Source organism: Symsagittifera roscoffensis, chromosome 1 (assembly GCF_963678635.1).
Source record: "Symsagittifera roscoffensis chromosome 1, txSymRosc1.1, whole genome shotgun sequence".
Taxonomy (NCBI): Eukaryota; Metazoa; Xenacoelomorpha; order Acoela; family Convolutidae; genus Symsagittifera; species Symsagittifera roscoffensis.
The window spans coordinates 77,763,355-77,907,533 of NC_087062.1; the positions used below are offsets into that span (position 1 = coordinate 77,763,355).

General features: G+C 38.5%; 3 protein-coding genes across 10 annotated transcripts in view; 1 reads left to right on the forward strand and 2 right to left on the reverse strand.

Annotated features, from left to right (window-relative positions):
• The first annotated feature begins 30,218 nt into the window (after positions 1–30,218).
• Positions 30,219–31,904, forward strand: LOC134857060 (sialidase-3-like). The gene is made up of 2 exons (XM_063873408.1): positions 30,219–31,233; positions 31,376–31,904. Exons 1-2 carry the CDS (start codon positions 30,280–30,282, stop codon positions 31,682–31,684), a joined length of 1,263 nt encoding a protein of 420 aa, XP_063729478.1. The 5' UTR covers positions 30,219–30,279; the 3' UTR covers positions 31,685–31,904.
• An 8,627-nt stretch (positions 31,905–40,531) lies between these two features.
• LOC134849814 (patched domain-containing protein 3-like) lies at positions 40,532–109,552 on the reverse strand. 8 transcript variants are annotated; one of them, XM_063866546.1, is made up of 9 exons: positions 63,567–63,731; positions 62,417–62,669; positions 51,690–51,804; positions 50,817–50,950; positions 48,930–50,301; positions 48,517–48,855; positions 44,390–44,811; positions 42,031–42,204; positions 40,532–41,814 (listed from the first exon to the last, which is right to left on the reverse strand). In XM_063866546.1, exons 5-9 carry the CDS (start codon positions 49,954–49,956, stop codon positions 40,747–40,749), a joined length of 3,030 nt encoding a protein of 1,009 aa, XP_063722616.1. In that variant the 5' UTR covers positions 49,957–50,301; positions 50,817–50,950; positions 51,690–51,804; positions 62,417–62,669; positions 63,567–63,731; the 3' UTR covers positions 40,532–40,746. The 8 variants fall into 8 exon arrangements, with proteins under 8 accessions (XP_063722616.1, XP_063722612.1, XP_063722614.1 ...); XM_063866542.1 differs by lacking the exon at positions 50,817–50,950; XM_063866544.1 differs by having other exon boundaries at positions 50,833–51,804.
• Positions 109,553–134,712: 25,160 nt separating this feature from the next.
• Positions 134,713–144,179, reverse strand: part of LOC134849682 (tight junction protein ZO-1-like) — a gene marked incomplete in the record, with an annotated part of 70,737 nt that continues 61,270 nt past the window's right edge. Inside the window, 6 exon segments of the mRNA XM_063866533.1 lie at positions 134,713–135,108; positions 136,529–136,896; positions 140,225–140,322; positions 140,451–140,528; positions 140,645–140,839; positions 144,051–144,179. The exon segment at positions 144,051–144,179 is cut by the window's right edge and continues 40 nt beyond it. Coding sequence (XP_063722603.1) covers positions 134,961–135,108; positions 136,529–136,896; positions 140,225–140,322; positions 140,451–140,528; positions 140,645–140,839; positions 144,051–144,179 — 1,016 coding nt within the window.

The following is a 144,179-nucleotide window of genomic DNA, read 5'->3' on the forward strand; positions in this document are numbered from 1 at the left end:
TAACTCTATCTTATATCCAATAGGTGCGTTACAAGATAACTCCATAGATATCTCCATATGTTGCTAATTGTCATGCGGTTTGTTTGCTTTCAAGATATTTATTTTGGATCAAGATTTTTTGACAAAAAATTCATTTTAGTCTCATTTTATCTGTTTGTAACATTCGCCCGTAAGTACATATCGACGGAAAATAAAGCTGGGTTCTCAAACGCCTGGCCAACGTCTAAACAGAGCTCTACATGCTTTTCACCGTCTCTACCAAGCCAGTTCTTTTGGTGATCTTTTCAGCATCGGATCGACAAAAACGTTACTGTTCTCCGGCTTCGACCAGAACGCTCAAATTAACTTAATTACATGCAAAATAGTGAGCTTATGGCTGGGTCTCAGTATCCCCAGACCACGAGGTCACTCCTAAAATCAGAGATACCACTACTTATTATATTACTAATGTTTTTGTTCAGTAGATAAAAATCATCATCTCCATCGAAGATGGATCAACCCTTTCCCCCAAATCTTAGCTTCTCATCCTCGTAAAATGGATTCAGATGTTAATTAAATTCAATTCAGGGCATAATAGGGAAGTTAAAAGTTTGTATAAAAAGATATGAGTTCCAGTCCCGAGACCCCTTCGGATTCTTGAATCCGAGGAAAAAAGACCCTTATCTTCCTTCCGGAAGGCTGGTTTTCCACCCTTCGCCGTTGTTTGCAACGGCTTTGCAACTATTGTAGCGACACAATAGTTGCAACTCGGAGCGGTCTCTGCTACTTCTGTTTTTCTCCGATTCTGATTCTAAATTTTCTCGTTGTTGTCGTCGTCGCAACTATCGTTGTTATGTTCCTTTTTTGGTTTTTCTCTAAAATGGCCGTTTTTGACGTTTCTCAGAATTATTACGTCATCGTTTCGATTTTTCAAAATTCAGGAATTTCCGAATTCTTCAGCCTTCACGATTTGTCCAATCATCTGAATAACACTCCTAATCCTTCAAAACCGCCAATTCGGAAGGTTCGCTGCTAAACACTCGAAACTGCATTTTCGTCCATTCTGGTCGAATGTCACATACTCCCCGAACAGCCCGGTCAATGTCCCCATTGAATCTCGCAATATTCGTAAAATTGATACAGTGTCATCGAACAGAATTTACGAAATGCGCGAAATTACTTTTACCCGCGTCATATCGACTCACTGCAGAATATAAATGGCAACATACTACATTGCTATAAACTTCTAAATTTATTCACTAATCTGAACTTTGAGGATACGACTTAAGATAAAACCTTTTTTCTGACTTCCAACGACATTGCCCTGATTTAATATTTTTTTCTCCTAGGTTTCAAAAGGTGTTAGTTTGCAGGACAGTCCTGCCAACCAACAAGCTAAAATTATCCTTTTATGCTTCTTCCCTTCGGAAATTTTAGTTGTTATTGTCTTGAATATTAAAATTAAGGAACTCTGTGGTTAGAAAGAACAATGAAACAATCTCCCTCTTCAAGAGATTACCCAAGCTTTTCATGTCACCACAAAGTGATCAGTTCTCCTAGTTGATTAAAAACAGTCATGCAGGCTGGAATATTTAAATATACTCTTTACTCAAACCTTTCTAAATAAAAATTAAATGTCTCTAAAGCCACTATACAAAATCAAAATGCAAAATTATAAATGCAACAAATTCTTTTATGTTCAAAACTCAACTAAATGTTTCAGTTTTCAATTATAGTTTGGTTGCTTAGTTTTTCACTTGACTTTTCTCACACACAAAAAACAATTCTGAGTTTTAACTCCTTCTCTTTTGTCACCTCTTTGTTTCTTCTTTTTTCGTCGTTTAGAAGTTCTAAAACTTCTAAATTCTTTTATTTTAGTTTCTTTTTGCATCTTGTATCTACTACCATTCGTCAATGTTCCGTCTCCTCCTCCTGTGACATTGACTCTGCACTTTCAGTTTCGGTGTCTTGCAACACATCGTTAGCTATTCTGACGCTGTTGGAAGCAGTCCTCCAACACTTCTGCTCTTCTACCCTCTGTTTACAACGAGGTAGGGGATCCACGTTAGATTCTCTGTTCCTGCAGAAGCTGTTGTGGAGACTCAACGTCACGTTTCTCTCCAAATCTTCCTTCAACATCTCTTCTTTTTCCTTTCCACTACGTTCACTTGTCCTGGAAATTCTCTTCACAGCAGGGGGTCACAGCATTTCGTCAATGTTCCGTCTCCTCCTCCTGTGACATTGACTCTGCACTTTCGGTTTCGGTGTCTTGCAACACATCGTTAGCTATTCTGACGCTGTTGGAAGCAGTCCTCCAACACTTCTGCTCTTCTACCCTCTGTTTACAACGAGGTAGGGGATCCACGTTAGATTCTCTGTTCCTGCAGAAGCTGTTGTGGAGACTCAACGTCACGTTTCTCTCCAAATCTTCCTTCAACATCTCTTCTTTTTCCTTTCCACTACGTTCACTTGTCCTGGAAATTCTCTTCACAGCAGGGGGTCACAGCATTTCGATGAGTCAAAAAAGCTCGCCTGAAAGCTCCTGCCCCAATGTCCAGCTGATACCCACTGTACACTCTGCCGTGCTTCGACATATGCTTTTTTGCATACTCGTACAACCATGCAGTCATGTTGGCTCTAAACCATGGAATCAGCCGTCTTCTTGCCCATATCTTTTTTACTTCCATAGGAATGTTCAGAATCTTGCACGTTGTCTCAAAAAGATCTAAATCCGCGCCTCCTGTCTATTGTTCTCTCTCACATGAGCCTCCAGCCACCTTATCGCCATCATAACTCCCACTATCACTATAGTTATGGGCCGTGATGAGTCTGGTAAACCCATGGAGAGCAGCTCTCCAGAGTCCCAGATAAACACCAGATTACTACGCCCGGGATACCACCATGTTTGCAGCAAGCAGTGGCAGGGAAACTCATCATGTGTCAACATGATGCTCCTCCAAGTACGCTTTCCCGAAGCTTCCAGTAATGGTTCCACTTCCATCATCACTCGGTGGACTTCATCATTCTCGTCTACTGTATTGTAATCTGTAACGGTTAATCCTCTCTGTTTCTGTCTCTCAAATTCACTGAAGTTCCCACTCACGTATCCCATGAACTTCCTTCCCAGTATTGATTCCAACTCCTCCTTTGTTCTCTCTGGAACTGCTGAGAACATTTTACACAGTAACTCGTAAGATTTCTCCGACATTCTCGTTAGTCTCACACACTTTGGCACTGAGAAGGCTTGATCCACGATCGTTCTCGTACTCTTTACATCCACAGCTACAAAATGCACCGGGTATCTGCTCTTGCACATTGGAGCTAATGTCGATCCCACCGAATATCGTGCTCCTGATGGTCTACGATAAGTTTCACTGTGTCGGATGTTCATTTCCGCCTCGATCGCTTCCCTCCATTTTCCTATGGGCTTTTGCTCAGTTTGCAAAACTCCTGGGAACACTTCTACACTGATGGCTGTGACCATCTCATGTTTCTGGTCTAGATTCAATATTGACTCTAAAGAACCAAAATGCTGTAGAATCCTAGTACAGTCACTAGATTTACGTCGGTTCCTTCATGGCAATCTGCGATCAGTTCCGTTTCCGTCCTTGCTTTCATCATAACGTTCCCAAACAATATCGTCTACTGCTTGTGTTGTTTCTCCACAAACGTGACCTTCCAGTCCACAGACTTCTGCCAGACAGCTACCAGGTTTGACCCAGTCTTCTGGTCCCCAGCCAGGCAACTCCACTTTCTCTTCCCCGTTGCTCCTAGAGGCTGTTTCATCACATTATTTATGATGTTCAGGTCACGCAGGTTACAGTCTGCGTTTAGTTCCCTCTGCACGTCTTGTGTCGCTCGTAGTATCGAGTCAGAATTGGGACTAGGACACCATGATGGTCTCATCAGTTCCCACACTACCATCAAGCTCGTTCTCAGTAATTCATCTGAGAATCCCAACCCAAACTCCACCCAAACACTGCTTGCTCGTAATCAAAGAAGCAATCACTCAGGAAAGGGTTGTACGCTATCCCTATGACTCCGGACACGTAGCTGTATGACTTATGGAGAGCATAGGTGAGTATATTTACCTATTTAAACACAACTGCTGTTTTTAACCTGTGTAAGACACGTGTTCACTGTGTGGCGACCTGGGAAGTTTGGGTAAGCTCGCTCGAAGAGGGTGAGTACCTCAATAACTTTCCTACCAACAGAGTTTCTTAGATTTAAAATTGAGGACGAGAGCATAAATAACTGATTATACTTGACGAGTGACGTGAATTAATTTTATCGGGTGCGTGGCCGTGCCACGTCCCAACTTTTTAATCAGCAAAAGCGAGAAGAAATTTTATGGCAAGATGACGAAAGTAGTCAGAACAGAAATTTTATCTAGGACACTCCTGATGGTGCAAATTTTCGACGCAACGCTTCCTGCGCAACCTTCCGACGCAACACAGAAATAGAAGTAGAGTCCTTACTGGTTGAAAATTACTGCAAATGAGGGTCAGAATATTCGGGAATTTTGATTTTTCAAAATTTCGATTGTCGAACGAATATTTCTGAGAAATACAAGAAACGGTCATTTTGAGCCAAAAAGTGACAAAAATCAAAACAACAACCGAATTAGCGAGAGACAGTCGGACGATAACGATATAAAAAGGAAGCCTCTTATCGTGACGATCACGCACGATAAGACACTTAGCGGAAGGAATTAGCGAGAAGGGAGGCTTCAGTGGGGAAGAAGTAGAGAGCAGTACCCTCCCGTGCCACGAATTGGGAGTAATAACGACGTTATTACAGGAAAACCACGGAAGCGGAGGCTCGACCCCCCAGAGACAGTATATGGTGAAGGACTATAATAAACTGACTTTTTAGCTACTCTGATGCTATAGACATTTGAATTAACACCGGTATTGTTTGATATCTTAGAATATGAGTAGCTAGAAAGAGGAAAGGGTCAATCCATCTCCAATGGATTTAATATAGAACTGTCACCAAAAACATAGTAAAATAGGTTATTCGAGCCGTGTTTTTAACGGCACTCACGTAGTATGAGGATCCGAGACCCAATCTATGTGGTTGTGTTCGCATGTAAATGAAAGCTGATCAAAAGTCGTTTGACTGATGGCCTAAAAATAGTAACTTTTTACTAAGCCCTAAACAGACCAGAAAATCAACTGGCTAGGTCGAGACGGTGAAAAACGAGTAGAATTTAGGTAACTGACACCTGCCAGTCGTTAATAGGTACTTTTTCTACGCTCCGTCACTGTGTAGTATTTGGGCGAATGTTACAAATTCCGAACCTTGTAATTGGATGCTGTCAGAGAACACTCAAAGAATGCAGATCTTATTTCCAATAGATGCGGTTAACTCTATCTTATATCCAATAGGTGCGTTACAAGATAACTCCATAGATATCTCCATATGTTGCTAATTGTCATGCGGTTTGTTTGCTTTCAAGATATTTATTTTGGATCAAGATTTTTTGACCAAAAATTCATTTTAGTCTCATTTAATCTGTTTAGAACATTCGCCCGTAAGTACATATCGACGGAAAATAAAGCTGGGTTCTCAAACGCCTGGCCAACGTCTAAACAGAGCTCTACATGCTTTTCACCGTCTCTACCAAGCCAGTTCTTTTGGTGATCTTTTCAGCATCGGATCGACAAAAACGTTACTGTTCTCCGGCTTCGACCAGAACGCTCAAATTAACTTAATTACATGCAAAATAGTGAGCTTATGGCTGGGTCTCAGTATCCCCAGACCACGAGGTCATTCCTAAAATCAGGGATACCACTACTTATTATATTACTAATGTTTTTGTTCAGTAGATAAAAATCATCATCTCCATCGAAGATGGATCAACCCTTTCCCCCAACTCCTAGCTTCTCATCCTCGTAAAATGAATTCAGATGTTAATTAAATTCAATTCAGGACATAATAGGGAAGTTAAAAGTTTGTATAAAAAGATATGAGTTCCAGTCCCGAGACCCCTTCGGATTCCTGAATCCGAGGAAAAAAGACCCTTATCTTCCTTCCGGAAGGCTGGTTTTCCACCCTTCACCGTTGTTTGCAACGGCTTTGCAACTATTGTAGCGACACAATAGTTGCAACTCGGAGCGGTCTCTGCTACTTCTGTTTTTCTCCGATTCTGATTCTAAATTTTCTCGTTGTTGTCGTCGTCGCAACTATCGTTGTTGTGTTCCTTTTTTGGTTTTTCTCTAAAATGGCCGTTTTTGACGTTTCTCAGAATTATTACGTCATCATTTCGATTTTTTAAAATTCAGGAATTTCCGAATCCTTCAGTCTTCACAATTTGTCCAATCATCTGAATAACATTCTTAATCCTTCAAAACCGCCAATTCGGAAGGTTCGCTGCTAAACACTCGAAACTGCATTTTCGTCCATTCTGGTCGAATGTCACATACTCCCCGGACAGCCCGGTCAATGTCCCCATTGAATCTCGCAATATTCGTAAAATTGATACAGTGTCATCGAACAGAATTTACGAAATGCGCGAAATTACTTTTACCCGCGTCATATCGACTCACTGCAGAATATAAATGGCAACATACTACATTGCTATAAACTTCTAAATTTATTCACTAATCTGAACTTTGAGGATATGACTTAAGATAAAACATTTTTTCTGACTTCCAACGTCATTGCCCTGATTTAAAATTTTTTCTCCTAGGTTTTAAAAGGTGTTAGTTTGCAGGACAGTCCTGCCAACCAACAAGCTAAAATTATCCTTTTATGCTTCTTCCCTTCGGAAATTTTAGTTGTTATTGTCTTGAATATTAAAATTAAGGAACTCTGTGGTTAGAAAGAACAATGAAACAATCTCCCTCGTCAAGAGATTACCCAAGCTTTTCATGTCACCACAAAGTGATCAGTTCTCCTAGTTGATTAAAAACAGTCATGCAGGCTGGAATATTTAAATATACTCTTTCTAAATAAAAATTAAGTGTCTCTAAAGCCACTAAATAAAATCAAAATGCAAAATTATAAATGCAACAAATTCTTTTATGTTCAAAACTCAACTAAATGTTTCAGTTTTCAATTATAACTTGGTTGCTTAGTTTTTCACTTGACTTTTCTCACACACAAAAAACAATTCTGAGTTTTAACTCCTTCTCTTTTGTCACCTCTTTGTTTCTTTTTTTTTCGTCGTTTAGAAGTTCTAAAACTTCTAAATTCTTTTATTTTAGTTTCTTTTTGCATCTTGTATCTACTACCATTCGTCAATGTTCCGTCTCCTCCTCCTGTGACATTGACTCTACACTTTCAGTTTCGGTGTCTTGCAACACATCGTTAGCTATTCTGACGCTGTTGGAAGCAGTCCTCCAACACTTCTGCTCTTCTACCCTCTGTTTACAACAAGGTAGGGGATCCACGTTAGATTCTCTGTTCCTGCAGAAGCTGTTGTGGAGACTCAACGTCACGTTTCTCTCCAAATCTTCCTTCAACATCTCTTCTTTTTCCTTTCCACTACGTTCACTTGTCCTGGAAGTTCTCTTCACAGCAGGGGGTCACAGCATTTCGATGAGTCAAAAAAGCTCGCCTGAAAGCTCCTGCCCCAATGTCCAGCTGATACCAATGTACACTCTGCCGTGCTTCGACATATGCTTTTTTGCATACTCGTACAACCATGCAGTCATGTTGGCTCTAAACCATGGCATCAGCCGTCTTCTTGCCCATATCTTTTTTTACTTCCATAGGAATGTTCAGAATCTTGCACGTTGTCTCAAAAAGATCTAAATCCGCGCCTCCTGTCTATTGTTCTCTCTCACATGAGCCTCCAGTCACCTTATCGCCATCATAACTCCCACTATCACTATAGTTATGGGCCGTGATGTGTCTGGTAAACCCATGGAGAGCAGCTCTCCAGAGTCCCAGATCAACACCAGATTACTACGCCCGGGATACCACCATGTTTGCAGCAAGCAGTGACAGGGAAACTCATCATGTGTCAACATGATGCTCCTCCAAGTACGCTTTCCCGAAGCTTCCAGTAATGGTTCCACTTCCATCATCACTCGGTGGACTTCATCATTCTCGTCTACTGTATTGTAATCTGTAACGGTTAATCCTCTCTGTTTCTGTCTCTCAAATTCACTGAAGTTCCCACTCACGTATCCCATGAACTTCCTTCCCAGTATTGATTCCAACTCCTCCTTTGTTCTCTCTGGAACTGCTGAGAACATTTTACACAGTAACTCGTAAGATTTCTCCGACATTCTCGTTAGTCTCACACACTTTGGCACTGAGAAGGCTTGATCCACGATCGTTCTCGTACTCTTTACATCCACAGCTACAAAATGCACCGGGTATCTGCTCTTGCACATTGGAGCTAATGTCGATCCCACCGAATATCGTGCTCCTGATGGTCTACGATAAGTTTCACTGTGTCGGATGTTCATTTCCGCCTCGATCGCTTTCCTCCATTTTCCTATGGGCTTTTGCTCAGTTTGCAAAACTCCTGGGAACACTTCTACACTGATGGATGTGACCATCTCATGTTTCTGGTCTAGATTCAATATTGACTCTAAAGAACCAAAATGCTGTAGAATCCTAGTACAGTCACTAGATTTACGTCGGTTCCTTCATGGCAATCTGCGATCAGTTCCGTTTCCGTCCTTGCTTTCATCATAACGTTCCCAAACAATATCGTCTACTGCTTGTGTTGTTTCTCCACAAACGTGACCTTCCAGTCCACAGACTTCTGCCAGACAGCTACCAGGTTTGACCCAGTCTTCTGGTCCCCAGCCAGGCAACTCCACTTTCTCTTCCCCGTTGCTCCTAGAGGCTGTTTTCATCACATTATTTATGATGTTCAGGTCACGCAGGTTACAGTCTGCGTTTAGTTCCCTCTGCACGTATTGTGTCGCTCGTAGTATCGAGTCAGAATTGGGACTAGGACACCATGATGGTCTCATCAGTTCCCACACTACCATCAAGCTCGTTCTCAGTAATTCATCTGAGAATCCCAAACCAAACTCCACTCGTTTGTCGGATTTTGGCACGGAATGTGCAGTCACCTTTTCTTCCAAGACTAGTCCCAACTTGGTCTGCGGATTAGTAGCGCTCTTAATCGTTACAATTCTCGACGTCCAGAACCTCAGCAACACTGCTTGCTCGTAATCAAAGAAGCAATCACTCAGGAAAGGGTTGTACGCTTTCCCTATGACTCCGGACACGTAGCTGTATGACTTCTTCCTGATCGGTCCACAGTACTCACTGGATTTCGGTAGTGCGCCCATAGATTCTTTAGTGAGTCTCAGCTCCTTGTTTGAGAATCTCCTGATTTCGTCTATTTTTCTCATGGGTTCTAGCTCTTCAGGTTCTTTCATATTCACCCTCATCGGCTTGCTCTGATGCATTTCCAGCAGTGCTAGCAAGAGTAAGGCTTTTACTCGTTTATCGCCCTCCCTCAGCATCTTGACACAGGTGTTCAATGATGGCACTGAAATCTGCTCTATCAGGAATCGAATGAAACAGAGAGCGTCTCTCCGCTTCGCGCACGCTACTGCCATTCCCTCCTGGATTATCAAATCCCTCAGGTTCGTCATCAGGAATACCTTTTCTTCTTTTGACCTTTTCCTTTCTTTTGAATCATATTCCCCGCGAGTTAATCCCATCATGCACCAGGCGAACCTCAGCTGTAATTCGGTTCTCACGTAAGGTACTGCCATGAGAGCGTGTATACTCGGCGTAGTCCTCATTTCCTCTTCAAAGTACCTCAACACCACTGCTTTCCATGGAAGGCTCACTAATTGCCCAATCGTTTCCGCCTGCATCTCAGACGACGCTAGAGTCCCGTACGCCTTCTGCTTGAAGGTGGTGCCTTGCAACATCGTCTCCAGATAACCTTCCATGGCACTCTTGTTTTCCAGAGCCATCACATATCCTCTAGCCGAGTTTCGGTATTCCAACATCTCCATGTATCCACCGGCGGGTTCATCTATTGACACAGTCTCCGACACTGTCAGTCGGTTATACTCCACTGGTACTAGTTGTCCTGTGACACTTCCCTTTCCGTGGTTCATGGGAGACGGTTTAAAGTCTTTCATGATATTTTGTCCACAGTATCTCCATTTCCAAGGTTGCTCCAGTCAGAGTGCGGTCACTCCTTTTGGATTTGTAACCTACTGACTTTATCCCTGCCATGAGAATGGGTGGCACCTTTGCTACATCAGTTAACATTCTGTCCGTGCCAGGCAATTGATAATCACCTTGTTCCAAATCCATGACCTCTTCGACTCGTTTTCTTTTCGCTAAATTGACAGCTCTTATCGATATCTCCGAATCCACCTTCGTCTTTCCTGCTCTCCTCGGTATCACTTTGCTGACTAATTTCATATTCATCTCGTTGATCTTATCAATCACCAGTTTCGATCGCATCGTTCCTTTCCTGGTCCTTGACAGATACACCACCTCTCCTTTATCCTCCTGCGAAGTCATCTTGATGGGAGAGTTCACCTCACTTTCGTCAGTGGCTGAGTCAATCAACAACTCACTCAATCTCCCTTCACACTCATCAAGCTTGTCGAGGACTTCCCGCATCAATGGTCGGTTGAGACTCACTTTCAGAACGGACTGGGTCCCATAGCTCTGAACTACTGTCCAGACTTCTTCCATGAGCGCCACTCTGTCCAATTTACATCCCGTCCTATTCTCATGGTCTCGGTGATGCACTTCCCACTCTTCTTCGGGCAACGTTCCCAAGAAAGGTACTCTGGCAGCGCCTTCTATTCCTCTTCTCCTCGGTGATTCCATGAGGAGTCTTTGCTCGTTACCTTTTGAATTGCCCGGAGAGCTGCTCTCCGGCAAATTCCGTTTCATTTCCATAAAGGCCGACGGAGGTTCCAGTGTCGAAGTGCCTTCGTCTGCTGGCTCAGCCGCTTCCAACGTATCCGCATTATTCTCAAAATCACTGAGGAAATTGAAATCCAGGCTGGATATTCCTCCTGTTGATGCCCTGTCGTCTTCCCTATCTGCTTGATCGTTACCTTGTTGCATGGGTTCCTCCGTTCGACGGCTTCCTCCCTGCCCATCATCTCCTTCTGATGTATCTTTTTTCGAGCTTGAGGGTCCTTGCTTTTCTGTCTCGGCCCATTCCGGAAATTTTGGTATGATCAGTATGCCGGCCGATTTATCTTCCTCCTCTCCATGGACTACTTTGATTTCCTCACAGCCAAAGGGTGCCAGGAAAGTTCTCGTTGCAACGTTCCTCCCACTGTTAACCCTTGCTTCACACTGTTCAAAATCAGGGAGGCCTCAGGTAATTCGGCTCTTTCTCTCATTCTCATGGGCGTTTGGTTTAATTCCGCCCACTCCGCGTCAAACGCTCCAGGCTTCGGAGTCGCGGCGTTGCTTATTCGCATTCTCGTCGTTGATCCGTGTAGGCAAATCGCGTGTACTGTAGCACGGCGGCATTTCTCCCCACAAAGTATGGATCCATCGTTTCCACGAATTTCCCTATCCTCCTTTCATTGGTTTCAAACGCTCATAGTCTAGGAGTTTGTACTACGGAGACTGCTCCGAGCAACATCCTTCTTATCAGAGGGAATTCAGGGATTTCCTCTGGCAGCTTTTTTGTAATTACCCCAATCTTTTGTCTCTTCTCTCACCTTGTGATATGCTGCAGTGAAACGAGGAACTCTGGCCATTTCACCATTCGTCTTATCATAGGGTCTTAGATTCCAGAGCTTCGGAAACACCTCGAGGCGCCTTCTCTCTACTTCTCCCATGCGATCACGGAAGTGATCGTCAAAATTGATGACTGTCATTTCTGGCTCTGATATTTTCGCAAATAACATATCTTCGCTCATGAGCTCCCGCAACAGGTGCTGCTCACACCAATTCAGCGCACTACCATCCACTGCTGATATGAGGTTCAGGTGCAGCATCGACCACCTGTATGCTTCCACATTGACATCAGGGAACGCAAACATGACTGCTGGTCCGTAAATCACTGTCACAAACTCTGTGGCTCCCCTGATCAACGCTAAGGGATCGGTCCTCATGGCCATGTTTAGATCAGTTAGTAGGGGTATGCCCCCAAAATGTCGTCTCACGTCTTCCTCCCTCTCGATCGTCTCACCTTCTCTTGTTCCAAAGCGATTCTGATGCAGGAGGTACTGGATAAGAGTATGTCTCAGATCTCTTATCTTGTTCCACGAATCTGTGGCTTTCTTCTCATCAAATTTGTTCACATTCTCTATCATCTGTTCTGGGTAACATGTCAGTTTCATTATCCTCCCAAGTTTCCATGGGTAATCGCAATCAGTGTTAGAAGCCCATCTAAACGCAAGTTCTGGATTCCTTCGGTGAGCAGTATCACCGGTCCCTTTACGAAGCTCTTTGCTCCAAACGTCACGAACAAGGCTAGTAGTTCCACAATCGACACTTCCACTACTGCTTGGAGGAATTCCTTTATCAAGTAACGAGAGAGTTTCGGGTAGAATTTTGCCAAGAAGGACGCGGTCCATCCGGCTCCCAGACCTTCCAGCATGCTATCAGTCCGTTCGAAGCCTTCTTCTCCCTTCACCTTCTCAGTCCAGAAAGTTTCCAGGGTAACTTGGCACACTCTGTTTACGAATTCGGCTGTCTTTTCTTCAGCATTCTCCGCCAGGTTCACCTCCTTTAACAAGTAAGCATGGATCTTCTCGATCATTACCGGGCCTTGCTCAAAAGCATCCGCACCCAATGCCGCTACTCGAGGAGTTAGATGTAGCCACTGATTAGCCTCTGGTTTGGTTCTCAAAACCATTGCCTCCAAGTGAGCTCTAGTCTCCTGGGAATTTTTCCTTCTCTCTCTTTCTCCTGCTGCTTCTATCCCTCGGAACCATAAGTCGTTCGACATCGCTACGATCACTCGATGGTCGTCGCCTATTCCCGGTTTCAGTTTGAGCTGTCGACTGAAGTTGGACAGTTCCAACCCCAGCATCTCGTCCAGCACCAGCATGTGTAGCGCATGGTCCTTGAATTCTCTCAATGCGTTTGAGATATCCGACCACACCGCAGGTAGCTCAGCCCTGAGTGGTCTCAGGTTCTCCATCTCTATCATGCGATTTGGGGCCGATATGATTACATCATATTTCCCTTCCAAAAGCAAGGCCACGATCGCATACACGAATTTCAGTCCATCCGGGAGATGTGCATACCCCGGAGATAGCGCGAACACTACTCTCGGTGTCGTCTTGGGGAAGGACCCCTCCTTCATTGCACCCACCACTTCACCCATTGACTCAAGGATGTCTTTTATTTCTGGCCATACGGCATTTTCGGCCGTTGTAGATTCTCTGAGTTTGCTCAGGAAACCTCTACTGTGTAGATGGTCATTGATGCCAGCAAACACTGTCCTGATTGGGTTCATGTCCGTCTGTCTTTGCACTCCGATAGCCATTGACACGGATTGCAGTAGGTCCAGATCGACCGCTGCCAACATAATGACGTCCGGCCAAAACAGCGACTTGGAAGTTTGTACGAATTCTGAATTCGCTACTATCATAATCTTGGCCTTCCTCATTTCTGCTTTGTCGTACGCGGCGAAGATGGTCTCATCTTTCTTTATCGCTGTCAATTCGCCGTAGATTTGGGCATCACCTTCTTCCTGATTCACTTGCTTCGGGTATGTTCTTTCTTTCACATGACCTGGAGGTGTCTTCAGCTGCCTGAACATCTTCACATGTTGCCCAATCGGCGCCCTCGTTATCAGAAATCTTCCAGGTCTCTCTTCTCAATTCCCCTCATCGTGATTCAGTTTTACGTCTTGTAACAGTCGGGCGTTCACTGGTCCCATTGTGTTATTAGAGGGCAGTCCCTCTAGGTCAGCAAACCTCAAGGCAGTTGTAGAGCTGAAGTTTATGCCAGCCGCTATCAACCATCCACTCCTGTTATCGAGTACAATCCGCTGACCGATAATCTTGCTCCGTACAGCATCCTCATAGCATCCGCTGCGAAGCTCACCGTCTGAAGGTTCAGCTTCATCAGATCATCCTTGTATATGTGCCATGGAGAAGGTTTTGGCCTCGACCACATTAGAGAGCTCCTGTTAGGGCGTCTTTCCTCTCAACTGGTCCTTGTCGTCTCCCACCTCGTGTCCGATCTAGAGGTGCTGGCTGTCTCCTCCATTGGGTTAACAGGCCCTAGTCTTCTCCTAGGATTAATGGTCCTCCTCATTGGCGCTTCTCCCAACCGATCTTGAACGTCTGTTCTTTGACCTGGTTCGCTAGAGCTCTGCTGTCTGTAGCTCGTCACGGCCGGGACTATCCCCAAGCGTGTTTCTAGGCTAGGAGGCACAAAGGTGGTAATCACAGGTTCGTTCAATGCTCCCTCCTCCTTTAGCACTCCTGTGTCGAAGAGTTCTACTTCCAACTCATCCAATCGCTCCTGGAAGACTCTGTTCAACCAAGCCTGTCCTTCTATATTATCGAAGTGGATGCCGTCCGTAGTCAGCCTGGCCTGATCCATAGCTCTCAACTCATGTTCGATGTCCATGAGGATCATCCTTCCGGCATTCCGACTTGCGAGATTCTTTAGGATGTTATTCCACCTGACTACTCCTTCGTTATGCCTTCTCCCTGTCGCAGTCAAACTCCTCGCATTCAGTGGCACAGTGCAAACGGTCAGTACCGCGCAATTGAACTTCTGCCAGAGAGTAGTAAGCAAGCACACCATCATTGATTCCCATAGTGCTTTCTCCTTATCCGAGCTTCTCGAGATGTTATTTGTCCCCACTAGGATCATAACATTAGGGATTCTCCTGGGTTCATCAACTCCACCATCCGAAATAACTGGGCTATGGTCGCGCCTCCAAAGACCATCACCGTGGTGACCCAAGAGGTTCTCAAGTTCGAGAGTACTCTGACTAAGCTATCTCCCAGTATCAGATGTGATGTCCCCAGCGGTGGTTGCTGCAGGTTCACTGCCGGGTTCCAGGTCGCTCGATTGAAGCAAGCTCTCGAATCCGCCTCTGGAACTCCTGTGAAGTTATACTTCAACTGATTGTTCTTCTGTACATCTATTACACGTGACACTTTCTTTGCCGGCATCTTTCGTATCCTCCTCTCTGGGACCTTAGAGCTCCCCATTGGTGGCGTTGTGTGGCTAACTCCCTGTCTGGTCATCACGCTTTGGGAGAGTCGTATTCTGCCCGTATCGTCGATCGTTCCATAGGGTGCAGTCACCCCGGAACCTTGCGCATTCTTGTTGGCGACTAGTCCTCCAGCTGTCTCTATCAGCTTCCTCACCGTTTGTTCCACGACTGGGTCACCCAAGGTGTCACTCGGGTCCGGGATCGTCACTCGACCTGTAGTTGTCGGGGGTCTCGTTTCCGTTGTCTGACTCATCTCTCGAGGCGCCAAGAGCTCCATCGGGGACTGCACACGAGGAATACTCCTTGCAGGTATCACTTTTTCCACGGCTGTAGTCAATGCCACCCGTTCCGATCGCTCCTTGTAGTCCCGCCTCAAGCGCTCAATTTCTTGACCATGCTTCTTGTTGCAGTCTTCAAACAATTTCTTCCACATGTCTTTGTCGTCCTCCGTAATGAGCATGGTCTTAGTCACTTCATTCAGCTCCTTCCTGATCCTTTCCAGCTCATCCTTCATCCCATCTAGATCTTGCACGATTTGGTTCGTTTGAACCCCTTGTTCTACTCTCGCCCTCTTTGGTGGCACAGCTATTCTCAGTGGTGAACTAGACGAGGCAGCCTCGCTGTTCATCTTGTGATGCATTCTCCTCAGCCCAGGCTTGGGCTTAGAGGGCAAAGGCATTTCACCTGGTTGATAAGTCCTAGAACTTCCCAATCCAGGCTCATTCGCCAAGTCACTCCCTGAGAGAGCCCCGTTTCTCCACCTCATCGCTCTCATGTTCGGGCGGTCTAGTACTCCCCTTTCTCCGTATGCTGCCATCAATAGAACTTCCGTGGGGCGGTCCCCACGGTTGTCATGCCCCAAGATGTTTATCAGGGCGGTCAGCAACAAGACTACCTCTGGGTCCTCCAGAGCGAAGTCTCGATCCATTAGCCGACGATAGATCGCATCTACCATCGGTCCTACATATGCCTCTGCCAGGTCCATTAATTCATCCAAGTTGAAGTTATCCATTCTCTTTTCAGGTTCGATTCGATTTGATTCAATGATTTGACTCAAGTGAGTAATTAAATGATCAATCAGGATCTAGAAAAGAGGTCACGGATATCACACTTGTCCGTTCCACCTTAGCTTCTCGTTAAAATTTATTTAAAACAGTCAGATAAAAAGATTTTGATCCTAAAGTTTATTAAAATCAGTCGGTCTCTAAAATTTTGGAATTCGACCTAAGATTGGACAGTCCAAACTTTGGATCGGTTCCTAAGATCGTTATTCAGTTGTTGGTGGTCACTAACTCCTTCTTACCCAGGACCTTAATAACATAACACATAACATAACATAACACACATTACCTAATTTAGTCTGACACCCTCTTACATGTCACCTTAACTCAGCCTATACTCAAGTATTATTTCTTATGTAAGTATACTTGTATATTAGTATCAGAGAAGATTACGTGTATGAGCGCGTACAGCTCTCGAAGATGCAGTCGTCCTCTGTTCGGGTCGTACACTGGAAGCGAAAGCTCCTTCACATCCCTTTCCACGAGGAAGTCTCTCAATCTTGTCAAGGGCAAGACTAGATTTTCCGGGTCTACGTGCCGCTTCTCCGTCGCCCGTGACACTAAGAAACATAGGTGTTTTCCCGGTATCTGTGACGCCGCCGGAGGCAAGGCTGCTACGCCCCCTATTCCTGGTCTTTGCTTCCAAAGGAATTCTATGTTTTTATTTTCTCTCTTAAAATCTGCTGCTAACGCTGTCTTAAAACTCATGTCTGCTGTGATTGCTATTGCACATGTTCTATCCGTGAGTATGAAATCGCTGTCTGTTAGTATTATGCTACTTGAATATTCATTTGGTAAGTTAAAATATGACTCAACTACCCTCCCTATGTCAGGTTTCTTAGATTCTTCGCCTGTTTCTGCTTCTAAGTCTCCTGTCATTCTTGCTATTCTTAATTTTTTTATTAATAAGTTTTCAGTGCGGGTAAGTCCTACCCCCACTCCCCGGACAAAAATATCCATCGACGTCCCCGTCGATCGCATACCGGGTATCAAATCGAGATTGGAAGCCGGAATGAGTAGTAGCCCCTCCTGGGCAGCCCAGGAAGGATCTTCTCGTTCGGTTTTCATGTATTTTATGCTTTCACGATCTACATCTTGAATCGTGACACTGGTCTCCTTTGGGTCCGACGTCATTTCGTTCAGCCATTCCAAGACACGCAGATTCGTCAAGTCTTGTTCATATGACTGCTGTTGCTCGTCGTCGAATTCTACCTCGGGTTTCGACCGGTCATCGACCCACTCATCGTCGTGATCATCGACTATGTCAATGTCCTGTGACACATTTATTTCTTCTAGACCCACTACTTTTTCCCCTATCTTATTTAGATCTATCCCTCCACTACAAAATCGTCGCCGTAAGGGTTATATTTCTTCTTGGATCGTGTCCGGTCATTCTGACGAGTCTGTATCGTGAACGGAAGATCCGGTTCCAAGTTCTTAGGAACCTCCCTTTGTTCAGGGTCCTGCCAGTTCTCCTCTGCGTAGGGTAAAGTTTCATTGTCCGCTTCAATCACGTCATTTGGGTCCAGGTCCAGTGGTGTACTTGTTCCTTCCTCTATGACCTCATTTCCATTGTTCTTTTCCCTGGTGCCCTTCTCATTGACCTCACAAGCAGGGTCCATCATTAGATAATCCCCTTCTTCCATGTCTGCTGGTATACACCAGTCTTCTGTCGATGGATTGTGTGGCTTAATGTTTTCGTAATGAGCGGATCGGCCAGTACTCAGTCTATAAAAGCGTCCCTCCTGGTGCACCTTCGTAATCATGAAGGGCCATCTCCACTTTTTTAAAAGCTTTTTCGTTCCTTTCGGTGGTATGACGTTCTGAAATACCCATACGTAATCTCCTACCGAGTAAGCTTTTGCACCAGCTGCTTTCCTATCAATCCTTTTCCTCTGCCTTGCCTGTGCTTGCTGAGTAGTTTGTCTACACAAGTCGTTCAACTCTTGCTGACGTCTAATTACATCCCTCACATAGACCTGTGGTGACGTCTTCTTCCCCTCATACTCTGGGTAGAAGAAATTCAAGGGGAAAGACTTCTCGTGCCGGGTCAGCATCATATATGGGCTAACTCCGGTGGTGGAATGTTGTGTGCTATTGTAAGCTCCCATCACCTGTGGAAGATATCTGTCCCAATCGGTCATGTACCTGGAACAATATACCCTCAGCATCGACACTAACGTTCGATTCTGCCTTTCCACTAAGCCATTTGTCTGTGGATGGTATGCCGTGTAGTGAGCTTGAGCAACTTGTGAGCGTCTCATTAGCTCTTTCGTGAGTTCTCCTACGAAAGGTGTTCCGTTATCCGATTGAAACGTCATCGGACAACCGTGTCTCGCTATCCACGTATTGATCAGGTGGTCGCACGTCTCTTCCGCCGAGGCAGTTATGCAGGGCACGGCCTCTGCATACTTCGTGAAGTGATCTATCATGACCAATACCTGATTATAACCACTGTCTGTCATGCATATCTTATGGTGATCTATATGCACCACCTCGTTGAATTCAGACGACTCGATCGATTGCAAGGGAAATCGCAATTTCCTTGGATCCTTGACCTGTTGGCATGGCACACATGCTGTTACCCAATTCCAGGCCACTCAAAGCGCTTCAGGATCCTCTGATACACTTTTTCAATCCCCTGATGGCCCATCTGATCATGCGACCTCTACAAGAGTTCTGTCTGATAGAGTTGCGGCAACACTATCGCGTTATACTTGTATAGGACTTTGTCTTCATCCCTTCTCTTGCAAGCCACAATCCCGTTCTTTTTCAAGTATAATCTTCCCTCTTTCTGCATGAAATACTGTCTCAGAATGCGGTAACTGTCTTCCTCGAGGTCTCCTTTGGCCGGAGTACCATTTTCTATCCACCTTTTCAGGTTGCTTGTCATGCGGTCATTTCTCTGCGCCCTTAGAAGTTCCGAGAGTCTGTATCTCGCTTTCAAGTACTTCTTCATGACCCTCATCTGACTATTCAGCTCATTGGGCCGATGCGTATCCTTTTCCATCTTAACGCACCAAATCTTTTCCAATGGCTGTGTTTCCTGTTCGAATGACTGAAGATCAGTTCTGACTACCTCTTTTTGCGTTTTGCGGCAACAGACTCAACGAACGTTTCGATACCGCTATTGTCTCCAGATGATCCGCTGCGTTATCAAAGACTCTTTCACATGGTATGAGGTAGCGATCACTATCAGGGTCCTGGTATACCTCTCTATCCAGATCCATTGCTCGAGTTTCCACTAATAGTGTGTGGATAGCTAATTCTGACAGTTCCGATCCTGAGCTCGAGTTCCTGTCTGAGTTTCGGGAGTTGTCATCTGTTGAATAGTCTGCGACGGAGTCTGCACCATCTCCTGGGTCAGTTCTGTGCTTCCTTCTCATCCATCTGAACTCCCCGGACAAAACTTTGTTCTCCAGGTCCTGCTTCCCATCAGGAACTTCCTCATCTACATCAGACTCCCCGGACAAACTTCCTTGTCCCGGGTGTTGATCTTGAACTCGCTGGCTCTTCTCATTGTTCGTCTCCCCGGACAAAAAATCTTGCACCAGGTTTCGTTCAACCTTTTCACCTTCTTTATCCTGGTCCACAAAGGTAACGGTTTTCTTTCGCGTATTGCTCCCCTGTTCTTTCCGTCCGTAAGAAGTACTGGTTAAAACCTCGTGTAGTATTGAGGATACTAGTTGCTGAACTATTGTCCTACAATCCCTCTCGTTCTCTTCGTGTTGTCGTTTGGACGGCATGATCTTCACCTTCTCCCTGACTGTCAGTGATGCCACTGCTGCTGTCCAATCGGGGTCATCTCTGGTCACTTCTCTTTCTAACAATCCACCCAGCATCCGCATCACTTGCGGTGTGACCTGCACCGTTTTATCCAAAAATGAGAGGCTGTTAATGTTCATGAGAGAGAGTTCCTGTTGGACCAGGTTTGAGCGCAGCAACAGATCCAGGGGCACAGGGTTCTCCTTGGATAGGATCTTTATCTCGGCTGCTTTCTCTACAGTTAACTCAGGATGTCCTGGAATTGGATGTCCAGACTTGTCCAACCATCTCGTCAAGGGAAGTGATTCATAGGTTTCTTTGTCCAGAAACGAGAATCCTTCCTATATTTCCGCCTGATTGCCTTGCTTCTGTTCCAATCTTTCATTGAACCTCGTTTTCTTGCTGAGGCTGTCACGCATCCTGTGCTCATTGAACCTCGTTTTCTTCTGGTGTTTGTCACGCATCCTGTGCTCGATTATCATGTGGTAGCCATCTAATCTTACTATCCACCTTCCTATATAACTCTGATCCATCGAGTATGTCTTTAAACAGGATAACGCCCTTTTGTTTACGCGTAACTTAAAGGGAGCGCTCCCCAAGTATGCGCGGTACTTTTCCACAAATGTTGCTACTGCAAACGTTTCTGCTTTTGGTGCACCATATTTCATCTCAGTGTCACTCAAGACCTTGCTGCCATTTGCAATGGGACGGAGAACGGTTCTCCCAATCCATTCCTGCTCCTGATGCAATATTCCTGAGATGGCTACTACCAATGCGTCTGTGTCAAGAACATACATACCCTTTTCTGTAGGCATGCCTAGCACTGGCGCTTCGCACAGTTCCCACTTTATGTTCTCGAAGGCAACTTGTGCTTCATCGTTCCATTCGAACTTTTCCCCTTTGTTGCGCATCAGCTTCTGCATAGGATACACCTTGTCTGCATATCCTTTTATGAACTCACGGTAGTAGTTGGCAACCCTAGGAAGCTCAGGAGCTGTGTGTCCGTTCTGGGAGCCTTCCATGTCAACACTGCTTCTACTGCTTCTGGGTCCGGCCTCACACCATGCCTGTCCACCATTCTTCCCAGGTACTTGATTGAATCCCTAAGGATTTCACATTTCGATGGTTTGCACTTCAAGCCTGCTCTTTTCATGCATCCAAAGACCTCATCGAGCCGATCAATGTGGTCTTCCAGGGTCGGTGTTGCTATGACTACGTCATCCACGTAACACATCACAAGATTCCCGTACTTCTTTGTCACTCTGGTCAAAGCCTGAGCCATCAGTCTTTGAAAAGTGGCCGCTGCGTTGAAGTGGCCGCTGCGTTGAAAAGTGGCCGCTGCGCCGAAGGGCATCCTCTTCCACTGGTACAACCCCAACTCACACGCGAATCCGGTCTTTTCTCTATCCTTCTTCCGCAGCGGGACCTGCCAGAAGGCAGAACCCAAGTCCAATGTAGTGAAGAACTTGGCATCACCAAGTTTAGAGAGGCTCTCGTCTATTCGAGATATCAGGTACGCATCTTTTATCGTTACCTCGTTCAAGTAGCGAAAGTCGCAACAAAACCTAAGCTGCCCCCTTTCTTTTTCGCCATTACTACCCCGCAAGCCCATGGCGATTTTGAGGGTTCTATCATGTCGTATTCGAGCAACATTTCTATTTCCGCTCGGCACGCTTCCGATTTATAGGGCGTCATTCATCTTGCGCCTTCCCTATAGGGAACGGCGCCTTCCTCAAGTTCGATTTCCTGTTCGACGAAATTACAGCAACCGATATCCGCCTTATGTCTTGAAAATACATCCGCGTTCCGATTTAAAACCTCCCGTAGTAGCTCGAAATCTCCCTAGCCTATTTTCCCTTTTAAGTGTTCTATCTCTGCCAAAACCGGTTTGCCAGACTCTAGTTCATATGACGAGGGGCGTTCTGGAAAATTCGAGCAGCTCGATAAGCCGTCATCCGTTTCGGATTTCATTGAAAACAATTTATGAATAGATTTTAATTCATTAATCCTTGTTAAAATTTTCTCTTTATTGGCATGATAAAGACAGTCTTTCACACTAAATTTCTTCATGTTCTGTGTCTCTTCATGGTCGGTCCTCATCGGCAAAGCGTAACCAAGCTTCTTTCCACGCTGGATTGAAACCGTGGTGTCCAGTGTGTTCAATAACACACTGACACACAGTCCGTTTCGCGTTACCGAGAAGCTCCGGCCTAAAATCACTGAGCTTTGACTATTTGGATTTGGTACCAAACAAACCTGTTTACTATCACTTAACAAATTTAAATTTCTCATCCTAGAAATTGCTACCACAATCTGCCCTGGCTGTAGTTTTACTTTTCTATCCAAAAAAATTGGTACCTCGTTTTCGTCTGTTATTATCCTATTAATTGGTTTCTTAACATACTTGCGATCCGGGTTCCTAATCCTTATTAGACCGTTGTTCAAGTCGATCATCACGTCAAAATTCCTGACGAAATCTCTGCCCAAGATGAACTGGTCGGCAACGTCCAAATTCTCTACCACCAGGAAGCTCATCCAAAGATCCCGTCTCCCCATGTAGAGAACCGTTATGGGTGTTCTTCCGGCTACGTATACGTAAATTGCTCCTCGATTGGCGGCCGGCGGCCAGTCGGAGATTCGTTGGAATTAGATCTTCCCTCGTGAAGCCCGTTCTTTCCCAAGTTTTGATCGGCATCACACTCACATACGCTCCTGTGTCCAGAAGCCCTGTGACTCCGATTTTCTTTCCGTTGGTGTCGAGCAGATGTGCGGTCACATCTGCTTCGTACCCAATGTGTACTGCGTCTTGTTCCATCATGGCGTCATGGCCTATCCTGCGGACTTTGAGTTCCTCCTCACCCAAATAGATCTGCCCTATTTGGTCACCATCTGTTGTCACATAAGTCCTAGTGTAGATACTGATTCCATCCACGTTCAGCATCACTTGATACGGCCCATAGACTTCCACGTAGCGTCCATGAAGCTTCTTTATGCGAGGGCCACCCGTTGTTAGTAGTGCTCGCACAGCTCTTGACTCAGTGCGTGGCTCCACCTGCCTCAGATAATCTGCGTATGTGTCCAAATGCATCAAAGTGAACTCCGATGGTTCACTCAGATTTCTGATTACCTGGTGTCCTGCTAACGAGATTATTGACTGTATTTTGCTTCCTTGCGGCACCATGCCGAACCTCTGACCGGAGATCACATTAAGTTTCATGCTCAAACTGCTTGGTGCCTTTGTCTCTTCGACTTCTGTCGCCTCGAAGTTATTCAGTTTCTCCTGTAGTTTCTCATTTTCCAGTTCGAGTTTCACTTTTTGTTCGATCTCTTTTGTCACCAGTTCCTGCTGCACTCTTTTTAGAGCATCCCTTGCGGCTGCCCTGTAATCAATCTTGAAGTCATCGGCCGCAGTCACTGGTTCCGGTTCGCATGTCTCTTCAGTTACCGCTTGCATTTTCTTCGTCGCCAGCTCTTGCGGTTTGTCTTTTCTGCGCGCCTCCGCTTCACTCAATAGGCGAGCCTTGCTGGCTTTCACTCCTGATAAAGCTTCCTCATGCCTTGGATGCTTGATGTCTGCTACAGCATCCCAGAATTGCGGACAATCCGATTTAAAATGACCTTCCAAGTTGCAAAAGAAACACCTCGGGCCGAAATTTGCAATTACTCCCCTCATGAAATCTTCATGATTGACCTCTGACGCATCGTCGTCCTCGAGGCTAAAGCCTATTGCTTTCATGCCCTGTTTGTAAGTTGGGCATTCTGACACATGATGGTCCGTTGAACTGCAATTAGCACAAGAGTGTCTCTTCTCCATGTCATCCCTCGGTTTGTACCAGTTGTTTATTTGGTCTGCCGGTCCGTTGTTAAAATTGCCATAATTGTTCTTATAATATCCAGATCTCGAAGGAGGTTTCAACAAAAGATATTCTTTTGACTTGAGCCTCAACTCCTCCGGTGTTGGCGCATTGGTTGATAGTGGTGTGTAATGCGTTGCTAGCATTGTTCGAAGTTCATCATTCTTCACACCATCGATGAATTTCGAGGCTACTGCCAGGTTCATCCTTCTGTTTGACTCATCCGGTTGGCTGCGTCTTCTCAGCATTTCCAAGTTGTCTAGGAACTTGTCTATCGTTTCATCTTCTCGTTGCCTCCGTTTCTCGAAGCGCATCATTGCCTGGTGCCCCTGCACCCCTGATCCAAAGCGATTTAACAAGATTTCGAAGATTTTCTCAGCTGTGTCTCGCTGATATTGATTCTCGGCCATGACACAGTTCAGGGCTGTCCCTTCCAAGTTACTGGTGAGCGCACTGCATTCTTGTCTTTCCGACAAGTCCTCTTCCTCGAAATGCAGTTTCATTACCTCTATCCAGGTATCAATACAGCCATCAGATTCGTCTTTATAGCATCTTGGTTTCTTAAAGACTCTTCTGGACTTCTCACTGCGTTCATTGGTTCTCGATAACCTCGTCAGGAATGTCTCCAAAGACCTGTTCAGGGGTTCAAATGCTGTGGCCATTGCCGTAGCATCTCCCGAGTGCCCCGCCTGAGTATCATCGCACCTTGTTAAGGGCTCTGTATTCGGTGCATCCCTGCAATTTGAATCGCCGTGACTGTTTCCCCCTTGGCCCACATGACTCCTCCCTGGGTTCGCATGTCTACTGTTACCGGAATCACTTCTCCCAGTCGCATGTGTGCCTTGCTTCGGTCGTTCATTTGAGGTCTGTCTGTTCCCAGTTGAACTTGCTCTACTGTTTGGGATTCATGTTCTATTATCCCTTGTGGCATAGCCTGATGAACTGCCCCTACCTCTAGTGGATCAATATGTCCTCCTCCTTTGATGGTCATTGAAGTTCACCTTCGGCTCCCTGCTGGGACCTTCCGAGTTAGGTTCCCCTCCTTTTGGTCCACTCTTGCTGCCTAGTAGCCCGTCCAACCTATCAATGATAACCTGAGTTCGCCTCTCCATCATCGCATCTATCTTTGTGTCAAGAGTCCCAAGAGACTGCTCTTGCTGAATTCTTTACTTCTCCATGTCGTCTCTTAAGCGTAACTCTCTCTGTTCCGCTTCTCTTGTCATTTGCGACAAGTTCTTCGCTATGTGCTCGTCCGTTCTTTCCTTCAAGCGTTTCTCGCTCCTACCTACTTCTTGTCTATTGCGGTTTATTTCTTCCCGCAGACTTTCTCCTTCAATGAGGACTGCTCTTTCTAGCTCACTCATTCTTATGGACATCTGTTCATTTTGTTCTCCTATACTGCCCACTATGTTGCTCAAGGCTTCTTCTAATGATGCCCCGTTTTCTACTAGTGGCGTCACTAGTGGCGGTGTCACCCTGTCGATCCCAGGTAGCTTCGTGCTGGTCGAGATTCGGGCTTTGATTCTCTGCCTCGACGTCTTTTCATTATCCACCTCAGGATCCGCCGATGCGTTGCCTAGCCCCATGTTTCTATTCTCCCCGGTTCGCCTCTCTGAATTTGTCATACTCACAAGATCTCTTGACTGGCCTGATGTAATTCCATTTTCGCTTATCGTTCTCACCACACCAAATTTGTCCATGGTTCCAGTCCCTCTGTCGGTGTACGCCTCATTCTCCTGGGTCGAACTATTGAGGCTGACTTGAGGTCCAAAGTCCACTTGCCCCTCATCGTACTCTTCTTCCTCCTGGGATTCGCCTTCATTTCCTGCGCCCACTCCCATGGTGAATGGAAAGATGTTTCCGAAAGTGTTCTTCATTCTTTCTGAAAACGATGAGGACGTTTTCTGTTTCTCCGTCACGCCTGCCATCATGGTGTTGTCTGTGGGAGATATTCTAGTTGCCACAATTCAGTAGAGATGTCGGACAGTTCCGACATTTCCTCTCGGTCCAGTGTCCCGGTGGAAGTGGCAAAATCTTGGCCTTGTTCTACCGGAGTAGATTCACTCGCCAGCCTTCTGTCTCTCCCCTCCGGTCCATGTATTTCCTGGTTCTCATTCATGGCCTGGTCCGGATAGACCTCCACTTCTAGCATAGCTTTTCGCTCTTCTGAGGACTTCTGACTCCTGGTTTCAACCATTCTGCCTGAAACCGTCTCCCCTTTGTCCTTCCGGGTTTGTGTGATGCGTTCCACAAAAGGGTCGGTCATTGCTTTTATTTGCTTTTTAGGTATGAATTTCCTAGAGCTATTACCTCGTTTAGGTATTCTTGACTTATCTAGACTTATTTTCACTTTATCACTTCTTACTATCTTTACACTCAATTCGATTGTTAGTGTCCTTTTGATCTGACTACTGATAATAATAACACAACACAATAAATTCCAAGAGTTTCTATTAAATAGTGCCCACGAATCCTTGTATGTTATTACGGCACAGCGTACTTACAACTTATTCACAAAAATCGATTATTAGTTGTAAGATTTGAGAACTAGCACAGTATGATGATATCAGTCAATTTAAAAGATAGTGTATTCACTACCCAATCAAGCACAAACTGTTGATTTAAAACCAGATATAACAAAATAAGAATAACTCTATGAAAAACGTATGTGTTTTGTACTTTTAGTCGGTCGCAGTGCAATATTCGAACTTGTTTTATAAAGAAAGAGCTTTCCCTGCTTGTTGCTGCACCAAACAGACAAAACTTGAAGGCAGTAATTTTCTCAAGTGGGCGTCTATTCCACCCACCGAGTCCTGTGTTACCTATCTGCCTTCGGACTGCCCGAGCTAGACCTACTTAAATCCTCAGGGCAATCACTTTTCTCAAAAACGTTTTAGGATTTCAATCCACACCAATGAGTTACAAACTCTAGACTTAGTGTCGCGAATATCCGAGTTTGGACCTGTTATGTTTTGGTCTGGCCTTTTTTTTTAAAGGCAAGTTACCAGTGCAGTCACTGGTTCCTAGCCTGTCTCCTAATAACCTAACACCCCTCACTATTATCTTTTCTTCTATTTGCCTAAGTCCTTCAATAAAATAATGCCCCTCCGGGTTGACAAAAACAGTACCCCTCCGGATTGGCAAAATTAGGACCCCTCCGGATCGGCAAAATTGAGTGCCCTCCGGTTTGGGACCCCTCTGGGTTAGCAAATGTAAGACCCCTTTGGATTGGGACCCCTCCAAATTAGGAAAGAAAAAAATATATATTTTGACCCCTCCGGATTGGGAGCCCTCCGGTTTTGTAAAAATAGCTTTTCTGAGACTTCCTTGATTTTCAACCTATACCCTTCCGGGTACGTTCTTCGATGCTATTATGCTGTTTGTATCAACTAGGAAGGGTATGTGGTCCTTCCCTAGACCCTTCCGGATTGAAGTTAAGCCTCATATTTGACAACTCACGCTAACGGTGAAGGGTCTTATCGCTAGCCTAATTTCGGCTCTATCAAGGTTTTCCGGTGCCTTTAGCCTTCCCTATTCTTCTAGAACAGCGTAAAGTTGCCTTATTCAACCGTTTCTACCCTTTGGTAGGGGTGTTTGGGCTTTCCAAAATTTTTTTTTATAAAACGTGAGGGGTCTACCTTCGCGAATTGGTGAATTTGCTAAAAACAATCTCAAAAAATTTTCACGCTTACTTTTTCGAATATTTTGCTCCTATTAGTAAGCTCAACTATTTTCTGATCTATTGGTATTAAGATCAACTGGATCTGTCCAGTAGTTCCAAAATTATTAACCAAAACGTTTTTTTCTAAAGTCAAGAAATTTCTCTCTTATAGGTTCCGCCTAACTTTTCCCGCAATTCTGTTTTTTTTTCGACCTAAAAATTATTGATCCGAGCTCAAAAGGCCTATACTCTTCTAGTTCAATACAAAAGACCCGATCTAAAACGCTATAGTTGAAAAAAATTACAAAAAACTATGCTATTTGGACCCCTCCGGACTGATGAATCCACTGAATCAAACACGTTAAGTTCGATCTCTCTGTACTCCGGAAGGCTTTCGGTAAACGGGTCTTAAAACCTATAGATTCACTAGTGGACGTTGTCCGAACAACTATTTTTACTGTCCTAACTCAAAGTTTTCAAAAAATTTTCTGATTTTATAATCCGTTTTCTCAAAAATCACGAAAATTCGGTTTTTGATACCAAAATAGTTCCAACCACTTCCAAACTAAATTTAACCGGTTCTACCTATTATAGTAGTGCACTTACGATGTAACACACTAATTTAGCGCTTTTTCCCGTTTCAAAAATTGCGATTTGTGGGGGGATCAAAATATCGCTATTTTGACCCTAAAAACCGGTCTGTTTTCTTTGTTTTTTTACTGAAAAACGATATAGGGGTATTAATATGGGCTATTTAAGTAATAATATTAGTAATACTATAACCCTCCGGGTTTGTTCAATAACTGAATTAAGGTGCTTAACTCGGATATTCGCAGTTCGGTGAAGGGTCACTATCTTAAATTTTTGTACCAAAAGGGATACAAAACTTGTTAAGGTTACCCAACAGTCGATTGTTGTTGTCGTTGAGCCCCTTCTTGTCGCTCTTTGTACTGCTTGCCGGATCAGTCTTCTCCCAAGACCCCTCCGGATTGAGCGCAAATCAGCAGACCCTTCCGGATTGAGCGCAAATTAGCGTTAACGTGCTTAAATACTCAAACAACCCTAGAGTACAAGCCTCATAAATGGGCTACAAAAATGATCGTTACGATATTGATTGATATAAATGCCTGTAACAACAATATATCTATCAACAACAAACGGGAGGGTCGGATCACATCTTGTCTGGGGGGTTGATTTCTACTAATTTTTTACTTTTTTACTGTTTTTGGTTTTTTCGGTTATTTTTTATGTTTTTTGTTTTTCTTGGGTACTTTACTACTTTTTAATTGGTTTTATATAGATCTTTAAGTGTTTTAGGTCACAAACCTTTCAAGGAACGAGGGGATGGCCGATCCCCCCACCCTTCCTGGTTCGTGAATTTTCGGTCTTAACTAGGTTAAAAAGCTATTCGTCGTAATCCGGAAGGCTTCCGCGTTCCGAACTACCCTTCCGCCCCGGCGGTTTTGGCTTATTAAGGGCGTTAATGTGAGCATCCGCTCGGCGCGGAGTGCTCGTTAACGGTTCTGCCGGTCATGATGTTAAAAAAGAATAACACCCAGGAGCGCCATAAAAACATCTATGTAACATTCGCACGGAAGTACATATCGACGGAAAATAAAGCTGGGTTCTCAGACGACTGGCCAACGTCTAAACAGAGCTCTACATATTTTTCACCGTCTCTACCAAGCCAATTCTTTTGGTGATCTTTTCAACATCGGGTCGACAAAAACGTTACTGTTCTCCGGCTTCGACCAGAATGCTCAAATTAATTAATTACATGCAAAATAGTGAGCTCATGGCTGGTTCTCAGTATCCCCAGACCACGAGGAGACTTATTATATTACTATTGTTTTTGTTCAGTAGATAAAAATCATCATCTCCATCGAAGATGGATCAACCCTTTCCCCCAACTCCTAGTTTCTCATCCTCGTAAAATGAATTCAGATGTTAATTAAATTCAATTCAGGACATAATAGGGAAGCTAAAAGTTAGTATGAAAAGATATGAGTTCCAGTCCCGAGACCCCTTCGGATTCTTGAATCCGAGGAAAAAAGACCCTTATCTTCCTTCCGGAAGGCTGGTTTTCCACCCTTCACCGTTGTTTGCAACGGCTTTGCAACTATTGTAGCGACACAATAGTTGCAACTCGGAGCGGTCTCTGCTACTTCTGTTTTTCTCCGATTCTGATTCTAAATTGTCTCGTTGTTGTCGTCGTCGCAACTATCGTTGTTATGTTCCTTTTTTGGTTTTTCTCTAAAATGGCCGTTTTTGACGTTTCTGAGAATTATTACGTCATCATTTCGAATTTTTAAAAATTAGGAATTTCCGAATCCTTCAGCCTTCACGATTTGTCCAATCGTCTGAATAACGCTCTTAATCCTTCAAAACCGCCAATTCGGAAGGTTCGCTGCTAAAAACTCGAAACTGCATTTTCGTCCATTCTGGTCGAATGTCACAGTTAGTTATGAGAAAAAATGAATGTACTCTTTGGAGCATGAATCCTTCTTGAACCTAAAATAAGAGTTTTATTTTCAGATAAATTTGAAATTAAAAAAAATTGCAGATAAAAGTTTTCATTCGACGATTTCTTACAACAGAATTGGTTTATTTCTTTTCGCGTGAGGTAGATTTTTTCGAACTATTTAATTTTGTATCGCGAGCGGTGCGAAGCTCTGCTTCGCCTCTGCGTTTTGTTTATGTTTATCTCTTTATTTTTTATCAGCAGGACTTACACTTGAATAAATTTTTAATTGGCATATATGTGATTTTTTTTTTATCTACTAAATTTCAGATATTATAGTTTAACCAAAGCAGTAACGCTGTTCGTTATCTGAAGGCATCTGGAGATAACGTGAAATGAACTGGAACTGGTTGAAACCGTCATACTGGATTACAACTCAGCACAATCAAACAGTTCCAGAAAACGCTATATTTTATACATCCGTTGATTTTGAGGTATCAGCATCTCATTATCGAAAACCGGCAATATACGCCTTCGGGTCGTACCTTTTCGCTTTTTGCGAGCAGAGGCTTGACACTATCAAGGATTACGGCATAATGCACATAGGAATGAGGCGCATCAAAGCTTCAAAAATCAAAAAGGGTTCACCTGAAGGTCATAAATGGGATGTTTATCAGCAGTTACCTGTGCTAGACGGATTTAGAACGATGAATCCTTGCCCTGTTGGTTGCTCCGACACAAACAATCTCTATCTTTTAGTATCTGCCATTAGTGTCCATGTTCTGGAATCTGAAATTTTGAAAGGAACCAGTAATGAAGATTTTAAAATTTATGTGTCATGCTCTTCTGACTTTGGAGACACATGGAGCGATTGGAAAGATATAACTTACAATTTCAGCGAAAATCTTCCAGTTGGCGCAAAGTTTGTTGTAACTGGCCCAGGACACGGATTTGAAATGCAATCAGGGTGTTTAGTTGTGCCTGGTTTTTTCTATCGCAATCCCGATCTGTTTAAATTAAATAAAAGTGTTCATCTTTCTAGTAATCACCTGAAGTATCCATTTCGAAACGTCGGCTGCTCATTCTGTTTGCTCAGTACTGATAAAGGTAGATCGTGGTTCATATCAAGTTCAACTGATAATTTTGCTTTTTGTGTCTCTGGAGGGTTGTTTCGAAATATGGGAGAGTGCAGTATCGTAGAATGTAAACGGGACTGCTTGCTTTTGAATTCGGGGGAATGTGGAAATGGCCAATATAGAATATTGGCAAAAAGTTTGGACGGCGGCTTGAATTGGAGTCGAGGAAGTTTGTGTACAGAGCTAAGTGAAAGTAGCAGCAGAGGATGCAAGGTAAAGTGAACAAAGACTGTTTTTTGAGAAAACTATTTAGCTAAAACAAATGCTAGCCTATCTTACACGATTTTCTCAGCTCTGTATTGGTTCAACCTAACTTTGAACTTAATTATTTTTGAAATTTATTAATTGTTTTCAGGGCGGCTTGGCTAAAGTAGTCCACGAAAATGTTACGTTTGTGGTTGCGATCAATTGCGGTCATCCTTCAGCTAGAAAAAATCTGACTCTCTGGCTTAGCAGTGATTGTGGAAAAACGTGGTCGAAGCCCTGGACTGTCATTGATGATCAGTTCTGTGGTTACTCGGACATTGATACAGTTATTTGCCCTGGATCCAAGGAGCAGTATGTGCTACTGATCTTCGAAACTGGAGAAAAGTCAGAGCATGAAAGAATTGACTTCTTGTGTGTTGATTTTGCCGAAATTCTACAAATGTGCCAATTGGAGTAAAACTTATTTAAACTGGACATATCAGTAAGCTATCAAAATATAATTTATATTTTTTTATTTCATAGAGTTAAAATACATTTTGCTTAGATTTTAATTTATTGTTGCAAATCTGACTACTGAAAAGTCAGAGCATGAAAGAATTGACTTCTTGTGCGTTGATTTTGCCGAAATTCTACAAATGTGCCAATTAGAGTAAAACTATTTAAACTGGAAATATCATTATGCTATCAATAAATAATTTATATTTTTTTATTTTAGAGTTAGAATACATTTTGCTTAGATTTTAATTTATTGTTGCAAATCTGACTACTATTGGAAGTAGGTTGTTTGTTTTCGCTCTTTTAGACTATGAAGTAAGAATGAAATAGTGTAGGGTGTATTTTTACGCTGGCGTTCAGCGTAGTGTATTAGTACGAACCTTTTTTTCTAAACTAATTCGCAAATGAAAGTGTTTATTAAAAGTGTTCACTTATTTGGTGGCACATAAGCTGTAATCACAATCTGTAGCAGTGGAATTTTGATAGCATCTGTTCTCTGCTTTTTTGTGGCTAGTGTTGGTGAGTTATTAAGCGTCCGTGGCTGGATGGTTAGTGCGTGAGACTCATTATCTCTAGGTCGCAGATGAAATCCGAGAAGTAGCCGAATTTTTACTATTTCGAGGCTCTTAATTTTATTGCACTTGATAGCGCTGCTTTTTGTCGTGTTCTCCTCGCCAGTGTTTGCGAAGCGAAGCTTCGACTGTGTGCAGGCTGGTTTTAGAAAGCTCGGAGGGGGTTAAATGTGGTATCATAATCAAGCCATATCATTCGTAACTGGGATTTGAAAAATCAAGAATATTCCGAGAAACAAGGGACTTTTTTTTTTCATTTTTCAGGGTAATCTTTAGTTAATCTTTAGTATCATTCGTAACTGGGATTTGAAAAATAAAAAAAGTTTCTTTCCGAGAAACGAAGGACTGATTTTTTTTTCATTTTTCAAAGTAATTTTCAAACTGAATCTCCAATCTGATTTTTTTTTTCAAATTTTGCTTTGTTTTAGCTATTGTTATCTTTTCGCATAGCTTATTTACCAATTCAGTCCCCTTCACTAGCTAAAGAAATCAATTTTCTAATATTTCAGTTTTAGTAATAAGCGTGGTTGATCATTTTGCGCTACTTGCACATCAACCGGGTATGCTTGCTTAAATATTTTTTTTTTGCATTCAGTTTTTTGTTTTAGACTTTTCTGAGGCTTTTTTGTTTTAACTATATTCGAATGAACGATTGTATTTCAGAAAATTGGGGTTTTATTTCTTTGCTTTACGTTTACTTTTCGTTCTGACTGCTTTTTTGATGTGATTTGTCTTAAAAATTAAAAAGTTTTTAATTTTTGACGACTAACTTTCGAATTTCAAAAATCATTATATTTTTAAAATGTCTCGGCTTAATGGGAATCTAACCAAGTTTTGCATAGTTACCAATCGTTGAATTTTGTCTTATTGCTTGATTAAGGATAGCAATTCTAGTATCAGCTAAAGTCTCATACTACGCAACTTTTTTCCAGTTTATGTCTTAAATTAAATTGTTCAGTTTTGCAGCAATAGCATTATATCTGGTTTAATTTTGCCGCGTTAGCCTTTTATCTGGTTTACTTTTGTTGCATTTGCATTTTATCTTTGTATCTGGTTTTTGGTAGCTAGTGTTGTACCTCTTCTTTATTTTTTCACTTTTGCCCCTTGTAGGGTTACTTTATGCGTTTTGGCTGGTTTTGCGATGTGCAGCTTCGCATCTTGAAAAAATATAGAGCCTAAAGCTACAGGGGCAAACGTTTTTTTAGATTCATTAATCTTTGTAATACTTTTATCGATTATCTTCTGTCAAGGTATGTTTTTTTTAATCAAAAGTGGTACAGAGCTTGAATTAGCCTCGTTATTTAACGCCGGTTGTATTTGGACGTGTTCTCCTCAAGGTAAACATCATTTTAGACAAAAATTTCAAAATTTTTCCTAAATTTCATTTTTTCCTGTTTTTGTGGCTTTCTTTTGATTTTCTGTTCTGTCTGCTAATTTTTTAGTGCTACGTTTGTGTTTTACCGCAAGTGTTGCGACAGTCTTCGTCGCCTTGGTGTCCTGATTAAATTTTTTCTCGTTTCGTCCAATCAGTGGGGCTATGATTTAGGGTGCCCCCCGAGTGTAGGACGCTCAGAGAAAGCTCGTAGGTGTTTGCATGTGGTATCATTATAGAAACCAGTTGGCCTTGATTCGAATTCAAAAATTATCTAAAAACTTTCCCCCTAGAAAAGAGGCCATTTTTTGCTCTCAGACTAATGTTCAATTTGGACATTTCAGACTGAGTTTCAACTAATTTCAAATACATTTTTAATCAATTCACGCCCTCTCACTTGCTAAACAAATGGATTTTGTTTTTTTCCCATGTTTTTGCAGAAATAGGCGTGGTCAAAATGTCTGCGCTAGTTGCACATCATCCGACTATGCTTGTTTTAATATTTAAAGATTTTTTTGTTGGTTTATTTGCATTTTTTTTCCTTCAGGTTGTTTTGAATTTTTAGTTGCATTATTACACAAGCAAAGCTTCGGTTATAATATAAGCTCTTTTTTTTCCAACCGAAGTCGCAAATAGTGTTGCAAGCAAATGTTGCGATAAAATGTGTTCATTTTGAAAGTCATTTTGATCAATAACCAGCTATTAAGTACAGCCAATGCTAAGGATGTTAACACAGACGGATCAACCGTATAATTTCCTCCCTCGCCCCCCCCCCAAATTGATTTAGGGGGGAGAAAATATAGATTTTTCAGGAAACAACTTTGAGCATACCTTAGATTTATAGAAAATTAAGTTTATTTCGAGTAAATTTATTAACAATACGTTAGCTTCAATCAAATGCAATCTCACATAAAAATTGTGACAACTAATTTTATGTGCGCGTTTGTTCAAAATCCATAAATTATACAGAATTAATTTTCAAATTTAATACGCGGCTTGGGGGAAAATTTTACGGTTGGTCACTTAGGGGAGAGATTTTAATGAACTTTTTCGTATACTAGTTAAAATGCAGCCGCTCTATAAATTCAGGCATGTTAGTTTGTATTTTTTTTTTAAATTGACTGGTACTGCTAATGCCTCATAATTGGCTTGCGTCACTTAACAATTATGTAGATTCATAGTTGGCGTGTGTCACTTAAGAAATTTTGTAGACTCAAAGTTTTAGTCATTCAGTTTTTCCCAGTAGCGTTATCGGCCATATTTTTGCTTGAGTATGCGAAATGCAATTTCGCCTCTGTGCTACGCTTGTGATTAGGAAACGTCATCAAATTGACTGATCGACTTTTATCGACGATTGTGGCTGAGCAACTTGGTTAACAAAATCGCTGAGTCATCTGTGCTGCTGAATGATATCTCATTTTCTTGCAAGTTTCTTGCATTTTTACCACTTGCTACTAAAACTAGTTACTACGGTTTAATGCCAATCATTTTGGGTAAAAACAGAGTTTCGGTCTTAATTTCTTATTACGACAACAGTTTGGCTTCATGTTTGTAGACTTGACCACTGTCGGCCTAATTTCCAAATTTTTAACTGATTTTTGTTTGTGCGTGTTATGTAATAACGTATATCAGAACAGTATAAGGCTTTAAATATTTTTAGGCTTTACTTTGGGTATTCAGCTATAAAACTATCGGTTTAATTCCCGTATAATTTCAAATTCTGCATATTCTGGGGCACACTTGGCGTGAAGGTAAAGTGTATGCCTGTGACGGCAAACGTACAGTTCGAGTCCATCTGCATACTGACAAATTTCGTCTAAGCTGGAAAAATTTTCCTATGGTTAATTTTTTTTTCGGTTTTTTGCCACAGCGTGTTTTTGTTTCATGATTTTAGCAAGTTACCTATAGTTGAAAGTCATTTTGATTTTTTTAAAATAATTTGTTAACTTATCGTCCTTGATTCTAGATAGTTTCACTTTCTTAATTTTTTGCCTTAAAGATTTTTTTGGTTCAAATGGGACCGGCCTTTTTCATTAAGAGTAATAACCGTATTTAATTACTCTAGTTTTTCAGCGGTTTTACTTTTCTTTTTAAGTTCAGGTTGTTTCCATTGCTAAAAGGAAGGCAAACTTCACTATCGAACAGCAAAAATGTAATGGTCACGAAAAATGTGATTCACTTCTAAGATGATTCACTTCGGAAGTAGATTTTAATGTTCAGATTTCCCAGCGGAACAAAAAGTTTACCTATTGATCCAGTTTTCTCAAACTCGGCGAGTTTTATCAAAAACATAAATTGTTCTTCAAATTCAAATAGCTTTTAGGCCATTTAGTTTTTTTTTTGTAAAATTCGAAAGTTTTCTGTAAAATTCTTGCGTTAATTATTTCTAACTTTCAGTTGGCTATGTTGTATATTGGCTCAAAAACTTGGTGTTGCTTTTCTGAAAAGCAAAGTATGTGTTATCTTTTTTTATCTCCCGTGAGTGAGAGGCCTAAACATTTTTGTTTTCGGCACACTAGGCGTCTACCCCGCTTTTATCGGATTAGTTACCGCTAAATCTTTCTAACGCTATTATGGCGCTGGAGGTTGTATTTTTCGGCATTTTTCAGATCGAATTTTCCGTAAATTGAACATCTTAGGAGACCGATGTTAATTTTTCCAGGTTTTTTATTCAATTGTTTATCGACGTAATAGCTTCCTTATTTTCTGTCCGCTAGCTTACAATGTTTTGTTTTTGTGGTGTCAGAAGTGATGCGAAACTCCGCTTCGTATCCGTGTAATTTTTCCATTTGTTATTTTCATCAGTTTTTTTGCGGAATGTAATTTTCTTAGCTTCACAAATTTGAATTGTTTCTTTTATATATTTTTTATTTCCAGCCCTGAATAATCTTCTGAATTATTTTATTCCAACCACGTCATTAAGTGACGGGAATGAACTATGGCGTATAGTTATTTCTCTAGGTGTAATTTTTTTTAGAAAGCTCGTTGATTGTGGGATGATATTTAAACTCTTTAAAAAGATATTTAAGATTTTTAAAAAATGATTAACATGTTCTTTCAGTGTTGTGAAAAATGGTTCTGAAAACCTCGTAAGAAAGTGTGAAAGAACGAAGTGATTTTCTCTTATATAGGTCTTCAAAATACATATGTAGATCACTTGCTATCTTCTTAACACCAGAGGAAGTGCTGTCGCATTCATTATCATGAAAGCTTAAATTTATTTATTCAATTTTGACTACTCCAAGGAATGGTCGTAGGGGTCAAGTGTGAAGAGTCGTATGTTAAAGCCCTATTGTTCGTTATTTACACAAGCAAAGCTTGTGTTTTAATATGAACTGTCTTTTTTTCCAACCTAAGTCGCAAGTATTGTTCGACGCAAATATTGTTGCAACAAAATGTGTTCATTTTGATCAATAACGAGCTATTAAGTACAGCAAATGCTAAGGATATTAACACAGACTTTTATATTACAAATAGCACTTAAGCTTCAAGGTATAATGGATCTGTAGCGTAGAGGTAGGGAAGCAGACCGGCAACAAAATAAGAGGGTTGGAACCTGGGCAGGGTCCGATGTTTTTATCGAAATTTTTCGTATACTAGTTAAAATGCGTCCGCTCTATAAATTTAGGCATGTTAGTTGGTTTTTTTTCTTCAAATTGACTTGTACTGCTAATGCGTCATAATTGGCTTGGATCACTTAGCAGTTATGTTGACTCATAGTTGGCGTGCGCCACAAGAAATTTTGTAGATTTTAAGTTTTACTCATTGAGTTTTTCCCACTAGCGTTATCGGTCATATTTTTGCTTGTGTATGCGAAGTGCAACTTCGCCTCTGTGTCGGACTCAGAGGCGAAATTTTTATAGCTTTTTAAATGTTGTCTTTAATTTAATCTAATATTATCTTTTAAGTCAATTTGGGCGGAAAAGTTTATGCTAATTGCACAGCAATTGGCTATCTTTTTTTAAAAAGTCAGATTCAATTGAATGTTTGCTCCAAAAGGTTTAAATTTTTGGGCTAAAAGATATAGGACTCTTTTCCATTGGCTGAGATGCCCCATACTAGATCAATTTCAAAAGTGAGATCGGATCTTTTCCATGTATGTCAAAGGTGATTCAAATTCAAAATTTTAGCTTTTAATTAGTTATACTGCTGAATTTTCTATTCAGGACAAACACAATACTAATATTTTTGCTTAATTTTTGACTTTTAGGCGCCTATCTTGCGTTTACCTACGTTGTTTTGACTTAATAGACGCTTTCTATTTATGAAAGTAATAAAAATGGACCCAAAGTTGTTTTACGAGCGCAAACAATGGTATCGATTTTTGAAAATAGCCTTTTTCTGTGGTATAAATCAATGTAATTATTTATAAAGTTTGAAAAAGTTCTTTGCTGAAATATGAATATTTCGTGTGATTTAAAAGGGGGAAGGGTTGCTAGGCTGCCAATTTTTGCAGTTGATATTTTTCGTCAAATAGCATTTTCTGTTTAATTTGGTTGACTTACGGTCTTTTTCCTAATATGAATTTGGCTCTGATCTCAAGACGATGCTTCTCGGGATGAAAATGTCATCATTTTCATCGAAAATATGTTTTTTGTACATTTTAAATTTATTAGCATATGTAGCTAAATTTATTAGCATATGTAGCTGCGTTTTTGGTGGCTAGTTTTTTGGAGTTTTAAGCCTCCTTAGTTGAGTGATTAGTGCGTGAAACTTAAATTTGCTAGCTTGCAGATTCGAATCCAACACGTAGCCGTGTTTTTGCTAATTCGAGGCCTTTTTCTATTTTTTTGTTTTCACTTGATAGAGTTGCTTTTTGGTCGTGTTCTCGCAAATATTTGCGAAGCGCTGCTTCGCCTCTGTGTTAATGAGTACAAAAAAAACGATCACCCTTGTTTGTCGTTTTTTTTCTGTTTCATTTTTTGTTTTAAGGATAGCTCCTGTCTGTTTTTTTAATGATTTATAATGCTTCGATGTGTTCGATTTTTCTAGTTATCGAGCACTCGTAAAAAGAAGATTTATTTTTGGAGAGGATAGTATCCAATTAAGCAAGGTCATAGCTGATTGAGTTAGGCATCATATGATAGCCCTTGGCCCATGGTTACGGTTGAAAAAGATAAGCGTAATGAAATCGGAGTTCAGACTGTTTTAAGGTTAACACCTTGCTTAAGAAAATCACTTGATAGCTTAATTTAGAAGAAATTCAAGCCTCTTGGTTTCTGCGCCTTTATTAGTTTAGTGGTTACGTCTACGCCAAGGCTGGCGAAGTTCTCGATTCGAACCCGCCCTGACCTGTTTTTTTTTTCAAACTAAAAACTTACGTTTCAAAAGAAAAACAATCAGTCTACCCTGGTCGAATTGGGTTATTTCCGCCTAGTAACCGCACCGCGATTTGATTTATGTTCGGCCTTGAAGGCTGCTCATAGACGGTAGCCTTCACGTCACACCAGAAGAGTCGTAGACACATCTCTTTATGTTCGCTCTCATTGTCGCCATATTATTATCTTTGGATCAGTTCGGGAAATAATAGACCGTGATCGCGTTATCTTGCTACTTAAGAATACAAGCGATTGTAGAGTTATCACGGAGCCTGATTCCGTAAGGATACGGATTCCAGCTAATCAGTCACCTGCTGGTTAAATATACCTTACAACACCTGATTTGGTAGATTTCCCTTTTTTCGCTTTAATGATTTATTCGGACCTACCATTTTCATTTTATGTTTTTATTGGGTTAGTGAGCTAATTTTGCGTCGTTTCAAGGTTAACACATTTTTTACGCTACCTCAAGAATCTAAAAAGGTTTAAAAAATATAAAAGATTTTTATAGATCAAAGGGTTTCATGAGAACAATTTTGCTTTTGTCGCAATGAGAGTTTACTTGAGTTTTTTCGATTTAATTGCTGTTCGATAAATGCTTTTTTAATACGCATTTCATGCCGGCCATTGTTTTGCTGATTGTGTTTCCCTCAAGTTAAACGTAATGGAAATTTTCTTAGTATTATGTTTACTCTTTCAATTGTTTCCTTTTTAGTGATTTTCGTTTCATTTTTGTCTGCTAGCTTGTAATACTATGTTTGTGTGGTATCGCCAGCGGCACAAAGCGTAGCGTCGCTTCAACTCAGTGTAAAAAACGAGTATTGAAAAACATATTGAAAATATGTTTTGTTGACTTTTGAAAATATTTTGTTGACTTTGTCAAGGAGCACTGGTTCGAATTTGTCTCACTGTTATTGTGTCTCAAAGTTATTCTAACTTTTCCAACTGTCTTTCTGTGATCTGAATAGTTTTCTTTCAATTTTTGTTCGGGTATCGATTATTCGTGCGCGTAAGCTAGTTATAATAGATAATGATGATTCACTTGTAGGCAAGTGTTGCGAACCTTCGGAACGCCTCTGCAGTGGTGGATTTAAGGTATAGGCGGGGGCAGACGCCCCCTCCCATCAGGGTTTCGACCCCCTGTCGACCCAAAGGATCCCCCTTTGTACTATTTTGAGATAACCATTTTTGGCTGGCTGGCCATAAGATGATTTTTCCATAAAATTTCAAAAATCATTTTCTTTTTCAAACATCTGCCCGCAAATCTTCTTATCTTTTCCAATTCAAATCTCACTACGTCTCTTTTCAATGGCTTGCTGTTCTAGCTTGTGCGTGTTTGTGTGTGCGTTGAAGAGAAACTTTACTTTTATATCATTGAACAGGTTTTTGAACAGGACTCGAAAAGTTGATTGAAAAATCTTTGAAAGTTAAGCTTGAACCAATAGCCGTGGATGGCTTTCGTTGTGTTAGCTGTTGTAGCCGCCAAAAAGCTTACTTCATTTAGCATTGTGTAGTTCTGATATCAAAACGGCGGAGAAAATAAAATTACTTAATTTATCTGATATGGAAAACAATTTGGGAGACTAAATCGCATTTACAGGACATTTTTCACTTTTAAATATGGACACGAAAGACTGAGACTAATAAATTCGATAAGGTCGATCATACATTGGAATTATTGTCAAAAGAAAAAGTGTCTTTCTTTAATTATGAATTGTCAGCTTCATTTCGTGCTTCAATTGTTAGTTTCATTCCGGTTCCTTCAAGGTTTAGTGATGATTGGTTCATTCTGATTTTGGTCCTGCTCCTTAACCGATTTCCCATTTAGCACCATTAAACGCTCGCTCTCAAATCCCACTTTCTGTGATATTGAGGAAATTGAGCTTTTCTTTTCAGTGGCAGCCAGCTTTCCCATTCGAAGTGGAGATTTCGAGCTAACTTTTTGAAGAGATGCCGTGCCGTTTTTAGCGGCCTGACTTTTGTTGCACTTTTTCTTTCTGGGGCCGAAAACACTGAGAACAATTGGCAGAAAAATGACGCCATAGAAAAAACTAAAACCGAACAGAAGCACAATACTGACAAAAAGGCGGCGCATCATGTTCGAGTATGAGAAACCGAGCATGGATACGCTGATTATGCTACTCAAGGCGGCATTGAAAAGAGGCACACCTATGTTTTCGAGGGCTCTTTTCGTAGTTTCCATTCTGCTGTCGCCCATGTGAACAATATAAGCATGTCCTGTGTGTGATATGTAGTCGATACATAGCCCAATCATGAGTAGCACTATAATGTATGTGCATAAGCTGTACTCGATGCCATACATGGCCATACAACCTAGGGTGCTGATCATGGTGAACCCCCCGCATAAACTGACAGTTATGAATACCACGGGATGGGGCAGGAGAAAGATAGTGACAGCAATGCAGCTCGAAAGAGCGATCAAAATTGTGATCCAAGTTGATTGTCGCATGTGGCTGTTTCGCTCCCACAACATCAGCTCGCGGGACGTGAAATACAATTTATAGTCATAATCAGAGGTAATTTCCTTGATTTTACTAATTATATGCTTAGTTCGGTCCAGATTTTTCTCCTGTACTGGTTTCAAAGCAAGGAAAAAGCGGGTTTTTATCAGATCGTACTGTTCGCTTACAACCCAGTTATTGATATAGGGTGTTTTCGAGTAGATCATTTCAAGTTGGCGCACTTTTCGGCGAAAACTTGCTTGGTTGTTCACTGCGCGCAGACTCTCGTTCACCATTACGAACCACGGAAGCATTCGACTGTTTATTTCTTTGTCGCTGAAGTCTTGAGCTGCAAGCTTCGAGTATACCTAAAATAAAAAAAGCTTTTTGAATAAAAGCTGAATTTAAACTGCTTTGATTAACGCTTAATCTTGCTAAGTTGGAGTTGCGCGCTTGCGCCTCTACTGAAATGAAACTTGGTTTCCCGGTTCTTTAAACTCGTGTTTATGATTTCAAAAAAAAACATCAAGACGGCAGTAAAAAAAAAACATTCAAGACGGCAGTAGAAGTAAAAGTAGTAGTACATGCTGCAGTTTGTCAAGCTGGCTGTTGTTCCAGTAGGGCACCTCTTCGTCTATGACCAAACTGACCATGATGGGGTCACGGTAGTACTTCCGGGAAGTGGTGTAGTAGTCCAGGATCCTCGAGTTGTCTGGCTGGTACTCTATCTCGTTGAAATACTGCTTCATATTCACGACCTGTGCAGTACAGTGCTCAGCATATAATCGCAATCCAATTCAAACTAGGATAGCCGGTTACTGTGCAAGTAGCACAGAATGTTCCGACCGAAGTCTTAAGAAAACTACGGTTTAGAAAGTTTTTTTTTTCGAAATTATAGCACTTTTTTATATCACCTTTTTTATATCACTTTTTTATATCACTTTTTTTAATATCACTTTTGTATATCACTTTTTTATACCTTTTTTTAATATCACTGTTTCTATATCACTGTTTTTAAATCACTTTTTTATATCACTTTTTTATACCTTTTTTTATATCACTTTTTTATATCACTTTTATATATCACTTTTTTATCTTTTTTTATATCACCTTTTATATCTTTTTTTTATATCAATTTTTTAAATAGTTTTTTTCTGCTTGGTGTGATAAAAGGATTTGACGTAAAAGTAAAATTTAGAATATCAGACAGTAATATAGGCAAATAATATTTAAAAAAAAATTTTTTGAAGTTTTTGGTTCCCAAAATGAAGCTAAAAAACTCCAGAAACTAGTTTCACTTGCTTGAAAATAATTTTTAAGGTCTTGAATTAGGCATAAAGCAGCTATTGTAAGCCTGCTTGCTTGCGTTATTCGTTAGAATTAAGACAAAAAATCAAAAATTTCAAACCGGTTTTCTCGACACTAGAAAAAAAAATTGTGAATTTTTAATAATGGTTCGAATCACGACTGAAAACGCTTTGTTATGATATATCACTCAACCCAGTCCGATGATTATTTGTGGTATCTGATTTTGCATGGAAATCAAATAGAAAAAAAAACTTAAACACCGGAATACAAAGTTCCTCTCCATTTTCAATGGTCGGAACAATAATCCCAATTCCCACAAGGATAGTAACCGTATGCTGTGCACGTAGCTCAGAAGCTTCCTACGAAAGACTAGAAATTTGACATACTCAAAAGTAACGATAAATTAGGCGAAAGAAAAGCTGAAGTGTTCAAAAAATTGAAGTTTTTTTTAGTAACGATGAATTAGGCAAAAGGAAGACAAAAAGTCCAAAAATTGAAATTTTTAAAACATTTTTTTTCCAACAGGGCACTAAAAAAAGTTTTGAACATTGTTTTCACTGGCGTAAAACTAAGTTTTCACGATTTAAAGAATAGCTTGTCCACTCCTTATAGCTCTCCTCGTTTCTAGACTTGTATTCTCGTAAACCACATTATTAAACAAATCTGTTTTCAGATTGCGAGCTGTAGCAATTTCGAGACTCCTCGCAATTGCCCTACAGTTAACTCGGTTGCATTTATAATCCTAAGGTCTAGGGTTCGAGTCCGCGCGGGACCTTGGTTTTTCAGTATGTATAAATTGAAAATTGTTTCCGTGAAAAATTGAATCGGCGTCTTTATTTATCTGCTTATGTTTTGTCGCCTTAGTTGCCACATCGGAAAATTTTTTTGTGCTTCCAGTAATTTTTATCGTAGATGCAAGTATTTTCAATTTAATCCTTTAATTTAAAAAATTGATAGCACTGACGTATGTTTTCATTGGTTTTCCTTTGGAAAGTTTTTTCGCTTAGAAGCTTTATTCGGCCTAACTGGTTACCGCTTACGTTTTATCGGCTTGGTTACCTTATTTTTTGTTGCTTCTAAAGCAAAAATGATAGATTCTTTTTCGAAAATTTCAGGTTGTTTGTGTTGCAAGATTTCAAAGTTTTTAAGCTCAGTTGCCCGAAATATTCTTATGACCACAATTTTTTTTGGCATTTTTTGTTTTCAGCTCAATGGGTGTCTCTTCACTTGTTGTCGGCTTAGTGATCGCTCGGCAAATACTAAAAGCTTATTTAATACTCGTAGTTGTTTGCCGACTTGTTTTTGATATTAATTTCATGTCCCCCTATTTTTTTTTAGATTTTGTTAGTTCCGTCTTATTTTTCTATTCGCTAGCCTGTAATGCTCGACAGTTGAAGTGATTTATTACTCGACCTGTTCCGATGATTATTTGAGGTACCTGATTTTCTGTGAAAAAACTAAAACAAGAGAAAGCTCCTACCCACTTTAAGTGGTTGAATCAATAATTCCCATTCATATTGGGGTCATGTTGGTGATCTTAATATATTGTCTGCTCAGTCAAATGGCCGCAATATTGGCTACTTTCACATATATACTCAGAAGTCAATAAGATAAGATATTTTTCTGTAGTGTTACCTGGTAAGTTGACAGCGCGAGTAATGCGACGACGAATACAGATGCTCCTACTCTTACGACATTGTGCAGCACAATTTTAGGCATCCACTTTTTGACCAGTAGCTCCAGTCTGTTGAAGTGATCAGCCACATTTACCCGAAGAGCCCCGTCATTTACTTGACGTACACCATCTTCAGACAATACATGCTTATGAGCAACGTCATCGATATTGTCGCAGTTTCCAGGCAGGGGTTCGAACTGGGGCTGTTTAGACGGTACGCTGATTCCGTTGGGTTCGATCATATCGTGTGTTCCGTTAGATTCTTTTTTGTTATCATGGCTCAACAATGGATTGAAGCTATTGATGACTCGCTTATGGTGTATTGCAAGACTAGCAGTGAAGAAAGTTGTCTCATAGACCATCAGAAAAACGGTAAACACCGCTGAAATAATGTAAAAAGGATAATTTTTTCTAATGTATCTCCAACCGACTGCAGCTAAGTAATTAATGCTCTTCAAAGCTATTTTTTTCTGATTGCTTCTTTTAGTTTGCAAAGAAAAGTTGATAAGCGATGACGAGTATCATAAGCGATAGCAAGCTCATGATTAGGGCAACCAAAAGAGATGATTGCGGGAGAAATTGGTAATTTTCTAAAGGGCAGAATAAAATGAAAGCAGTTAAATTATAGTTTGCGTTGTTACTTGTGCTTTTTTTGCTAGAAAAATCAAACAGGAGAACTGGTGAATTACCATGGGTCCAAACGTATATCGCACCCGAAACTTAAAGAATCAGAGTCAGAAGCAGGCTCTGTTAGAAAAAGTTTGCTAGCAGCAAAGTCTAACACAATATGGCTTATTGTGTAGAAAGTAGCAGAGACAGCAACATTTGCTGATATTACTAGTTTCTGAAAAATTTGTAGAAAAAATAATACTTTCGTTGTAAGTGTGTGTGTTTTTTTTTAATTTGCGACGTTTTTTATACAAATGGTTTGAACTTTGACAGTTTTGGCCAAAACCAATCAAATTAACCCAATATTATCAAAAACTGAATATGACAGAAACATGCATAAAATTAATGATGCATCAGATTTTTGGCTAATAAGCAGCAGAGCTGTACGACTCCTGGTCATGTTTTGTGAGCTTGCCGACAGAGGGTAAGAAAAACAAAAATTGCAATTACTTAAAAGTAGTCAGATTCCAAGTCAATGATCAATTGAACAGCTTTTGGAACTTATAAGACTTTTCTTTATTTTGAGACTTAAAAACTGAGTTTTCATTCTGAAAGTTATAAGTAAATTGCTGATTTGAGTGATCCGAACAAAACGCATAAAATTGAAATTCAAAACGCGTTTTTCTGAAATTGGGTTGACCTCTAGACAAAAATAATGAAGACAAAACTTGCTTAGAAATTTAGTAGAATTTATATTCTGCAATTTGTTTTGCGAAATTAGGGCCCAAAATTTTACCTCAAAAATGGATTTTTTAGTTAATCAGAAATTAAGCCAAAACTAAAAGTCAATTATTGAAAAACTTATATCAGAGTGAATCCCTTGTGTAGCTAGCCCAGCAAAGTTTAAGACGGGTATAATCTCCAAAAAGTTCGCGCAGCTTCAAAAAATTGTTTTGAAATATAAAATGAGAGTTTACTTTGGTAAAAATGACATTTTTTGTCTATCAAACAAAAACAAGTTAATGTTAACAATGTTTCGGAGATCACACCCTTCTTAAATTTTGTTGAGCTACATAAGAGGCTGACTTTGATATGAATATTTTTAAGTAATTCACATGGTAGTTTTGGCGTAATTTTTGATCAACTAAAAAACCAAAAATGATCCGTTTTTGGAGAAATTTGTGGGCCCAGATTGCGCCATAAAAATTCTGCTACAATCGTAAGCAAGTTTTTTATTCATAATTTTTTGTTTAAAGTAGCGCCATTTGAGAAAAACGAGTTTTGAATTTCAACTTTGAAGTGTTTTGTCCGGATAATTTAAATCAGCACAGTACCCACCGAAAAACAAAATATAAGCTATAGTGGCGAAAATATTCCTTGGAAATACTATTTGTTTCGCAGGCAATACAATAGCAAAATAAAGAGCGGAAAGTGGTTGCCCTGCTCATGATATCCCATAGAAATTGGACGTGTTACAATTTTTGGGTTGACGTATGTGATTTTCAAATGAAATATTTGACTATAAGGTTTTTACTTATGAAGCAAAGCGATAGCAGTTTAGTTAGGACCAAGGTGGAAATTCAACAAAACGCCATATCTTGAAGCCAAAATTACATCAGAATTACGCAAAAAGAACATCAGAATTACGTAACAATTGCATAACAACAGTGACAATCAGTTGTTATGTTACACAATAGTATTATTTTTTGGCTTGTTGTCGCGACATTTTTTGAAGTCAAGTTATATTTTAAGCGTTTTAGCTTGATTTAAAAAATTTTCGCCTGCGATAAGCAAGCGTTATTAAACTGGGATATAAACTTTTCTAGTTAACAATTGTACTGAGTACTTGTTACTACAGTGTAGTTTCAGGGGACTTGAAGCTTATTAAAGTTTTTTACATGGTAAGTTTTCTGCGGCTCAACTGGTGTCTGCTCAAAGATTGTCGGCCTTGTTTCCGCTTCGTAAGTTTTGTCCAGTAGCGAATTTGAATTTCAAATGTCTTACTTGGCTTGTTTGCCTAGATATCCTGTTTGATAAATACAGGTATTATAAAACTGTATGGATTGGGTTTCTTAAGGCGCTTTGGAAAATTTTAATACTTGCATTAAAAAAATTTTTCACCGAAAATCTTTACCGATTTTCAAAAAAAGGGGTATACATAGAAAGACCGCCCATTTTTGTTGCACATAAATTTATGGCCCTCGGAATAGTCAAGTTTTTGATTTTTTAACTGTTTTTCTAAATCTTTTTCAAATTTTTCTCAAAAATTTTTCTCCCAAACCTGAGGTTGTGGGTTCAATGGAGAAAACGGGTGGTGGGAAACTCCCCTTCATTAGCAAAAAAACTCCCCTGCATTTGATAAAAATTTCAATCGAAAGAAGCGGTTGCGCAAGTTTTTCGTGTCGAAGCGACTACTATTTAAATTTTATAAGAGAAATGCTAGGTTTTTGGTGGAAATTTCCAAAATCTCAAAAATTTTCACTCTTCCCACTAGTTGAGAAACAACTAAGGTTTTGGGCAAAGTCTAATTTTCGAAATTACGCATTTCATCCCTCATCAGTATAACAAATTCAAAAAATACTAAATACCTACCTCCAGCTTTAGCTGCGCATTAGGTGTCCTTCATCGAGACATACGAAAATTTTGGTTCGCCTATTTTTTTAAACATTTTTCATTTTTTTTGAAATCATGTTTTTTTTATTGTGTTGCAAGGCGACTTTCAGGCAAACGAGAGCATAATGAAGCTCAAAAGCAATCATTTCCTGGTTAATTTTTCAATCAAACTTTTCCGGAAACACTTATGATTGCACTGCACCAAAGGCCGGTCAACAATGTGTAACTAGTTTAACGATCAAAAATTGACTGAAAGATTGCATATGCTTTAGATAGTTGAGCTAAAATAAATATTATAATTCAGTTTTTGACATTTTAAATTTCTGGTGTACATATTACTTTCTCTTTAATTACCTTTTGAGCTTTGTTTGTACATCTAATTCCACGAAAATGAGTTCTTGATAACTGAAATATTTGGCAACTAGTAATGAAGTCTTCTAAAAAAATTATCTCTTGAAGCTGATATTCGAAGATATGGGGCTAGTGTTTTTGATGAAAAATCCATTTGATTAGTTTCTTAAGTTTTCATATTGAAAAATTATGCCGTTTAACAACAGTCAAAACCTATCTAACTTTTCCGGTTTTGCAGATAGTCGTTTTTGCCCTATATTTTTTCCTTTTGACAACTGACCATTTAGTCTAATGAGGATATCAAGAAACATTGCCTTTTAGTTTTGGAACTATTCAAACATTGAACTTTTCAAACAAAATCCTTCCAAATTGCTTAGATTTCGAAGGAAAAAATGTTTTGAATAGTTCCTAAAGCTAAAGGGCCTTCACAAATTGAGAACTAGGAAGGACTTATATGACGTAGAAATAAGAATACCCTTCCTCGGTTTCATTCTCTTGTAGTTTTTGAACTTACCCAAATGATAGCACGTGATGTTGACTGCCCTGTAAGGCGTGAATGAGCCCACGAGGAATGCGATGAAAGAGGTTATGGAGGATATGAAGATGGAGATCATTGCCTTCTTAAGCGTCACCCCCACGCAGATTCTTACACCCAAGTCCTTCAGCTGAGGTTTCTTCAAACCCAACGACTCCTGGGTGCTATCTGTGGCAAATACCAGATGCCCGTATTCTAGCTTCTCATTAGTCGAGCAGTGGGAGCCAGTATTCGAATGGTCCAAAAGGGTTTCGAGCAGCTGTTGCTGTTGTTTTGCCCATGTAAACATCAGAACGAAGGTCGAGTCAATTCCAATGCCTAAAACAGAGTCAGACAGCAATTTCGTTTACATTTTAGAAGCTTTCACCAAACAACTCGCCAAGCGCACTCACCAAGCATTATGAACGGAGTCAAGAATGCCACTTCTATAAAAGGAATCCCGAGTAACGCCAAAACTCCCAATGTTGAGCCGATAGCAAAACACGTGGCCACAACTCCGGCAAGAGCTAGAATGGAACGGCTGTTGAGAAAGCCCGGAACCTTCAAGGATACCAAGATAGAAAATACTGTCATCATGCCGATGGTCACGCCCATAAAAGGCGAGTCACTTTGCACAATGGAATGGTACTCATCAAATTGAACCACCGTAGAGAAGAGATAGACAGTTCCTCGGAACTCTTTTTGCGACTTCTCGTATAAATCGTTGAAAACTTGACGAATATAATCCTCTGACAGCCGTCGCTTCGGTAAGGTGTCTTTATTGAAGAACCAATTCAACCGTATAGCTGGAGTTGCAACAATTTCCCGTAGTGGCTCGCATTTATGTGAATCAATTAACACCGTGTGGTCGTATACAAAGTTAGCTTCCAGTTTGTAGATGTTTTCGTCGCATAGCACGTTCGGTTTGCGCTCGAGGTCCTCGCAAATTGTGGGAAACGTACAGAAATGTCCGATGAAATCAGGTTGCATAGCACAAACGTTTCTGTACATGTAATCTTTGCCGTTAATTTTGGCCGAGAATGATTTGACGAGCTCGCAGCTTTGCCGTACGCTTCTGATAACTTCTGAAAGATTGCTCTTATCGGCTTCGATTAAAAACAGCGCGTTTAGCGACACCATTTCTCCGGTGTCCTGGAAAGGCCAGTAGTTGTCGCCACTATGAGAGGGGAAGTCATTGCTGAGCTTCATGTATCCTTCTGATGCTGGATTGCCCTCCGGAAAATAGAGGTTCCAGACATCCTCGGGCTTTTCCGCTTGCATCCGGAACATTCCTGAGCCAGTTATGAGGAATAGAACTATGCTTCCTACTATGAATAGCCAGGGTTTAGATGCGACAAAATAGCCGTTTTTGTAGAAAATATAGCTCAGAGCTTTTTCTGGCAACCGGTAGTACTTCAGAAGATTTTCTGTGCAAACCATTTTTTTATCAGAGAAAAAAGAATTTGCAGCTTTTTTCTCTGATCAAAAGTAAGCAGCGAATGAAAGTAAATGAATGGATATTAAAAATTTCGAGTCATAATTATTTTTTTTGGTATGAAAATGAATTGTGGAGACAAATTCGCTGCTAATATATTTGATGCGACATGCTCGAGTCTGAAATCGGCCTTCGGCGTTACAGCTGATATAAATATGGGCCTAATAAGCTAACAGAATTTTGTAAATATGAAATCCAAGTAGAATTGGGACGGGTCAACAAAAATTGACTATCTGAACTAAGCTTCTAACTTCATGCTCGACTTTCCAAAGGTTATCTCCAAATTAGCTCTGAAATAAACAGGCAACATCTAATTTTTGGATAAAACGAGCAAAGCTTAGCTTTAAAAACTGAATTACGAATACTTGACTTTGTTATTAGAAGTCTAAGCTAATATTGTTTTTTATATTGAAATGGAGTCTATTTTTTCCATAGATTTCATTTAGTTTTTTTTTCAACGCGGCGGTGATGCAATATATGGAATCAGCTCATGTTTGTTTAGCATTGAAAAAGGATACGAATTTTCAGAGTAACAAATGAAGCTAAACAGGAATTTCTTTAGAAATTTGAAATAGAAGATATGAAAATATATATTTGTAAATTTGTTCCGGTGGTATCTGTGCCTCCCTGTGGTATCTGTTAAAGAGTTGTCAACCCTAAATAAAAGCATTAAATCAGCACTAGTGCGTTCTTTTGATACTTCGAATCTGACTTAAAAATTGTGAAAACTAACAACAAAAAATATGCACTTTTTCGTATTATTTTTAGAGCTGAAGAAAAAATTAAAAAGGCTTCAATACTGTACTTTCTGTTTCACTCACGCCACAAGAACTCGACCACGTAGCTTGGCAGCAGACTGACCTTTGACACATAAACTTGGCGGAGGATGCTCTTGATGCGGGACCAGTTCGTGCGTGCGTTGTATGACCAGTATGCACGCTTTAGTGTATTTGTTTCAATTACTTATTTAATTAATTTTAAATTAACAATGATTTAATTTATCGAATAGAATAAAACAAGTCCATAACTTCTCTATTAATGCGTGTTTTAGTTGTTCACATGCCACTGACTTAATTCATTTAATTTCATGTAAATATCTATATTTCAAGATATCAACTATATTTTAAATGGAAATGATTATCGTTTGCAAGTGTTAATAGTTATAGAAAAAAATATTTCGTGTCCATTGGCTGGCTAGTTTTTAATTTTATCAATTATTATTTATATATTCGAATTCAGGGGGCTTTGTGGAGTAAGTTAAATTTTGCTGCATTCTGATCGGTCGAAATTTCGACTTACTTAATTTACTTGATTAATTATTTCCCCTTTCTTGATAGGGGAAGGGGGGGGGGGGGTAATTAGTATTTGCGTTTTGAAATGAATGAACTGAATAAAATATTAAAAATGGTAAATTTAAATGACTTCATTTGCAAGTTTTATAATTCGTAAATCTTCCTCCAGTTTGAAATTGAATTTATCAATGGTTGATTCAACGGCTGGATTGTATTATTTTTTCTATATAAAAATTTTCTGTAACCAAAAAGTGTCCATCGTCTTGATACTCCCTTATGTTATAGCGACGGTTGAATTATTTCAGTTGTTGATGTTTTTAGGAGTATAACGGTTTAATAATCATCATGAAAGCAGTCTGTGATTTTACATGGACAAGTGTACTGACCGTGACGCTAACCGTATCCACGTTGTTGTCTCTTCTTAGTTCCGCAGTCGCTGTGGTAAAGTATAGGTTGAGCAGCAAATGTGCAGACAGTGGATTTAGGTAACAATTGCCAACCCTGTACAATAAGTGAAGAATATATACAAGCATAAGCATACAACACTTATAATAAAAACCCAACTTATCACAAAAGGCAAAGACTGAATAGCATGAAAGTGCGCATTTCAAATCGGATTTTCTTAAAAAGACTTTTTCACCCATAGCTTTTTAAAGCCTTCTTTATAATCAAGAGAATTGTTTTTCCCTTCTACCCTAATGAATTTGACTGTAATTGATTTTGAGTCTAATAAGCTTCAGCAGATACTGAAATTGGAACATTTTGTGTTTGGTTGTCAGTTAACATCAATTATACATAAAAGTTATCTGCTCCTGGACGTGTCTGCCTTTTAGAGTGTCTGCTTGGATGATGGTAGTTGGAACGAAATGGTTCTGTATGCTAAAAGGGAATATAATATGTCTATATCCTCTGGCTTTGTTTATTATTGCCAACTACTCGACTGAGGTTGAAGAAATTGTTACTCTGTCTAACCTAACCTAGACTAAGTTCGGTAGTAAGTGAGGAGGCACTGAAGTTAACATGAAAAACTTTTAGTTTGATTTGGACTGGTGAATGTATTAGTCTGTCATAGGTCAAAAATTCATTTTCCGTTGAATTATTTTTTAAGCAAATCCGTACTTTTTGCATTTAAAATATTGCGGTTTTTCAATGATCAAAAAAAAGTTTTTGCCAATTAACTTCTCACGCCAACGCGAAACGCAATTTTTTGCCAACGCGAAACGACAATCTCTGAGAAATGTGATCCTAACTTAATTTTCAAATTTATCTGCCAATTGTTGTTTTTGCTTTTAAGTGTGCGTCTTCATGTCAGTCAAATAACATTCTTGTAATCATAGTAAATGCGAGGTCTAGCACCGTCAAAACAAAAAGATTCGGTTGTTGAGCATGTGTTGTGCATGGAATATTTGCCGCTTTTATTTCAAGGGTAATGGCAGAGTGTGCAAAGTTACCCGGGTTGACCTCGATCACCAAAAACGCTTATCATACAATTCCATACATCAAGTGTATGAAAAATTTTTGGTTGAAAAAAGATATAAACTAATTTCTGCGGCTGTATGATTCTAATAAAACAGTCTGGTGATGAAAAAACCGAGGTTTTTGTTTTTTGAAAAAAAAGCTTATCATACAATTCCCATATGGAATTTGCATGACCAGCATTTTTTTTGATGGCGACACAATTTTTTGATGGCGACAGAAGTAATTTTGAAATTGCCCCAAAAAGTTTTTTGTTTTAACCGCAAATCGAAATTTGTACTCAAACAAACTTTTTCCAAAAAAAATTTTTGCATGCAAATCTTAGTTTTTGGCTGCATAACGTAGTCCTCGATACACTAATGTTGGAATTTTTTTCCTTTTCGCTTAATAATTTTTTTCGAAAACGCTGTAAGCTCCTTTTTTTCCATGGCATGTTTATGTATGCCTTGATCAATGTCTGATAATTTAAAAATTCAAATTTTAAAAATATTTGTTAAAAAATTTTGCCAAATTCAAAAATTTGTTACCTTTCTTATATGATTTGTGAAAGACAGCTCCAAGACAATTCAGATTGTGTTCTACGCAATAAAATGCAAAACAAGTCCAACCTTCGGTGCATTGAGTAAACCAAGATGTTTGTCATCTGCGTTCGCGGTTACGAACACAACCCAAAATTTTGCAGAAATTAATTTTAGAAAAAAAAAACTTTTTTGTTTTTGGAAAAATACTTGTCATATATTTTTCCTATGTGGAAAAATGCTCATCATAGAGATTTCACACAATTTTTTTGTTCTTGACGGAATTGTATGAAATTGTATGATAAGAACTTTTTCATATATGGAAATTGTCTGATAAGAAGTTTTGGGCAAATCGGGTAACTACTCACTAGGTAGTTAGGTGACAGGTTAATAATATTATTGTAAAAGGACGAACTGATTTTCACTCTGAAAGGTCTCGATGATTTTTATTTATTTTCTTTTTCAGAAAATTTGTTCATGGTCAACTTTAGTTTTTCGAGTTTGACTGATAGTTTCTTGTTCATTTCACTTCATTTCTTTTCTTAACTCGAACAGCGCTAAACTTGAACAGCAAGTGTAGAAAAGCCACAAAAACGTGAATGGTTTCTAGATTTGAGAATTGATTTTGTTTTCCGAGATCACAGCGGAAAAAGTTATATTGATTTAGTTTGCTTTAAATCGGATGAATTCAGTAAAGTGCTTGTCGTAAAAAGTATTTGAAATGAAATGAGCTTAAACAAATTCAGGAGTGATAAACGTACTTATAAGGGTCTTGGTGATTTTTTAATTTTTTTTTACAGGAAAAAAGTTAAAATTTGTTGACCGCCTCAATTTGTTTATTTTCTCGCGATTTTACTATTGGTTTCCTTTTAAACTCACCGCTCTTCCTTTGTTACAAGGAAGGCCAATTTCACTATCGATCAGCAAAAGTGTTAAGGTCACGAAAAGCGTGATCAACGTCTAATTTCGAAAATGGAATTTAATCATCAGATTTTCCGGTGAAATACAACTTTACTTTTTGATTTAAGAGTCAGTGAACGTCGTTCAGACTCTAATATAGGTTTGACATTTGATTTTATTTAAATTCACTTCATTTCCTGTGTTCAAATGAAGGCAAACTCCACTATTGAACAGCAACAATTTAATGGTCCTCGAAAAACGTGATTGTTGTCTAATTTTGAAAATGGAATTTAATTATCAGATTTCCCAGTGAAATATAATTTCTTTTCCTATTGCCCGTGTTTTTTCAAATTGGGTTTATTTTATCAAAAAAGTGTCACTCATAAATTGTTCTAGGAAAATCAAAGAGCTTCAAGCGCATCAATTTCTTGCTTGAAAATTTGAAAGTTGAGATTTTCTATTTACATCATTCATTGACTCTTTTCCAATTGTCTGTTGGCTATGTTTCAACTTTGCATTTGCATGCTCATCGGTTGGTCCGAAAATTTGGGACTAGATTCCAATTACCTCTTTGGATTCTTCTACGATCAACCGTTCAATTAGGATTATTTTATTTTATTTACATCTATTGGTGTACTGTAGAGCGAAAAGATTATGTTAATTGATTTAGCCACATTGAAGCATATTACGTTATGGCAGTTTTGGCTCTTACTCCTCCTCCCCCCACCTCACTCAAACATGAATTTTATGGTCTAACGGGCGGTCTTACAAGGTTTATTATGGAGACCAAATATGTTTGTCATGGCCTAATTAGTCCACACGCCAATTTTCATGACAATCGGACAAAGTGAACAGTAACTTCATATATAAAAATTTGCAGGTGGGAGAAAAAGGAAAAAAAAAAGAGCCGCAGTTTTAGTTGAAGAAACATTTGTGTAACCTGAGAACCTGAGTCAATTGTCGGTATTTTTAACTAAAAAGATGTTTTGCTTTTGTTCACAGCTATGAGTGAAATTCTTACTGCTGAGATTAAGAAACATCTTAAGAATCATACAAAAGGATGATACAGGATCTTCAGAATTCTGAAAAAACTTCAATTTATTTATCGGTACTCTGATGGCTGGCTCACCATAAAACTTGGTTTTCGAAATAGTCGTTGCTTTATGCAAAAATTGTCGCAAAAAGTTTTAAATTTTGTTCCAATTTCTGGGTCTTCTCAGTACAAAAACACGTGGAAAAATGCTTGAAAAATACAGACAAGGGACCAGTTTTTTTCGTTGGTAAAAAGACGGCCACTTCTTAAGCAACACTTTTAAAATGACAATTCAGACTGACATCTCACATGTGAACAGAAGCATGCTACCAACCCTCGGTTTTCAATGTTTTGAAACTATGCTAGCTGATTTACACAAATTTCTTCGAAAAACTTCTCCGATGTCAATATTGACAAAAATTCTGATCGATTTAAAAAACAAGTCGATAAAAATTGAAATCAAGTCGAAAGTCGTTTCAAATCAAGTTTTGGCAGTCTAGTTGGTCCGATGAATTGTTCTATACTCGCAATCTATTCTACTTGGAGCTTGATACTGCTTCTTTGTTTGACAAAAAATCTCAAGGCTAGCAAAAGATCAGCTCTGCTCCGAGATCAGCAATCTTTTTTCAACTTTTTGCACAATTTTTTTGCACAGCCACGAAGCTATAGTAAGTAGACAGAGTTCAACGATTCTATAATGTTTTTACGCTAGCGAACGCGTTTTATTCTGATGTTCGAAGACAGTGTAGAATATATATAGGGTTTTGCACTGATTCGAACAGTTTTGTATAATTTTACAAGAGTTCAAATTTTTCCAACCTAAGTGCTCTTTTGTTTGTGTTCCTAATTTTTTTGCTGATTTGAATGGTAGTTTGTGAAAAAAAATAGGTATGCTAAAAGTAAGAGTGTTTGCGATTACTGTTATTGTGTTAAGGCGCGGATCTAGCAATTTCTCGGGGGGGGGGGGGGGGGATTTTCAGAAAAATTGAAAATTTTGTCGACCTTTTTTTAGGTCGGCAAAATAGATTTCTTAGCTCTCCCAAATCACTATTAAGACCCTAATTTGATGACGAAATGTTCTGCGCCGCAGGGAAATTTTTGAAAAAGGGCGTTTTTAGGCAATTTTTGGAAAATTTTGACCAAAAAGCGCCCTCCCCCCTCAAAATTAGTTTAGATTGGCGCCAAAGGCTCCTTAAGAAAAATTTTAGGGTTAGTCAGCCAAAAATTGATGTCTCAAAATAGTACAAAGGGGGGACCTTTTGGGTCGGCAGATTTCGAATCCCTAAGGGGGAAGCGTCCGGTGACCGCTTGGCTAGCATAAAGCTCGACTAGCATCGAGGTGTGGAAAACATGAAATTGTATCGCTTAGCGTAAATTGGATAGCTTTATTTCTCAGAAATACAAAACAACAATCATAATCTTTTCAAAATGAACCAAATTTGCCTTTCTGCGAAAAAGAAAATTGAGCAAATGAGAAATAAAGCAATCAACTAGCAAATAAATGGATCGACTATTATACGCCCCCCCCCCCCCTTAACATGCAACCACCAGCCCCCCCCCCATAATTCCCCTCAAGGATGAATTTTAATTCTGAAAACAAAGTTAATTTAACGTATTTCTTTATAGGGGCGGGTTAAACAAATTTGATCGATCAAATTAACATCCTCCGACCTTCTCCTCCCCCCCGCCCAAGTAGACCAATTTAAGATCCTACACCCCCAGCTATCAATGTAAACTAAATTTAGTGGGTGCTGCGTGTAAAAAGCTCTATTCTGATTGGCCAAGTTTGAACTCAAGGCAAATTTAACATCCTCACCCCCTAAACGTCTGGGGGGGGATTTTAATTTGTTCATATTTTTTTATTGAGTTCGTTCGAAATGCATATTTTACACAAAAATCATTTTTGAAATTCCAACTTGGCTAAGGGGGATATTTTACGGTACGTCATTTCGGGGGGAGGTTATGTTTAAAACTATCTAATGCTTAACCGTTGATTTAATTCTTCGCAGGGGGATATTCGCTATTAGGTACGCGAGATAGTGAACGGATAGTGAAAGAGATCCTGGAATTGTATGGTTGATCCATATTTTGAGTGTAATTTGGTTTATATTTGCCGGTATTTGTTTCACTTGCGATATCCAGGGACTTGTTTGAATTTCTATTTGGATTTTTGTGTAGTCGATACATTTTTCAAAATAGTACAAAGGGGGGACCTTTTGGGTCGGCAGATTTCGAATCCCTAAGGGGGAAGCGTCCGGTGACCGCTTGGCTAGCATAAAGCTCGACTAGCATCGAGGTGTGGAAAACATGAAATTGTATCGCTTAGCGTAAATTGGATAGCTTTATTTCTCAGAAATACAAAACAACAATCATAATCTTTTCAAAATGAACCAAATTTGCCTTTCTGCGAAAAAGAAAATTGAGCAAATGAGAAATAAAGCAATCAACTAGCAAATAAATGGATCGACTATTATACGCCCCCCCCCCTTAACATGCAACCACCAGCCCCCCCCCCCCCCCCATAATTCCCCTCAAGGATGAATTTTAATTCTGAAAACAAAGTTAATTTAACGTATTTCTTTATAGGGGCGGGTTAAACAAATTTGATCGATCAAATTAACATCCTCCGACCTTCTCCTCCCCCCCGCCCAAGTAGACCAATTTAAGATCCTACACCCCCAGCTATCAATGTAAACTAAATTTAGTGGGTGCTGCGTGTAAAAAGCTCTATTCTGATTGGCCAAGTTTGAACTCAAGGCAAATTTAACATCCTCACCCCCTAAACGTCTGGGGGGGGATTTTAATTTGGTCATATTTTTTTATTGAGTTCGTTCGAAATGCATATTTTACACAAAAATCATTTTTGAAATTCCAACTTGGCTAAGGGGGATATTTTACGGTACGTCATTTCGGGGGGAGGTTATGTTTAAAACTATCTAATGCTTAACCGTTGATTTAATTCTTCGCAGGGGGATATTCGCTATTAGGTACGCGAGATAGTGAACGGATAGTGAAAGAGATCCTGGAATTGTATGGTTGATCCATATTTTGAGTGTAATTTGGTTTATATTTGCCGGTATTTGTTTCACTTGCGATATCCAGGGACTTGTTTGAATTTCTATTTGGATTTTTGTGTAGTCGATACATTTTTCAATTTAAAACTTTTATGCTAGGCGAGATTTATGCTAGTCGTTACACCGCCAAGCGTCCGCCCCCCCCCCCCCCCCATTTTAAATCCGCTAGTGATTGCGTTTGCGAAGGGAGCTATTTCCATCTGATTTTATCGCTTATTTCTTGCAAGTTAAAAAATACTGAATTTTGATTGGCTGACATAAGTTTCGCGCCTTTGGTCCCTCGCGCATGAAGGAGTCCCCCTTTACAAATAGCAGTTGTGATGATTAATAGCTTGTGAAACCTATCATTCAAAAAGTTCACCGCTGAAATTTTGCCGTTGGGGAGCGATCGTTTAGCAGACCAATCTTTTAGCATAAAAGGTGAAAAATGAGTCTTTTTGCAGACAAACGTAATAAACTGATTCATGCATGACTGACAGAATCAAAAAGACGCTCAGTCTTGGGTCAAGCTTGTCTACTTAAGACAATTATCTCACGATTAGTCAACAAAACTATCAACTTCAAAAACAACAGTCTAAACTAAATGCAAAGCAAAATTTTACGCGCCCAATAACACTCATGTCGAATGGAAGCGCAGCGGAGCAAGTGGTTGCTAATAACGCCGCATTTGAAATTACCTTTCTGACTTGCTCATTGTTCCGAGCCTGCTAAAAAATTGGTCTGCTAAAAAACCAGTCTGCTAAAGTCGCTTGCACCATTACCGTTACTTGATAACGCATGATCGAAAGAGCGAACACTGGCTAATTGACTTGGAAGACTCTCTACCAACAATTTTAATAATGTTTTTGATGCACTGAGTAGGGAAAGTGCACCTCTTAAAAAAAGCATATTGTTTTTTGTAGGTAACATCCTCAGGTGTAATCAATGTCCATTTACTATCAAAAAACGGATGATAATTGATTGGAGTGCTTCAAAATTTAGCCCAAATATTTTAATTACATGCATGAAACAAAAATTTTTGTGAGACCTTTGAAGCGAGTCAGGTGATCTTCTTATTGATCAGTGGCTGTTCGGCTTTCTTCCATTTTTGGAGTCTGAAGACAAGGGTGAACAAAGGACGGACTCTTGAAAAAGTGAACAACTTTTAGTTCAACGCAGGTGTTTCGAATTGCGCGGCGTTTTTTTTAAATGTGCGTCTTTGTTTTAACAGGAATACTCTAAGATGGAAGCTGATTGAAAGATGAGAGGTGCTATGAAACTGTCAACTCTGCTGGCTTAGAAATAAACAAGACCACTCGTAGCAGTGCAAAGCCCTGAATGTTCCCCGTCCGATTGCCGGGTGTTTTTACTTATTCCGCCCAAATTTCACAATTTCGCGATTTTTTAATATTCAAATTGTAGATGCAGCGAACAAAAAATTGACCGCAGTATTGGCTTGGTTAAAACAAGAGCGATTCTTTAGCCGATTCCTAACAAGGCCGAAGTTTGAGTTGAAAGATGTGAAGGTGATCGTTTTGTCATGGAGCTATTTTCTGTCTTTCTTTCTGGTCTGGCTTTTTTTCTGGTCTCGTTTTAGGGAACTTTTAGGAAAATTTTGACCAAAAATGCCTATTTTTTTGGCTCGCGCTCCCCTTCACAATTAGTATATATTGGCTCCGAAGGAGCCCTCAGAAAATTTTAGGGTTGTTCAGGCAAAAATGAACCCCTGAGGTTGGTGAGTGGGTCGAATCGCTGAGGGAGGGGGCAGTAGAAATTATACGGCATCGAACCGTTGGTAGTAGAAAATAAAACAAAATGGTTGATTCAAAATCTTTTTAAATCCATTCTTTGGTAAACAAAAGTTTAATAGAGATCTCTATAATCTAGTTACCACAATCGTTTTAATCCCAGCTCATCAATAAGCGAACATGTTTTTGTTTAAATAAGAATAAACTGCTGCTGAAAAAATCTAAGCGCAACTACTTTGTGGTACCCACGACATGCATTTGGCTGATTTGTTTTGTGGAAAATAGTTGTCAATTAAATCAAAATTGGAACATATTTCTCGCATTAGGTCAAGTTGGATTCATTTTCATCTGTTTTAAAATCAAAATTTTTCAAGCTACAGTTTGTTTGACCATCGAAATTAATTTGAAATCCTTAAGTTATTTTGATGATTTTCATAGCCACTCTTTCTTTTCAAATATCTTATATCATCAATTTGTTTTAGCTTATTTTTTGATGTTATTTTTTCAGCTCCATTTTTCTCAAAAAATTAGACATTCTTTTTTTCTATTCAAAATCTTGCAATTTAATTATTTAATTGTGTCGCCAGTCAATTTATGCTGTTTTTTCAGCTGTTTTTTTTTCGGTTATTTGATCTGTTTTTTTCTTATGATGTTTTTTCAGCTTCATTCAAAAAAAGTTGGAAGTCCTTTTTTTCTATTCAATATTTTGCAATGTAATGATTTTATTGTGTCGCTAGTCAACTTATGCTGTTAAACCAATTGTTAACATTGTCCTAGACATTTCTGTAGATAGAGTTTTTGGACTTTTTAAACCTATTTTTCAGCCTATTTTTTTGTTGAAAAAAAGACTTTCTTGTTTTTTAACAATATTTTGTAATGTAATGTTTTTATTGTACCGCAAGTGTTGCGAAGCTCCGCTTCGCCCTTGTTATCAGGTTTTTTCATCAATGCAGCTACTAATGATAGACCCGAGAACCTGTGAATTTCTTAATTAATAATCTATAAAAGCAGGGGCATATCTATAATTGAAAAAAATTCAGTGAACACATACTAACTTTCAAAATAACTTGATAATAAAAGAATTGCAGATAATTTTTTTAAACCAGTGGCTACTCAAAGTAAAAACACAACAATTGGGCATATTTTTTTCCACAATTTCAGCAGACTTGCAATTTTGCAGTAAATTTGTTATGAGTTTTGAATTGCGTTTGAAATTGAGTTTTTGTATTTAAAATTTTTCCTGGGTAAAGGCTACTGAAGTTGTATAAAGAGGAAGCCCGGCCAGCGTGTTTTTCGTTACCAGCGGTGCGAGTATCGCGATTTCATGTTCACACTTTTCAGACTGAAACTTGGGTCTGTATCCGGAAGTGGCGCGACTTTCAAAGTCTGGACCTAAGTCTGGAACCTCGATCAGGGGATTAAGTTAATATAGATTGAAGTTTTGAGCAAATTGGCCAAAAAGCTATGTTTTGCGCGAATCGACCCAAAATAGCTGTTTTTGACAATCAATATATGTTTTTCTGTGTTCAACCTAGCTCTGCAATTAATTGACCGACACGACTCATGAAAGTCATTTTTCGAAAAGCTCTTATTTTGTTAAAGATAATCTCTCTACTAGGTTTGAAATAAATAATGCTCCGACAGTGATTGACTCAAAAAATAATGTTTCGACGCACTCGCTCGGATAAAAAACTGTTTGACTGTGCTCGGTTGAAGCGAACTTTGTTTCGACCAAAAAAACATCTGTCTGTTTCTGTAATCGAAATTCATAGATTTTTGTTTCGACCGACAATAATGTTCGGTTTTGACCCAGAATATTTTTTTTTACAATTTACGCTACTCAAGAAAAATATTAGCCTAACTGTTTTTGTTGAATGAAATAAGAGACTTATTAATGTCTCAAAAATCAGAAATTGAAATTGTTTTTGCATCGAGAGATAGTTAGGAACTTCAAATTCCTTGACAAGCTTTTTGTTTGTTTTTTGACAAAAAAATGCTTTTCGGTATTTTGTTAAAGATCATCTCTCTACTATGTTTCAATTTCAATGAGTGTTCGATCATGTTTTGACCAGAGTTTTTAACTATATTTTGATTGGTGTGTTAAACTACATGTTTTGACTTTGCGCTCGACTATATTTTGGAGTTATGGTCGATTATATTTTAAATTGTTGTTCCCGACGGAAGGGCTGCCTTCGACCACGAAATTTGGGTTGGATACTGTCCTTGTGTTTGGCCGATACGATCAAAACTTACATCGAACACCTGTTGACTACTAATCTTAACCTTGTAAGTCTGCTGACTCGAAGGCAGACTGTTCTTCAAATTTGTTGCTTTCACCTCATTTTCCAAGATAGTTGAAATAATTTAGAGAAAACTCAAACTCACCTTCAGTTTGTCAAGTAGATGTTATTATTTGCGGCAAACAGTTAAATTGTTTGATTCAGTGTTAAGATTAAAATTTATAATGGCATATTTGAGTAGTTTGTTCACAGAGAAATGACTGACAAACATAAAGCAACGATAATGCGATGGTTTTTCAGTGCTAAAAAGTTTTCATAAATTTTATAAATGACGCAAACTTTGTTAAATATACTGCTCAATGAGGTTCGCGTGTGCGTGTGTAATTTTAGAAATTAAGCTAAAATAGAGCAACTAGTTACTCTGCGAGTAGTAAAATGAATTTTGAATTTTGGATACTAAAAAAGAACCTCTCGAGCTTCATTTTTTTAGTTCAAATTGTCTACTCTTATTGCTTATAACTTGCATGTGCTTACATTCAGGCAGATCTAGGCGGATCTAGGATTTTCTCGAAGAGGGGGGGGGCGGATTTTTGGAAAATTTTTTAACAATGACTTTTTTGATCTCCAGTCTGTTTTGTCTGAATTTTCTGCGCCGCAGTCAAAAAACAGGTCAAAAGGCGTTTTTAGGCACTTGCGTTTTTCCGGCGCGCTCTCCCCCCTCAAATTTCCGGCGCGCTCTTCCCCCAAAATTTGCGTTTTTTCGGCGCGCTCTTTCCCCTCAAAGTTATTAAACATTTGCGCTGAAGGCGCCTTTAGAAAACTTTTAGGGTCCGTTAGCCAAAATGGATATTCAAAATAGTACAAAGGGTGGACTCTTTGGTTCGAGAGAGGGGCGACTCCCCAAAATAAAAAGGCGTCCGCCCCCACCCTCCCTCCTAAATCCGCCCCCACCCTCCCTCCTAAATCCGCCCCTGCTCGCATTGCTTTTGTTTTCTTGAGACCGAGTTTTTTGGAATGCATGTTCTAGTTCATAACTTAAAAATCAATATGCAATTTTGCAATTAGGCATTTAATCATAAACATCCTATCATAACAGGAATTGATTTCTATGGATATGAAAGGATAATCCGTTAGTGTATCTAATACACGTTCTGAGAAAAAACATCTAAGCTTCAAAAGAATGTTTGGAAGAAGAATTTTTTCTAAATTATCGGCTGTTCGTTTTTTTAATTGTTGCTCTACACCGAGCATATTAGTAAATAATTAAATTTGTTGTTTTTTTTTAATCGGCATACCTTCAATGGTGAATGCAGTCTACTTTCGTTACGTAATGGAACATTAGGAATAACTTGTTTGCACGATTTTAACTGAGACAATAACAGAAAAAACGACGGTAATTGGTAATTCAAGTCAATGCTATCTTTTCAGCAAGCGCAAAGGCTTATTAAATTCTATGCTAAATTTTTTCTTTGCATACTGATCTGAAAAAAAATATATATTTTCATCTACGCGCCATTGAGGGAAACGCAAGCAGTAAATGTTGTTCATCGATGCAGCTCGTAGTCGTTGGACTGTTTAAAGAGCAGAAGGCAGTTGGATTGGAAATAGGACATGTTAAGAGAAAAGATAATAAAATGTCTATTTCTACCCATTTTGACCAGGAAGAATTTTATATATTTTCTTACTAATAAAGATTTCAACTTATTTTTTTCCTGAAATCATAAAAAGGTATTAGAATCATTCTGTACTGCCAGTCTTGAAAATTTTATCTGCATTGAAACAAAGATAATTTTTGATTTTTGACTTCAGGTTGAGATAAATTTAAAAAAGGCTAATTAAGAATAATCACACGAAAGTAAATTCATCAAGATGTTTTAAAACCACGTTTTTAAAAAAGAGTAGGTTTTTTTTTGCGTTTAGCACAGAACGTTATGACTACCATAATTCATGCTTAAGTGTCCATAAAAACATGAAAAAAATCATCATTTACTACAGTTTTTTTTTTGAAATATCCAGTATTTTGACAAAGAGATGATTGTGTAGCGTAGAAAGAGCAAAAAATGAGAAATATTCCTGGTTTGAGTTATAAGAGACAGCTGTAGAAGTATGTGTGTTAGTCAACTGTCCGTCCTAAATATTCGCGATATTTTTTTCTCGACAATAAGACAATTTTTGAGATTTTTTTTTAATCCAAATAACTGGCAAAATTTAATATGTTACCACACTCAATTACGTACAAATTCAACAAGAACAAAAAAATTCTACGCCATAGTTCTTACCCGTCACTTCATGACGTGGTCAGATCAAAAACAATTGGAATGGATCATCTAATTAGTAAAAAAAAATGTAAGAGATCAAATTATTTTCGAAGACGATAACAAAGACGCTCTGTCAGGTTACGTTTAGTTTCATATTTGCCGCCACTTGAATAACTTTGACTGCAACAGTAGTACCAATGAAAGTTCCAGGCGCAAAGAAACGGTCTCGCAATAGAGAGAACTTTGCTCACCAGAATAATGCAGTCTGGCATGTGGGCAAATAATAGAAATGACTGCCTTAAGATTGCCAAATTTTGCAGGCGTTTTCATTTTAGCTTACAACAAAAATACCAAACAAAAAATTGATACATGCAAAGTTTTTGTTATTTGAAATATTTCCTACCGTGGTAACTTTTAAATTTCAAAATTGTTAAGGGTTTCAATGTAAGTTCAAGGCATGACTCAAATAAAATTTTTCTCTTGAGCAAACCGTGACTCATGTTGCGATTTTGTGTGACTCATGTTGCGCGACTCATGTTGCGATTTTGCGTGACCCATGTTGCGACTTTCCGCGTGCTATGTTGTGACGTTGCATTACACATGTTCCGACTGTAAGCAACCTATTTTTTGCTTTGCGATTTTGCGCGGCCCATTTTCAGCTAATGCTACGGCTTTGCGCGACGCTTGTTGCGACTTTGCGTGACCCAAACCGCAGACGAGGAAATGGAATTTGGGTCGCGGAAGGTCCATTTCCGCAACTATTTTGGTCGCAGAATAAGTTGCGCACTCGGTCTGGAGGATTTAGTGAGCCTGATTGTTTCTTTTTTTTTCATTGGTCCCCCTTGGTGTTATTTTTTCGACATTCATTTTCGGCCGACTGACACTGAAAATTTCTTTTGGCGCCACAACAAATCTGTTTTGAGTGGACGCCAACGTCAAATATTTTATTGAGATTTCTTGTATTTGACTATGCTGCTGAAAGATTTGTCAAATTCGTGTCGTTACGGAATTTTGGAGAACTTGAGAAAATTTTTTGGTTGACCTAAAAAAAGGCTGCCGCCAAAAACTTTTGAATTTGCGCCTGCTGCCCTTTCTAGAAAACCTTAGCACCACCCTTGTTAAGCATCTTCTTTTTAAAACCTCATAATTTCCATCTGAAAATACCAAATATAATTTTTTGGTCTGAAAAAAAAACACTATGTTTTGTTACCGTTGGTCTGAGCTTGAAATCACTAATACAAAAATGCAATCTATTGCAATCAACTATGTTCTCCATAAAATGATTATGCTTTTGAAACGTTTAAAATTTGTTTTGGGCGATTTTCATTGTTTCTAATGGTTTTTTATAAACGAAACAAACAATTTGAAACTAAACAGCTTATAAAGCTAAGTCATTACATATTCTTTGAATATAACTTCTTTTTGGTAAAATTGAAATATATTAACGTTTTTGCTTCAAAATTACCCAAAAAACTGTTTTTGAATAAAATTTTAAATCTTTCCGTTGAATTCCTCGCTGAAATGTTTTGTTTTTCAAACGCCTTTTAGGTAGTGATACTAAATTTGCGTAGCATGTGTGTTACAACCGGGCGTTAGTTTTTTTTCCGTAAAATTTTTTCTACTTAGGACTTATTTATATTCTTTTCCTGAACGCTTTTGTTGGCATTAAATGTACCAACCACAGCAGACTAACGTTTTGTGTGTTAGCTCTTTAAGCTTTTTCAGTATCTGTCCAATTTTTTTGAGATGGTTTTTTTTGTTCCAACCCAATTTGTTAAAATATCATTTTTTTGTCTTTGTTCCTTTTCTTTTTTTTCGTGTTTAAAATCTTCCTAAATAGGTACTTAACATTTTATTACCACGTGGTAGCGTTTTTTTCCGATGCTAATTTACAATTCTAGTGTCATGGATTTTTTTCCAAAATTAATTTTTTTCAAGTTAATAGCTCTAGTTTTTTAAGTTTTTCAAACTTATCTTAATTTTTTTCATCTCAGCGGCTCTCTTGTTTTGTATCGAAGCTCCACTTTGCCTCTGCTTTAAAGTTTTTTTCCAGCCGCAACAACCGGCTGGAAAAAAAACAGCCGTAATTTTTGAACTCCCATAAAATGTTAAATATCCATACAATCAAACAGAGAATCCAAAATCAATCTGGTTTTTGGTTATAAATATACGCAATTTTGTCTGTGTTCTCTAGCTAAAACTTCATCATAAAAAAAAACTTCTACACTATTATTGCCAAAATTTTATACAACTGTGCAAATTGTGGTTTGCTAGTTCAAGATTTGTTGGAAAAAATACTTTGTGAAATAAGCAGTTTGTTAAATGGGTACAAATGAAAAATATACATTTTTGAAAAGCTATTGAATATTAAGTCCATCTATTCAACATCCAATCAACTCTTTTGCACAATATAACCAAGTTGCTTAATCGCATGCTCTGTTCTGATCGGCACTTAACTTTAGAAATTTTGTACACTTGTCCTTCAAATTTTTAGCGGCTTCCTACGCAGATTGCTACGGATGGTCCACGACTGCCATAATTTTCAAAATAAATAAACTCAGATTGGATGATTTGCGGTAAATGAGACTGGATAAAAAAAGCTGAGACATCTGTTAGATCAATTCTTACTTGATTTTTTAATTCGAGATGTCTTTTTAGATGCAAATAACGACTGACAGGATTGAGTTATTCCCGATGTGGTTAACTCATAGAGTAATTTCGGATAGGGTACACCGTCTGCTCGTCACGCTATCTTATTTTCGGCCAGATAGATTCGTGCAACTTCTTAGTCTAATACCAATCCTAATCTTACTCTTATACTTTCTAGTCTCAGGGTGTTTAACTAATCTCTGCTAGGCTCAATAGATCTAGAGTATACTGGTTTATTGCGGCTGCTGAAGTTCTCTTGGAAAGACAACTAATTTCTAAGTTAAACTCAAATCTATCTGGTGCTGAAATTACAAGTAATTTCAGCACTTACAAATAAGTGGGTTGTTAGTTAGATGGATCATGATTGGTTAATATTAAATACTTTACAGTGGTAAAATATCTAATTTATCCAATCATAAAATATAGTTTAGATCAGGTTCCACCCATCCGGGTTTTACAGAGTTTTTTAGAATTATCTTTCTGCGATTCAAAGGATGGATGATGAACGTTGGTATTTGGCAAACATCGTATTCTTGTCCGGTTTCTCTTGTTAGAGAAGTTCCAGGACGCTGGAGTTAGGGACATCAATCGTTGTGTCTTCTTGTGACAACGACTCTGTTTCCCAACGAAATCAATCTGATTTCAAAATGGTTTGCTATGACGAGTTTTTCTGTATTATGTAGAGAACTTGTTTTGTGTCAACCTCGTCTGGGAATGGCGTGGAGATTGTGCGTGGAGGGGATGCCTTGTAACTCGGATCTGTACGTATACTTGAACATCGAGGTGGTCATTGGTCTAATTCAATGAAGTCGTTTTCTGCGAAGTCAAGTCGTACTCTAAATCCTTTGAGTTGTGATTGTGGACGGCATATTGGTTGCGGTTGGCCATTCTTGTTCAAGTGTAGTGGGGTCATTTTGTCTTTGGATGTTCGTTTTTGTTGTTATGTGCTGATCTATATACTGCAAGGTATGATTTACATTTTATAAAATTTTTATTAGTTCAGTTTTTGAATTATGATTTTAGTTAGTTGTTTTCACAAAAGCATTTTGTTTTAGTTCGGTTATTTTGAAGAGTTACTCACCCTTGAGTACCTTTTATTAAAAATAGAAGTGTGGTCACAAAGCATGGATGTAGCGCGGTGGGTTAGGCCGGCTATAGAGCATGCTCAGGGCGTCCTCTCTGGTGGGTTAGGCCAGGAGTGGGAGTATGATTTCGTGCGGTTTCTTTGAGAGGTCCTGTTATGTGATAACTTTTAATGTTGGGTTTATATTGGTCTTTCTTATGTTCCTTTTGTTGTGTCCTTTTTTCAAAAATCAAATTGTTTTTGTTATGGGTTTGTCTTTTGACTTTTTTGTGTTTTTTTATTTCTTTCTTAGACTTTATAATAGTCTTCAAAAGAATAAATTATCCAGTTTTGAACTGGGTTAATCCGGTTTGGGTTCCGTTGGTTTTCTTTTCTTAGTCATGCTGTTATTTTATGAACTGTGGTGTTTAGTAAGCTGCGTTGGTTAGTTTGGTTTAGTATATAATTCCTTTCCAACCGGGTTAAAGGAAAGTTTGAAACCTGTTATCGTGTGTTAGAGTTGTTGAATGTGAAAACTTGAAACTGAAATTCATTATTTAAACAATTCTTCGTGGGCGAGCTGTGCGAGTTTGGATAGAATTCCTGTGCGAGTGAATGAAAATATCAAAAGGTTAGTACTGCATTTTCATTTTATCAATTTACTACATAGAATTTTAATTTTACTGCTAGTTTTGGGGGAAAGTTAAGTTATAAATTTTCATCATTATGAAATTTACTGCTCTTGGGGAAACAATTTATAAATTAATTTACTACATTGGTATGAATTTTATTATATTATCTAGTGCAAAATATTAATAAAGTTTAGACGAATTTTAACAAGTTTTTTTTTTTTATTTTTCTTTTCTGTTTTTTGCAGATGATCGTGGGCCGAAGACTAAAAATCTAAATGAAACATGAGTAAAGAAAGGTTAGTATTAATTTAAATTTATTAGTGAAGAATATTTATAAATTATACTTACCTGTTAGTCGTCGGGGAAAAAACCGTGGGGGAAGATGTCGTGTATTATGTCTGAATTTGTTAGTAATTTTGCTAGTATGCGAATGATGTTTTTAGTTTGAAGCAGTGGCCAAAGCAATTGAAGTGCTTTAATAGTTTTTAGTTCTTCGGTGCCAACTGCAAACTCATAAGGTGTGTTTCGAATGAGATTATATATTTGGTGATTGTATTTAGTATTATGGATGAATTCTAATATAGGGATTTCTATAGGTTGGATAAACTCATGTGGGATAAGGAAAGGTCTGGATTCTTCAGCATTAAAGGTCTTCGTGATGGGACAAAATATATACATTTGTGTTATTGGGTCATAATTGCGGAGGATGCCGTGGAGGTTAGTATCTTTGATGCAATATGTGAAATTTAGAAAAAATGGCGAAGTGTACTTCGAGTTAAGAAACTGAAAACGGTGGTGTGGTTGTCTTGATTGAGTGTGTAGATCAAAATGGTTTTGTATGAAGCGATAGTATGTATATGTGTGGGTTTGTTTAGTGCTTAACATAATGTCGTGTGAGCAGTGCAAATCGCGTTCATGTGGTGCAAGGAAGTGGAAGGTTGGTGAAAATAATTGAAATTTTTCTTTAAAACTTTCGTAAGCTTGCATATCAGTTAGTGCTTCAGAAATGATGTGATCATATTTTCGATCAAAAATATTGAGTGTGAATACATATGGTGTTTTGATGAAGAATTTTTCTGTTAGTTGTGGGTTAGCGAAGCGGTCGTCATCTAAAAATTGATCTTGGTTAGTTCGGATGATATTATGATCGTGATGTTCTATTGTACATTCGTTAGCTCGGGGTGCAGTGAATGTTTTTAGTGATTTTTTATATCCTATATGAGTAAATTGTCTATGTGTTAGTGATGTGGTGAGTCGATATAGCATATTTTTATTCCTTTCTACATTGTTATGAAAATTAGATAACGGTAGGCAAAGGGGATTAGTAAAATGATAATATGTTGTCCAATGAAGTGTAGGCATTAAAACATGTTCATCTACAAAACTACGTGTGTCGTTAGTGTCGTGAGGTGTGTTTAAAGTATATTGTGGAAATGAAGGTAGGGTGATTGCTAGGAAATCTTTCGTGTTGGTGTGGTGTGGATGATTAATATATTCACAGGCTGTTCCTGGTTTGGTCGGGAATGGATAGTTTGGGAATTTTCTTTTAAAAGTGTGATAAGCTCGGTTAGTGCTATTTGATGATTCGGTGGATGTGGATGATTGTGCTAATGAGGCAGTATAAGCTGAAGAGGGTGTAGGAGTAGGTGGGTTTGAGGATTCTATTGTGGAGGAAATCTGATTTATAGTAAGGGTGTTAGGGTATAATAGTCGTTGTTGTAGGGTGATAAAATTATCGAGTTCATGGGAGATTTGGGGAATATCTGGAGAATTGGATGATCGGTCTGAATGAAATGAAGAGTAGGTTGGGGTTACTTGTGAAGCATAAGAGGGGGTAGAAACGGACGGGAGTGGGTTGTTTGATGGGATTGGTTGAAAAGGGGGTTTTGAAAAAACTGAGGAGTTGGTTTGAAAATTATTGGATGGAGATGGTTCGGAGTCTGCAATTCGTCAGGGGTTTCTATATTAGGGTTATTAAGTTGTGAAATGGAGTATAAAACTGAAATATCTGAATTAGTGTCTGAATTCATGCTTGATGTTATATTACTAGTTGGAAAACCGGGTGGCGGGAAAGCAAAAAGTGGAATTATTGTAATTGGAGTGTTGAGATTGGTTGGATGGGAATTTGAGCGGTGTAGGGATCCAAGTTGTCGGCTCATCGCGGGCTAAAAAAATTATTATTTTGAGACTGAAAAGCGGTGGTATGGGGTTGTTCGATAATTTGTTCATATGTATCATCATTTTGTGAATGATGTGTCATTATATGTTGTATGGGACTTTGCGATGTATTTGGTCTAAAATTTGGATTGTGTGTTATTGCTAGGTTTCGGAAATTTCGTAGGACTAAGGATAATGGATGGTTATGTGGTAGGGGTGGCAACTGTGGTGCTGTAGGCGTTACTTCTATATTATTATGTTCTTCGTCGTACGTGTTTGGTCTTGTCGCTATTTTTGTGTTATATTCTTTTATTTGTGCGTCTAGGAGAATTTTGTTTATTGATGATGAAAAAATTCCAAAAAATCTTGCAAATAGTATGCGTGCTACACTTGCTTGTCTATTTACTTGTGTGTGTTTAGCACATGTGTTATAGATTCCTTTTAAAAGTGAAAAAAGAAATCCTATAAAGTTGAACATTGCGTATAAGATAGTTAATTTTTCTAAGATGTAATAGAACCATCCTAGAAAATCGAGAATTTCATTTTTTAGTGTAACAAAGCTAAAAATATTTATAGGTGAAATATCTTGTGGTCTGTATTTTTCACCGTTTAGATATATATAGTCTTTAATGTCTTTAAAATATCCGCTATAATCTTGTGTATAGATGTCTGCAAATCCTGCGGTTTTGGCAAGTTTGCGTATGTTTTGGTCAATTGATTGTCTTTGTATAGTGTCCATTTGTGTTAATAATTCCTGGAATTGTTGTGTTCTAATTTGATGTTGGATATCGGATTTTGAATATATTCCAATTGATTGTAAATCGATATTTGGGTTTCGAGCAATAGCTCTAATGCTTTCGGGTGAAAATTTTTTGAGTGATTGCATTAATGTGGGGTATGGGGTAAGAAGATAATATTTATCTTCATCTGGGTTCAATTGTACTACATTGTGGCTATTTTCTGATCCACATGGGACTGTGGTATCCCAAAAATATGTTCGTCTGGAAAGTGTGTCAACAAAATGTACTTTATTTTTTATAAAAGATAGGGATTCTTTTATAGCATCTTTTATCTTCAAAAACATATAGTGGTGATACTTTTTTGGTACAAGTATAAAACCAAAAAATGTTTCCTTCATAGTCTAGAAAATTTGATCTGTTTCCTGATAATAAATATCCTGCGTAGGGTATTTTTAATACTGCTAGTGAAGTGACTGTAGGATTTGTATCCTTTCTAATTCGCATAGTTGATGAAGTGTTTCTAATTCGGAGAGTGACATTTCTTGAAAAATTCGACTAATCGTGTAGTCTAACTTCATATCTAAGCTGATATCATGGTGGATATTACCAAAATAAGAATTATTCATTAGTGATAGTTCTTGTAAACGTGTGCTTCTAGTGTCATGTGGCTTGAGGTGTCCACCAGGTTGACCATTACTTTTTTGAAAGTTTACTGGTATATATGATGTTCCTTCGTGTAGAGGATGACCTGTGGCATAAGGGTCAATTTTAATTTTTCCAGTGGTCATGTCGAAACCTTTTTCGTATTCAACTAAAATTTCAGAATATTGTGTTTTGTGAAGTGGATTTCTGTATTTGCATGCGATTTCTGTTTCTTGATATATTTGAAAACGTGTTAATTTATTTTCTATATTATGGATGTTTCGAAAATCAGTACTTTGTTTTCGTGATGGATTTACTTGTTCATATGGAATTGATTGTATAAAATATTTTTCATGAAATTTTATCATTCGAGCGTGTATTTTTGCTACTTGAAATGTTGTACATGTATCTTCGGGAAACCAAACAATTGTTGCTTGTGTTCGTGTTGTAGGGTCACAATAACCTTTATCATTCTTACAAGTCAGTCTAATTCCTTGATAGATCATTGTGTTATCAGATAGATCTCGTGTGAGCTGTATTTTTTCGAGTTGTATTTTCCAATCGAAAAACATTATTTCTTGATATCCTCTATTTTTTGTGTCTGCTTTGCAGTTTGATGGGTTATTTATACCAATGTGTGGTATCCAGTGTTTATCGTGTATGTCATAAGTTAATCTTCCGTGTGCGCCGTTGTATGGGTTGTGCCAGTCGGTCATATTTGGAAGTTTGACCTTGAGAAGAGCAGAAAATACTTGATTTTGGAGAGAAATTTTATTTTTCAAAAATTCGAATGGAACATGTCATGCACGATTTTCTCGCGACAACTGAAAATCAGAAAAAGAAATCAGAACAATTTTAGAGCAATTGCGGGAAAGTTAGAAAGTAAAAACGAGTGGGAAATTGCTATTCGCAATTTCCGTCTATATACAATCGAGAGTAGAGCTGTCCTACTTGAAATAGAAGACAGAGTATCCCCGAGAGAGCGATTACTAAAGCTGGACCAGAGTGAACCTTCAGCGGAAAGGCGGACAACTAGAGTGTCCCAACGGTCCAAGAGAACTCAAATTCTAGAGCATGAACTTATCCTTGCTGTCCAAACTATAAAACATTAAACTTCTCTTAGTTATTTATTTCTTGAGTTAGTTACTGACTGGATTATTTCCCAATTCTTGAGCGTGCTGCTATGTGAGTACAAATTTAATTTCTAGAGTGTGTTTTATGATTGTTATGTTGAGGTAAGGCGAGTTTTAGGTTGATCCATCTGAAATGGATCAAAGTCACACTGTCTAATAAAAAGTAACCTAACGGATTGTTCCAACCCGGTTTTTAACGGCGTTCATGTATTTTGGGTATCTAGAGACCTAAGTATGGGGACGTTTCTAATTCTAGAGTGGGGGGATATTTTAGTAGTAGCCTTTAAGCTGTAACGGGTCGTAGTCTCATGTCATAAGCGAACCGAACTGGCTCCGACCGTTCTTGAGGTGGGAAAACACAAGAGATAGTGTCCCTGACCCTTGAGCCAGTGGTTATAGGGCCTATTTTTCTTAAGCCTCATGTGTGACTGCAGTAGACGAATGTTACATAGTGTTTTTATGGCGCTCCTGGGTGTTTACGACATCAAGACTACGGAGTCGAACCCACTTGAGACAGCTTCGGGCTGAATGCCCATTCTAGAGTACCGGCGGTACGGTTCGACAGGAACGTGCAAACCTTCCGGTTGTACCGTGATAGCTTTTTAAGAAAACTCGAGAAAATTTCCTGGTACGCTCTCCGAACGAGGCTTAGCTAACCGAGTAAAGGGGGGCAACTAGGGAGACAAAAACACGAGCAAAAAGACAAAAAGCAAAACAAAAACCAAAAAAGAATAGAAAAAGGAACAAAAACCATAAAACGAAAAAAGACAGTGACTTTGACACCAGATTAGTTGGATCAAACCTTTATATTAATTAAATAGTATACCCATACTGTTTTACAAGTTCGATCGTTTCGATCAACCTAGCAATTTAAACCAGTAAACTGAATAAAGTGCCCAAAGTGGGGCGTTGTCAAGGGTTTTCAGATAGCTTGGAACTTAGCTGGACCAATAGGAAACTTGACTGGAAGAGGTGACCAGCCGAGTGGGAAAGTGGTTCAGGGACACTTGAGCTGAACCAGTAGGAGACTTGATTGGAAGAGGTGACCAGCCGAGTGGGAGAGTGGTTCAGGGACACTTGGCTGAACCAATAGGAGACTGGACTGGAACAGGTGACCAGTCGAGTGGGAAAGCAGCCAAGAAGGATTTGGCAATTCTCGAGTTCTCAAGTTGGGCAAAACGGGTATCGTTAGAATCCACATTACATTATAGGAGATAAGTGTAAAATTGGATAAGCGAAATCCCCCAGTTTTGAGGAACGTTTTTACTTGAGCAGGCCTGGAAACAGGTCTACGGTTTTCTCTTGAGAGGTTTAGCACCCGGCGCTTAAAGTAATTTTTAGGCTTAAGAAGGGGGGCTAGAAAGGGGGGAGGTTAGAAGGGGGGCTGGTTAAGTTAGAGGTTGGCGGTTGTAAATTGTAAAAAGGGGGAAATTAGAGTAACTAATTAGTCGACATCGTTGACTTAGTTACATTAGAAATTAACACGCGTTGGTAATATTAGGTGGAGATCCAGAATTCAACTCGAGTTAAGACTGGTACGCTGGTTGGTTTGGTAGGGGGGACCGGATATAGACAGCTTTTGTGATACCCCATAAGATCACTAGTGGGGGGAGGAAAACGCGTGGCAATTAGGTACCAGACAATTTTTTTAGACGAAAGGTAGACATTGGTCACCTTTAAATTTTAGGTGGGCTCATTTTTCTGTTTTTATTATTTTTCTTACTTAAAATTTTTTGTTGCATTTTATTGAGGATTTGTGTTTGGTTATATACGAACAGGTGATCACAAGATACCTGCGCACCTACATTGAAAGAGAAACAACCAAAAAGAAGAGGGGGGTCAGCATTTGGCTTTTAAGAGAGGGTTTTTGGGAAAATTTTACTAGAGCTTGAGTGGTGGTACAAGGTACGGTGGTTCAAGAAGACCCTACAACGAGGAAGACACTCCGTGACGAGTATTGGGACAAGACCGAAGAAGTCTTAAAACAGAGCAGTCTTGGGATAGTGGTCTTGGGACAGGGTCTTGGGACAGTGGTCTTGGGACAGGGTCTTGGGACAGTGGTCTTGGGACAGGGTCTTGGGACAGGGTCTTGGGACAGGGTCTTGGGACAGTGGTCTTGGGACAGGGTCTTGGGACAGTGGTCTTGGGACAGTGGTCTTGGGACAGGGTCTTGGGACAGTGGTCTTGGGACAGGGTCTTGGGACAGTGGTCTTGGGACAGGGTCTTGGGACAGGGTCTTGGGACAGGGTCTTGGGACAGTGGTCTTGGGACAGGGTCTTGGGACAGTGGTCTTGGGACAGTGGTCTTGGGACAGGGTCTTGGGACAGGGTCTTGGGACAGGGTCTTGGGACAGGGTCTTGGGACAGTGGTCTTGGGACAGTGGTCCTGGGACAGTCTTGGGACAGTGGTCTTGGGACACTAGTCTTGGGACACTAGTCTTGGGACATCAGCCTTGGGACACTGGTCTTGGGACACTACCCTTGGGACACTAGTCTTGGGATACCAGCCTTGAGACACTGGTCTTGGGACACTACCCTTGGGACACTAGTCTTGGGACAGTAGTCTTGGGACACTAGCCTTGGGACACTAGTCTTGGGACAGTAGTCTTGGGACACTGGTCTTGGGACACTACCCTTGGGACAGTAGTCTTGGGACACTAGCCTTGGGACACTGGTCTTGGGACAGTAGTCTTGGGACACTAGCCTTGGGACACTGGTCTTGGTACAAGGGTCTTAGGACACTAACGGAGAGTACTGTGATAGTGACGAATAGTCTTGGGACGGTATAGAAATTGAAGTCAAATTACAACAAGTGCGTTTTAAGACAGAACAAGACAAATTGAAATAGGTAGGGTTAAGACCAAATTAAGGAAAATTTTTCGGAGGTTTTAGAAAGGGAATTGGAGAAGGTTTTTAACACGTTGTACAGAATTTGTTACCACAAAAAATATTTTTTTTACCCTTAGAATAGAATCGTGTATATAATAAAATTGTAAATAGAAGCAGTTGTAAATAGAAATGATGAGGCGGAGTAGGGTACCGGTGCTCGAAAAAAGGTCAGGTGGATCAAACATGAAATATAATTCATCGCTGCGCGGAACGACATCAACAGGCCCAAAGATAACAAAGAAGAACTTTTCAGTTAACATGGTCAGTACGAGAAGTGGCACCGAGAGTAAGACACGAGAAGATGTGGGGGAAAAACAGGTGGAGCCCACAATCGAAATCGACCTAGAGACACCAGACCAGAGCGTAGATGAAGTGGAGAAGAGGACAACGGAATCCACACCGATGCCCCACGTGGAAGACCAAAGTCCAAAAACCGTGGAGTTTTCACGAATAGACGCATTGGAAGACACAACAGGCAATACCCGAGAGACTGTGAAAAACGACTCTCAAGTGAAAAAGACATCCTTCACAGACAAGTTGGCAATGATGGTCGGATTCAAAGCGAAAGAAAACGTGACTGAAGAACCAAAAACAGAAAGAGCACGAACATTTGGTACAGTGAGCACGAAAGCGACAGAAGCCGGCCAGAATGAGGAACAAGCTAAAGCAGAGGCTACGGCCGAAGAGAAACCGACGGCTGACCACGAAGAGACTACCATAGAGCTGGGCGACTTGTTGGCGAAATTAAATCAAATCGACAAAAGGCTTAAGAACAGTGAAGAAGACAGAGAGGTGATAAAAAAGGAGATAAGATACAACAAACACGAGTATCTAGACAGTTATTTTAACCTAGCTAAGGCAACAGAGGAGAGACTCAAGGAAATGTCAGACAAGGTAGAAGCCACCAATGAAGAACGAGAAAAGAACATCAAAACAGACATGCAACAGTTGAAGAACCGATATGATGATGTTAACAGCCAATTAGGGAGCCTGGAAAGGAGAATGGACACAATGAGCAAGAGTCAAGCCGAGAGTTCGTGTGCAATACAGGCGAAGTTGGATGCAATCTTGAGAGGTTCTACTCCACAAGAAAGACCGACAACGGATCGTACGCAAGGCACCAGAGTTGACTTTGCAGAACCACAAAGGAACAAACGGCAATCGACACCGTTGCCCTTAACCAGGGATGCGATAAGCATAGCACCAACAGCTGCGAAAACAATAATGAAGAATGGAACGTCGAATACAACGACTGCTCCGGGAGATTCGACAGCTAACAGCAACACAGGACCGGATGCTATGACATGGGCCAGCACTTGGGAGATGATGAACAGGACTCTAGAGGCCTTCGCCACGAGGAACACTGACTCGAGCGACAGGAGAGAGGGAAAAACAAGAAAGACATTCAAGAAGCCAAAGGAATTCAAAGACGACTCCGATGGATGCATTGACACTTGGGTGGAAGTGATGAGATTACATCTAGAGCAAGATAACTTGAGTGACGAAAGGCAAGCATGTACAGCCATACTGAGCAACTTGGAAGGAACGGCATTAAAATGCGTGGTCGCAAAGAAGGAGGAAGAACGCGACACCGCGGACAAGATCTTCGAGATATTGCTGAATCGATTCGGGTCAGGCATGAAAGGCCACCAAGCGATGATGCGATTTGAAAAAAGAAGGCAGAGGGACGACGAGTCAATAGATCGGTTCCTAGATGACCTCGAGAGCTTGAGAAGGAGGAGTGACCCAGAGGAGTCGACAAATAGACGGAACTTTAGCATTGCCTCGAAGTTCATCGATGGGGTGAAAAGTGATGACTTAAGGACAATGTTAGCAACATACTACACATTGTCGAAGGACAGCGCACCCACCCCAGAAGAAATGAGACAGAAATCAAGAGAATACATGCTGATGAAACCTAAGAAGTACTCATATTCTGAAAACAGGAACACGCAAGGGGGAGGTCAACCCCAGAGGTCATCATGGTACAAACCTAGAGATGATATGGATAAGCGCAGATCATGCGCGAACTGCGGGTCAGCGGATCACCATGTGGCTGACTGCACAACGTACAAACAAGGCATGAAGAGCCTAGGTTATGCACCGGATGAGGAGGATATGAGTCAGATGGAGGAACACGAGTACTACAATGGCTTAATCATCAAGATAGGCGCCAGATGCTTCTTCTGTAACCAGGAGGGGCACTTCAGAATGGATTGTCCCTTGTTCTGGGAAGCGGTCAAGGACCAGAATCACCCCAAACATAAGTTGGCATTAGCGGCGGTGCAGAATCAGCGGAACAGGCAAAACGAGTTCGAATCTAGGAACTCAGGGGCACCAAACACCGAATTGCCGACGAAGACAGTGAAAGCTGTCACACATGTTAGCGGTGCGTTAGACTCCGCAGCCGGAAGCTCTCTAGAGATAAATTATGAGAAAGCGGCGACGGAAGCAATTGCCAAAGTGAAACAAGATCTGGCAGCAAAAGAAATAGAGCAACGACTAAAGTTGGAGATCGAAAGACAAAATTTTAACGAAGCATTAACTGGATCGAACTCAATACCAGAGGCTAGAACGGGCTCAACGAAGACTGGGAATTGTAACACCGTGAAAATGGTGACAGGTAAACCTTTTGGGATATCGAAAATCGGAGCAAGAATAATGTCGATAATCACAGTGGGCGGACACGAGGTAACCAGAAACTTGAGCGAGCCGAGCGACCAGACGATAATGCACATCGACGTGTATGCAGACTACTTGAGTGGAATAAGTCCACAAACGACTTCTAGAGCGCTTAGGGCACTACTCACGAGAGGGGGCAGCAAATCGGTACGTGTTGATAATAGGTACACTGAAGCTTATGGTCCACACGAGGTCATGCTGAATATAGATGGAATCAACATCTATACAAAGACGATGATAACATGCGACGAAGACCTAATTGGACAAATCTATGTAGGGAAAGAAGAATTGAAAGTAAGATCGATCGGACACTGTGCCATGCTTGAAGAAGATGCAATGCACATCGGGACGGAAGCAGACGTGACAGGGCACGTGCTAGACATAAATGGCAAAAAGACTCAGTTGCGTGGATTACTTGACACGGGAGCAGTCTTGAGCGTCATACCAATCGAAACATGGGAAAAGATGGGCTTTGACAAAGGTGACTTGATAGACTCGAGAATACGGCTGTCAGCTGCAAACAAAGGGGCCCTACGGGTGCTGGGCAGGACGCCGATAATAGCCCTCAATTTGGGGGAACGTAACCTGTGGATGAGCTTCATCGTGGTAGAAAACCTAGATGAATCTGACCAATTCATTTTGGGCAGAGACTTCATCAGGAATTTCGACGTAACGATTGATCTAAATAATGCAATGTTCAGGATACGGAATCCGGATAGGAGGTACGCAATCAAACCGGTAAATTTAATAATGGCGAATGAAAACAAAGCACCGGTATTCTTGAGTAAGAGAGTGAGGTTAAAAGCTAATGAAGCGGCAATCGTAAGCTTGAGGATGAAAAATTATAATGAACTAAGTGACAACAAGCAAGTGTGTATAGTTCCAAATCCTAATAGTCAAAGCGCTGCTGTTTTAGGAAGATCATTTTCGATAACGAAGAGCGGCCTCTGCGTCAGTGTCTTGTTAAATACCCTTGATATACCAATCACGATACAGAGAGGCAGGAAGCTGGGATATGCTTTACCGGTTAAAACTCGATATGAAACAATTGAAAACTCAAAACAAAATGAAGTTGTTGATTGTCCCAACCACAGGGACAAAATTTGTATCTTGAGACGATTGCAAAGAATAAAAGATTCTTCAGGTCTTATCAAATCACTTAAGTCAGAAACGGACGATGGGCTTTCGAGCTGTTCGAACTTTCCAGAGAGACCCACACTAGATGAAATGCAAATTGATAAACCGGTTCTGCCGGAGATTGAACATTTAAGGGGCAAACTGAAAGATGAACAGCTCGAAGCTATCAAGGACGTACTAGAGCGAAACGAGGAGGTCTTTTCAAGGCATAAGGCGGATATCGGGTGTTGTAATTTTGTTGAACATGAAATTGAACTTGAGGAAAACGCGGTACCACACAGGGAGGGGGCGAGGCGCATGACCCCACACAAATCGGACGCGTGTAGAAAAGAAATCGAAACGTTACTAGAGTATGACATGATAGAACCATCCAAGTCACCGTGGGCGTGTGGAGTAGTGATGGCCAAAAAGAAAGGCGACCAGTTAAGGTTTTGTTGTGACTTTCGATACCTGAACTCCGTCACGGTGAAGGATGCCTATCCCATACCTAGAATTGATGAGAGCCTCTCGAAATTAGGTGATGCAAAATTTTTTACGACTCTTGATTTAGGCTCGGCTTTTTGGCAGGTACCATTAAGGAAGCAAGACAGGGACAAGACAGGGTTCGCCTGCGAGTTGGGTCTGTTTCAATGGAAACGGATGCCGTTTGGACTCTGCAATGCAACAGCCACGTTTCAGCGGCTGATGGCACACGCGTTGATAGGCGTGACGAAGAAGTACGGCAACCTGGTAATGTGCTACGTGGACGACGTGGTAATAGCGACGCCGACACTAGAAGACCACATCGAGAGGCTTGACGAGGTGTTCGCGTGCATGAAGAGATCGGGGCTGAAGTGTAAACCATCAAAGTGCGAGATACTCAAGGACTCGATTAAATACTTGGGAAGGATGGTAGATAAGCACGGCATTAGACCTGATCCAGACGCCGTGGAAGCAGTCCTAACCTGGAAATCACCGAAGACGGAGCACCAGCTGATGAGCTTCCTGGGTTTCGCCAACTATTATAGAGAATTCATCAAGGGCTATGCGGACAAGGTATACCCGATGCAACAACTAATGAGACATAAGGGCAAGAAGTTCACGTGGAACAACGCGGCAGAAGAGTCATTCCAGAGAATAAAGAAAGAGCTATGTGAGGCACCAGTACTGGGTATGCCGACAGAGAAGGGGATGTACGTGCTAGACACGGACGCGTCAGTAGTCGCCATTTCTGGGATTCTCCATCAAGAACAAGAATGGAATGGGAAGACAGTCTTGAGACCAATAGCATACGGGAGCAAGGTCCTAAGTGACACAGAAATGAAGTACGGAGCACCGAAAGCAGAGATGTTCGCGGTGGTCACCTTTGTCGAAAAATACAGAGCATACCTAGGCAGTGAGCCCTTCAAGCTGCGAGTCGACAACCGAGCACTAAGCTGGCTGAAAACGTACTCAATGGACCAGAGCTATATTGGGAGGTGGATAGTTCGCTTGGATGGATACAACATGATAATTGAGCACAGAACACGAGATAAACATCAAAATGCTGACAGCTTGAGTAAGAAGACGGAGTTCTACGAGAGGCAAGAACAAAGAGAGGCGGACAGACCTGAGATCAAAGACGGCTTCTCCTTTATGGACAAAGAAACGTACGACAGTCTTCCACTCACGAGATGGCTGGACAAATCAGGCAAACCGATAGAAGATCATCCCGAATTGCCGAAAGAGCCTCTTGAAAAGACCATCTTGAAGAAAAATAGAGGGATTCCGATAGGAATAATGCTCAAGTCCAAGATCGTGAGGGAGACACTCAAGGCAAAAGGTTATGATCTCACCCAGGTAGAGGAGGGAACGGTCCGAATAGATGAAAACTTAATGAGGTTGCTTGAGAAACTATCAGATGACAAGCCCGTGATCCAAGGGAAAGGTCAGGAGGCACCGGAACTAACCATACTTCGGAGAGAAGAAACAGTGAACAATACTGACGTCTCAAAAGGAAGCATCACTGATAGCAAGGAAGTTGTGCGATCACTAGTTGAAAAAATCCCCGACAAAATTCTGGAACAGACAAAAGTCAGGGATAAGAAAGTAACATTCAGAGAAGAAGTTGAACACCTGGGACTAGATCAAGAGTCCGGGGAGTGGTCCAGATTCATGGAAGAAGACGAAACCGGAGAAGGGAAATTGTCCGGGGAGCGTGAAGAATGGGATGAAGACTCGGATGAGAGCAGCGAAGACCAAGACAGTCTATGCATGATACTGGCGGAAGAGAAGATAAGACAGCACGACAGGGAATTACAGACGGATCCATCTTCAGGGACGTACAATCTGGAAACACAAGAGGTACGAGGTGGTGAAGAGCTTGAGAAAATAGCAGTTTCAAGAAAACCACTAAGGGAACTATCGTGCAACTCGAACGTCAGAACGAATCTGGTACCAGAAGACGACATGAAAATCGTGAAAAGGATGATATGTGTGAAGCTGAGTGATGACACCCACAACCCTGGTGAAATGAATGGACAGATCATGGCGCTAAAGGAGCACGTTAAGGCGAGATACAGGCTGTCTGACCTAATAAGGGCCCAGAAGAATGACAAAATGACAAGTAACCTCTCCAAATGGATCCATTCGGGAGTCAAGGAGAAGGGGGAACTTGAGGAAGACAGCTACAAGATCTTGAGCCAGTTCTACAAGGAAAAGAGAGATTTACTTTATCACACAGCTGAAGGGGTGGTAGCGTGCAAGAGAAGAGATGAGGAAAAAATATTACACAAACACAACCTCATCATACTACCACAATTGTACCAAACGGAGGTGCTTTTCAGATCACACGACCAGATGGGCCACCAGGGGATAGATAAAGTACAACAAAGGATACTTCACAGGTTTGATTGGCCGGGAATGAGAAAAGCTTGCGAGAGATGGGTGAATGCCTGCCTAGCATGCCTTCAAGTAAAAGACCCAAGGAAGATGAAGTTTCCCCTCAAGTCTGTCGAGAGTTCGGAATTCAATGAAGTGGTGCAGATAGACCATCAGAAAATCTGCATGACGGAGTCGGGTTATAACCAAATACTAGTTATAATAGATCACTTCACCAAGTTGGCGGAAGCGGTTCCGTGCCAGACAGCCTCGGCAGAGGAGACATGTGATCACCTGATAACGCATTGGATATCGCGATATGGTTGTCCAATGACTTTCCAGTCAGACAACGGCAAGGCTTTTGTGGGAGACTTGACAAAAGAATTGATGAAGAGATCACACATTGCTCAAGCGCACTCGACGACCTATCATCCACAGACCAATGGGTTGGTAGAGAGACAGAACAGGACACTGGTCAACATGCTCAGGGTGTACTGCTCGAGATACATGACGGACTGGGACAAATACCTGCCACAGGTAGTAGGAGCCTATAATAGTACTCAGCACTCAACGACGGGTATCAGTCCTTTCATGATGTTGACAGGCAGGGAAAGGGCAATGCCTATAACATTCTTTTACCCGGAGTACGAGGGGAAGAGGACGTCACCTCAAGCATACGTGAAGGAAGCGATCAAAAGACAACAAGAGCTAAACGAGCTATGTCGGAGAAACACGGCGCAAGCGCAAATGAGGCAACGCAAGAAATATGACGAAAAGATACTAAGAGCAAAGCCATACGAAGTGGGCCAATACGTGTGGGTCTTCCAAAATGTCATACCGCCCAAGGGAACAAAGAAACTACTCAAGAAATGGAGAGGACCGTTCATGATTACGGAAGTACATCAACAAGGACGGTTCTATCGCTTGAGTACAGGGCGAGCAGCACATTACGAAAATCTGAAGCCTCATGTCCCGTCCCCGGAGGACTGGTGCCTACCAAGAGACATGGAAGGTCTTGAGTACCTGGTGGTGGAACCAGCGTGCGAAGTGAATGAGAAAGGCACCAGAGAGAAAAATGATGGTAATGAGAACTTGAGTTTGGACGACAACGAAAAGATAGAAGTGGAGTCGGATGCAGGTTCATTTGTAGAAGAAGACTGGAACGACCCAGAGCAAAACGAGGTACCGAAGTGGATGGAGCCGGATCGACCAACACCACCGGAAACCAGGACTGGCAATCGTAAACGCACAGGCATGAGGTACAATAGGTACGGGGATGACTTCTTGATCGATAAGATACAGCCAGACAAGTTGGGCGATGAACTACTAAGCGCAGGCGAACTGGAAGCCGGAGAGGAATGGCAGGTCATTGACGATGGTGGACATTATCCGCAGGATGATTACTCGACGCCAGAATTGGAGACGGATCTCGAGCAGAGTGAAATAGAAAGGAGGGAGAACACGAACTTGAGGATTCTAGAGTGGATGCGTGATGTCAAGGACGAGAGCCACGAAGGACAAAGCATTCAGCAAGTCGATATATCAGCAGCAAATTACATGAAGACAGAGGACCCTCTTTTCGGATGGACAGCAACAGACAGGCCACTGGACATCCCTAAGGACAATTCAGACCCGACTACATCGACGGGGACGTCGATAAATATTTTTGTCCGGGGAGTGGGGGTAGGACTTACCCACACCGAAAATTTGATGATAAAGAAGCTCAAGGAAGTGAGGGAAACAAGCGGATTGGAACTGGAGGAAGAAGAACCAGAGCCTACCATAGGAAGGAATTTCAAAACGAAATTCGAAATACCCAATGAGTACTCAGAGAACATCATGATAACAGATAGCGACTTCATCCTGTCAAACAGGACCAGCGCGATCTGCATCACGGCGGATATGAGTTTCAAATCAAGATTGGAGGCTGACTTCAAAAGAGAGTACCAGAACGTAGAGTTTCTGTTCAGACAGAGGCCAGGACTGGGAGGCATAGCAGCGCTTCCACCGTCAGTGGCACAAGTCCCGGGCAAATACCTCTGCTTCCTAGTAACGAGAGTCAACGACAGAAACACAATTGATCCCGAACACGTGATATTGGCACTGACAAGACTACGTGACTTCATGATTGAAAGAGGAATAGTGGAGGTCTCGATGCCGGTGTACGACCCAAATAGGGGCAAACTGAGCTCGAGGGAATTGTACGCTATCCTACATGTGGTCTTTGCAGAAACCGAGATAATGGTGCATCTTCACAAGAAGTACTACTTGAGCATCGCCTGAGTCGGGTACATGGAGGTATCAGGTCGGGTGTGAGGGAGGAGTCTTGAGTCAGGTACTGGGGTGCGGCGCAGGTAAAGGGATCTTAAGATGTGATTGGCATGACAATTGAATTTTAAAAGAAAGAATTGATGGTGCTAAAACATAAAATGAATCTGCATGTTCTTAAGGGAGATCCAATCAAATTGTTTTAAGTGATATGTGAATGATAAGATTTTAATCATATGGGTAGAAGGGGGGTCTCTAGGATAGGAACGTGACATACTAAGTTTTAATGAGCTCTATGTTTTCAGATCAAGTTTGAAAACAAAGTTGAATATCCAACTACACTCAAACGAGAAACAGAAAAAGAGAATCTTGATTGAACACGCGACAATCCGGATCTACAGCAAGTGCTTGCAAGAGAAGATTTCTAGAGATTTCTTGAATTGGGTAATACTTGAGTTGGTAAGGTAATTCTTGAGTTGGTAAGGTAATTCTTGAGCTGGTTGACATCTATCTACACACATCCCGAAGTTATAAAGAATGGCAGACCGATTCTGGAACTCTATGCCCACGGCTCTGCAGAGGCCCACTCTTGACGAGCTGTACAGACGCTTGAGGGACCTGGACCACACCCAGATCGACGAGAGAATGGCGGTGATGCTGAATGCGATCCTCCAGTTGGAGGACCAGGGCGAGTGCAGGGAGTCTGCGACGGAGGCTGTCTTGATAGTCGGCTACACCACTGAGGGCATATCAAATCGAGCACAGACCAGATGGTTGTCTTGGAATGCGGATGGAGGAGTAAGGGGCTTTGACTTGGCAAGAAATCCTGGCCTGAGTAACAACACCGAACACGGCGCAGGAGAGTTCCCGCTACCGACGAGGCCAACAGCGAGATCCACGGGCCAGAGCTCGAGTAAGGTGCCGTCGATGTCGCGGGCGCAACAGACGACCGAGGCATATCCGGAGCTGGGAGTCCTAAGGAAAGAGCTTGAGAAGGCGCTGAAGGAAAGGAATAAAGCGAACCTCGATCGGGATCAGGCGAAGTTGGATAGGGAGAGGCTTCAGCTGGAGAGAGACCAGGCAGTCGACGAGCGGGATCAGACGTTGAAATTACTTGAGATGCTAAGGGCGGAACATCAGCAGGAGCTAAAGGTGCGGGAGAACGCCGCGAATCGCGATCAACTAAAGTCGGAGTTGGAAAGGATAGAACAACGACAACGCGAGCTGGACGCACAAAAGGGAGCCAGGTCAAACGAACGAGTGGTGACAAGCTCAAGGCCAGAGTCGCGCATGGAGGTGGATGAAGCTCCCAGGGCTAGAGGACGGTTCAACCTTGACCGCGAGGCCAGGGAACACATGAGTGAAGGGTTGGAGGTCTGGATACCGAATGACGCGACGCCCTCCTTGCGCAATCTAGAGACCCAACCTGTACGTCCTCTGATGGATGTGGTGTTACCAGGATACACACCAACCTCGACCTCGAGCGGTAGTCAGGTGAGTGGCGCCTCATCGCGCCTGAAGGAGCTGGGCGAGAAATTGCAGCAGCAGAGTCGTGAAAGAGCGACAAGGCCAGAGCTTCCACCGACTTGGAGGGAACAGCCGGTCAGAAACGTCGTGATCGCGAGCTACAAGAAGGACACAGAGGGGAACTACCACAAGCATAGTCGGCTGGACTGGAATGCGGAACAGCAAGCCAGGAGGGACTGCTTCCACGACGCAGCCTGGGTGCAGTATCTAGCGCCACCTCGTGTGCCAGAGGGTGCGGTTCACCTGATTATAGGGGACAGCCTGGTGCGGGTGTTGACCCAGATCCGGTCACATTGGCAGACGGGAGTCTTGAGTTTCGCTGGAGCTGCTACGCCACAGATGTTGGCAACTCTGGACATGCTAGGAATGACCAAAGTTTACACAGTCACCTTGATGGTTGGGACCAACGACGTGTCGAGAGGAGAAGCAAGGAAAGTGACGAGGCTAGGCGACAAGATAAATTGCCTTCTTGAGGAGCTGAGGATCCAAATGGATCCCATCCTGTTGACGATATGCACGGTCCCCTATAACATGATGTTTGATCAACACTCCCTAGAGATGAACCAGAGGGTGCGGAGCCTGAACAAGGCGATCAGAGAAATACACCGAAACAGTGTGCTTCCTCTCAGGCTGTTAGACGTTGCAGAACGCATGGAGAACAAGGGATTCCCTGAAGACACCTCGAAAGATGGAATCCATTTCGATAGGCCAAGGGGAGCTGAGTGGCTGAACGATGTCTTCCAGGTTCACATAAACACGCTAGAAGCGGACCTGCTGGAGACAGCCCAATTCACTTTAGGGCCACCTCCCAACCCACCATTCCTTGCCTCGAGGGCCTTGGCTGGTCGATTGGGAGCGAGAGTTGATACTAGAGATAGCTCGAGGAGCAATCAGACCCGATTGCAGAGTGCCACACCAATGGAGTCGGAGGAGGTAGAGTCATCAACACCTCCGACCTCGGCGATGTCCTCCGTGGTGGTGGCAGATGGCAGGAGAGAAAAGAAGTCTAGGGAGACTACCCGCTTGAGATATCCTGAGAAGGTGAAGGAACTGGATCTAGAGACTTTGGAATGCAGACGAGAGTTGGCGGAAACCCTGGGGATTGAACGAGTGTCGCATGAGGACTTGAATAGACATCATTGCGTAGACTGGTTGAAAGCACACGAGGCGCATTTCTCGAGAACGAAGTTAATGGAGACTACAGACCTGACTGGAATTCCCACAAAAACGATCATGGGACCCATTAACTACAGGCCTCTTAAGCAGCTAGGGAGTCCTGGACTTATAGCAGAACCTCCCAAGCACCGAACTGGCATCGCCAGGATCAAGTTGGCAACCCCGGCGCAATTGAAGGTAGTAGACAAGCTGCTCAACCCGGGGGGGATGGAGTTGCCTGACGCTGCTTACGAAGGTCCAAGGCTGGCAGAGGATCCCAGGTACGGGAAGCCCTGTGGTGGCACCCAATTGGCCAAGACTCTGGCAGTTTATGATAGAGCAGATCCAGCTGCTGCAAGAGTGATCATTGTGGCGGGATCAGACTTCGAAGGAACGTCTCCCAAGTTGTTCTGGCCGGAGACTCTGGTATACTCTTTGCCAGGAGCCGAATTGAACCAGATGTTGACCCTAGTGGTGGCAATAAAGTCGGAGATGCCCTGTGAACCTGAGCTGTTATTGTTTGCAGGAATGAATGACCACCTGCACGCGATGGGACTTCTTGAGCAACTGAAGGGCAAAGAGGTTCCGACATCAAAGAAGATATGGGAGGCTATTCAGGCTTTATTTGCGGCGATGAATGAGGTACAAGAGAACGTAGCCTCGAGATTTGGGTCCAAGACAAAGGTGGTGTTTACCACATCCCCAGGATACGCCAGCATGCCACCCGCCCTACAATTCGTGTATGCGGTCTTAATCTTGATAGCGGAAGGGAGTGAATGGCGGATTCTGATGGCAGCCCCCAATCGAGAGCTGGAGCCAGTAAACTTGAGACTTTACAGATCAGAATTACCAGCGGCATGGGCTGACATATCTCATGCGCTGAGGGGCTTTTACGGACTAGCCGATGTCTTGATTGTATTGGATGAGGTACTCTTGCTAGAGATATCGAACTTTGCTAGACAACTCAAGTTCAGCCCAGTCATCGGGGACGATCACCCGGCGATAAACCAGTTGACGGCCAGCCTGTGGTTCCGGAGTATGGATGTGAAAGTCGCAAATTCCACCAGCAGGACTAGAGGTCCCAGCAACGAGAGAAGAAATGTGGTCGAGACGGAGAAACAGTTAGAATCGATGAAATATCGCTTGACCCAAGAGAATGGCTGGTGGCCATTCCTGACACCAAGGCTGGAGAACGCCACGAATAAAACGAGGGAGGAAGCACCACTCCTCGTGAAACAGATCTGGAGTTTTCTAGAGAAGCAACTGGAGCTAGCTGAAAGGAGAGACATGACGGTGGTTAGATTTGTCTCGGCCGCCAATGAAGTGACGATTGGAGGATTTTGGAGAGAGCACGCCAACGGCGAATTGAAAACTAGGAGAGATTACGAGATTCTCAAGTTCTTGAGTCCTTGCTGGGAGAGAGAATTCTTGGCAGGAGTGTTCGGCACCACGGCGACTATCTTCGGAGCCTTCGTGCAAGAGATACTGGGCATGCCCATCAGCCTGCTCTTGGCCCTGTATTTGGTCTACCCCAGATACTTGTTCAATATGGGTCCAGCATATATGTTTAGTCGGGGAGTGGAGACACTTCGAGTTGATGGGTATCTGGCACTAGTGCTCTTGACCCATGGGGAATTGGTGTCGTTTCATCGGTTAATGGAATATGGAGAACCTCTGTCTATGGGGAAAGTCCACACGAGCATTGAAACCAGCTCCTACAAGTGCGCCGCAGGGTTGAAGACACTGCTGGTGCAATACCTCATGATGCAGAATCGATACATGACGGGTGAAGATGAAAACCCAACCTCGAGAGAAGAATGGGAGAAGGCGAACAGAGGGATGCCTCTGTTGACGGACCTGTGTCTGGCAATGAGGTCGGACCCAATGGGGATAATCCGAGGTCTGGAGGAGGTGGTGACCTGCATCTATGGTCCAGCAGTAACGTACGCGTTTCCAGATCCCCTGGTGATAACGTATCGTCACTCGGTGACGCACTTGAGTCTCATCAGCGTACTGGATGGTGCAGCACTGAATTGGTGTCAGCAGGAAGTGCTCAGGGCGCGTATGAGCAACACGGTACTCTTCGGAAAAGTGAAAGATGCTGAGATGATGGTGTGCAATTTCAGGGGACAAATGCAATGCAGAATGGGAGGCAAGCGAGAGGGCCCTATTGAAATGTATCCCAAATTCTGGAACTTGAACCCATTGACGGCGGACGGACGAGAAATCTTGAGAATTCCTGCCTGGAAGGAGTGCTTCGCACTGGTGAAGAGGGAGCTAGAGACCATAATGGAGAAAGAAATCCTCCCGGCAACCATGCCTGAGTTCCCAATAGTCAGGAGGATGACCTTAGGTATGAATAGTCCCTTGGTAGTTCCCTCCATAATGGCGAGGATGAGGGCGGAGGAAATGCAGAAGGATTTCACTGATGGCTGGGACCCCCTGTTCATTGGCTACACGGCGGCGGTCTATTTCCATACCAGCGAGATGAAGGTAAATTCGTGGACGACGCAAGCGAAAAAGAGTAGAGGTTCGCAGCCCCCAGGGTATGAGGTGAGGAAAGTCTTGAGAACTCTTGAGAAGGAGGGACTTGATAACATGTTGCCCATATGGGATGATGGCAGGATGATCGTGATGGAGGGGCACGTCGCACTGGTGGACGACATGAAATTTGCCACGAGAAAATATAAAGCGCCCTATGGCTTGGAACAGGTGGAAATAAGACAGGAAGGAACAGAGCTAGATGCAGCAGGTCAACTGCACGTAGCACTGACGGAATACAAGAAGCTGGATCCTGCGACACCATCACCACTATCCGTGGACACGCCTGGAGACAAGAGGAGCGGACCCGCTGAGGATCGATTCAAAAGAATTCTTGAGAGAAGAAGAAATGAATCGGAGGAAGAAAGTATGGATGAAACTCTCAGTGAAGCTGGAGAGGACATGGAGGTGGGGAATACACCTGAACCAGGGCCATCAGGGGAGGAACTCACCACTCAAGAGCTGTTGAAAGACTTGAGCGAAGAGAATTGGGCAGATACTGCCACACCACCTCTGAACCCGTCCCCGCGGAAGAACCTAGAATTGCCATTGGCAGGTGAGACCTTCAATATGGGGATGTTACTCTTGAGCTCGGAGGAAAGGGGGAAGAACACGTTCGAAGGGAACAGGGACATATTCTTGGGATCTCTCGAGGATGACGCTTGGCAGGAGTTCCTGGAGGAATTCAATCGAGAAGTGGGCAGCGAGACGACGCTAGACAAGTTCAAGAAGGAACTGTGGGACGCAGTAGTAAGATTCGGGGAACCGCTCCTGATAGGAACGGGCCTGGATGAGAAAGCAAGAAAAGAGCTGCTGAACAAGCTAGTGGAGCTGAGGAACGCACGATCGAAGACTAGAAAAGAGAAATGTGAGGACAGCTCTACTCTGAAACGAAAAACTGTGGATAAAATGGTTGATGATATAAAAAGGGATAAGGTTGGGACTAGTAATATGATTAAAAGTACTAATATCCTTAAGGCTCGAGCAGGGGGGAGGCAAGAGTTGGAAGGAGTGGATGGAGAGGTAGAATCAATGATGATAGCCACCACACCCTCGAGCAGAGACGTGAAGACTCGCAAGAGGAAGAGAGAAGTGGAAGGATGGGGTAGTCCTTCAGTGGATGCTGTTTCGGAGGGAAACTTGAGGGAGACGGCGCCCATCGTTTTGGCCCGATGCAAGACGGCGGCATACAAGAACAGCTCGGAACTCAGGAAACCACTTGAAGTAGAAAAGGAAATAGAGGTTTCCACCAGTTCTACGTCAGAAGAAGACTTCAAGCCTCAGAAGGTAAACGTGAAGAGAGGTTCAACGAACGGACAGGTAGGGGAAGTGGAGATCGGCAAAGAATGGATCTCGAAGGCACATCAGGAGATGAGCAAACAAGTGACGAGTGATCCATTGGAGAGGAACAAGACGAGGAACACTTCCCGGACGTGGTGGGTGGCCCTCGAAACATTGAAGGAAATGGAGGACTGCTTGGAGAAGTTGGATAGTGGAATAGCTCGCAGGCGACGCAATTGGGCCACCCAGCAGAAAGCCGAGGTTAATAAGATAGAGATGGCAAGTCATCTGAAGAGGTCCTGGCAGAGTTTGTTGAAGGATCATTTTGAAGAGGCGATGAGAACATCCTCATCAGCACCGCCACTAATGGCGAATCCCTTCGTTAGAACTGCGGGACAATTAATGTTCACCTGGAGTCTGGTGGGAATAGAGTTGGAGACATTGACCTCGTATGACAGGCTGAAGTTGGGAAGCAAGAAGCTAGAGGTGTATCAGGCACTGATGCAACACGTGGCCAGGGACAATTCAGGCTTGAGCCTGGCTAGAAGAAAAGATGCCACATGTTTCTTGAGATGGACAATGTCTATGATGTCGGATAGCACCATCCTGGCATGCCACCAGAGAGCAAGTGGAAGTAAAACCATGGAGAGAAGAGTCTCAACGATCATCTTGAACGTATATCAGAGTACAGGAATAGAGAAAGAAGATAGCTCCAGAGTATCCTTGGAGAACCATCGAAAGCTGGACGAGGTACGGAGGTTCTCTAATAAGAAGTTCGAGGAAGAACATGATGTTCACCGTAACCTGGCCTCGTCAGAACAATACTCGAGACTCAGTGAGAAGGGGGAATACCAATATGTGTCTGGAGTGATGGGAATAGCCTACAATCCCTTCTTAGACTCGGAAGCTGGAGGAGCCCACAGAAACCATGAGGTAGCGGAGCTACTGAAGTTTTGGACAGAAAGGATAATGGAGATAGACGCAGTGGAGAAAGAGGGGCCGAGCCTGGGCCTGATTCTTGAGAAAACACCAGAGGTGATAAGCATACCGCGCTCAAACAAGAGAGTTGAAGTGAACATGGGCGGTGGAAATGGCTTGTTAACCACGAACTTGGGAGTGATATGGAAGCTACTAAGACCCTCCTGGTGTCCACATCCCCATGCGAGTCTAATCGAGGAAACCACCGAGCGAGTGAGGTTAGCCCCAACGGAAGATGAAGATCTGGCGAAGTTGAGTGTGCTACATAAGTTAATCACACCCCAGATGCAAGAACCAAGCGAAAGGACGAGCGACCCCGGGTCAACAAAGAAATTGGAGCCGGGTAGCTGTCTGGATTCGACGTGTGGGAACGGAGAGCACATCTGCGATGGACGGTCATGCGTCAGAATACTGTCGTTTCAAAAAGAAGATCTGGTCACTTGGTTCGAAGACATCACAGAAAGGGAGAAAAGTGAAGTGCAAATAATAGCGGAATGTTACGCGAGAACCACGGTGAATATAGCGACAGCTCTCGGATTCTTCTCGAGAATGTGTGATCTGCAGGCACTGGAGAGACTGGAGTCTGAGCATCATTTAGTGACGGCGTTGAGCGTAGAATCATGGCCCGGGGTGTTGCAGGTGACTCAAAAACACATCCGGAGCTGGAAGGTTGGTCTTGAGGCGGAAATGGGATTTCCCTTGAGCGAAGCTTATGGCTTGCCATTGAACGCGAAGTCGCTGATAGGGTCAATGATGGCCAACTTGTGCGGAAGTCACTACCCGCTACACATGGCGATGGTGGAAGTGTCCAGCCAGAGAATACTGGTGGACAAGGCCTTCTCAGTGCCCAAGTGCGTGAGGTTGGCTCGGATATCGCATCACTCGCACAAGTTGTTGAGAAAAATCAAAGGGACAGTACCAAAAGAATTGAGAGATGACTTGAGCGAAATCTGGGGAGAAGATCTTCTGAAGTTGGAAAGAGAAAACACAAGCGATCACGAGAGACAAAACGTGATCGGGAAACCTGTGGGAAGTACTCCAAACCTGGAAGACAATGACACGATGCACGAGAAAATGATGGAGCTTGAGCCTCTCTTGGAAACCTCAGGGGAGCGTAATCTCAGGAGCATTGAGATCTCTCATGGGGAATGCCCATGCCACTGTTTGGCACAAACGGTGTGGTATCCAGATCACAAGAACCTTTGCCTGGTGTGGGATGTGGAAGAGATTCGGTCGATCGGACTGCCGGATCACCGGCAGAAGGTGACGCTCTTAGTAGTGAGCACGATGTTAGCTCTGAGATGGATAGAAGAGAATATAACGAAGTATCGGGAGGCGACGACACCAACGGCTGAGTCAATATACGCGATAGACTACAGCAGGAGACTTGAGTTGTTTGAGACTGCGTGCAAAGTATTCTCCATACCAACGGAAGTCAGGCACGTATGGAGTCGCTTGAGGTACTTTCCATGGTTTCGGGCGACACTGACGTCTTGGTTGTACAGGGCAACGAAAGATCACATGAGAAAACATCAAAAGGAGTATCGACAGTTCCAGGCCGAGATTGGGCCGGAAGCTTTCAAGAGACCCCTGCTAACCCATCGTAATGCGATCACGACGGGATGGAAGAGAGTGGGTAAGATGTCTAGAGACAATACCAAAGCGAGGGAGTCGATACTAGAGGAAGACCTGGCGAAGAACGTGAGCTTGAGCCTGCACAACTCCTTTTGCTTGAACCGAGAAGCTAGGGTGAAGGCACTACCCAACCAGGCAAAGAGATTGCAGGAGCAGAGAGAATGGATGCGATCTTATGAACAACTGAAGGCTTGGGAGGAGATTGTGATTAGTTCCGATGATGAAGAGGAACTGTTGAGACAGTTTGCCGCATCTAGCACTTCAGGATGCAGTACATCCAAGGCAAAGAGCACGAGGTGAATGGGCAAATCGGATGGATCTTGAGTCTTGAGAGGGAAGGGGGGCTTGAGTGTGAATCCGAGTGAAACTTGGATTCACGAAAAAGAAATTTTAACAAAGTAAATATTGTTACTAATATACTATATCTATTATATAAATCGAAATGCTGCATGACAATTTCCTGATTGAATAGGACAAAAGAATTTTTAAAATGATTGGCTTGAAAAGCGAAAAATTCAAAGGTGCAGGTAAATGCAGATTTTGATTGCTGTTTAGCAATAGTGTGAAAATTTTAAATGGTCGTGAATTTTGGGGTGTAGATAATCTTAAATCTGCTGCAAACTTCTGTAAATGACCACTGGCACTGTATCTTGAGCAACACTCGGTTTTTCTGGGACTCACTGGCAGAAGACAGCGCGCGATGAGGACATCGATCTCGAGTCCGGGGAGTATGTGCCAGTCGGTCATATTTGGAAGTTTGACCTTGAGAAGAGCAGAAAATACTTGATTTTGGAGAGAAATTTTATTTTTCAAAAATTCGAATGGAACATGTCATGCACGATTTTCTCGCGACAACTGAAAATCAGAAAAAGAAATCAGAACAATTTTAGAGCAATTGCGGGAAAGTTAGAAAGTAAAAACGAGTGGGAAATTGCTATTCGCAATTTCCGTCTATATACAATCGAGAGTAGAGCTGTCCTACTTGAAATAGAAGACAGAGTATCCCCGAGAGAGCGATTACTAAAGCTGGACCAGAGTGAACCTTCAGCGGAAAGGCGGACAACTAGAGTGTCCCAACGGTCCAAGAGAACTCAAATTCTAGAGCATGAACTTATCCTTGCTGTCCAAACTATAAAACATTAAACTTCTCTTAGTTATTTATTTCTTGAGTTAGTTACTGACTGGATTATTTCCCAATTCTTGAGCGTGCTGCTATGTGAGTACAAATTTAATTTCTAGAGTGTGTTTTATGATTGTTATGTTGAGGTAAGGCGAGTTTTAGGTTGATCCATCTGAAATGGATCAAAGTCACACTGTCTAATAAAAAGTAACCTAACGGATTGTTCCAACCCGGTTTTTAACGGCGTTCATGTATTTTGGGTATCTAGAGACCTAAGTATGGGGACGTTTCTAATTCTAGAGTGGGGGGATATTTTAGTAGTAGCCTTTAAGCTGTAACGGGTCGTAGTCTCATGTCATAAGCGAACCGAACTGGCTCCGACCGTTCTTGAGGTGGGAAAACACAAGAGATAGTGTCCCTGACCCTTGAGCCAGTGGTTATAGGGCCTATTTTTCTTAAGCCTCATGTGTGACTGCAGTAGACGAATGTTACAGGTATTTTTCATCTAGTTTTATATGTCCTTGATATCTTTTAAGTTCTGCTTGATGTACAGAATCGGCAAAGACTTGAAAATATACTAATTTCTTGTCGGTGTTTTTATTTCTTGTGATGTTTAGTCTGGGTAGCTCGTTTTTACAATCATCGGGATTGAGATGTAGAAGTCGTTCTATATTACTTTGGTAGAATGATTCACGGTCAAGTCGGTTTTTATTTCCGTTTGAAACTTGTGAACAATGTACTTTCTTCTCGGAAAATGTTGCTGTAAATTTCTATCCTATGACTGTTGTTGCTCAGGCTTTTGAATAGAGTGTCGCTATTACATTTGTAGTTTCTATAGCTTGTGGTTCTGTTTCGCATCGTGATACTTGATTTATTGCATATTTGTGTAGTGTTTTTTGTTCATTTTCTTCACAATCATAATGTGTTACTAATAAGTCTTGGGGTCCTGTGCGGGGAGAAGGATTTATGTTCTGATCGGAGATTACTAGAAAAAGGAGTTGGAGAAAAATCAATATTTTTAGAATATACATGTGTATGATAATCCTGAGTACGGAATAAAAAAGGTTATGTAACCAATTGTCTTTTTGGTATATCTGTCGTATTTATATATTACTTCAGTTGTTATAAATGGTGGTGGTAGCGATTGAGCTGTTATATTTGGTGGGTTTAATGGGTAAGGATGTTGAGCAATGTTGCTTAGTTTAACCGTTATTTCAAATTTTAATTGTAGATTATTTTGTTGGAGTATTTGGATGTTATGGTCACGAATGTCTTCGTGGATATCTTGCCTATATTGTAATCTATTAAGTGCCCAGTTGTGGAGTCGGTTATTTTCTGGGTGTTGTCCAAATAATGGTGGGGTGCTGTGAATGTGTTCCAGTCTAATTTTAAAGGGATATTTGTTGATAATTGTTCTCGATATCTAGCGTCGAGGTTATTTGGGAAATTTAAAGGGAAAGGCGTCGGTGAAATCTGGCTTATTGATGGTGTTGATGGTAGTGATAATGTTTCTGGTAGTGATGATGATGTTGTTGTATCTGTAGAAATATCTATTGGATCATTTATTAAAATTGGTTCACCTTGTGTGAATGATTGTGTTGTCCAATATGGTAGTCGTGATGTTTGGTTTGGGGGGTTAAAGGGATTTTCACGTATTTTTTCAGATGTTGGTGTTGAATCTAAGTAATCTGAGGGTAGACTTGAGGTGCTACGATGTGAAAGAAGTGTAGGGGTTTCTGGTAATATGCTAATTGGGTTTTCCGGAGTATTTGGTGATGGGGATTGGGGTATATCAAAATGAACTCGGGGGGTTTGAAAATTTCTGTTTCGTCGTGGATGTATAATTTGTCTATTTATTTCAACTGTATTTTGGTTTTGACTAATATTTCGTATTCTACTTAATTTTTGTGGTAGTGTTGGGTACAAGTTATATGTTGGTTCACTTAGAGGTGCCTATCGCTGAACTGGTTCTAGTGGTTCAGATAAGCGAGCGTGTCGTTCTTCAAAAGTATATGGGTTATCTTGGAAAGAAATTCGTGTGGATGTTTGGGGGTTTTGGGTAGTTGTAGGTGGTGTCGGGTTTTCTTGGGATGTTGTCGGTGAAGACTGACTGTGTGATTGTTTGTTAGCAATTTTTGAGGGTTTTTTTGATTGATTTCTTTTTAGTGAAAAAATGTATGTTTATTGTAGTATTCTTCTAGAAAAAGAATTAGAAGGATTGTTGCTAAGGCGAATGTTATGATTGCTTTCTTTATACATTTGCATATTGTCAATATGAGGGATGATAAAAATGTTATAAAAATTACAAATAGTAAAAAAATATCTGTTCTACTAAAAATGGTTCGTATCATTTAAATAAGTTTTGGGTTTTCGTACCTGTGAATATGGTCAATGGCTTGTAAAAATTGGAGATATATTTCAAATAGGGAGTAGAAAATTTAAAAAATTTTGCAAAAAATGATTAAGATTATTATAAAAGCTTCAAAAGTATCAAAGAGAAATATGAATAAGAGTTAAAATATTGTTAAAAAGTTTATGAAAATGTTGAAAATTATGTTGACTGATCGAGAGAGGAGCATTTAAGAAATGGCTTCTTGGTCGAATATTTTTTGTTGTTTGGGGCAATTTTCAAGTATGGTCGAATTATTTATTGGTTTTTTGACAAGTGGGTTGAGTTTTGTGAAAAAATGTTGGGGGCGAATTTTATGGTGTTTGGGAGGTCTTCTTTACTTTATTTTTATTTGTCAGGTGATCTGGGGTATTTTTGAGAATTTTGTACTTTAGGCTAAATTATTATGGTCGTTCTTTTTCTTTAGGCTAATTTAAAATTTTTGTTTGGGGGGTTTTCGAGGTCTAAGTTGGGAAAATATTGTTGATCTTTGCGTTGTTTGATAAAGGAGGGTTATGATATTGTGGTAGTATTTCTTTTAGTTGTCAAGTTTGAGTGGTCTGCTTATTTTTGACCTGGAGGTTGTAAAGTTATAGTTATAGATATGCCTGGAGTTTAATATCTTTCGTCTAATTGGTTTGTGTTAGAGTTATAGAAGGTGACGGATTGAATGAATCCTATTGGCTAATTTTGAACTAGAATCGCTGTGTGTTTGCAGCATGTTATTGTGAAAAATGAAAATTCAAAATGTTTCAGAGGTACAAAGATTATTAATTTTAAAATTTAAGCTGTTTTTGAAATTCATTTTTCTTTAATATTTTAGATTGTGGGATGAATGTCTTGTAGTTTTTGCGTGGTTGATTTCTAAGTCGTGATGACTCTCTTTGTTCTGAGTTCTCGACTTGTTCTTGGGGTAAAATTTTTTCTTTCATTCTTCTATTTTTTCTTTCTTTTTGAGGTATATTTTGATCTAGCTTTTTTGTATTGTTTTTGGTTGTAGTTGATTTTTTATTTTGTTTTTCAAGGTGAATGTCATTTTAAGTATTTATTTCACTTTCCGTATGTGGGTGATTTTGAATAATTTTTAAACCTGTGAAAGAATATAATTGAGTTAGTTCGCGTAGTGCGTATTCTTTCGGGTAGTAAGGCAATAGATTGTTTCTATGTTGAACAATTTCTTTTTGGTCTGAATCGGTGATTTTTTATGTTACGTCAGTGGGTTTGGCATTTATTTGGTATGGTCCTTTACGAAGGGGTTGTAATTTTTTAGAAATTCTTTTTTGTGTACTAAATTTTGGTATTAAGACAAATAATCCAATTTTTAATTCGGAGGCTGGTGTAAAGCGTGAATTTATTTAATCGTTAATGTTTTGCCTTTGTAACAATTTTTTTGTTACTTTTTGGGAAATTTCGTTTTGTTTTTTATCTCTATTTAAAATCCATTCGGTGTGTGTAGCGGAGGCTAATTTAAGGATTTGTGGGTGATGAAAATGATCTTCATCATGTGTGTGTAAAGGTAGGTTATAAAAAATTGAGTCTTTATTCGGTTGACAATGACCTTGTGCATTTTTATGAGAGTTTGCAGTAAATATAATTGGTTTACGTGGCTTTTGATTAAAAACCATTTCATATGGTGACATTCCTAGAGTTGTTGTAATTTGTGAATTGTATGCTAAGGGAAATAATTTTACATCTGCTGACCATTCGGTGTATCTTGTATCATTTCCATTTATGATAATCTAAGATATTCTTGTAGTGAACGGTTTATACCTTCGACTAAACCGTTTGTCCAAGGTGCATGAGATGTACGCGGTTTGTGCTTAATGTTATTTAAATGACCTAGTGTGATGATTTCATTAATTATGAATTCTGTACCGTTATCTGTAACTAAAATTTCGGGTAATCCGAATTTGGCTATCCAGTGTTCATAAAGTGTTGTGTAAGCGTAATAAGCGTTACAATGTGGTACTGGGTTAAGTGCTACATAATGTGTAAATACGTCAACAATTACCATAATGTAGGAGTTTCCTTCAGATGATGGTGAAATTGGTCCTTTTGTATCGAATGAAATACGGTGGTTAAAATATAAATTTTGTCCTTTAAAATCTTGTTTTTGTGCTATTTTTTTTCATTTGGATAAGGTTTATTTAGCTGACATACTATACAATCATTGCATAGTACTTTTATCCAAATTGGTGCATTTGGGAAATAAAAATTTTGTATGAAATTTGAATATGTTTTCTCTGATCCAGAGTGTCCTTTAATGTTTTGTGTATGTGAAATATTAAAAGCTATTAGAATCATACTTAAAGGGAGACAGGGAACTGTAGAATCATTTAATTGATATTCTAGAAGGTCTGTGTTTTCATTAATTGTTGTATGATTAAATTTTCGGAAATATCGGAGGAGTGTTTTATTTCCTAAAATTGTTGTATCTGCTTTTACGGGCTTAGTTTTGTATTTGTGCCACGATTTTAGTTGTCTAATTACTGGGTCAAGATTTTGATACTGTTTCAAGGTATGAATTGTAATTTTATCTGTTGGGGGGAGAAAAATGTTTTCAATTTCTAATTTAGATAAAGGAATTGTGTCAAGTGGGTCATGGAGGTCAAAAACTTGATTTAATGTGTATTTTGAATCATTTGTTTGTGGTCCTGATAAATTTATTTTATCAGTCAAATTTTCTTTTTCAATTAACGGAAAAAGGTCTTTTTTATGCGAGTGGTGTTTTATTCGCTTTTGTTGGGTGTTATTTTTTATCCATTGTGAGTATGGAATTGGTTTGAAAGTTGATGTTCCAAGTAGATCAACTTCGTAGTGGTTATTTTGGCAATCTAAGTAAAGCGGGAAATGTTGGAAGTTATTTATCTGTGATTGTTCAATGTCAGTTTTTACTGCATATTTGCATTCTAGTCGAGGTGATGTTTCGTTTTCTGCCAGGTAAAATTTTATATTTTTGGGTATTTCAACTGTAGTTTTTCGTGTAATTAATTCAAGTGGTGTATTTCGACTTAATGTATCTGGTAATGCAAGATTCTTTCCTGCTGTCCAGACTATATGTAAGTTTGGAAATTTCATTAGAATTAATTGAAATCTATAAACTCGGTGATTTGGATTTGACTTCTGTGTAAAGAGAAAAATGATTGGTTTATGATCTGTGAATAGAACTGTTGGATGTTTTGATCCAAGTATCAGAAATTCATATTCTGTAAGCGTATAAATTATAGCTGTACATTCTCTCATTAGAGTTGAGAGTCGTAGCTCTGCTTGAGTGAATAATCGGTAATTTGCTGATATAAGGTTCATTTTATTTGTACCATTGTGTGATTGTAGTAATGCTGCGCCGATGCCAAAATTTGAAGCATCGCACATTGCATAGAATGGTTGATTTGGATCTGGAATTGTATTTGAAATTTGTTCAGGTAGAAGTTTTTTAATTTCTTCAAATCGTGTTTGATGTTCAGTATTCCATTCAAAATTATTTTGTTGTCTGAGGATATTATAGAATGGTCTTAAATATAAATGCATTTTATAAACGTATTTGCTTAAGAAATTTAACATTCCAAGGAATTCTTGGATTTTCTTTTTGTTTGTTGGTGGTTGAAGTTTTTGAATAGCATCAATGCGTGATTTTAATGGAGTGATTGTCTTTCTCTCTATATTATGTCCTAAAAATTTAACTCGTGTTAGAAAGAAGTGTGATTTATTGGGGGCGGCCTTCAGATTTTCATTCTGAAGTATTTTATGATAGTGTTCTAAAACTATAAACATTTCTTCTTTTGTCTGTGATTGCATAAAAACACCGTCTAAATAGGTGATTGCGTTTTTCTTAAGTATTAGTGGTCTAAAAATTTTGCTCATAAAAGCTGAAAATGCTGCTGGTCCTATGGATATTCCATAGAATAGGCGGTTGAATTCATATTGTTGATTTCCAATAACAAATTGTATTAAACGTCGTGATTGTTCATCTAATGGCATTTGATTGTATGCACTATTCATATCTGCGGTTGTAAAATATTTTCCGTTTTTTTTTGTTAAAATAACTTGGATTGGTTCAATAGGCCAATTGCATTTTGATTCGTCTATTAATGAATTGAGATATCTAGCGTCTAAAACTTTTTTTAAAGATTCTCCTTTTGCTAGGATGATAACAGGGTTAATAAATGTGTTACCTTTTGGTTGTTCTTCTTTGTTTACCGGTAAGATAATTTTGTATTGTTCTAAAATATCGAGTAATCTATTTACTTTGTCGTGTAAATGAATTGGTACTTTACTTGCTCTTTGTTTTCTGAAAACTGCGTCGGGTTTTAACGGGAGATGTAGTGATGAACTGATTTTTCCCAGATCAAATTTTGATGTTGCATAGACTGATGAATATTTTATTAGCTGTTTGGCTAATTTGTCAAATTCGTCTTTTGTGATTTGTGAATGTTGGAAGTTAAACATTGTTAAAAACTTCTGTTGATCTTCTGTATAGTTGGTTATATTGAATTTAGGTTTGAAATATGGGGTTTTTGTGAAATAGTCTGTATTTTTTTTTCATTACTTATTATATTATTTATGGATAGTTCTTCGTTAAGAATTGTGGATTGACAAATATCTAATAATTGTAGTATATTATTTACGCGATATGCTTGTTCATGTACGGGTGATATAGTAGCGTTTGTTTCGCAATATCCTAAAAGTCCTCAGGGTAATGTAACTTGATTCGGTGTATTGTTATATACATGTAACAAAATGATGTCTGAATTCGTATTTTTCAAATTTTTTATAGATGAAATCGTGATTTTGAAAAACTTATGGATAGGTTTAAATTCAAAGTCTGACATAAAGAGTTGTTGTTTATTTTGACTTTTATCATATTGGTGAACTTGTTTGATTGAAAAGTTATATATATTTCCTGATAGTGGTTTCAGGTGTTTCCGTTGTTGGTTATAAATTGGATAAAATTTTGAAAAGAATGGTGGTTGTTTATTTAATCTTTGAAAAAATGTTAGAGCTGTATTTTTTGTTTTTGTGTACTTATCTTTGATTAGTATTTTACTGATCAAGATGTTGATTGTTGGTATATATTTCGAGATAAATGGTATGCCAATGATATTGTGTTTAATATCAGTGATATGAAATATTTGTTTAAATGGTTTGTTTAGAATTTTATTTTGCTCCATTGTTCGTGTGGGGAGGAGGAATAATTGAACTTTTCCATAATTTACTAATGTTGATCGTTGTGCTGTTGCTAGTTTACTAAAGGGTTGCAAGAGGCGTTAATTTTGTGTGTAATGTTTTGATTTCATTCCATGTGGGAATGTTAATTATGTTTGATTCTGCTCCTGAATCAATTAAAAAATCAATTTCAAGATCTGGTGGTTGAAATTCTTTGTTTCTTGGACTTTCTAAAAGAAATGGTATTGTCCAAATTTTTTCTTTGGGTTGTTCTTTTTGTACATTTTGGTAAATATGATTTGTATTTAAGCATTTTGTTTTGTCATTTTCATTGGATTTATTTACGGTGTTGATTTTGTTTACTTCTTGTGCAGTTTGTGTAGTATTGATGGGTTCAATATAATAATTGTGAAGGAGTTGCAATTGATTTTCACATATATGTGATGTAAAAGGTTTTTCATATATAATAGGTTCGTATTTGTTTTCAACTGTTATCATATTTATGGAGATAGTGTTTTCTGTATCACTTTCTGTGTCTGATGATCCACAGTTTATTTGATTTAGTTGTAGTTCGTTATTTCCTGTGTCATCAATACCTGGGGGGTCTGATGTTGTTTCTTCATTTTATTGTACTTGATTGATATGTCTTTGATGTTTGGGTGTACTACTTCTGTAGCGATGTTTAGAATTATTATAATGGTTATTATTTCTATGTGGTGATTGAGAATAATTTCTATATCGATTATTATAACTTGAATTTCGATTTTGTGGATTATTTCGTGATCTGTTTTGATAATTGTCGTTTGATCTGTGATAGTTCGATCTGTTATATGAGTTATTTCTTGATTGATTGTTCGGGTAATTTTGATTTCGATTGTTCGAATAACTTCTGTTTCGATTATTTGAATAGTTTCTATTTCTGTTATATGATGAGTTTCGTGATTGATTATTGGAATAATTTTTATTTCTTGAATTTGATTGGGAATTGGATCTAGAAACGAATTGTGTTGCATTTGAATTTGATCTCGTATAGTTATTTCGACTATTTGAGCGATTATAATGGTTTTGTGAAGAATTTTGTGTATTTCTTCGTTCTGGTGATCTTCCTCTATAACTTGAGTTATATGGTGATCGATTCCTTGTGTAATTAGTGTTGTTTGGAAGTGGTTTTCCTGAACTGTTGTTACTATATACATTTTTGTTTGGTAGATTTTGATCTTTTTTCATATATTGATAGAATGATTTGTTTGGTTCTTTATACTTTTGAGGTTTGTTCTGGTTATCTTGTTGTTTTTGTCTCCATTCAGAAATACTATGTCCATATCGTCGGCAATAATTACACCATTTTTTGAAAGATGGTTTGCCTTCAAAATTTGGGTGTTTTTCGTAAATATTTAGTGTTTCAGTGATTTTTTCAACTAGGTCTGTATCTGATTCCTGTATGTTATTGATATGTGTAGTGTTTGTTTCGATTCGATTAACATATTGTAGTTTTAGATTTTCTGTTTCTTCAAGTTTCATTGTGATTTCCGCTTGCTCTATTTGGTCTACTAGTTTTCGAAAATCTAAATCTGGCTCTCGAATGGAAGAAGGATGAGATGCTCTCTTTTTTATTGCTATTTTCGTTAATTGAGGTGTTAAAGTCATCATTAAAGTTTCTGTCATTTTTGTGTTTTAATAGTCATGTGTATTAAGTGAATATGCTTTTCGAACTAGTGTTTCGATACGTACTGCTAATTGTTTGATGGTTTCATTTGGTAATCTGCGAATTTCATTACATAAAACTCTTTGGTGTTGTTTATTTCTTTCGGAGTCAAACATTTTTGAAAATTCTTGTGTAAATCTTTTCCTGTCTATTTTTATTTCTATAGGTAGAACTGAAAACCAATTTTGAGCTGCGCCATCCAAAGTTGTTTGTATCAACGCTGTGCGTCGATGTATCCAATTCTGATGTAGTGGTGTATTAATTGGTTCAGGTCCTATATTTAAAATTAAATTTGCTGTTACTGCATTTAAATAATCTTCTACAGAATATTCAGGGTCTGTTCCGGTGAATACCATTAAGGTTTATTTGATGTTATTGATGATCCACCCATAAGGTATGGATTCATTGACATCTGTAGTGATTCTGCGGCATTTGGCATTTGTGAAAAATTTGAAAGTTGATTTTTTGTTATTTCGTGTTGTTCAAGGTAATATGGGAGTGGTATTTCATTTTGCTTTTGAGTTGGTTGATACAAGTGCATAATCATTGGGTTTTGTGGTTGAATTGGTTGAAAAGATTGTTTATTAGTTGGATTTTGTATTTGTATTGGTTGTTGATTTTGTATTTTGTGTATCTGTTGGATTTGGAGAAAAAATTCTATTATATGTATAAGGTTTTTGCGCTCCTTGTCCGCAATATTCTTGGGTATACGGTGCAAAATTATCTGGTTGTAAATAAGCATCATCAGATGATAAGTAATCCGTATGATGAGGTGCTTGCTTTTTATTTTTATTTTGTTGAAAGAATGGGTAATTTTCACAACGATCCTGTGGAGGATGTGAATTAGTTCGAAAACTTACTGAGTTGGTTGTTGTCATTGGGTTATCCCAATAGTGAGAACATACATGATTATTAAAAGTTTTTCGTGGGGGATAATTTGTTTTTGACGAATGTGCATAATTATAATTGTGTTCTGCAAAAGTGTTTCTTGTGAACGTTCTTCGTGTTTTTGACGGTACTGTCAAAGGTCTATATGTTTGGTGATCCATATGTGAATATTTTGGAGCAACCGAAGGTTTAACGGTTGATTGTAAGGTTACTTGTGCCAGTGAAGTGTTTGTATTTTTTGGTGTTGTTAAATTTGGATGTATCGGTGAAATAGTTTGTTGTGTAGTTGTTGTTGTTTGGACGATTTCTTCATTTATGAAGTGTGATGGTGTTTGGATATCTTGTTGTGTAAGATTCCTAGTTCCATTAAGGTTTTCATTGTGTATGACGGTCGAATTTAAACTGTTATTTCGCGTATCAGGTAAAAATGTATTGTAGTTTAATGGTGTTGCATCAATGGTCAGTGGTACTACTTTCACATAATCTCTTTGATAAGATATTGTACTTATTGCTTGACTTGAGATTGATTGTGGGATATTTATAAATGCAGGATGAGGCTATTCAGGGTCCCAAACGTAGTCTGACTGTTCTTTGATGGCAGTATCATCATTTGGATTTTGAGGTCTGAAAATTTTTCTTGCTTGTGAAATTAAGTCTATATTATGTGTGAAATAATCTATTATAAACCATGCCAAAATTTTTTGTAAGTCATGTTTTGTGTGTCGTGAAACCTCGTCTTTAGTGAAATTTTCTTTGATTATATGTAGAAAAGTTGAAAATAATGTGATTTCATGTCGTACTTTTGTATGTTTGGATAATTCAGTTGGTGAGATACTTTGAAGTTCTGTTTTTTTCTAATATTGAAATATAGCTATATATTATTGCAAAGACTTCGTTAGTAAATATGGAGTTTGCTCTTTGTGAGTTATGATATTGTATGCTTTTAATCTATTCTAAGATTACTTTTGAAAATTCTAATTCAAGATCGTCTGTTTGAATTACATATTTACGGTGATTCGGATTTGGTGAGCTGAATTCTATGGTGTAGATTCCGTATTGTTGTGTTAAATTACATATATTTTTCAGATAATGTTCAATAATTTGTCTTTTGAATTTTACATCTGGGAATTTTGCTTTGCATGGGCTGATTCCGGGTTCAAACAAATTTAGGAGTAAATTCTTGCAAAAGTCATGCTGCCCTCTATTATCGGGTGCATCTATGAGGAAGGGGTAAACCTCTTCGTCATCTGGACTATCGTCACTTTGAGTATGGCTGTGGTTCATTTTTTTAGTTTAATGACTGTTAATATATAACTATCGATGTGTCTAATTGGTTGATTCCAATTATACAAGTGTACTGGTTTGCATTTATATTGCTTTTTTATTCTTCTTTTTCCTCTTTTTGATGAATTTGAAGTTGTTTCTGAGTCGGAAAAATATAGTTGATCGTGAATGGGACAATTTTTATCAATCGATTCTTTTAATTTATAGAGTTCATCTAAATTGCTGGCTTCTGATTCTGAAAATGAGTTTCTATTTTTTGAAAATCTTTTTCGTGTAATTTGTCTTTGTTTGTTTATTATTTTTCTTTTTATTGTTAGTCGTTTTGTTCTAATATATCCAACTGTTTGTGTATGAGGTGTGATTACAAGATCGTATTTTTTGTTATCTATTTCACAATTGTGTAAAACGATTGTTTGTTTATTTCCTAGATTTTTGAATGACATAAGGTTTAAGATGAGGGATGCAAAAAAATGTTAGATGATGTCTACTTTCTTAAACTGTTAGTCCTTACGATTTTTTGGTTAGCTTAACCTGGGTCTATTTGATCAGGGTTGGAGAGAAAAGTATATCGATTCCGAAGAATGATTTTTTACTTTCTTGTGGCTAGTATAAGCTAGGGTGTTAACTTACTTAATCTTACGTAGGGGTAGTGATTGTGTTCAAGGGTTGGAGAATAGTAAATCGATCCACAAGGTTCAGGTATAATTAGAACGCCCTAGAAGTAGTTCGTTAGATACTATTTTAAACTTACTAAGTCTAAGATTTATCCTGGGTCTGGTAAGAGGAGGGTTCAAGTGAAGGATGAATAACCGAAGTTCTTCACTGTTTATCCTAATTTGAATGGTTAGTTTTGTTGAAAAATTTGGGTTTTTTGTCTTGGGTTTTTTGGAAGGGTTGGTTAGTGAATCGACGTTTGAGGTCGTTATAAAGTTGCTAAGTGGGTGGGGGAGAACAAAATTGTTTTTTTTTGATCCAAGGATAGGCCTTGATGATCAGGTTTTTGAATTTAGTGAAATAGAAAATTAATTAAGATCCGAGGATAAGCCTTGATGATCTGATTTTAAAATTAAATGAATTTAAGTTTAAAATGGTTTAAATTTATTTAAGAAAAAAATTTATTTTTTTAATGGTATTAGTGAGCTTATGATTGCTGTTATGTTTAGGTGATGAAGCTGGGACAACAGATGATTTTATGATTACTAACAATTTATTGTCATGCTACTAATTTTTGTTTTGATTTTCAATAAATATTTTTCAAACATGTTTTATATAAGACTGCAGAATTTAAGAAAACGATCTGGGATCTTTTTATCAATCGTTATTGTATACTAATAATTTTGTTTAGCGCCTGAAATGATTATGAAGAATGACTTCAAGATTTTATGTTTGCAAATGAAAATCTAAATTCATTGCTAATAAGATTCTAAATATAAAAGTTTGTGTTGGCTTTTGCCGTACAATCATATAATTTTATGGTAAGTTTCTAATTTGTCGTATGTCGTCTCTTGTTTGAGTTCTTCTTACGATTCCGGGTAGTTCTGTTATCGTTCGGAATATCGGCTCTGATCTATTGAGTCGTAGAGACATTTCGATTAAATTATCATCGTATAACATTTTTTAAATGTTTTGTCTAAATTCTAATCTATTTTTGGTTAAATCTAAGCTATTAAGGTCTTATTCGAGACTTATGGTCGCACCAGATGAGTTATTCCCGATGTGGTTAACTCATAGAGTAATTTCGGATAGGGTACACCGTCTGCTCGTCACGCTATCTTATTTTCGGCCGGATAGGTTCGTGCAACTTCTTAGTCTAATACCAATCCTAATCTTACTCTTATACTTTCTAGTCTCAGGGTGTTTAACTAATCTCTGCTAGGCTCAATAGATCTAGAGTATACTGGTTTATTGCGGCTGCTGAAGTTCTCTTGGAGAGACAACTAATTTCTAAGTTAAATTCAAATCTCTCTGGTGCTGAAATTACAAGTAATTTCAGCACTTACAAATAAGTGGGTTGTTAGTTAGATGGATCATGATTGGTTAATATTAAATACTTTACAGTGGTAAAATATCTAATTTATCCAATCATAAAATATAGTTTAGATCAGGTTCCAGGATCTTAAAATATTGATTACACACAAGGGCGTATTCTCTCCCCCTCTCCCTTCAGGAATTCGACTCCCAGCCGACCCAAAGGGTCCTCCTTTGTACTGTTTTGAGATATCCGTTTTTGACTGACAGACCCTAAAAGTTTCCTTTGTCGCCAATGTATTTTAATTTTGACGGGGAGCGCGCGTCGAAAAAACGCGATTTTTTGGTCAACATTTTCCAAAAAGTGCCTTTAAAAACTTTCATTTTATATTGAATGGTCAGTATTCCAACAAAACTGAACAGCTTTTTTCCTCTTACCTTTTGAAATCAGACAACAGGACGTGAACAAAAGATGTTTTAAAAAATATTGAAGCGCAAAATTTGCAAAACACACATTTGCTTGAAAGTAAAATATCAAGCAGTCACAGTCACAAATGAAAAACTAACATTACTAGCAGATTGAATTGGCTGCTTAAAAGGTCAAAGAACTAACAAAAGAGCTAGGCAAACTAAAAACAGTAGTTTGGCGTTTGCAAACTATATTTTCTTTCAGCTCAATATTTGATGGAGTTTGACTGTTGCATTTGCAGCTGCGATTCAGTTGAAATGCAGCTCGACCCAAAATAGTGGCTGCCTTTAGTTGGTAAACTGTCTACGTTGGCTCTTTTTCTTCGAACTACTGCCCATTTTTATTTGCACTTGTGTTTGCGACAACAAAAATACGCCAACAAAAAAAAATGAAAACTCCGCAAAAGTTTCAGGCAGATACTTTAACCTCACAAAGGTTTCAACTCTAACCACCTCCAAACTTATTTTGGCACTATTATATGATCATGGAATATGATAGTTATTATACTATGATTGTTCCGACTTTCGATATGAAAGTAACGGATTATTTGCGCTCGGGGTGGTTTTTTTGTTTCAGACAAATTTCGACTTTTTAACTAGCCTTTTTTGACGGAATTTTTTTATATCATTCAACAGGTGCTGTTGTCCTGAGCTTATCCAGGTGCTGTTGTCATCGAGAAGATATTTTACCTGTGATTGTTTTTCATTAAAAAAATGGGGGTTTCAAGATTGGCATTTTGGCCAATTTGGGACTATTAACGCACGATATATATCGCGCAATTAACGCGTAAGCGGAGATTTAATCCGTGTTAGAAATCGTTCCAAATTGGTTGAAGGAAGCTTATTTGCCATAATTGATGTGTTAATAGAAGCGAAATTTATCACTTTGTTTTTTATATGTCGTGCGAGGGGATGATTTCCACAAAAAAAACTAAATTTTTTTTTCACAAAATTTTTTCATTTTATTTTCCTTTTTTTACATTTAATTTTTTCATGTTATTTTTGACTGTTTCATAGACCTTAAAAGGCAGTCGGAACATTCAGGGCTTTGCCATGATACGAGCAGTCTTGTTGTTGTTCTGAGCTTGAACTTGAAAAGATATTTCACCTGTAATCATTGTGGGGCAGTACAACAGTGCCGAAGTACAAAAACAGTGCAAAAAAAATGTAGTTCAACAGTGCCGAAAATGAAAACTTTGTTCAACAGTGCCAAAAAAATAAACAAATTTCAACATATTAAGTGCGGCAATCATAAATAAAACGGCGAACGTTTACAATCTTAAGTGGCACGTAAAGATTTTGGGAGAGAAAATTTGCAATTTACTCGTTATGCCGCCAAAATAATTATTTAATTTGCAGTTGCAGACATTTTGGTGCCAAAATTGGAGTGATTTTCTTTGATAATTAGCGTCAGTAATTTCTCGCTCTTTAGAAAGTGCGTTTAGTTTATTTTGAAATTTTCCCGCCTTTTTCGGCACTGTTGTTCTTCGGCACTTTTGAACGCCCCCGATCGGTATTCGTTAAGTTATTGGGGTTTAAAGATTGGCATTTTGGCCAATTTGGGACAATTAAAGCGCTATATATTTCGCGCAATTAAGGCGCAATAGATTTCGCTCAATAGATTTATTCCGTTTTAGAAATCTCGTTCCAAATTGGTTGAAGGAAGCTTATTTGCCATAATTGATTTGTTACTAGAAGCGAATTACTATTTTTTAAATGTTATTACTGCTGCATAGAACTTAAAAAGCAGTCGGAACGTTCAGATCTTCGCCCTGATACGAGGGGTCTTGTTATACTTTTTTAGCCGAGCCTAGACAGTTTCCGAGGAACTTTATTGAAGAAGAAGCTGCAAAATTTATGGCAAAAAGCCAATGAACCAGTATCTTAGACAGCTCGGAAATATCAGTTGACCAAAAAAATTTAGAAAAAGGATGATCGCCGGCCCTGATTTTAAGCATACGATGAAAGATTGAATGAAAACAATAACCATTTCATCAGCAAATCATTTAAAACCATATATCCCAGCAAAACCATTTTTCCGAAACAACGCGGAGCGCTTTCAGCATACAGCTTAACTGTTGTGTTTTCCTTAGTCCGCAGCGGCGGCAATTTAGTCTTTGACACTACTTTAAGACATCTAAAGGTGCATACGCCACAACTATTTTACTTTTATGAGAGAGAAGCGCCAAAAACTCAATTTTTGGTCAAAAATTTCCAAAAATTGCCCCAAGAACAGATTTTCCTATCAAAGCAGATAAATCGATTGAGGTTTGTGAAACAGATTACTTGTTGTTTTGACAAAAAAAACCTCGAGACCAAGTGAGGGGCAGTAAACTCTCCGCTTCTATACTAACAGTGTTTTCCAAGTAAGGCACAGATTTTTTTTGCCTCTTCGGCAGTTTATACGTTTTTGTCTTTATGCAAAAGTTACAATTTTAACAGAAATTGTAGAATAAAATTACTGATAAAGTTTTCTGATCATGGTGATGTATATTTTTTACTTCTAAAACTAACCGTTGCATAAGGACTAACGATTAGAATGGCTCTCGGTATAGCATGAGTCGAAAATCAAACAAACTATTCAAACGAAGCTTTAATGTTCAGATTAAATTCAACCACACGATTAAGTGTTCACACCACCAAAAAACAAAAATTTTTACACTAAAACACCAAAAAACGCTATTATATAATTTTTGTACCAATTTTCGAAGCAAGTGGCAGAATATTTGTGCTCCGGGTGAATTTTTCTTTTGACAATTTTTGACTTTTTATTTATTAATTTCTGACGGATTTTTTTATCCTTTGAAAAATAATGTTGTCTGAGCTCAAATTTGGAAAACATTTCACCTGTGATCAATTTACGTAAAAGTATAGGGGTTTAAAATTTGCCAAATTGGCCAATTTGGGACAATTAAGGCCCGATATAATTCCTGCTATTAACTAGTAAGCGGAGATTTAAACCGTTTTAGAAATCGATCCAAATGAGATTGTGGCAAGCTCTTTGGTCTATTTAATGATATTTCTGTAATCTCACACTATTTAATACCATATATTTACACCTTGTTGTCCATGTTGTTGGTTCATGGACTTAAAATTTTTCTAGTTTTTTTTTCGTTTCTCAAACTGCGTTCCAACATTTTTTAAACTGCATTCCTCCATTCAGTCCAAAATACATTCTCCAATTTTTTGTCCTAATTTGTTCTGTACTAAAGTAACAATGTTATTTTTAACACTGTAACAAATGTCTGATTTGAACAGCTGAAGATTGTCGTTTATTCAATCCTCTGTTCAATTCCACGGCTAATTCAATTTAAAATTTATGAGCTTCCTTTTTAGTGTTTTTCCAGATTTTGGAAAATTATTTCTCCGCTTTCACAGTGTCTAGTTCAAAGTCAAACCATTATGTGCAAAGAAAGTGGATTCAGTGAGAGATACCGAGAAAAAGTTAACAGAATTAGGAGCAATTGAAAAATGAAGTTTATTTTTGATGCGTGTCCGAACAGTAACTGTTTGCTTAAAATGAAGATCATTCAAAAGCTGTTGAAACCCAGCATTACCACAATCATCGTCAATTTCCCAATATACTTCAAAATGTCATAGAAGGTAATGATAAGATCTAGAAAACAGGTGCAATAATTATGTTTTGAGAAAACGTTCTGGAAATTTTTTGAAGTCACCATATTGTGGTGTCTTATTGCTTTAGCAGCAATTTTAGTAACTTTATTTTCTAAAAAACTAATAACTGTCATCATCAGTTACTCAAAATATTCGTCAATTTCGGCATCAATCAAAAAGGGTCGTAAGGTTTTTCTTGCAAACACAGTATTTCCGCCTCAATTTTTGGCAAAACGCTTTTTGTACATGAAACAGTCAGGTGCCGGACATCAAGCCGACGGGACTTCAAGCCGAATCGTAAAATTAGGGACTTCAAGCCGAAAATTTTCTCTCCAAGTCATGAAATATGATTAATTTAAAAATTTCTTCGAAGAATTTCTCAATTTCATGATCTGTATTCGGTAATTATTAGCGTTTTCATTAAATTTAAGCCTCCAAATGATGTTTAGGAAAGTTGAAAAATAAAACACGGTTGAAGGTAATTTTCTTGTCTATAATTTATGCATTTCAAAAACCGGCTGATATTATTAACGGATGCCAATCCCAAGTGATTCATTGTCATAAATAACGCTTATTATGGAGTAAAATAGCCTATGATTTTGACAAGCAACGTTTCACAGATGAGAAAATAATGATTTGAGGTGCTTGTAAAGTTTAATTTTCGGCCTGAAGTCCCTTCGGCTTGAAGTCCCGTCGGCTTGTTGTCCTAGACCCCGGTACACAAAAGAAACAGTCGGTGAACTCGGTGTACATGAAACAGTCGGTGTACACAAAAGAAGTGAGTTGTTTACGCAGCATTCTGAAAAAAATTCTGATTCATCATCTGAGCTGAGCCAAGTTTCACGTTAAAAATATGTCAAATTTATGCATTGCAACCCAGTTGACTTTTTTTGGTATGACTCTCAGTTTATTTGTCTTGTTGTGATTGTTGCAAGTCACTTATGGTCATTGCCTTAATGATCACTATGCCCATTCAATGGTAGTCTATGTTGGCGTTTCAGCCAATGTTTTGCTTCCTGATTTAGGAAGTACGCCGAGGAACAATTATTTGCCGGCCAGGAATCAGAACTTTCGACTGAAAATGGGGATTCACTCGAGAAACTAATTGAATGTTTTCATTTTTTGTTTTCCTTTTTACTGATTTCTAGACTGAAGCAGGTATTCCGAACTTTTAGCATACACAAATTAGGATTCACAAAAAGCTGTTTTGTTGGTGGCAGTTGCTCTACGCCTTTCATCGTTGTTTTTTTGTCATAATCAGTTATTACCATTTTTTGTATGACCTTCACTTATTCATAGGATTCTGATCTGTCTTGTTAAAGAGAAATTTCTCTTCTTTCCGAGTTATTTTGATCATTTCCACTGGTTTTTCGAGTTGCAGAGAGTTCTTTTTCAGCATTTAATTCAACGGTTTTCTATTTTTGACTGGGGTTTAAAACTTTGCTTTTTTGAGATGCATCACTTCTTATTCAAGTAAATTAACTTTTTCCGTAGAATGATTTGCAAGTATGTTCAATTTTGAATTGAGATTTTTCTAAGAGAGCAACAATCGGTTTAAATTCCAAAAATATAATTTTTTTTCAGGAGTTTTCAAAACGCATCAAACATTAAGAAGCCAGACTGCGCACTGTAGAGGCGCTTCCTTTGGTGAGTGTAGGTCACTCGAATCTAGATTCAATTCTTCAGACATGTTTCAAAGGGTAAATGAATTCCACGCACGAATATAAAAATGTGATGTTTGTCGGCACAATAGTTCCCCAATTCCACAACGAGCGAATGAAAAAACTGTTCTGGTTTCTGCAAGTGCAAGCGGGTTCTCAAAAATGTAAACAGAATCCGCAAATCTAAGTGCGTTCTGGAACCTGATCTAAACTATATTTTATGATTGGATAAATTAAATGTTTTACCAATGTAAAGTATTTAATATTAACCAATCACGATCCATCTAACTAACAACCCACTTATTTGTAAGTGCTGAAGTTACTTGTAATTTCAGCACCAGAGAGATTTGAATTTAACTTAGAAATTAGTTGGACTCTCCCGAGCACTTCAGCAGCCGCAATAAACCAGTATACCCTAGATCTATTGAGCCTAGCAGAGACTAGTTAAACAACCTGAGACTAGATAGTATAAGAGTAAGATTAGGATCGGTATTAGACTAAGAAGTTGCACGAATCTATCCGGCCGAAAATAAGATAGCGTGACGAGCAGACGGTGTACCCTATCCGAAATTACTCTATGAGTTAACCAACTCGGTCCTAACTCATCTGGTGCGACCATAAGTCTCGAACAAGACCTTAATAGCTTAGAATTAACCAAAATAGATTAGAAATTAAACAAAAACATTTACAAAATGTTATACGACAATAATTTAATCGAAATGTCTCTACGACTCAATAGATCAGAGCCAATATTCCGAACCATAACAGAACTACCCGGAATTGGAAGAAGACCTCGAACCAGAGACGACATACGACAAAGTAGAAACTTGCCATATAGCTATATGATAGTTAGGCAAAAACCAGAACAAACTTTTATATTTAGAATATTACTGGCAATGAATTTAGATTTTCATTTGCAAACATAAAACCTTGAAGTTAATCTTCAAAATCATTTCAGGCGCTAAACAAAATTATTAATATACAATAACGATTGATAAAAAGATCTAAGATCGTTTTCCTAAAATTCTGCAGTAATATACAAAACATGTTTGAAAAATATTTATTGGAAAATAAAAAATAAAAATTAGTAGCATGACAATAAATGGTTAGTAATCATAAATCATCCTGTTGTTCCAGCTCCATCATCTAAAACATAACAGCAATCATAAACCCACTAATATCATCAAAACACTAAATATTTCCTTTACACACATTTAAAATTTTATTAAAACTTAAATTCACTTAATTTTAAAACCAGATCATCAAGGCTTATCCTTGGATCTTAAATCATTTTCTACTTAATTAAATTTCAAATTTGATCATCAAGGCTTATCCTTGGATCAAACAGAACAACTTTGTTCTCCCCCACCCACTTAATTAGTGTCTAACGACCTCAAACGTCGATTCACTACCCAACCCTTTCTAAAGACCTAAGACTAATAGAAATTTTTAAACAAAACTAATCATTCAAATTAGGATAAATAGTGAAGAACTTCGGTTATTCATCCTTCACTTGACCCCCCCTCTTACCAGACCCAGGATAAATCTTAGACTTAGTAAGTTTAAAATAGTATCTAACGAACTACTCGCGTTCTAATTATACCTGAACCCTGTGGATCGATTTACTATTCTCCAACCCTTGAACACAATCACTACCCCTAAGTAAGATTAAGTAAGTTAACCCTTAACTTATACTAGCCACGAGAAAGTAAAAAATCATTCTTCGGAATCGATATACTTTTCTCTCCAACCCTGAACAAATAGACCCAGGTTAAGCTAACCAAAAAATCGTAAGAACTAACAGTTTAAGAAAATAGAAATCATTTAACAACCTTTTGCATCCGTCATTCTAAACCTTATGTCATTTAAAAACCTAGGAAATAAACAAACAATCGTTTTACACAATTGTGAAATAGATAACAAAAAATACGACCTTGTAATCACACCTCATACACAAACAGTTGGATACATTCGAACAAAACGACAAACACTAAAAAGAAAAATAATAACGAAACAAAGACAAATAACACGAAAAAGATTTTCAAAAAATCGAAACGCATTTTCAGAATCAGAAACCAACAGTTTAGACGAACTTTACAAACTAAAAGAATCAATAGATAAAAATTACCCACTTCACGATCAATTATATTTCTCTGACTCAGAAACAACTTCAAATTCATCACAAAGAGGAAAAAGAAGAATAAAAAAGCAGTACAAACACAAACCAGTACATTTATACAATTGGAATCAACCAATTCGACACTTTAATAATTACATATTAACAGTCATCGAACGAAAAAATGAGTTCAACGCACACCCCAGGTGACGAAACTCCAGATGATGATGAAATCTTTCCTTTTATAGTAGATGCAGATACTGATAGAGGACAACACATATTTTGTCAAAATTTACTCGTAAATTTATTTGAACCCGGAATCAGTCCATGTAAAACAGAGTTCCCCGATGTAAAAATCAAAAGACAAATCATAGATCACTATCTAAAAGATATATGTAACATAACACAACAGTATGGAATCTACTCCATAGAATTTACCTCACCAAACCATAATAATAGAAAATATACAATTCAAACAGACGATCTTGATTTAGAATTTTCAAAAGTTTTTTCAGAATATATAAAAAGCATCCAATATCATAACTCACAAAGAGCAAACTCCATATTCACCAATGAAGTTTTCGCAATAATATATAGTTATATTTCGATATTAGAAAACGAAATCCCAATAACAAATGTCTCACCGACAGAAACATCTAAACATTTAAGAGTACGACATGAAATCACACTACTCTCTAGTTATTTAAACATCATTAAAGAAAATTTCACGAAAGACGACGTTTCACAACATACAAAACACGATCTACAAAAAATTTTGGCATGGTTCATAATAGATTATTTCACACACAATATTGATTTAATTGCACAAGCAAGAAAAAATTTTAGACCCCAAAACTCGAACGATGATACCGCTATCACAGAACAATCAGATTATGTTTGGGACCCCGAATGGTCTCATCCCGCATTTATAAGCTTCCCACAAACAATCTCAAGTCAAGCAATAAGTACGATATCTTACATAAGAGATTATGTAAAAGTAATACCATTAACCATTGATGCAACACCATTAAACTATAATACATTTTTACCCAATACACAAAATAATAGTTTAAACTCTACAGTTATACACAATGAAAACCTCAATGGAACTAGGAATCTTACTCAACAAGATATCCAGACACCATCACACTTCATAAATGAAGAAATTGTACACACAACAACTACACAACAAAGTATTTCACCAATACGCCCAAATTTAACAACACCAAGAAATACAAATCCTTCACAAACACAGGTAACCTTACAATCAACCGTTAAACCTTCGGTTGCCCCTAAATATTCACATATGGATTACCAAACATACAGACCCATGACAATACCATCAAAAACACGCAAAACATTCACTAGAAACAACTTTGCAGACCATAATTATAATTATACACATCCATCAAAAACATATAACCAACCACAAAGAAATTTTAACCAATATACAAGATCTCGAAATTGGGATAACCCAATGACCCAACCTAATTCAATAAATTTCCAAACAAATCCTCCACAGGATCACAGTGAAAATTACCCATTTTTTCAACAAAATAAAAATAAAAAACAGACATCTTATCAAATGGATAATTTATCCTCAGATGATGATTTCTTACAACCAGATATATTTGCACCAAATACTCAAGAATATCGTAGACAAGGAATACAGAAAACACGTACAAATCATAGAAATTTTTCTCCACAACCAATAGATGCACAACATCAACAACCAATTCAACAACAAAATCTAATTAATACACAATCTTTTCAACCAATTCAACAACAAAATCCAATGACTGCACACTCGTATCAACCATCACAAATGCAAAATGAAATACCACTCCCATATTATCTCCAACAACATGAAATAACAAGAAACCAACTTTCAAATTTTTCTCAAATGCCAAATGCAGCAGAATCATTACAAATGACAATGAATCCATACCTTATGGGTGGATCATCAATAACATCAAACAAACCTTTAATGGTTTTCACAGGAACAGACCCTGAATATTCTGTAGAAGATTATTTAAATGCAGTAACAGCAAACCTGATTTTAAATATTGGACCTGAACCAATTAATACGCCACTACATCAAAATTGGATACATCGACGCACAGCGTTAATACAAACAACCTTAGATGGCGCAGCCCAAAAATGGTTTTCAGTACTACCTCTAGAAATAAAATCAAACTGGAAAAGGTTTACACAGGAATTTTCAAAAATGTTTGACTCCGAAAGAAACAAACAACAACAAAGAGTTTTATGTAATGAAATTCGCAGATTACCAAACGAAACCATCAAGCAAATAGCAGTACGAATCGAAACACTAGTTCGAAAAGCATATTCATTAAATACACATGACTATAAAAACACAAAGATGACAGAAATCTTAATGATGACCTTAACACCACAATTAAGGAAAATAGCAATAAAAAAGAGAGCATCCCATCCTTCTTCAATTCGAGAACCCGATTTAGATTTTCGAAAACTAGTAGACAAATTAGAACAAGCAGAAATCACGATGAAACTAGAAGAAACGGAAAATCTGAAATTACAATACGTTAACAGAATTGAAACGACTCCCACTAATATTAATAATATACAGGAATCAGAGACAGATCTCGTCGAAAAAATCACTGAAATACTCAATATTTACGAAAAGAACCCAAACTTTAAAGGCAAACCATCTTTCAAAAAATGGTGTAATTATTGCCGACGATACGGACATAGTATTTCCGAATGTAAACAAAAACAGCAAGACAATCAAAATAAACCTCAAAAATATAAAGAACCAAATAAATCATTCTATCAATACATGAAAAAAGATCAAAATCTACCGAACAAAACAGTCTACAGCAACAACAGTTCAGGAAAACCACTCCCGAACAATACAAATTATACAAGAAATCAATCACCATATAACTCAAGTTATAGAGGAAGATCACCAGAACGAAGAAACACGAATAATTCATCACAAAATCACTACAATAGACCAAATAGTCGAAATAACTACTCCAGATCAAATTCAAATACACAACGATTTGTTTCTAGATCTAATTCCCAATCAAGAAATAATTATTATCCAAACAATCAATCACGAAATTCATCATACAATAGGAATAGAAACTACTCCTATAATCGAAATAGAAGTTATTCAAACAACCGAAACCAGAATTACCCGAACAATCAATCAAGGAATAACTCATATAATAGATCGAACTATAACAGACCAAACAATAATTACCAAAACAGATCGCGAAATAATTCACAAAATCGACACCCAAGTTATAATAATCGTTATAGAAATTATTCCCAATCACCACACCGGAATAATAATAACTATAATAATTCTATTAATCGCCACAGAAGTAGTACACCTAAACATCAAAGACAAATCAATCAAGTACAATCTAACCCAGAAACAACATCAGACCCTCCAGGTATTGATGACACAGTAACTGATACCTTACAACTCAATCAAATAAACTGTACATCATCAGATTCAGAAAGTGATACTGAAAACACTCTTTCTATCAATATGATAAAAGTCGAAAATGACTATGAATCTGTCATATATGAACAACCCTTTTCATCACACATATATGAAAATCAATCAGAATTTCTTCAAAATTATTACACTACACCCATAAATTCCACACCAACGACACAAGAAACAAATGAGATTAACACTACAAATCAAACCAATAAAAATACCAAAACAAAATGCTTGAATACAAACCATATTTATCAAAATATACAAAAAGAACAACCCAAAGAAAAAATTTGGACAATACCATTTCTCTTAGAAAGCCCAAGAAATAAAGAATTTCAACCACCAGACCTTGAAATAGATTTTTTAATTGATTCAGGAGCAGAATCAAACATAATAAACATCCCCACATGGAATGAAATAAAAACTTTACACCCAAAGCTAACACCTCTTGAAACCTCCAGTAAGTTAGCAACAGCACAAGGATCAACATTGATAAACTACGGAAAAATCCAATTATTTCTCCTCCCCACCAGAACAATGGAACAAAGCAAAATTTTAAATAAGCCATTTAAACAAATATTCCATATCACTGACATTAAATATAATATCATTGGAATACCATTTATTTCGAAGTACATACCAACAATTAACATACTAAATAGTAAAATATTAATCAAAGATAAATATACAAAAACAAAAGAAACATCCTTAACATTTTTCCAAAGATTAAATAAACAACCACCATTCTTTTCAAAATTCTACCCGATATTTAACCAACAAAGAAAACACCTAAAACCACTATCAGGAAATATCTATAATTTTTCAATCAAACAAGTTCACCAATATGATAAAGAACAAAACAAACAAAAATTTTATTTGTCAGAATTTGAATTCAAACCTATTCACAAATTTTTCAAAATCACAATCTCATCCATAAAATATTTGAAAAATTCGAATTCCGATATCATTTCCTTACATGTCTATAACAACACACCTTACCAAGTAACATTACCTTTAGGACTTTTAGGATATTGTGAAACCAACGCTACAATATCACCAATACACGAAAAAGCCTATCGCGTAAATAATATACTCCAATTACTAGATATTTGCCAATCTACAATTCTTAATGAAGAATTATCTATAAATAATATAATAAGTAACGAAAACAGAAATACGGATTATTTCACAAAAACTCCATATTTCAAACCTACATTCAACATAAGTAACTACACAGAGGACCAACAGAAATTTTTAACAATGTTTAATTTCCAACATTCACAAATAACACAAGACGAATTCGAAAAATTAGCCAAACAGCTAATTAAATATTCATCAGTCTATGCAACATCAAAATTCGATGTTGGAAAAATCAGTTCATCACTACATCTCCCGTTAAAACCAGACGCAGTTTTCAAAAAACAGAGAGCAAGTAAAGTACCAATTCACTTACATGATAAAGTGAACAGATTACTCGATATTTTAGAACAATACAACATTATATCACCAGTTAATAAAGAAGAACAACCAAAAGGCAACACATTTATCAACCCCGTTATCATTCTAGCTAAAGGAGAATCATTAAAAATCGTTCTCGACGCTAGATACCTCAATTCACTCATAGATGAATCAAAATGTAATTGGCCCATTGAACCAATACAAGTTATTTTAACAAAAATAAACGGCAAATACTTTACAACCGCCGATATGAATAGTGCATACAATCAAATGCCACTAGATGAACAATCACGACGTTTAACACAATTTGTTATCGGAAACCAACAATACGAATTCAACCGCTTATTCTATGGAATATCCATAGGACCAGCAGCATTTTCAGCTTTTATGAGCAAAATTTTTAGACCACTAATACTCAAGAAAAACGCAATCACCTATTTAGACGATGTTTTTATGCAATCACAAACAAAAGACGAGATGTTCAATGTTTTAGAAAAATATCACCAAATACTTCAGAACGAAAATCTGAAGGCCGCCCCCGATAAATCACACTTCTTTTTGACAAGAGTTAAATTCTTAGGACATAATATAGAAAGAAAAACAATCACTCCATTGAAATCACGCATTGACGCTATTCAAAAACTTCAACCACCAACAAATAAAAAGAAAATCCAAGAATTTCTTGGAATGTTAAACTTTTTAAGTAAATATGTTTATAAAATGCAATTATATCTACGACCATTTTATAACATCCTTAGACAACAAAATAATTTTGAATGGAACACAGAACATCAAACACGATTTGAAGAAGTGAAGAAACTTTTAACTGAACAAATTTCAAACACAATTCCAGATTCAAATCAACCATTTTATGCAATGTGCGATGCTTCGAACTTTGGCATCGGTGCAGCACTATTACAATCACATAATGGTACAAATAAAATGAACCTCATATCAGCAAATTCTCGATTATTCACTCAAGCAGAGCTACGACTCTCAACTCTAATGAGAGAATGTACAGCCATAATATATACACTGACAGAATATGAATTTCTGATACTTGGATCAAAACATCCAACAGTTCTATTCACAGACCATAAACCAATCATCTTTCTCTTTACACAAAAATCTAACCCAAACCACCGAGTTTACAGATTTCAACTAATTCTAATGAAATTTCAAAACTTACATATAGTTTGGACTGCAGGAAAAAATCTTGCATTACCAGACACCTTAAGTCGAAATACACCACCTGAATTACTTACACGAAAAACAACAGTGGAAATACCCAAAAACATAAAATTCTACCTTGCAGAAAACGAAACATCACCCCGATTGGAATGCAAATATGCAGTAAAAACTGATATTGAACAATCACAAATAAATAGTTTACAACATTTCCCACTTTATTTAGATTGTCAAAATAATCATTATGAAGTTGATCTACTTGGAACATCAACTTTCAAACCAATCCCATATTCTCAATGGATAAAAAATAACACCCAACAAAAACGAACAAAACAACACCCACCTAAGAAAGACCATTTTCCACTAATTGAAAAAGAAGATTTAACTGATAAAATAAATTTATCAGGACCACAAACAAATGATTCAAAATACACAATAAATTAAGTTTTTGACCTCCACGACCCACTTGATACAATACCCTTATCTAAATTAGAAATCGAAAACATTTTTCTCCCCCCAACAGAAACAATTACAATTTCAACACTGAAACAATATCAAAACCTTGACCCAGTAATTCGACAACTGAAATCATGGCACAAATATAAAACTAAACCTATCAAAGCAGATTCAACCATTCTAGGAAACAAAACACTCCTCCGATACTTTCGCAAATTTAACAACACAACAATTAACGAAAATACAGACCTTTTAGAGTATAACCTGAATGAATCTACAGTTCCCTGTCTCCCTTTAAGTATGATTCTTATAGCTTTTAATATTTCACATACACAAAATATTAAAGGACACTCTGGATCAGAAAAAACATATTCAAATTTTATACAAAATTTTTACTTCCCAAATGCACCAATTTGGATAAAAGTACTATGCAATGATTGTATAGTATGTCAACTAAATAAACCTTACCCAAATCAAAAACAAATAGCACAAAAACAAGATTTTAAAGGACAAAGCTTGTACTTTAACCATCGTATCTCATTTGATACCAAAGGACCAATTTCACCCTCATCCGAAGGAAACTCCTACATTATGGTAATTGTTGACGCATTTACACATTATGTAGCACTTAACCCAGTACCACATTGTAACGCTTATTACGCTTACACAACACTCTATGAACACTGGATAGCAAAATTCGGACTACCAGAAATTTTAGTTACAGACAACGGTACAGAATTCATAAATAATGAAATTATCACACTATGTCATTTATACAACATTAAACACAAACCACGTACATCTCATGCACCTTGGACAAACGGCTTAGTCGAAGGTATGAACCGTTCATTACAAGAATATCTTAGATGTATCATCAACGGAAATGATACAAAATATACCGAATGGTCAGCAGATGTAAAATTATTTCCCTTAGCGTATAATTCACAAATTACGACAACTTTAGGAATGTCACCATACGAAATGGTTTTTAACCAAAAGCCACGCAAACCAATAATGTTTACAGCAAATTCTCATAAAAACGCACAAGGTTATTGTCAACCAAATAAAGACTCAATTTGTTATAACCTACCTTTACATACACACGATGAAGATCATTTTCATCACCCACAAATTCTTAAACTAGCCTCCGGTACACACACCGAATGGATTCTAAATAGAGATAAAAAACACAATGAAATTTATCAAAAAATAACAAAAAAGTTATTACAAAGACAAAACATTAATGAACAAATCAATTCACGTTTTACACCAGCCTCCGAATTAAAAATTGGAACATTTGTTTTAATACCTAATTTTAATACTCAAAAAGGAATTTCTAAAAAATTACAACCCCTTCGAAAAGGACCATACCAAATAATTGCAAAACCCACTGATGTCACATATAAAATTACCGACTCAAACAAAAAAGAAATCGTTCAACATCGAAACAACCTATTACCTTATTACCCAAAAGAATACGCACTCCGCGAATTAACTCAATTATATTCTTTCACAGGATTAAAAATAATTCAAAATGAACCACATCTGAAAAACACAGAACAAAATGATAACCCCACCGAAAATCAAAACACAAAACCAATCGCCACCAAAATCAATACACAAAAACATAAAGAATCACCAAAACAAAGAAAAAATAGAAAAATGACAGAACAAATAATACCCCAAGAACAAATCGACAAATCAGAAAATAGAAAAACAACAAGACTCCGAAATCAACCACGTAAAAACTATAAAATATTCATCCCCCAATCTAAAATTTTAAAGAAAGTGGAATTTCAAAAGTAATTTTAACATTTGCTTCACAATCTTGAAACCTCCGAAACATTTTTCATTTACATTTTTCAAAATAACATGCTGACAAGTACGTAATAATTCTAGTTCAAAATAGACCAATAGGATTCACCCAATCCGTCACTTTCTCTAACTCAAACTAAGACCAATTAGACGAATCATATAGAACTCCAGGCACATCTATAACTATAACTTTACGACCTCCAGGTCAAAAATAAGCAAACCACTCCAACTTGACAACTAAAATAAATATCACCATAATACCGTACCCCTCCCTTATCTAATAACCCAAAGATCAACAATATTTCCCCAACTCAGACCACGAATACCCCCAAAGCAAATTTGTTAACTTAGCCTAAAGTAACAAAATGAACATTTTAATTAGCCTAAAGTATAAAAATCTCACCATACCCCGGATCATTTGACAAACAAAAATAAAGAAAAAGACGACCTCCCAGTCACCATGAAAATTGCCCCCAACAATTTTTTACAAAACTCAACCCACTTGTCAAAAAACTAATAAATAATCCGACCACACTAGAAAATCGCCTCAAACAGCAAAAAATATTCGACCAAGAGATCATTTCTTAAATGCTCTTCTCTCAATCAGTTACTCAAATACTCATAAATCTTAAACATTTTTTTACAATACTTGAAACCTTTATAATATTTCTTTTTGATATACTTGAATCTTTTCTAATAATCCTAATCATTTTTTGTAACATTTTTTTAATTTTCTACACTCTACTCGAACTATTCCTCCAACTTTCCAAAACCCTTGATTATATCCACAGGTACGATTTATACAACTTGTCTAAATGATACGAACAATTTTCAGTAGAACTGATATTTTTTTATTGTTTGTAATTTTCATAGCATTCTTATCATCCCTCATTTTGACCATCTGTAAATGTATAAAGAAAGCAATCCTCACATTTGCCCTAGCAACAGTCCTTCTAATTCTTTTTTTGGAAGAATATTATAATAAACACAAAATTTCTCACTAAAGTAATAATTCAAAAAACCATCAAAAATTGCTACCCAACAGTCACAAAGTCAGTCTTCACCGACATCATCCCAAGATAACCCAACACCACCTTCAACTACTCAAAATCCTCAAACATCTACACGAATTTCTTTTCAAGACAATCCATACACTTTTGAAGAACGACATGCTCGTTTATCAGAACCACTAGAACCAGTTCAACGACAAGCACCTCTAAGCGAACCAACATATAACCTATACCCAACACTACCACAAGAACTAAGTAGAATAAGAAATTCTAGTCAAAACCAAAATACAGTCGAAATAAATAGACAAATTATACATCCTCGACGAAACAGAAATCTTCAAACTCCCCGAGTTCATTTTGATATACCTCAATCCCCATCACAAAACACTCCAGAAAACCCCATTGGTATATTACCAGAAACCCCTACGCTTCTTTCACAACGTAGCACCTCAAGCCTACCATCAGATTACTTAGGTTCAACACCAACATCTGAGCAAATACGTGAAAATCCTTTCAACCCCACAAACCAAACATCACGATTTCCATATTGGACTACACATTCATTTACACAAGGTGAACCAAATTTAGTCAATGACCCCATAGATATTTCTACGGATACAACAACATCCTCATCACTACCAGAAACATTATCACTACCATCAACACCATCAATAAGCCAGATTTCACCACCACCTTTTAACTTAAATTTTCCAAATAATCTCGACGCCAGATATCGAGAACAATTATCAATAAATATTCCTTTAAGACTAGATTGGAATACATTTACAGCACCTCCACCATTATTTGGACAACATAACGAAAGTAACCGCCTTCATAACTGGGCACTTAATAGATTACAATATCGCCAAGATATTCACAACGATATCCGTGATCACAATATTCAAATACTCCAACAAAACAGTTTACAATTAAAGTCATCTATAAACAAAATTCTTTTAGACGCACAAATAAAAGAATATAACACAAAAATAGCAACACGACAAAATACATACGACGAAGAACATAACAATGTAGACATAACGCCAACGGCACCACAATTACCACCCCTACCAAATAACCATCCACTATCCCTAGTCCCACGAAATTTTCGAAATTTAGCCATCACACATAATCCAAATTTTCGACTCACCACATCACAAAGTCCCATTCAACATATAATGACACACCAGTCACAAGATGATAATACTTATGAACAAATTATTGAACAACCCCATACCACCGCTTTTCAGTCTCAAAATAATCATTTTTTTAGCCCACGATGAGCCGCCAACTTGGATCACTACACCGATCAAATTCCCACCCAACCAATCTTACCTCTCCAATCCCAATAATACCACTTTTTGCTTTTCCGCCACCCGATTTTTCACCTAGTAATGTAACATCAGGCATGAATTCCGACACTAATTCACACATCTCAGTTTTATATTCCATCTCACAACTCAATAACCCGAATATTGAAACCCCCGATGAATTTGCCGACTCAGAACCATCCCCATCAAACCATTTTCATAATTCTTCTAATTTTTCTCAACCCCCTTTTCAACCCATATTATCCAATAACCCTGACCCCATTACTCCCACACCCTCTTATGCTTCCCAAGTTACCCCAACCTACTCCTCATACCATTCTGACCAATCATCTCATTCTCCAGACACCCCCCGAATCTCCCCAGAGCTAGATAATTTTATTACCCTCCAACAACAACCCTACCACCTTAATACCCCAACCATAAACCAAATCTCCTCCACTATAAATTCATCCAACCCCCCTACCCCTACACCCTCTTCAAATTATACTGAATCATTAGCACCATCATCCACATCAACTGAATCTTCACTCAACACTAATAGAGCTTACCGCACTTTTAAAAGAAAGTTCCCCAACCATCCTTTCCCAGCAAAACCAGGAACAGCCCGTGAATACATCAACCACCCCAAGCATACTAACACAAAAGAATTTTTAGCCATCACCTTACCCTCATTCCCACAATACACCTTAAACACCCCCCACGACACTAACGAAACACGCAACTTTGTAGATGAATACGTTTTAATGCCCACTCTCTCTTGGACCTCATATTATCATTTTACTAACCCTCTTTGCTTACCTTTATCTAACACTCACATCGATATAGAGCGAAATACGGACATGCTATATCGACTCACTACACCACTAACCGCTAGACAATTTACTTACGTTGGATATAAAAAATCACTAAAAACACACACTGCACCTAGAGCTAACGAATATACACTCGAATACTATGATCACAACATCATCAGAGCTAACCAAGATCAATTCTTAGACGACGATCGCTTCGCTAATCCACAAATTACCAAGAAATTTTTCATCAAGACACCATATATATTTACACTAAACATCTTCGACCGAAAGTTTGATCACATTATTTCAGAAGCACTAACAGATACACAAGCATACGAAAGTTTTAAAGAACGCTTCCAAATATTTTCACTAACCTTTCATTTCCTTGCACCACACGAAAGAGATTTACACTGCTCACACGATATTATGTTGCGCACTAAACAAACCCACACATATAGTTATTACCGCTTCATCCAAAATCACTTTGACCTACACACACCCTCTAGACAACCACACCATCGCTTTCAATTCATTAATTCCAAATACACTTCACCATTTTTCCTAAATTTCACATATTGCATTAAAGATACTAACCTTCATGGTATTCTTCGCAATTATGATCCCATAACCCAAATGTACATCTTCTGTCCCATCACCAAGACCTTCAACGCCGAAGAATCCCGACCCTTCCTTATCCCGCACGAGTTTGTACAACCTATAGAAATCCCAATTTTAGAATTCATCCACAACACTAAATTCAATCACAAATTATATAATCTAATCCAAAACACACCTTATGAGTTTGCAGTTGGCACTGAAGAACTAACCACTATCAAGGCACTCCAATTGCTTTGGCCACTGCTTCAGACTAAAAATATCATCCGCATCTTAGCTAAACTACTAACAACTTCAGAACTAATTCACGACATCTTCCCCCACGGTTTTTTCCCCGACGACTAACAGGTAAGTATGAATTAAATGAATATAACTAACTAATTGAAATATTAAAAAACTCACCATACTTTATCTATGTTTTCCTTAGATTTTTAGCCTTCATCCGACGATCACCTACAAAAACCACAAAAAACAAATAAAGATCGCAAATTTCATCAAACAGACTTCAACAATTCTATTAATCTCTTACACTTATAAATTTATAAATTTAATACCAATGCAGTAAATTCATTTCTAAAATTTTCCCCACAAGCAGTAAATCTAATTATAATGAAAATTTGTAACTTAAAATTCCCCCATAACTAGCAGTAAATTTCCAAATTCTATGCAGTAAATTAATAAAATGCAATTGCAGTACTAACCTTTTGATATTCTCATTCATTCGCACAGAAATTCTATCCACACTCGCACAGCTCGCCCACGAAGAATTGTTTAAAATAATGAATTTCAGTTTCAAGTTTTCACACTCAACAACTCTAACATATAATAACATGTTTCAAACTTTCCTTTAACCCGGTTGGAAAGGAATCATATACTAAACAAAACTAACCAACGCAGCTTACTAAATACCACAAATCATAGAATAACAGCATGACTAAGAAAAGGAAACCAACGGTACCCAAACCGGATTAACCCAGTTTAAAACTGGATAATTTATTCTTTTGAAGACTATTATAAAGTCTAAGAAAGAAATAATAAAACACAAAAAAGTCGAAAGACAAACCCATACCACAAACAATTTGATTTTTGGAAAAAGGACATAACCAACAAGACATAAGAAAAACCACAACAAACCCAACATAAAACGTTGTCACATAACAGGACCCCTCACAAAAACCGCATGAAATCATACTTCCACCCCTGGCCTAACCCACCAGGAAGGACGTCCTGAGCATGCTCTATAGCCGGCCTAACCCACCGCGCTACATCCACGCTTTGTGACCACACCTCTATTTTTAATAAGAGCTACTCAAGGGTGAGTAACTCTTCAAAATAACCGAACTAAAACAAAAAGCTTTTGTGAAAACAACTAACTAAAATCATTATTAAAAAATATTAAACTAATAAAAGTTTTATAAAATGTAAAATCACATGATGCAATACATAGATCAGAATACAACACCAAGGACGAACATCAAAAGACAAAACGACCCCACCACACTCGAGAGAGAATGACCAACTACAATCAATATGCCGCTCACAATCACAACTCAAAGGATTTAGAGTACGACTTGACCTCGCAGAAAAGGACTTCATTGAACTAGACCAATGACCACCTCGATGACCCAAGTGTACGTACAGATCCGAGTAACCAGGCATCCCCTCCACGCACAATCTCCACGCCATTCCCAAGCTAGATCAGACACAAAAGAAGTTCTCCCCGAAGAACAGAAAAACCTGACATAGCCAACCATTCTGAAATCAGAATTGATTTTGTTGCAGAGACTCAGTCGTTGTCACAAGAAGAACACAACGTCTTATGTCCCTAACTCCAGCTTCCTGAAACTTCTTTAACAAAGAAGAAGCGGAAGAAAATTATGATGTTCACCAAATACCAACGTCCATCATCCATCCTTGAATTACAGAAGAACTGTTCTAAAAAACTCTGTAAAACCCGGATGGGTGGAACCTGATCTAAACTATATTTTATGATTGGATAAATTAAATGTTTTACCAATGTAAAGTATTTAATATTAACCAATCACGATCCATCTAACTAACAACCCACTTATTTGTAAGTGCTGAAGTTACTTGTAATTTCAGCACCAGAGAGATTTGAATTTAACTTAGAAATTAGTTGGACTCTCCCGAGCACTTCAGCAGCCGCAATAAACCAGTATACCCTAGATCTATTGAGCCTAGCAGAGACTAGTTAAACAACCTGAGACTAGATAGTATAAGAGTAAGATTAGGATCGGTATTAGACTAAGAAGTTGCACGAATCTATCCGGCCGAAAATAAGATAGCGTGACGAGCAGACGGTGTACCCTATCCGAAATTACTCTATGAGTTAACCAACTCGGTCCTAACTCAGTTCCGCAAAACTGATTTTTAATGCAATCAATCGATATTTGTTATAGACTCCGGAAATTGATCAATATTCCGCAACTTTAATCCAGAGTCCACAAGTACATTCAGCATTTTTCCAAGCCATCATAAATTTTGATGAAAAAAATTAAAATTAACGTTGTGTTCATATCATTGGAAATTTGAGAAAAAATTAATTCTATAATGATTCGAGATTCAACAACAATTTAAATGAAGGCTTGAGAACCTAAGGAGATATTAAAGTACATTAAAGTACCCCGAATTCAGGCTCAAAACGGTGGCAACGTTTGTTCTTATCCAGATTTTACACCCTTTAAACATATCTCGAACCAGATAAACATTTCGAAACATTCGGAAAATGCCTTAAAAATATTGCATTTTTATCATTTTTCAATAAACACTTCAGCTGATTCGAAAACAGGCCAAAGTTGTGCGAGTGGCAGACGTTAAATGAGAGATTTCATCTGCCAAAAGGAACCACAATCTCTTTTCATGTCATTTATTTCAAACTCATTGAAACAAAGCTCGCTTCCATCCTCTTGAGTAGAAGTAGAAGCACATTTTTATTAGCTAATGTATCTCAATCAAATTTTCCAACTCAAATCCCTCGAATTTGTATTTCAAGTTGACTCTTTCCCATTATAGCTCAGTCAGCAAACTGTAGCCCCTCAATATTCGAAAATATTATGTGAGGTGTCTTAATTTAAAACGGTTGGCGGGACTATATAATAGAAAAGACCTTTTTTTTTTACTCTTTCCTTTTCTCCGCTCCGCATTTCTCCTTAATTTTTGTTTCCCAAACGTTTAGCGTGTCATTAAGGCTTAAACCGTGATGTTATTGAGAAAAATTTTAGTTTCAAAGGCTTAAGCGCAATTAAGTTCGCAATAACTGATGAAAACGTTAATTAATTATCAAATGACTATTCCAAGTTTCGGTAGTTTTTCATTCAAACCAATTTGTCAAAGATATTTGACAGCGTGGGTTACGATCCTGTTTTTTTAGGATTGCGAAGCGAGTTATCCCGTTCTCACAGTATTTCCAAGTTGAATTGAGGTAAAAAAAATTTCATATTAGTTCCGTATACGCATCATCTTTTTGTATCGACTTTCGAAGACAAAGCGTAATATTTATGCTTGGAGTGGATTTTTAATCCAATATTTTTCGATTTCCAAAGTGCGCAATTTTCACACTTTGATTTGTTTTATTCAATACAAAAGATTTTGTTGTCTGAAGCTCAAATGTGAAAATATATTTCAACTAAGATTACTTTTCTCAAAGTTATAATGATTTAAACTTGGAACTAACTTGACGACTATAACACGAATTGGGATAAATTACGCGCAATCCCGCAATCAAATTTAGGCTTAACTACTCAATTATAACGAAATGTTATGTTTTCACAAACGTAATTGAATATATCATCAAAGTTAGGTGTTTAAAAGAATTATAATTGATTGAAATTGTACTATTTTACCATTTAACCCAATATATACTCTATCTTATAGTCTTATAATCCATTTTGTTGATTATACTTCAAAAAACACTTCAAATTGTTGTTTTTTTATAATAGTTGATAATCTTGTTTTTTGGCCAAAATATTGTAATGCCAAATCCATGGATTTTTATTTTTCTGTCAATAGCAAAACTTCGAAACACTTTTTTCATAAAAATTTCTTCACATTCGTTGAAATGTTCCTGCGGTAGGTAAAGAATAACTCTTTCAATTTAATCAAATAACTAAGGTAGTGTGCTGATATTTTGTTGCTTAAAAAACTAGAAATGCGCATCATGAAACAATTCAAATCAAAAAGAAAATGAAAAATAAAAAAGTTATAGCTTTGAATTGATTTGGAACAGCTTAAGTGATGTCATTTTTTTAAACATTTGCTACCGTCTATAAAAAGCATAAAATATAAGCAACTCAGTTGCAAGGTCGATGACCAAATGAGCAAACAAAAGGAATTATAATCAATCATAGTCAAAATAAATAGTATTTTTTTGCAAAACAAAAAAATCGAAAACTTGGTTAAAAACAATCGATTATAATCGATTAAAATAGGATAAAAAATTAGATCATTACGAGGCCAAACTGTGCATTTTGCAAATTGTGAGGCCAAACTGTGAAATGAGGCCAAACTGTGCAATTTGTGTATTGTGAGCGGATTCCGCAACAAGGAAGCGTGAATTGTGAGCGGATTCCGCAACAAGGACGCTTTTGATCTTCCTTTGTATCAAGACTTGTCTCCGGAATCCAGGAACACACTGACACAAAATTGTGGCCTTTTCAGTGCACAGTTTGGCTTCTTAATGATGGATTTTTAATCGAGTAAAATTAATTTTAACTTGTTTTAAAGAGATAGACTTTAATCGAATATTAATTATTGTCAATTTTATTCAGACAGGTATTTAAAGCATATGAAAAATGATTATTAACGCTTGAAACTAGATGCGGATTTGTTTTGTTCTACTAAAGCGTAAGCTGAAGTTAAACTGAAGCAAGTTAGTTGTTTGCTTTTATAATAAATTATCATTCGGAAAATATATCACTTGGCCCTTTACATAACTTATGGGGGATAAATTTGAGAAAAAAAGTTTAATCAACATTGTCTAATTTTTTTTCAAAATTTTTATATTGTTTCTCTTGATGAAAAAATTTTTGTGATTGGCAAAGAACAAAATCAGGTTTCTGCCTTGGTACACTAGCAGTATTCTGGCTTACGATCATGCAACAACCTCAGGCGTACGAAGTGTCTTATAAAAAGTTTTTTGGAGCTTGGAAAAGAACTTTATTAGGAAGTTTCTGTACAGCATTAGGGATATAAAACGAGAAAATTTACAAGTTCAGGAAAAAGGCAACAATTAATTAGTTTAATTCAAATTATTGGAAAATATTTATTGCAAGAATATCTGTTTGATCGAGTCTAAAAAATAAGTGAGAGACATCAATCAACATTTAGCCAGCCAGCCCCGTATAAGGAACGAAATAAGATTTCGCAGTTATTTTACAAAAGGATGGGTTCATTTTCTGTAAGTTGATACAACAGCAACATCATAAAAAGTTCAGGTTTTATAAATATATCAGTTACTGAAAATAAGGCGGATAAAAGCTTTGGAGAAATGGTTGAATTTCGGGTTGATATGTTATTATAAAAAGTGGTTTCTTTTCTTGACCATCAAAAAAAAATAAGTTATTGGGATCTCTTTATCAACTCCCCCCCCCCTTTTGCAAAAGGGGGCGGGAAGGCTTCTTACTGGGCCCAAAGTTCACATATGCTTAACCAATGAATTAGATTTTAATAGGGGTGACAATTCGTTACTAGGTACCATATGTGGGAGGAGGGGTAATAGTTAAAGAGATCCAGTTTCTGATGGTAGCTAGTGTTTTTGTCACGTATGAAACATCTGCTCTCAGACTTTTTCCATCAGCATTCATGTGAACTATAACTTCAACTGACAAAGAGGTTACTGTCAGTGGGTAGACAATTTAGACTAGAGAGTAACTGACTAGTTTGGAATGAAGTTTTAAAAATTCTGAAGAGAAGTTTTTCTATAACTAGAGGTTCATAGTAGGGGCGTTGCTTCGCATCTGTCCAAAATAGTTGAGACCCGTTTTGGAAGATGAGACCGGTGTTTTCTGGACATTGGACTGAGAGTTCGAAAATCGCGATTGCATTAAAGGTGCACGTGGTTCATCATCATAGCTAAAACCGTTGAAAAAGCCAATGATTCAGAAAATTGAGAGACATCAATGATGATTATGGTTCATCATCATAGCTAAAACTGTTAAAAAAGCCAATGATTCAGAAAATTATTATTTTATTTATTAACAAAACTTAATTTTAACAAAGATGGCCGAAAGCTGTGCAATAGCAGAGATTGTTCCGACCATATTTAAAAAAATTCAAAATAAGTTTTTTCTTTTCTACAAATTAAGGTCGGTTTTAGTGTGTGGTGTGTTTTGAGAACTATCCAACTTTGTAGAAACTTGATGAAATAAACATAATCCACAACACAACATTTGTCTTTAAAAAAATGTTGAATTTCTTTAAAAAAAACTTTTATTGCCAAAGAAGCACTAAATTATAGATCCAAAACGTGTTCTTCATAATAAAATTAAGTTTTTTTCGTGTAAAAGTTTAAATAAAAGTAAATTTTCATATAACGTTCATTGCTCGATCGCTTTACCCTCATCTTACAAAAGTGAAAAGAAATCAATTGTAGTGGATTTTTGTGGTCTAAATTATTATCAATATAATCGATCCCCATGTTGCACTCAGGCAAAAAGGGAGCAAAAAACTATTATAATCCATTGTTTTCATCAAATTAAAACTTATAATCCATTTAAAACAATTTGGATGTTTTCCTTTATTTTACTTTTTTTTGTTTCGCGTCGTGCAAAGTTTTGGAAGAATTTCTGCATTTATCAAATGAGTAGTTTGTAAATTTTGCAAAAGGAATGTACGGCTTGCTCGATTTTTAAACATAAGTTTTCTCAAATTGCAAAACAATTCCGTTAACCGCTCCCCCCATAACGTTTGCCCCTTTTTCACCTTACAATCCCCTTTGCCACTTCATACCTAAATCACCCCCCCCCCCAACCTGAGCCACGCCCCACAATTGAATCACCATCCCGACTCCCCACCTGAGCCCCCTCGCCCCACCTGAATCACTCACCCCCGCCGGAACAAAATACCCCAATCTTTGACCCTTTGACAACACCCCCACCCAACGTTTGCCCCCTTGACAACAACTCACTATTTTTCTTTTTTATTAGACAATGACAATAAAACACAAAATAAACCAAATTTTCTCCATGAACTCCAGTGCCCAAACTCGCTCGAAATTGAAATAATAATTAAAAACTTTATAACAGTTTTTCTCGAAACTGAGACAAATTTTGAAAATTTTGAGTGTCGTTCGAATCACGACTGTGAAAGGGCTTTAATTTGGTATATCACTCGATCCATTCCGATGATTATTTGTGGTTCCTGATTTTGCGTGGAAAACAAAAAAGAAAAAAACTAAACTACACCCGAGTACAAAGTTCCTCCCCATTTTCATTGGTCAGAACAAAAAATAAATCAACTCCAAGTCACTTCCTTTTAAAAGCATTTATCTTACTACTGTGGGTCGTTCGCAAATCGGCTGGGATAGTTGAAGTTGTTGTTTTGCTGTGAGCCTCGTTGCCATGACGGCGGGTTGCTAGAAGTGTTCGACGGAACAATCATATGCTGTGGCGCCGCACTGTTGAAAGTGTAAGAACTGGGGGGAGGTGGGTGAGGGGGAGGGACGTCTGGACTATCTGAGGCGAATTCACCACTCAGTCCTCTAGCATTCCTCAAGCTTTGCCAGTCGGGTCTTGATTTTAAGTCATGTCTGGCTTGGTCTTGGAAAAGGGTTTGCACATCGTTGTGATTGATGGTGTTATTTTGATTAGCAGGCTGACTGACTGGTCGCTGCCATTGGGGCCTGATGTTGTCAGTATTTGTCTGCAAAAGAGAATAAATCAATCATGTTTTCAATGAAGACCGCCTTTTTTCCGAAAGTTTGAGGAAAATTACGGAACATTTAAGCTCGGGGTGCTTTTTTGCTCTAAACCAAATTTACATGATAGTTTTCTTAACTCTAATTTTAGTGATCGTCAAGCAAAACTAAAAGTATTGTCACCCTGAGCTCAAAGTCAAAAAGATATTTTACTTCAAATAAATTTTTAAAACATCCTTAGCTCAAAATCGAAATATATATATATATATATAGTAGCAAATGTGTTTTAAGGCAGTTTTATCAGTGAAATTCAAAATTGAGAGCGGGAGGTTTTGTTCGTGATTCCAGAACAGATGGTGAGTCTTCTCATTTTTTAGCGATTTATTCCCTTTGACTTTTTGAATTTTCGAAATTTGTCGACCTTTTTTTTAAGTCGACCAAATTGTTTTCCGAGCTCTCCCAAGACACTGAAAAGACCCTGTAGACAAATTTGATGCGCTGCAGCAAAATTTTGAAAAACAGGCCAAAAAAAGGCGTTTTTAGGCACTTTTTGGAAAATTTTGACCAAAAATTCGCGTTTTTTTTGGCGCCTGCTCCCCTCACAAAACTTGCATATTTTGGCGCCAAAGACGCCTTTAGAAAATTTTTAGGGTCCGTCACCAAAAATGGATATCTCAAAAACCCTTTTGGTCTTCAGGGGGTCAAATCCCTCAGGTACTTTCAAGTACCTTTGTAACTGCATTTATGAATGCATTATTGTCTATAGTTTTTGAGACTATTTCATGAAAAAAAAAGCAAACAAGAAAAATCATTAAAACCTACTTAATTGAAAAACTATTCTCTCTTGGATAAAATTTTTATATAGATTATTTGACGTATTTTTGTGTTTTTGACAGAAACCAGCTATTTTTTATTTAACATTAGAATTGAACATTTTCCAGATCAACTGAAAATCAGCTTTTTGCTCAACCAACACATGTTCCTTCTGCAACATGCAAATGACTTGCAACTGACTATACCTTGAAGCGAATAAGAGTTATTTTGCTTAATATTGCTACCGCTTCAATCGCAGGTCTCATGGCTTATTTGGTGATTAACACTCTTGTTCTGCAATCAAAAAATTGGTAGTTAGAACCTCACAGGATATATTTTCCCGGAAATAGCCTAGTTTTAAATAACTTCCAGCAGAAATTGGATATAAAATAAAGCAATTTAAAAAAAACATGCGTCATTTAAACAGAATATGCAAAATTCTGACCAAAAAACTAGACAATAAATTTTCGTGTTTTTTGTCAGAAACAAGCGTTCAAGGTCATGTACGGGTAACAAATGCTTGCACATTTTCCTTTGCAATCAAAGAATATCGGAATAGATAGTATTGACACCAATAAACTTACATTAGGACCTGCATTAGTCAATTCTAGACATTGTAAAAAGCCTAATTGGGGCAAGATAATTGGCGTTCGAATTATCATTCCAAATTGAATGGAGACAGACACTAACTGCTCATAACAAATTCGTGCGCAGTGTGAATCACCTGCTTGTGGGAGAATAAAAACAATCAACAATTTAATTTAAAAAATTAAGCTGCTTGTGAGGCACCAAAAGCAAGAAACAACAAAACTGCTCGTATAACAGGTCCAAGACCTGAATGTTCCCTCTGCCCTTTAATCCATATCGACTAGTTCTGGTTTTTGGGAAAAGTGAATACTGATAAACTATAAGTTTTGGACAATGTCGAAGATCAAGAAAAAAATTTTTGAGCCGTACAAAATTAAAACGACCGATTAGCTAGTCTCAATTTAATTTGGAGCATTTTTGTATTAGTCTTTCAGTGTTGTGAGTAAAGTTTTCAAAAATTGCATAAAATAGTCTAGAGCATGGCCAAGTTAGCGATTTTCAAAATTCCAATATTTTCCAAAAAATGATCGGAGGCAAAAATATTTTTTAAATATGATTTTAGGAAGTCTTCAAGCGGAGATAAAAAGTTTTGTTCAGAACTATTATTTTGATTGCCGCAAAATGACTGAAAAAATCAAACCAGGTATAAATATTACATTTTTTTTTAAAGTCGGAGCAATGACATTTTTGTACCAAATTTTTTCAAAAAAAAAATGACGGAAAATTTGTGTTCGAATTGTTTTTATTTCTCGAGAAATTTCGACTGCTTTTGACAGATTTTTTATTTGATTCAAAAAATGTTGTTGTATTAAGCTCAAATTTTAGAAAGTGCATTTGACCTGTGTTTACTTTTTGTAAAGTAATGGGAGTGTTAAGATTGCTAATTTGGCCTATTTGGGACAATTAGCACGCGGTTTATTTTGCGCTATTAATGCGTACGTGTAGAATTAATCCCTCTCAGAAAACTCAACGTTGCAAATTCGTTGAAGCAGGCTAGTTGTCGTTATTGCTACGATACCAGGAACGAAATCTATAACTTTGTATTTAATACGGCGTGTGGGGAGATGATTTTTAAAAATCTTGTTTTTTTTTGAAAAGTTTATCAATTTTTAGAAAACAAACAGCTCCATAGACCTTAAGAGGCAGTCGGTTTATCCAAGGCTTCACCCAGATACGAGGCGGCGTATTTTTTTTCAGTTTGCTTGTGGCAGAATCTAAAAAAGTCCTAATTTTGATTTCATTTATTTTTTTTTTCAATTATTTCAGACAAACTGAAGTTCAATTGGCCTACTCAGAGCTTTTCACTGATACATATAAAGAAAAAAAAACTTTTTACTTCAGTTCAGTTCAGTCTTTGCATCAGCAAAACATTGAGAGTTTGACAAATTGTGGAAACTACTATTATAATTAACCTATCATCATGACAAATTTTTAATTTCCGATCTAAAAAATTAACACGACTTCTCTTATCCGGGCAAACTCAATAGACTCCGTGAACCATTCAATGTATCTACACTTGTTTTTGGTAAAAAAAGAGTTTGATATAGTTAGGTTTGGTTCAGTTCAAATTGACAAATAAAAAACGTTCATACGGTAAATAATCTCAGGTGAAACATAGCATAATTTTGCACAACATCGTTCTTTTTCAGATGACATTTTTATTTAAAAAATCCATGAAAAACTGTTATAACGGGAGACAACGGTTGTTTGATAACAACTAATTACTAAGCAAGTTACCATAAAGTCTTTTGAAGTTGGAACTAAAAAGAATATAGAAATACGAAACGGTCAAAGAAAGAAATCATCTTGTAAGTTTTTCACGATGGATTTGGGTTTCCAAGAAGTCAGTTCGGTTTTCAATACTAACACTTTTTCAAAGCAAGCTTGGTTAAAACTGCAAATCTGGTTAAAACAAATCTACAAACAACTAACCCTGTAGTTAATGTGGGTTGGTGCTGACATAGGCGTAGAGTGCATTGACCTGTTATCTGCAATGTTGTTAATAGCACCATTACTGTTATTTCTCGCCCCTGAACAAACACATTCTGGTTAGTAGTTAAAAACTATTGGTTATTGTTTACCCTGTATGTTTGTTCTTCGCGAGGAGATATTTCTGATGTGAACAAACTAGGGTGCGGGGGAGGAAGCGTGTCCGTACTTTGCAGCTCATTGGGGTAATTTTGACTTGAGTATTGTCTTGGGGGTTCCATGTCCATCTTAGATTGTCTCAGTACATCTGAAGCGATTTTACTTGAGATTAATGAATTAATCGTGAAATCAATTTGGGAGAAGGATGACGAGTTCATGTTGTGGTTGAAAGAAGAAAAAAGTATAGGTGATTTAAAAAAATACCGTATTGAGAGGATTGTCTGGATTGCATAGATGCTCTCGGATTCATCTCTGCTCCCCCTGTTGTGTCGTTTACCCTCTGTTCATAACCTCCGGCTGGTGCTGTGAATGAGTTGTTATCGCGGTCGTTCATAGGTGGCATCGACATCAGATTCTGTGGCCGGGCTGAATTTCGCGACTGCCCAGAAGTGATTGATTCTGACACAAAAAGAATTTTGAGTTGAATCCAATTCATTCAGTCATTAAACAAAAGTAACATTAACCATTAACAGGACATTAACATTAACCATAATTTGAATGACAATCTAAGAACCATAGGTTTATCGATTAGAAATCCCCGAACACGAGGTGGTGTAATTGTTTCTTCTCAAAAGTTACAAATAGTTTTACTTGTTTTTCTTCCCCCTCAAAAATTAACACATCAAAACTACAGTCGTAATTGAAATTTATAAAACTGTTCTCTTAAAAATTGTTCAGATTTTTGTTCCGACTATCGAGTTTCAGTTTTTTTGTTTTCCTCGCAAAATCAGGTGGCCACAAATAATTATCGGAATGGGTCGATAAATATATCATGTGAAAGCTCTTTCAGTCGTTATTCGAACGACATTAGAAACTTAACTTTGACATAAATTTCTCAATGCCGAGAAAAACCTATTTGAAGTTTTTGATTTTTGGTCTAATTTCGAGCAAATAAAGCGAGCGAGCAAGCTTATTTATGCCTAATTTAAGCCCTTTATAATAGCTTATTTATGCCTACTTTAAGCCCTTTATAATAGCTTATTTGAGCCTAATAATTTTAGTTTTCAGCCAAGTAAAGTTAGTTTTTGGAGTTATTTTAACGCCGTTTTCGAAATCAAAAATTTTGGTTGAATTTTTTTTTCGACTTGCTTAGGATTTTTTTGTTCTTCTAATAATTTTCAATTTGCCTTTTTTAAAAGTTAATGTCGAATATGCTTAAGTTCTAGATTTTCTTTCAGATCCTACTATCACACCATGCAGAAAAAAACGGTACTATTTTGAAACGTTTTTGTATTTTAAAAGACTAAGTCGGAACATTTTGTGCTGCTTGCGTGGTAGCCTGTTATCCTTGTTAGTTATTGTATTTGGTTGAACAAACTTTTGATTTAAACTTGCCTCAGTAAAATAATTGGGTTCTACAAACATTGAGATCTCTGTGCATCGATATTAAAATGACCACAGATAGAAGCTCAAGCGCTGTAGCTGCTTGATTTTATGAATCAAAATTTTTTTCGATTAGTCGGAATCTGTCGAAAATTGATGTGTTTGTTGTTTCGCCTAATTTATTGTTTCGACTAATTTTGTGCAACAAGAATTTTAATACGAAAGCTTTTCAATTAAGCCGAACAAACCTTGATTTTACTCCTTGAAAAACAATTTTTTGAATTTTTACTTAGCGATTCTTTAATAATAAAACATTTTTTCTATAATTCAAAAACAACCTGCAAAAGTTTTAGAAAAAAGATTTGAAATTCTCTTTTCAAATTTTGATTTGTTTTGTTTTGTTCCATGAAGAAATTTGTAATCGATTATGATTAAAAATAACTTTCATTTTTCCTATGAACACAATTACCTTGCACAAAAACGACACAAAATTGAAAAACTGACTGAAATTTACATTTTTTTTCTGAATATGGTCGCAGCTTTCTGTGCTACTTGCACAGCAAGCGGCTGCTCTTGTTTTCTTTTTTCATGCACAAACTATAACGTTTTATAAGAGAAAGTATATCAAACAAGTTGCATATTGGTAGTATAAATTGCAATATTTATGCAACTGATACACGGTGTAGCTTTTTTCTTCAGATTTTTCTTTAGAAGTTGTCAACGTTTTTTCATGTTATTGTTATAAGTATATTTTTAAATTTAAACAAAACTGCTCGTATCAAGGCGAAGCCCTGAATGTTCCGACTGCCTTTTAAGGTTTATGGAGCAGCAGTAAAAACATAAAAAAATAAATGAAATAAAATAAAATGAACATTTTTTTTTCTAAAACTTGAAGTTTTTTATGAAAATCATCCCCCCACACGCCATATAAAGTACAAAACAATAGATTTCGCTCCTTGTAACAAATCAATTATGGCAAATAGGCTTCTTTCAACCAATTTGGAACGATTTATAAGACGGATTAAATCTCCGCTTACGCATTAAAAGCGCGAATTATATCGCGCGTTAATTGTCCCAAATTGGTCAAAATGACCAAAATGGCAATCTTTAAACCCTCATAACTTTACGAGAAATGATCACAGGTGAAATATCTTTTCAAATTTAAGCTCAGGACAACAATGGCTTTCCAATGATATAAAAAAATTCCGTCAAAAATGGCTAGTTAAAAAGTCGAAATTTGTCTGAAGAAAAAAAAAACCCACCCCGAGCACAAATATTCCGTTACTTTCGTATCGAAAGTCGGAACAAAAACAGAATCACGATCAATGGGGTTCAATATGATAACACACGTGACCCCTTGCGAGGTCTTCTTGAGGTACAAGCTAGCAATAGCTAATCCATAGTTTATTCCCGTTACTTTAGTGACGTGTTTGGACACAAGAATGCTCTTATCAAAGCAAAGCCTTGATTAATTTTCTTACTACCTTTAAGGTGCCCTAATTACGTTTTGTTCCGACTTTGAAGAAAAAGCTGGAATACTTGTGCTCGAGGTGTTTTTTCTCCGGACCAATTGCGATTTTTTCACAAAAATTTTCAGCGGAAACTTTTTGACCAATTGAAAGATATTGTTGTTTTGATCTCAAAAATTAAAAAAAATACTTTATCTAGGCATGTTAATTGGTCTATTAAATACTCTGCAAAATATATCGTTTTTTACTTTATTTAGCGTGTGGATTAAAAGTTGTGAAAATCTCATCGTTTATTATTAATGCACAAACTACTCCAGAGACCATAAAAGGCAGTCGGATCATTCAGTGGTTCCTCTTTATACCAGAAGTCTTGTTGGTCTATAAAATCAATAAAATTTTAAAAAAAAGAAGAATAATAAAGAAAAGTTTTTCACATTTTTTCGCAGAATTTTTGAGGGCGCATTAAAAAGTTCAAAGTACATTATTGCTTGCCCGCTTACTGTCCCTTTTTCAAACTTGCCATTTACAAACATTAAAAACAGCTCACATAGTCACAGTGGCGTGTTTTATTTAATTTTTTCGAAGACATTTTTTTAAAAATAATCTTTACTAACCCGAAACCGTATTTTAACCCTCCGTATTTTAACCCTCCGTATTTTAACCCTCCGTCGTACCTTGTGAACATTTTCCAAACCCACTGAAGGATTAAATCAATGATTAAACATATGTTAATTTCCTACCTTGCAAAATGTTTTCCGGTTTGCAATATGGGAGAAACAGTTACCATATGATCCGTGTGCGGTATAAAACTGGCTCACCTCTCTCTGTCGTTTGTCTGTTCAGATCCGCATCGTAAGTCTGACTTCTCACACCGAATGACCCCGCATTCATGTTAGAGTTCACAGGGGTCATTCTCCCATTTGATCTCATACTGGAGTCACGAAACC

Bases quoted from the DNA above. Each gene is read 5' to 3' on its own strand.
- LOC134857060 (XM_063873408.1), top strand. From the start codon at position 30,280: ATGAACTGGAACTGGTTGAAACCGTCATACTGGATTACAACTCAGCAC. The intron at 31,234-31,375 runs GTAAAGTGAACA...AATTGTTTTCAG, and splicing joins GTAGCAGCAGAGGATGCAAG to GGCGGCTTGGCTAAAGTAGT.
- LOC134849814 (XM_063866545.1), bottom strand. From the start codon at position 49,956: ATGGTTTGCACAGAAAATCTTCTGAAGTACTACCGGTTGCCAGAAAAA. The intron at 48,856-48,929 runs GTGAGTGCGCTT...ACTCTGTTTTAG, and splicing joins GACTCCGTTCATAATGCTTG to GCATTGGAATTGACTCGACC. The intron at 42,205-44,389 runs GTAACACTACAG...TGTACTGCACAG, and splicing joins TCGCGCTGTCAACTTACCAG to GTCGTGAATATGAAGCAGTA.